The 144,179-nt window shown below is 36.0% G+C and overlaps 1 long non-coding RNA gene across 5 annotated transcripts; it reads right to left on the bottom strand.

Annotated features, from left to right (window-relative positions):
- Positions 1-55,300: 55,300 nt before the first annotated feature.
- Positions 55,301-113,874, bottom strand: LOC146542190 (uncharacterized). Of its 5 annotated transcripts, none has more exons than XR_014880469.1 (5): positions 113,737-113,874; positions 99,020-99,058; positions 98,805-98,900; positions 60,898-60,978; positions 55,301-60,489 (listed from the first exon to the last, which is right to left on the bottom strand). It is a non-coding gene; the product is annotated as an uncharacterized LOC146542190 (long non-coding RNA). The 5 variants fall into 5 exon arrangements; XR_014880472.1 differs by having other exon boundaries at positions 99,020-99,061; positions 113,737-113,862; XR_014880471.1 differs by lacking the exon at positions 98,805-98,900.
- Between the last annotated feature and the right edge of the window lie 30,305 nt (positions 113,875-144,179).

Genomic DNA, 144,179 nt, shown 5'->3' with positions numbered 1-144,179 from the left:
CTCTGTATTCATCACTGGTGAGGCTGCACTTTGAGTACTGTGTTCAGTTTTGGGCCCATCACTGCAAAAAAGGCATTGAGGCCCTGGAGCAAGTGCAAAGAAGGACAACAGAGCTGGTGAAGGGTCTGAAGCATGAGTCTTATGAGGAGCGACTGAGGGACTGATTGTTTAGTCTGGAGAAGAAGGGCCTCATAGGAGATCGGATAGCTCTCTGCAACTACATCCTTATTTGTGTTCAGTTTTTCAAGTATCCATTTCCACAGAGAAAAGTGAGAAATATTCATGTTCCTTCAGAAGAGCTCCAAAAATTTATTTATCTGCAATCATTTTCATATTCCGCAAAGAATCTAGTATTTGTGATCTAGTTATATTACACTCAGCCCCTTATGAGAAGCCCCTTATGAGAAATATGTTTCAATGTTTCTGTTGTAATAATTGGCACGATTGAGAATACTGCAGGTTTGATTGTTTTGGGAATCATGAGTCACATACATGTGGACAGAAACTTAAGTAGATGCCAGTGAAAAGTTTTTTTTTTTTTTTTTTTTTTAATGCTGTATTTTTTTCCACCATTTTCTGTGTTCTAAATATAATTAACAAGTGAGAATCCACCCACGCTACACCAGCAGAGAACAGAATTACACAGATTTAAAAGAATTTCAACACCTGCCTTTTCTAATAAAGGAGTTCAAATTACAGAATTTGGTAATAACAAACTTCAGCCAATTAATTTACATAATACAAACTATAAAATCTTAAAAAAAAAAAACAAAAACAAAAACATATTTTTCCACAACTTGTCTATATGTCAGGCTCATAATATCCAGCACTTGGCATGAAAAAAAGAAAGAAATTTTTTTTTTCTTTCTTTTTTTTTTTTTCCCCACACAAGAGGTGACTTTCTGGTCATAAATTGCTTCAAATAACTGAAACGCTCTGGATAATTATGAGTCTCTTGAATTCCATAAGGAATTTGTGGCTTTACAATCATTACATTTTATTTGAGGAAAAAGTAAAAGATCTAAATTGTTCTCACATACAGCCTTTGTTATTGCTAGCAAATGAAACAAGCTGAACATAGGTTTCAGTAATAGAAAAAATGTTTTTTGTCTTTTATAACAAAAAATATATCTGCAGAATTGAATTGATCATGGAATCAAAAGTAGGGTTGAGAGGAACCTTAAATATTTGTTTCCAACCCCTGTTGCCATGAGCCGGGATATTTTCTACTTGATAAGGTTGCTTAAATCCCCTTCCAACCTAGATTTGAACACTTCCATGAATGGGAAATCCTCAGCTCCTTAGACCAAATCAAATACAATCCACCAGTTGTTATTTTTCTTCTATCTAAAAATAGTTATTATGCATAGAGAAGAACAAAATAATGTTTAGCATGGGTTTCAATTCAGAAAGAATGTGACTTCCCTAAGAATTATGAGTTAGACTGTAAAAATTCCCATTTTATTACAGGGAAATTTTGACTACATAAAGCTAATGTGAAAAAAACTCTGTGGTACTGTTTCCATCTTAGATCTTTTCAAATTAAGCACTAATGACAATCAATATGCAGCAGCTATCTGTAAGCATATTTGAAAAGCTCAAGGAAAATTTTCATATAAGCCAATTCCTGAGTTATTTCATTAAAAAACCTATATCTCTGTAATGGGTGGGAGAAGAGTTCTGATATAACAATAATAAGCATAATACTGCAACATACTACCATTATCAATATGATAATACAGTGACACCAGAATTTGTGGGGCAATCGTGTATTTGTGACTTTAAGATCTCTGCGTATTATCGCAGCTGAGGATCTCCAAAGCAAATTTGAGTAGAAAATGCCCAGAAAATATATATTTTTGCTTGAATAAATTGACTTTTCAAATGCTGTATATTATTTAACAAATTTCAAACATTCTCTAGTTGTATGAGTAATTTTTGAAAACAAGGTGCTTTCCCTTCGTAGAAGCATTAAAATGCACATATTGTCCAAGTTTACTGCATAGGTCACCTAATACAGTGACCTTCTTTTCTGTTAGTACATAATCTGAGAGAACAGACAGTTTGTTTTACCCACAAAAGCTATAGTGAACATTATATTGACAATCACCAGTAAGGGCAAAATATCTCCTAAGCCACTATAGCAGGTTCGTTAGAAATAAATGTGGCCTGAATCTTGGGAAGCACACTCTGAACATATGCACTCTGATCTGCCAAAGAAGAGGCAGGTTGCAGAAAAGCTAGTAAACCTTGCCAAGAACTGTCTTCTGTTGCCTGTCCTTGTCACACTTGGCTCTGCACTGGCTTTCGCTAGTCATCAAAGTTAGAATAGCACTGAGCTTTCAATCAGAACTTAGGGTTCTCTGGAGATTTGAATGCTTTTTGCTAGTGAATTTTCTGGCAGGAGATGAAGGCTATAAAAGAGAACGGAAGAGAAATCAGCATGCCAGGACAGCAGATAGGAAAAAAAGGCTAATCCTGAACTTGGTATGAATAGCTAAGGGTAAGATGGACCGTATAATCTAATATATTCGTCCTAAGAGAATGGGGCAGAAAGCAAACTCCCTTCCCCCATCCCTTATCTTCATATTATCATTCCTAAATCTGTTCACAATACCAAGTGCCAAGTTATCTCTCACTATCTTAATCTGTCAGACAGTTTACCTACAATCTTTTGACTCTCCTGCATGTGTCATAGAAATATGCTCCCTCTGCTCTCCTAAGAAACATTAATTGTGGCTTTTATAATGATTTCTATGACATTCTAGATTATTTCCTAAATTTTTAATTTTGTATTTTACAGAATGGTTCCATTTGCAGCTGCTTTTCTGAGGAGACATTACAAAGTTCAGTATAGCTTTTTAGCTAAATCTGTGAACACTTCACTATAGCCCATTATGTATATTTTTATATTTATTTTTCTTTTGTTTTGTTTTCACAGAATCATAGAATGGTCTGGATTGGAAGGGACCTTTATGATCATCCTTGCTATAAGCAGGGACACCTCCCACTAGACTGGGTTGCTCAAAGCCCCTTCCAGCCTGGCATTGAATGCTTCCAGTGAGGGAGCATACACAACTTTGCAAGACAACCTATTCCACTGTTTCATCATTCTCACAATAACAATTTTTTCCTGTTATCTAAATCCACTCTCTTTCAGTTTTAAACCATTTCTCCTTGTTCTGCTACTACATGACATCATAAAAAGGCCCTTTTTTGTAGGTCCCCTTCAGGTACTGGAAGACCACTGTAAGACTCCCCCTGGAGTTTTCTCCAGGCTGAAAAGTCCCAGCTCTCTTGGCTTGCTCTTGCAGGGAAGGTTCTCCAGCCTTCTGATAATCTTTGTGACCTTCCTCTGGACCTGCTCCAAGAGCTCGATGTCCTTCTTGTGTTGGAGGCCCCAGAACTGGGTCCTTCAACCACCTTCAGGTGGGGTTTCATGACAGCAGAGTAGAAGGGCAGAATCGCCTCTCTCAACCTTCTGGTCATGCTTCTCTTGGTACAACCCAGGATATGGTTGGCCTTCTGGGCTACAAGCAGACATGGCAGGCTCATGTTGAATCTTTCATCATCTGACACCTCCAAATCCTTCTCGCCACGGCTGCTCTCAAGACATTCTCTGCCCAACTTGTAACTGTGCTTGGGTTTGCCCTGATCCAGGTGCAGGACCTTGCACTTGACCTTGTTGAACTTCATGAGGTGGGTCTGAGCCTTCTGTCAAGTCTGTCTAGGTCCCTCTGGATGGCATCCCTTCCCTCTAGTGTGATAACTGTGACACTCAACTTGGTGTCATCTGCAAACTTACTGAGGGTGCACTTGATCCTACATTCCATGTCGTCCACAAAGATGTCAAATAGCACTGATCCCAGCACCAATTCCTGAGGAACACCACTCATCACTGGTCTCCACATGGACATTGAGCCATTGACCACAACTCTCTAAGTGTTGCCATCCAGCTAATTCCTTATCCAATGCATGGTCTGTCCTTCAAATCATTTTTCTCCCACTTGCTGATCAGGATGTCATGCCGGAAAGTCAGACACTTTGCACAAGTTCAGGTAGATGAAGTCAGTTGCTCTTCCGTTGTCCATTGATGTTGTAACTCCATCATGAAATGCCACCAAATTCGTCAGGCATGACTAGCCCTTGGTGAAACCATGTTGGTTGCCATCAATCACCTCATGTTTATTTTCCATGTGCCTTAGTAGGGCATTCAGAAGGATCTGCACCATGATCTTGCCAGGCACAGAGGTGAGACTAACTAGCCTGTAGTTCCCTGGATCTTCTTTTTATTCTCTTCTTGAAAATAGGGTTTATGTTTCCCCTTTTCAAATCAGGGAACTTCATTAGACTGCCATGACCTTTCAAATACGACAGATAGTAGCTTGGCAACTTAATTTGCCAGTTCCCTCAGAGTCTGCAGGTGAATCTTGTTTGGTCCTATGGACTTCTGCACCTTCTGGTTCTCTAGATGATCTCAGACATGATCACTTACAGTAAGCAGATCTTCCTTCTCCCCATTTTTATCTTTGCTTTCTGCAGCTTGGGCATTGTGACTAGAGCCCTTCTTGGTGAACACTGAAGCAACGAAGTCACTGAAAACCCCAATTTCCTCCATACCCCTCATGACCTGGTCTCCAGCTTCCTTCTGGAAAGAGCTTACATCTTCCCAGGTTTTGTTTGTTTTCTTTTGAACTTAGTAGTGCAACTGGTAGCATCTGCTATGACCACTTTTCTTTTTGTTGCTTTTTGGAAAAAGATTGCATTCCCCTATCACTGAACATAATGAATTATCTAGGTAAATGTATGCTGTTTGGTGAATAAATAAATAAATAAATAAATAAATATACTTGCTGTTTAACTGATATGAAATTTGTTGCAAAGCCATGAATATATTGTGTTACATAGACTTTCATCATTTGGAAAACATGAATTGAAATTGCCAATAATTTTTTTTCATTAGTTTGACTATCATGAACATCATATGACAAAGATGTAGTTTGATTTTATTTTATATTTAATGTCTAACATAAATTATTGGAAGACTAATTCTTTCAGTTAAATCTACTGAGTATATTCCATGAACTTGAAAGTTTTGATCAACCTTAAGAAAAAAGACAAAACAACAATTTATTTTTATTAAAGTAGGAAAGAATGAAACATTTAGAAAACAAAATAAAAATATATGTTGTAAAGAAATTATTTCCTGAAAGGATTGATGGAAACTCTTGTACAGGGAGGTAAAATAATGTGTTTAATGAAAAACTTTTCATCAGAACTTTAACTACAAAACAAAATTTTCAAGAATAAGCTATTATGTAAACTTTGTCTAAATTTTCCAAACTGAACTTCTTTGTTGAGTATAATAGTACATCTCTGATAAGGTCTGAGATCATGCTATCTAACAGTATATTTAGTGAGTAATTATTTAGCAAACAGTTCAAAGGGGTACTGAACATGACCTCCAGCTTTATTCCAATAATTTCTTCTCTCTAATGCAGCCATTCAAAACACAAGTAGCAGATATGCTCATATGCAAGCTAGTAGAGAAGCCCTGTTATGTAAAAGCCAAACACTTCTGAAGGTCTCCACACATAGGGTTATTAATAAGACCTGACCTACTTTGTAAGATACTGAAGCTTTAACAACTTTAGGTGAAACTTTGAAAGGACAACATTGAAAAGCAATGACTTCCTTAGCTAATGCCGTTGTGCATATCCACACATTCTGACCATCAGACAGAACAGCAGGTAGTGAGTAGGAAAGGACTCTTTTCAGACAACTGTCATTAGAAAAATCTAAATTATGAGTTATGTGGCTTCTGCAGTGGTGAGAAAGGGTTGGAGCTATGGTTCTACGAAAAGTGCTCTCTGTTGAGATTTAAAATAGCCTCTTGTTCTCCTTTGTTTTTTTTTTTTTTTTTTTTTTCTTTTTCCTACTTTGTTCTGCTTCTGTGGCCTGATTATATAAACAACCACTGAGCATACAGTAGCTTAACCACTTCTGCATAATTACAGCTCCTTGAGTGCAGAAAAGAGAGAAACCAATATTCTTGACTCATCCCCATCCCTGCAGGTATTCAAGGTCAGGTTGGATGGGGCCCAGGGCAGCCTGGTCTAGTATTAAATGTAGAAGTTGGTGGCCCTGCCTGTGGAGGAGGTGTTGGAGCTAGATGATCCTTGAGGTCCCTTCCAACTCAAGTCATTCTATGATTCTATGATTTTGAAAAGGTTCTGGAGAAAATGTTCTTACTAATAAAGATAAAACAAGAACTAAGGATAGAAGTAAAATCAGAATCTGATGAGCCTGGAAAATGAAAGTACAATATTAGATATCTAAAATAAAATATTTATGCAATTCCCTCTGCGATGTTAAAACTGAATGCAGTTGCACTCATGGCTATGCCATGGACATGGCAAGTGTCAATGCATTTGCTCTTTTCAGAACTGATTTTCATTCTATTAGGTCTCCTAATGTGAGGTGCCATAAAAAAACAATTTCAGTGGCAATTAGAATACTCCTGGCTAATAGCAGGATTTATGTATAGCTAGATTGAGTCTTCAGTACAGATCAGCATCTCAAGATTTGATAACTGTCTGTCTATGTATTGATTAATCTTGCCTGTCAAAAGTTCAACAACAGTAAAGAGAAGAATAAGAGTTAAAGTATTTCTGAACTGGTCACTCAATGAAGATGTGTCTGCGTTGTGTCAGTGGATGTGAAAGTGAGCCAGCTTGAGATCTAGGCCATCCCTAGAAGACGACTATCTGAACTTGTAATTTACTTTGCCACCAATCATAGTACAATTCAGAGCTCTCAAGATGTAGATAAGTTAAAATGCCAGTTCTGTCAGTGAAGCTTTACCAAATCTTCTATCTGTGTTTCTATAATCCTGATTCCATTTTCTTAGTGCATAGAGATCCTTCTGCACCAACTTCTCAGCTATAACCAGCAGCATCACATCCCCCAATCAGGAAAATTAAGACTAAATGCCTTGCAGCAAACCATTCCCTTTCACATGACACCACCTTTAAAACACATAATTATTTTCTCTTTTATTTCTTTCTGATAGAAATTTTGTTTGATTTGATAGTGAAAAACAAAACATGAGAACAACTTTTTGTGTAGTGGAGAATCAGAGAAATCTGCAGCTTAGGCTGATGAAGAAATTGATTTTGCTTCTCTGAATTGCTTCTGAATGAGCAAATATTTGAAGTTTGTCCTCAGTATTACTGGTGACATCAATACAGAGAATTATGTCCCGCTTAGCGGCAATTTATGTTTAAATCAACATTTTAAATGTAGAAATGAAGGGAAAAGTACTGGCTTTTATATGCACCTTTTTAATTAATAGCTGTAAAGAGATTGTATGTGATTGCCTCTTTATCTCTGTGTGTATATATGTATCTGTTTGACTATATCATACGGTGTCTGCACCTTTCATTCATAAATTAGTTATTCCTTTCACAACCCATCCTCTTATCTATGGATTTTTGATGGTTTTCTTCTCCACACTTATGTTTTTATTTCGTTGATCTTGAGCAAACTCTAAGCAGTCCAGACAGAGATTAAATACAGGATAAATTTTTTTTCTAGTGCCTTTTTATGTCTCAGCTTTTGTTTTGCAGTGAGTAGGACAAGGAAGTAGGACCATGGAAAAGTGACAAGCAGGATATCAGAAGTCTGAAGGGTGTTAAGAGAAAACAATCAGAGACATTAGTATAAAGGGAGCTACACAGAATGGACAAAAGAAAGTACAAGGGACAAGAGGAAAAAAAAAAAAAAAGACAAAACCACACATGTGTTATTCTTCTGCTCCCAAACACCTTATTGCATATCTTCTTTTGCTTCAGTTGTTCCCATCTATGGAAGCCTTAGAATCACTGTAATGAAAACAGTCCCTAGCATGCTCTGATTTTTTAATTATTATTTTGAGATAAGAATGAAATTTAATCTTTTGAATTTCATTAGAAATAGAATAGATGAGATCTTCTCTTCATGCATTTCATCATGAGAGCATTGACTCATATCCAACTCTGGAAATCAGATATCTTATTTTTATGGCTGCAAGTTTGGAAGAATGAGAAATTATTTCTATTTCTTTCTTTCTATCAGTAATCTTTTGTCTCAGATTATGGAACTTCAGAAGAAGAGATGAGACTACATAAAGATATGTTTTTTTTTTTCTCCTAGATAACTGTATTACATTTTAAAACTAAACTTCAGACATCCTCAGATATACCAATTACAAAGATGAATTAATTTATCTCAAGACAAAATTTTGAAAGTAATAATACTTTTTTGGGGGGTACTGGTGGTGGTGGGAAGATCACGTACATGTTTCTTCAAATACTCTCTCTTATACATATAAAATACGCAACAAAAATATTATTCTTATATGCAGCTGCCTAATTTTTTAAAAGTGGCAGTAAGAAATCTGCAAACATTCACTCATTTCCACACAAAATCTGAAGTCTCTATTAGCTATTTATTTTAATCACGATTTTTCATAACCAATTTATCACACTAACTGAATGGTAGGAGTCATTTACTTATAGCACTTCTGGCTCTTGCTAGCGCTTAAAAGTAAGTAATATTGTACTTCTGATATAAATACTCCTGAAAAACTGAGTAACAGGAATGGAGAAATTTATTATATATTTCAGATTTTTTGGAAGCTTAAATTTGTATTTGATTTTCAGAAATGTGTAAAGGCTCAGGGAAAAGCTTGTTATATTTCCTAAGCTGTCTTTCTGCTGAAAGAATGATCAAATTTTGTGTGACCCCAGAAAGTACTCCATGCCTAACTTTTTAAGCCCTAAAGACAAAAGCTGATTCATACTGAGATGTTTAGCTGAATGTAAGTAACAAATAGCTTCATTCCATAGTTCCTCTTCTAGGAATTCTTCACTGTTCCATGCAGAATAAAAATTGATTTTGTCCTGGTAACAGGCCTCTGTTTTTCAAGCCGCGAGAAACAATGCAAACCACTATTTCTTGCTGTTTGTTAAGAAAATGCAAATGATTAATTCTTTTTTTTCTTTTTTTTTTCCCCTGAATTGGAAAGATAGTCTATAGTATTGAATTTTTCTACTTCTGAGGAATATAATGAAAGAGGAGTTTTTTTGTGTGTATGTTGTGTGAAAACATCAAACAGATTTTAACAGTCTAGAATCGGTAAAGGTACCACGGTTAACAGGGCCTGATTCAGGCTCCTCTGTGAAGTGAAGAGTTTTAGTATTCTTACTTTTGGGAAGCAGCAGTGTAGGGAAAAAATAGTCACAAATAACTTTTAATTAATGCCATTAAGAATAATCAAAATGATGTTGTAAACACTCGATCATCTTGTACATTAGGGAAAGAGAGGTACTAACTAGGGGTTTATTTCTCTCTTACATACAATCTACAGTAGGGAAGATGTGCTTCCGTAAAACAGTGAAAGAGAGGTACTAAATTGTATGTAGTATAGACATGAGAGTACTTTTCATTCTGCACGAAAGCATGAGGGATCTCTTACAAATATGGATGCAAAAGTGTGGTTTACAATATAAAAACTACATGAGTAAGCAAAAGTGAGGGTAAACTGAAATTCTCAGGTAAGAAGTTTCTTTCTGAAACTTCTTGTGCTTTCTTAAGTTAGATAATTTTGTTTACGGTATTCTTTTGCCTGTTAATTGGATTTGTGTCATTGTTCCCTAGTCCAAAGTAGTTGAAGACATTGTATTATAAAACAGCAGTAATTTAAAATCAAATCTTATTTTTTTTCTCTGGTATATTTAAATGTAACTTGATTTGAAATGTATTCAAGCTTTAGACCACTCAGAATTCTTTACCATTTTGTTCATAGTTTATTCTCAGTGCTTAAATTAGATGAGCTGATAAACTTGCTTGGGTTGAAAAAATAAGGCACTTAAAATGGCAACCCAGCTGCACTGCATCAGTGTCTTCTTTTCAATTTAAGTACATAAGACAAGAAGAACTTTCCTTTCTGGAGGAGCTTTGGAGTTAGTTACCAGAGCTAGCTTCATACCTCATTCTGAGTATCAGAAAGCAGCTAATGTAGAGAGAAAATAATTAGAGTTCTACCTATGAAAACATAATCAGAAAAAGGAGTTGTGCTTTAAAATTCTTAAAATACTTTCACTCAAATGTGAGATGAGAGTGGTTTAAAATCTCTCAAGTAATAATGTCTGCTTTATTACCTATGAAGCATTTTAATAGAAACATAAAATTAAATAAAATCATCTCTCATAATAGCTTCCTATTGTATGGTAATATAATTGCTTGCTTACTAGTGTTTAATCAGTAATTGAAGTTTGTACTTTACTTTTATGGTGTTTCCCTGCTGGTCTATTGCCCACTTCAGAGTGTAAAAGCACATTAATCATGTTATGTCTATTAGAGTATTTTGCACAGCATCACAGCAAAATCACATTAACCCTCTGTAGAATAAACTCTCAATCTGTCTTTAGGCAGATTTAAGTCACCTTGTACAAGTATTTACTTCTGTTTCCAGTGTTTTCCTGTATACATCACAAATCATTTTCCTACTCAGATTGTTTGAAAGACCTTAAATTTGCCAAGGAGCCAGGCAAATTCTGTACTTCAGGAGTAAGACTTTGGTATCAGTTTTGCTGAAGCAAGTCTTATGTCTTGAGGATGACTTTACCTAACACTTCTAGATTCCTGACTATAGAAAAAAAAGATGAAGCAATTCCAACTGAATTATCAGTATAAAATGTCACTGCCTGTGTTTCCACACATTTTGGACACTATTTAGATGTTGCCAAATTTAATATAGGGAAGAATTAACTACATTTATTTTTAGAATTTTGTTTTTCATTGAATTTTATTAACAGGAAAGAATGTGCCGAGAATACTTGAGTTAGTGAAATCTTGCACTTTTGTGACTGAAAAATATATTTTTGGTTTAGTGGAAAAAAACCATGCATTTTTGTTCCTGATTGTGTGTGTACTCTTTACATATTATTCCATGTTCCACAGTTCCTCAGCTATGAAGTGATCTTTTCCATGATCATTAGAAATTTTTTGAGAACTAAATTGCCTTGCTAAGTATTTGCAACCCAAGAATGAGGGAATTTTAAAAAAGAGATGTTGTCTAGAATGATCATAATAGCTCACGCTTCAACAACATTTTGCATTGTTACAACTATAGCTCCATATTTATTTTATTCTTTTTTTGTGTCTTAAGGGTTATGCCTCCTACCTTGCATTTTCCATAATTGTATCTTTTTTGCTCTATCTTGCTCTATCTTCTTCTTTTTGTCAGCAAACAAGCAATTGAATAAGAATGACATAAGAAATATAATGCCTGCTATTTTTTTCTTGAGAAAATGTAGGAGATTGCACAAATATTTCATTGTCTAAAATCTGAATATCTAAAAAAAAAAATAAAAATCTGACATTATGTAAATATAATCATAGAATCATCTTTGAATCCTTAGAGTTGGAAGGGACCTCTGAGGACCATTTAGTCCAACTCCCCTGCAATCCTGCATGGCCAGCCAACATTCATTCCTTTCTTCTCTTTGTGCCCAACTATAACATGATTTCAGCTGATTTCCCACTGGCACCGTGACACAGGGAGACTCGCAGCGCTCAGGGCCACTGGCTGAACTACACATCCTTGCACATTAAGAACAATTGTGTAATCTAACTTCTTGAGTGTAGAATTTAAAGTATTCTAAAACTTGAGATCTTAACTCATGTTTCAGACTAATACTATATGCATATGACAGGGAATAAAGTTATGTTTTTTTTTTTTCCATCAGAAAAATAAACCTGATCAATATCAACTGAGATCTAGTATTTGCATAATTAAACGTAAAAAGAGTTTTCCTCTCTTTAATTACAAATACATTTTTTTAAGAGTAAAACTGTTGCAAATACAAAATATGTACATGTAAAACAAGAAATAAAATCTCTTTTTGGTGGTACAAGAAGGGATATTATGTTCTACCCAAATTTTAACAGAGACAGGAAAAAAAAAAATCTTGTTAACAAATTGATTATGCAATTTTTTCCATCCATTGATAAAATGAATAATGTAAGAATGTATACAATCATATTTGTATGAAAATCAATCACCAACAGATATACATTTTAAATTAAGCAGTAGTAAGTTTTCTATACTTGGGATCTTCACCTACTCCTATTATGCTTACATTAGTCCCATTACTTCTATTTATTGTCATAGCAGTAAAGTCTAGAAGTCATTTCCTAGGTCAGTGGTAGTAATAGTAGTGTTCCTACTGTTCCATAGATAGAAAAATGTTAACTAGAAACTTTCTTCAGAGCTTCAGTTTTCAACACTGTTATCTGAAACTCAAGTATCCAAATCATATGTAAAAGAGAAACACAAAGGAGTCTTCTGTAAGTAACAAGTGAGACAGGTTCCAAAAGTCACACAGATTAGGAAAGAATAGTAAATAATTGCACTTCTAAGACTTTTGGTTTTGATGGAATTATCTGTAATTTGGACTCAATTGAAAGCTTTTCTGCACATTTTTGAGTCCACTTTCAGTATTCAAGTATGGAATTGGAGAAGATGAAGGTGCTAGAACTAAGATATTTTTCCTGTATTAATATATAAAAAATTCAGTGCTTGTGTTTGTGTAGGCTTTTAGCAATATCAGATAGCTATCCAGACTACAGAATCAAATAGCCAAAGAGAGCTGTACAAATAAACATTGCTTTCACTTCAGAGAACAGCAATATTGCAAAGATGTAAAAGAGACTTGATTAAATACCTTTTTTTTTTTTAATTCTTTCTTTTCCATTTGATGTTGACTTTATTTAAGGAGTTATCCTCGATCAAAGTGCTGTATGCATATATATGTAGATATTTATGTACACATTTTGTACAACGTATAGATATAGGTATTCTGCTGAATCCTCTGTGAAGTAACTTGATTTTGCTGACTCAAAAGAAATAATGGGATAAGCTTTGGCCAACTGAAGTTTCTGTTGTGCTTATGACAGCTTATATAATAAACGATCAAATGTTCATAAAATCCCAGAGAGCAGGTGTCAAACTTATGTGGAAGAAAGTGCTGAATGTACTTAATTTTTTTTATAAACGAAGTGATGGAACTTGTTATTATTGTCTAGACAACTTTTCAGTAAGACATTATATTTTTTGCCTTTTTCAGATTGCACTTTGTCTTCAAATTCATTAGTCAGATTATTAAAAGTTTGAAATTACCTGTTCAAGTCACACTAAGAATATAGAATTTTTTTCCTTGATCATTACCACAAAAATTATATTGATTTATGAGTATTGAAACATACAGTGAAATAAATATAAGTTCATCTATTGTTTGATAAAAAAACAATCTAGATTCAAAACAAATATAAAAGTATTTAGCAATCAACATGTCATAGTTAGTATAACATTAATTACTTCAGTACTTCAAAATTCAGAATCTTCTTCATATGCTGATATGAATTAACTGTTTCTAATAAAAAGTGATGTTTAGTTGGTTTATTCTACAACACTTGTTTTGTTTCATTTTTTCCTACCATCCTGAAATGTTTGTTTCAATTCTATTTTCATCCATATTCTATCATTAATTTTTTCAATGTTCTCCAGAAAGATTACCTATAGTACAATGTATTGATTTTCATTTTTGCAAAAATGATATTTTACAATATCAACAACGTATGCTTGGTGGCATAATCAGCTACTTTAAAGGATGCTTATGTATCATTATACATGAAAGTAAGCTTTCTTTTAAACAAAGGATAACCAAATCTGATGGCTTTCTGTTATGCAGCAAATACTTCTACATAAAAATCTGTATTACCAAAGATATCCAGACTGCTATTCACAAGTTATAAATAGCAAATTATTTTTTTATGATATGTAAATACAGATTTACAGAACTAGGTAATAAACCCTTCATCCTTTTTATTTTTTAAGATAATCATTTTAAAAGTATAAAGTTTCTTCAGCTGCAGCTGAAGACATAAAGTTCCCAAAGTGAAACTAAGACTTTATTTATTTTTGACTCATTTTTTTCTTCTTTTATCTGTAGTGACTCTGGAAGTGATAATGATACATATAGGTTTTTTGTTTGTTTATTTTTGGCTTTGTTTGTCTTCTCTAATATCTTCTGCTTCAATAAAAGCCTTCCTAGCAGATCATTTGATTGATAATTTAAGTTTGATTAAACTTTATTCACAGCTCATGTGAACACTGTAACATACTATATATAGCCGTTAGGAGTTGTTTAACACTTGTTTTTAACTAATAATTTCAAGATAAAAGGAACAGTTTTCTATTTTCTGTAATATTAAAAACTTTCATGTAAGACAAGGAAATTCTTTGTTTCAGACTTCCAGTAGAAATTAGCTCAGAAATTTCCAAAATAAAAGTAGAGAGTAGAAGTTTCATCTTAATTATATTCAAATCAATTTTCACTACTTCTGAGTACAGTTTTTGAAACTCCTAGTTTTCAAGAAGGTATTTCCTACTAAAAAGGTGATGATATGCCTGATGTACAGTGATGGTTTTGTGGAAACTACTCCAACAGTATCGTGACTGACAAAAACCATCAATCTTGTACTGTAATTCAATTCAATATTAATCAATACATAGTTCTACTAAAAGAAATGAAAATTAAAATTAAAAAGGGGAGTTTTTTTCTCATTTTCTTGAGTCTTTGGAAACTGTTTAAAAAGATGAATTTTAGAAAAAGAAATAAAAACCAATAAACAAGCAAAAGAAAACATTACAAAATTCTAAGTCAAACACGATATTTTTCTTTTGAGAAAAAGTAAAAAATCAGAATGAATGTAACTGAAAGATCTGAATAATGTGATTTATAACCTTTGAAAACTAGGAACAATGAAGGGCAAATGAATATGTATAAGTAAAAAAAAAAAGAAAAGTAAAAAGAACAGTAATTAAAGCTATGAGAATAGTAATATTTGGTGAAGAGTGTAAGCCATGTGTCACTGACTGTGGGCTGGGCTATTACTTGAACTTGGCAAGGTTTCAGGAAAATATCTCAGCAAGAACACATAAACAAGTTAATCTGCAATACCAAACTTAATCCATGAATGATTTTAAAATGAAATAGAGTCTGTTTTAACTGGATCATGATGTAAATAAAAAATGAGGAAAGGTCGTTGAATGTTAAAAACAATAATAACATTGTGATTAAAAAATAATTTTGTGTTAGGAATCTGGGATTAATTCTAAAATCTGTCACAGTGGAATGGAATAAGATTTTAAGTTGTAGCATCTTGCTTGACTCTGTTGAAACTATTGAAAATGTAAAAACTAAGAGTAAAATTCCTTTTTATTGTACATCCTTAAATTATCTTCAAACTGAAGTGTTAGTGAATGGAGGATGATGGGATATATCACAGGATGAAGGGAACACTTCAGAACTCTTTCAGTTATGCATAGTGGAAGGACCAGATGTAGAGAAAGGGAGGGATTAGGCTAGAAGAAAACACTGGAAAGCAGAGGTTAAAATGGTTAAAAGTCTGTGAAGATATGTGGGAAGGGGCTGACCATTCCAGTGTGGGAGTATTCAATAGCATGATCTGTCTTGTCTTACTACTGATTACTTTTTGATTTCATAGGCAAGGATCTCTGTCTCGTGTTTTTGGAGACTCATTGCCAGCTGCAAGTGTGGAACTGTAAGTGACTAGAGTGCCAACAACTGGAGAGAACAGGGTCTCTTCATGCAGTCTAGGTGCATATGGCAATGTGTTTAATGGCTACCAAATGTCAAGATGAACTAGTGATAAGAAGGATAAGGGATTTGAAAACTGCTTGTTGGACTAACCATAATTAAGAGGTCAATGTGTACATGTCAGAAGTCTGAAATTTGACTATTCGAGCGGCCATAGGTCTAAGCCAATTACTGTGATGATCAGCTTGTGTGTATTTGTTTGTGTGTCTGATATGTGTGTGAATGTGTGAAGGGCAACAAGCAAATCAAGAGATACAAAGGCAAGATGCTATACAGACATATATCAAAAGCCATACAGTGAATGGATCCGTATTTCTTTTATGTATAAACCTGTATATGAGTATGTTGGTTGCTCTGGAAGTAATACTTCCTATTTTTTTCCATAGAAATTATGGATAAAAGATCACCATAATGCTATTTGATAGCATTAGCTATGCTATTTGATAGCATAGATACATTTTCTTCTACAGAGCAGTATTTTGCAACATAGTCACCACCATTAGCTATGCATTTTTCCCAGCACTGATCAAGAGTCTGCATGCCATGCTTGTAAAAATTGACATCAGCAGAACTGACCGACATGTTCACAGCTGCTATGATGGTGTCATTGCTAGGAAGATATTGCCATGCAATCTATTTTTCACTGGCCTGACCTTTTCAGGGATGGTAAACTTAAAGCATATTATTAAGAGCATTAAAAGTCTGTGAAGATATGTGAAAAGGGGCTGACCATTCCAGTGTGGGAGTATTCAATAGCATGATCTGTCTTGTCTTACTACGTGATTACTTTTTGATTTCATAGGCAAGGATCTCTGTCTCGTGTTTTTTTGGAGGCTCATTGCCAGCTGCAATTAAATTCCTCCTGAAGGCTGGCAGGTATGTGACATAAGCTACTTCCTTTAGCAAGTCTGCCCCAGTGTTTGACCACCCACATGGTAATGAAATTTTTCCTATTATCAAGTCTGAAACTCTGCTAGCACAGAGTTTTATTCTTTCCTTACATTCTGTCATTGATTACCAGAAGAAGAGATTGGCAGCTCCACTTTCAGAAAGTTGTAGAGATCACTGAGGTCACCTGTCAACCTTCTTTTCTCCAGACTAGACAATCGAAGTGTCCTCAATCATACCTCATAAGACATCTCATCTTTTCATCATATTTGTAGTCCTCCTCCAGACAATTTCAAGGAGCTTAACATTCTTTCTAAATTGTGGAGCTCAAAACTGCACACAGTATTCAAAGTGAGGTTGTATAGGCACTAAATATAGTGGGATAGTCTTCCCTTTTGAACAGCAGGCTGCGTTATATTTTATACACAGCAAAATGCCATTTGAACTGCTAGGACACACTGCTGATTCATACTGAGACTCCTGTCACTGCCAACCCCAAATCCTTCTGTAGAACTGTTCTTCAAACACTCCTCTCCCAGTCTGTAATGTGCCTGCATATTACTCCATCTTAAGTTCAGAAGTCAGAATTTACCTATGTTGAATTTCTTGATACTGATAATTGTCCAGTACTTCAGTCTGATCAATCTGGAGTTTGGGAACTGGAGTGTGAAAAACTACCTTAATTAAAAATTAAGAAGTTACACCATGTGCATCCACATTTGGTCAGCGTTAGTCTTAAATCCTCTGAACTCAATTTGAAAGGACCCATACTCAGTTATTCTGAGTCATTCAAGCCTGAATGCATAGTATATTAGCATTTTAAATGATCTGATTAACATAACAGTTCACATACATCAGAGGAAGAACTGCGAGTTTTATTGAATTTCAGTTCCCAAATTTCAGTCTGCATAACTGTGTGAACTTAGCACTGTGAACTTCTTCGTGACTGTTGGTTGGGATTTATGAATGTATGGTAGTTATTTTTTTTCCGTGGGATTTATGGGATTATTAATCTCATGTTAATTTTGTTTCTCTGTTTGTTTTTGACTGCTAGTCACAGAGAAATATATTAACCAGAAAGTAAATAGTGACATTGAAGAGCAGAAAAATATACAAAATAAATAATAAGAAGAAAATAAATAATAGTTTAAAAAAAATACAGAAAATCAGATAGAGATTTTTCCTGAGGTCATCTGAAGAGAATAGAATGTCATTGAAATCTACTGTGAAAAGCAATGATATACTGGGTTACAAAAATTTTGATTGGTAGCATAAAATATAATTTTTCATAGTTCATTATATCATAAAGTCTTCGAGGATTTAATATGTTTCTTGGATTAGATCATCTACATTGCATTAAATCACTCTGCCTTTTTTTTCACTGAAATAAGAACTCTCTGAGACATGCCAATCTTGTCAACATTATGCAGCAATTTTAAGAACAACGTTGAGAAAACCACACTTATTTCTCTTGATGAGAGAAATTTCATTGTCTATTCTCCCAAGAAGTGCAACAGAAAATATCAAAGACAATACTGATACTTCGCTGTGATTCTTATTAATAGTTTATGGGTGCATTAGGCATTTAATTTTTGTCTGTATTACACACGTCTGTAGAAAGAGAAGTGAGATTCAAACCTGCCAGGTAGATGGAAAGTTGGGAAGGAAAGAAGAAGAATGTAAGAAAGAAATGCATGTTGATGTGTCATCAGTTTTCCATCTCTAGGAAGTTCTATATTGCAGCTATTGATTAGTTCATCTTGTTTACAGGAGATCTGAAGAATCTACTGCTGTCTGGAAATCATGTTATTCCACTTCCCATCTTCCCTGTGCACATTAGTTTTTTTGCATTTCCAGGGGCTACATTGGTCCTGGGAAAGCTCAGAATGGTACTACAGCATAAAAGTTAATGCTACCTGTATATGAAAACAAATTTTGAACTGGAAATCATAATCATTTGTAATCATAAAGCTGTGGAACATAGCTGAAAACTGTAGTTTGTTTTTGATCTCTACAGTTTGCACCAAGTCATAACAAGAAGCAGTTCTGGTCTACTCTTCGTGTTTTCACTTGACAGAGACAGATTCCCAGAACAGGTAAACTAGATTGAGCACGATTCAGATCTCAACAAATGGCCAAACATGAATATGGCTGTGGTATGCATCCATAGTTGGGAATTGGGAATCTGAAGAGAAGAAAGTATACAAAGTTAAAACAAACTCTCTTATCTTCATCATATTATTATTTTCTTTTTTTCTGTGCTTCTTACTCTTATCTTTTATAGGATGACAGATTTGATCCCATTGTGTTCATTCTTATGTAAGCCTACTCTCCAAAAATGATTTTTATTTATTTGTACTTACTTTAATTTCAATCTCTTCTTATAAGGAAAATGTTTTTTATAGAAATTGGTAACATGCAAAATCATCTAGCTATTCATCACCCTACAACCTACAGATCACACAGTTCGCACAGCTCTGATCCTCCTGGTCCCTGGAGAACAGCTGGAACCCAGGGTGAGATGCATACCAATATGTGTGGCTGCAAGGCCTGGGGAGAGCACCACAGTTCCACTTTGGTTTCCAGGAGACTTGAGAAATTTCAGGACAAATTGCCAGTGGCAGCTCCCAACCCGTTACCAAGTACAGACTCCAGAGAGAGGCAAGTCCATATTACTCATTTTGAGCAAGATGACAGAAAAAAAAAACAAACTCATGTGGGTTCCACTGTAATCTTGACTGCCCATAGGTTTTCATCTGAACTCCCGAAGTTTTAGGCCTGCCTTTATGTCCAGCTTTTAAAAGGAAGGCATTTCTGAATTTTCAATTTTCTGACAGGTAAGTAATAGGGGTACCATCTAGAGGCCAAATCGACTTTCCAGTACATTCCTTAGGATGGGAATGGCATTGTCAATAACCTCCTCCTCCCACTACATCCTTATGAAGGATTTCTTACCTCTAAATAAAATTATTACAGTACAAAGTACTTCTCCACCCATATCCCTGCCCACGATAAGGGTTTGGAACTAAATGATCTTGAAGATCCTCTCCAACTTAAGATTCTATCATTCTAGATCATTCTATCTATGGTACTGCTCATAATTGCTCATAAATTTGCCATTTCATCTCTCATTATGGAGAAATAGCATTTGCACCAGACTGCATTAAAAATTTTAAACAAAGGATCATAGGATCTATTATGAAATATTCCAATGATGTCAAAAATGTATTTCCTTCATGTTTGCTAGAACTAAACAAAGAATTATGCTTGGTGATTTTAGAACTCTCAGACTTTTTCTTGACTTTGAATCAGAGAATCACATTTTGCCTAAAATAATGTCAAAAATCACATTATATGTCTTAATTAAAAATAAGTGCATAGGAGTAAATAATACAATACATCTATCTCTGTTTATCCTTTTCTGTGGTTACAATTTAAAAATATTTAAGTGTAAATACAGGATCCATTCTTTCTGCATCATAATGTGGTCAGGAAGCTTTGTACTCTGAGTCACTAGGCATCTCTGCTTAATGATTTGTATCTAACAAACAATGCTCCATTTTTATAAAATCTCTATGTCTGCTTGCTGTGCCAGTAGTTATCTTCACTTTCCACATTCAGAGTTCTATGAAAAACGTGCATAACTCTGGCATAAGCGTATAGCATGTAGTAAAATGCAAGGTAATATATTTAGTTCAATACTTTCCTTCTCAATCAGCAATGCCTCTTATATCTAGCCTCATTTAGAAGACTGGGCAGAAGGAAACTCTTTTTTTTTCCAGACAAGTGGTGAAAGTAATGGCGATGGTATTTTTGCCTATAACTGTTCCACAATTGCCAACAGGAAAACAAATGTGTTCCTTTCCTGCAATTATTCGTTCAGGATATTGATTTACACATGCAACAGACCACAGTTCAGAACCTTGAGGCTTTAGCAAGAAATTACTTGTTAAAATTAGATTAGCAAGACAATCAGTAAGTTGTATATGTTGCAGAAATATAGAGTGCTACCTTGAATTTTATGGCTTCATTATTACTCAAATCCATTACTCTTTGTTACTTGATTAATTTACAGAAATCAAAACAGTGGTTTTGTAAATAATATAGAATAAGAAATATAAAATGTACTATAAGAAGAATGACATTCTCACTTCCCAGTCAAGTGGAACAAATCTCTAATTTCCTCTCAGAATTTTTGTATGGATGTTTACTGGGGTGAGAAACAGACATTGACAAAAAGTAAGAATTATGGATTATGGGAAACTATGGAGATAATATATCCTGATCCATGTATAGAGTCTTCAAACTGTTACATTGTGTCAGAAAAAAATAATGGAATGTGTTTTAATTTGTTGACTTATGTACTAAAAATTAAAATGACATGATTTACCACAATTTGTTCACATAAAACTTGTAGCTTGTTAGTGATCAATGCTGTAACCAGCAATATGATTCTGATTAGCAGGTCATTGATTATATATAAAATGAGGAAAACAGAGCATAACACCTCTTCTTCTGGAAAGAAATTTAATATAAAATATGTATTAATATTTATGTAATCATTTATATAATCTTTTTACTTAGATACTGATAAGCTTCCCAACAACTGAATTGTAATTCAGCCAATATGGATACGAAGTATTTTTTTCTTAAAAATAAAATAATTGATATCTCAAATCATAAAACACCATTTTCTTTTTTTTTTACTTCTTATTTTAAGTACATAATTCTCTGTCATTACATTAATTAATTAATATTTGTTAGTTTGTTTTTCTCATGTCTTCAGTTTTATATATTCTGGGTATTAAAAAAAAAAAAAAAGAGCAATTAGATTGTGTCTGAGTATAGGAAAACTACTAACATTAGATCCTTATTGATAAAAAATATAGCTATGAGTGACCTGGGGAAATGTGCTAGTTTGCACTTGCCACCACCAGTGTTTAGTCTCTGGTTTATACAGCCTCAATATTTTTTTATTAGTAGATCACTTTTCTAAGAGATTTTTCATATTTTTCATTAATATCATTAATATTAATTGACTCATGCTAACAGTGGCATCCACATTAATTTCATTGAAATAGGGATTATATTTAAGAGAATAATTTGAGGTCTGGTAAGCTATAATGGTATTTATCTTAAATGCCGTGAAATTTCAATAAGAAAGGTTGTGTTTTGCGTGGTCCTCAGTCTAGTGCTTTCTTTCACAGGAGAAAAAACACTAATTTCCTTGCATTTATAACTCCAGCATAGAAGGAAGCCATAGTAATAATGAAAACACAAATATAGCAATGAGTAAAAAGGATGAGTAGTATTACAAGGACTGAATTTTCTTTTTCATCCTATACCAGGCAATTTGTAGATCTTCTGTAACACTTTCTATGCTTGTACTGCATATTCCACTGCCTGATATGTGAAGCAGACCTTGAGAGAAGTATAAAAATGCCTCAGTAAATTCATCTGCATGAAGCTCTTCGAAATAGGATAGGGAAATACACAGGACATAGATCAAGCAAATGCACAGAGCCCATAGTATCAGTTGATCTTGTGAGACTCCAGAGATGGTAGAAAACAGAAATGGCAAAGAAAAGGAATGGGAAGAAGGGGGAAATTTTCTGTAAGTGAAGAAAACTATTATTATTAAACAGACGAGAAGCAAGATGAAAGGGAAAATCAGCATTACAAAATTGCAAGTGAGGAGGAACAGGAGACTTGTTTCCAGAAATATTTCCAGCCTGTCTTATCACTTAATTTTTCTCTGAAAGATTGTCTTCAGTTTTGAATTTTGTGACTAGATTTAGAATCCTTCTGAATGTTTCATTTTTACTTGTTTTGGAAATAAAATACTGCTATTTCTACTGCTACTTCTGCTACTGAAGAACTGTATTTGAATTCAGAGAACTTGGAGAACTTGGGATCCCATGACACATCATACAGAGAAGGAGTCAATATTTATGGCTCGCCTATTGAGGATTATCACCAGGTCTATTATTTTAAAATAGTATCTTGTTTCTACACACTTGACCCTTTGTCCTTCATTCCTCCTTTTATTTATTTATTTATTTGTTTGTTTTGTTTTCTTTTGTTTTGTTTTTCCTATGATCATTTTCTCAGTAGTCTTCTGTGAAGGCAGAGCCACAAGAAGTTCTTTCTGTTGTTGAGACAAACAATGAAAAAGTGGTCAAAACCAGATGCCTAGGAAGGGAGCAAAACAGCAGTATCAATCATTTTACAATCATAGCATGGCCTAGGTCAGAAGGTACCCAAAACAAGAGCTGGTGCAATATTTAATGAGAAAAGGGAAGACAGATGAGGTTACCAAGCCCTCTGTGTAAAGCTGCTGATAAACTGCAATTGCACAAAGATCCAGTTTGGGAATGCAGAACAGCACTCCCTGGCTGCACAGACACAGAAGTTCAAATCTCTGATTTATGATGTTCCTAGTAGCACCTTGGTCAAGTAAATGAGTAAGAGATTGTCAGAAGCAGAATCTGAGGAAAATAACGGAGAACCTTGCCTTACTTCTTTAATTGAGAACTAATAGCTCACATTTTAGGATTAGTTTCCTCTGTGTCTTTGCTTCCTACTTAAACTGAACAGACAGACACAGCTAATCAAAATAAAAAAGACCTGAGGAGTCTGAGATGACTATGTTACATCAATGAATCTACAGCTTTCTTAACAACAATGATGGAAAAACTGAGAAAGTAGACATGTAACAAGAAAATTAAGTGAAGGAATAATATATATAGAAGAACAATATCTGATCACCTGTGCTACAGATGATTTCTCTGCTGTAGCAATCACAACAAGAAAAAGAGATTTACAGGCTCAATGAGAGTTAGTGAGTCCCAGTCCCTAGAGCTCCTCCAATGGTGGGTTCAGTGAGATTAAAATATGCAATTAGCCTTTAAATTAACTGATATGTGATGAATGCAAAGAGTAGGTGAATAGTCCACTAAAGTAAATAAAATACCAGTGGCTTAAGTTAGTCTACAAAGGCATATGTCTGGACACATGGACATTAAGTGTGAAATAAAACAAGAAAATATTATTTTAACAGTTCTAGAGAGCCATCCATCAAAAACTGAAAGAAAGTTAACAGAAATGAATCTGATGTAATATTTTCCTCACAGACAGTTTCCTATAGTAAGCACTGTTTGGGGTTTATATCTTTGCATACTAAATATTTATTGTTTTTAGGGGATTTTGGAGCATAAACAAAACCTCAATCAAATTTAATTTGGCTTTTCGAAATTATTCATAGTCATTATTTCTATTCGATTTTATGGAGTTTAGATGATGCACTCTTCTAAAAACTATGACAATCTAGATTTACAAAGATTACAAACCAATTCATTTCATCATTTATATGGGGGTAAAGTTTTTAATTATTTATTCTACAGAGTGATAATATATATTGTCATTCTTTCAACAACGCTGAATTGGTTACATTATTTAAAGCTATTTAAAAAGCAAATTTTCATAGTGTCAGTGAATGTTTAATACAGTCACCAAAACAAGAGCAATTTCAAAATCCTTTTCCAAATCAGTCAACACTTTTTATATATAGGACAAATTATCTGCGAGTGTTGTTATAATGAAAAGCGTTACAGTGCAATAATTTTTAATATTTGTGGAAATGCTTTGTTGAAAGCCAGAAACATATGACAGGAAACAACTACCCATGCTAATAAACTCAGAATGAAATTATGGGATCGTTCTTTGGGCTTCAGAGTGATTTGTTCAATTTGATTTGAATTTTCTAGACAACTACTGAGAGAATGTTAAACTCATTTTATACACTGTACCGCGTGATCAGAAAAAGAAACAACATCATGAAAAGTATTTTAGAGGATATTAAGTCTCAAGATTTGAAATCTTTTGTAAAGGATTATTTCCAGGTAGCTACAAAACTGAAAAGAGTGTTTTCCCGTACTCTATTTTTACCAGCTCTAGTTTGTTGGCATGTCTAAATTTTCTTCTCCTTTTTCTCGTTGTAACCTTTTTCTTTTAGTCTTAACTTATCACGCTAACTCAGTTTTAATTTTGATATTGGTCATTTAGAAATTGATGCAAATAAATAAAAAAGAGTATAGAAAAGGAAAGAAATGTAGTGGCATAAATCATTTAAAAATAAGGGATAAATTGTTTTATTACCATACAATGGCACCTCATCATCCTCTGTGTAAAAATTTTCCACCTAATATCTAAAATAAATCTCCCCTCTACTAGCTGAAAATTGTTCCTCCCTGTGCTATCATCATCCATCCACCTAAAAAGTCAATCTCCCTCATGTTTAGATACTCTCCTTAGGCACTAGAAGGCCAGATTGTGGTCTTTCCAGAGCCTTCTCTTTGTTAGGCTGAACAAACCCAGCTCCCTCAGCCTCAGTATTCATAGAAGAGTTGCTCCAGATCTCTGGTCATCTTTATTGCCCTGCTCTGGAAAAGTTTCAACTGCACTACATCTTTTTTGTGCTGGGGCTCTCAAGAATGGTTATAGTACTTCAGGTAGGTCTTCACAAGGGAAGAGTAGAAAGGAACTATAATCTTTCTCACCTTGTTGGCCACTTGTCATTTAATGCTGCCTCAGACTTGTCCAAGTCCCGCTGGATGGCATCCCTTTCTTCTATTGGGTCAACTGCACCACCTGGTGTCACCATCAAACTTGCTGGGGGTGCACTCAGTCTCACAATCAAGGTTGCTAATAATGATATTGTAGATTACCAGTCCTCAGATGAACCCTTGGAGATAGTACTCATCACCAGTCTCCACTGGATATAAAGCTATTATGAGCAACCCTCGGTCTGCAAACATTCTATCAAATTTGTTGTTCTCCGCTGAATAGTCTACCCTTCCAATCACTATCTCTCCAGTTTAGGGATATGCTTTGTTGTCTGCAGTTCCTCAGGTCTTCCATTCTCCCTTTCTCAAATATGGGAGTGATGTTTCCCTTTTTCTAGTCACTGAGGACTTCATCTGACAGACAAGATTTTTCAGCTATGATGTAGAGTAGCTTGGCAACCACATCAGCCAGTTCCTTCAGAACCCTGGGATGCATATCATCAGACCTCATAGACTTGTATACTCTCAGTCTCATGAGGTGGCCTTAGACTTGCTCTTGACGGTTGGAGAAATTTTGCTCCCTCAACTGTGGCCTTGACTTCCAGAATTGTAAGATATGTGGGAGCTTGACTGCCAGTGAAGTCAGAAACTATTTTTTTTTTTTTTTAATTGTGAAAGTTTTACTAGTTGAGACACATTAATATCTACTGTACACTTCTATCTAGCAAAACACAACATTAGAAAGATCAATACAGTGGCTTATAAAAATACACTACTTTTCTAATTTTAGATAGAAAAATATGTTTGTAGGAGACAGCAAGATAACGCAGCATTTATCTCTGAAAATTTATTCCTTAATTTCTGTTTTTCTTAAGTTATATTCTTGGGCTCATAGTAGCATAGTGATCAGTATTTTGTTGTTCTGTTATGCCATGTATTATTTCTTTTGATCTCATTTGATAAATAAAACAGTCTTCTATGTTGTGAAGATGATTAGGTTTCATCTGAAGTTATGATCTGGTCAGCTTTCTCTTCATAGTCATAAAGACACCACGGAAACAAAGTTAAGTCATGAAATAGTTTGTAAAAAAAAAGGGGGGGAGGGGTTAGTAGCAAAACAACATGCAGTATTTGTAATATTGAGAGAAATAAATGAAAGCGTGCAATAAAGGATTTTTTTTTCCACAATAATTTTAAATTAGATATATTATTATCCTCCACCATTTTTTCTTTATTCTTTCATTCATAATTAGGTCCCTAGCTATGCACAGAGCAGAAAATTATTAGACACGTTTTCAGCAAGAATGCCCATCAACTGTCAAATAAGAAGTGCAAGGCAATCATTGTCTTTTGTGTTGACTACAGAGAACTTGATGAAATAAACAGAATATGTAACATGATGTTTCTTTCATCTATAAAAATATCAGCTCAGAGGTTATGCTTCATTAGCTTCAAATGTAGCATGCATAATAAAGGAAGAAGGCATAGCATTCCTTTGATTCATTGCGTGAAAGCTTATCATTCCGTCTTTCAAGTGACAGCTTTTTAAATAACGTGAATAACAGAACATATTCAGACTAGAATTGGATCATAGCCTGACGCTTGCTGCCTGATTACAAAGTAAATATTACAGCTTTGCACCTTCATTCTGTGTGATTAGGAAGCTCTGTGTGGATGGAGCTCCCTGAGATGTGCTTACTTAAATCTTTTCCCTTAAAAACATTAATTGAATCAGAAAATTGTTAAAAAAATTACCTGGTTGGAAGACACAAGGAATCTTCCTTCTCATCAGACACAAGGAAACATACAGAATGTAAGAATTAGCTATCTACAGTATCTCACCAGTTTTTACAAACACTTTACAATCTCATAATGTAGGAAGGTGGCACTAAGCGATTTTCATAACCTCTATGAATTGTGATGAGTTTAGTTAAATTTCTAATTTCTGTTGATTAAATATTCCAAATAGTGTAAAAGAGAATTGCTAGTTCAGATCCCTTTCAATTTGCATTCATTCTTACACATGTAAGAAGCTGAAATATCACTGGAGTTTTCTGTAGCTACCTAAATAGAAATAATATTATTTGATGGATTTTTTCTTTAGAGTTAATCTTTGATAGAGCATAATCACTAATGGGTACAAGAAGAAACTGTGAATAATTCTAAAAAGCTCTCTGCATCAATTTTTGATCATCAATATTTCTCCAGGACATATTGGGAAAAATTATTCTTTATCAATGCTGCTATTACACGAAAATAAAATAAAATAACGAAAAAAAAAAAAAAAAAAAAAAGGAACAAAAGAAAACAATAACCTTCCACAATTCTCAAACTCGATAGTAGGTGCCATCCTTCATGTATGCATATGCATTTACTCCTGTCACACTGGAACACTCAGAATGAGTTTCAAGTCCCAGACACATATCAAAAGAAGAACTGAAAAGAAAGGAATTGTGCAACATAATACTTTTTCCTGAGTAAGGAACACTGTACAGCAAATTCTGCATACTGGCAAGTCATAATCTTCAGTTAACAAAGTAGAATTAATGTTTATAACCAAAATAAAGGGACCAATGAGGAGGTACCTGGGATATAAATAAAAGGTAAGGAACATGAAAAATTAAATTTTCTCTTTTTAGAAAAGATATTAAGAAAAGAAATTAAATGCTGTATCTTTAAATTTAATCACTTTGAACACTTGAACTATCTTAGAATTGAAGTTTATTCATTGTCTTGCTTTTTCCAAATATTTCCTTGTATAAAACTTAAAATATTATGAATAATAAATAAATAAATAAATATACAAGTAGCTAAATATATAAATAAAACACTGAAAAGAACTAACCCAATTGGCTGCTGACACTGGCCATTTCACTGCATTTATTTAAAAAAAAAAAAAAAAAAAAAAAAAAAAAGAATAAGAAATCAAACTTTTATAGTTAGGAGAAAGTAGCAAATGGAAAGGAAAATGATAAACAAAACATGTTTCTTGATATAAAACACATTACATTTTCCAGCCCTGTGAATTAGAAGCTAATTCAACATATTTCATGTTGCAACTAGGTCTTCTCAGCAGGTGTTTAAATAATTGCAAATAAAGCAAGACAGGGTGTTTGAATGTCATCGAGAACAAAACTTGCCAGTGCTATTCATGAAAAGAGTTGGATTTTCTTTTGTTTGTTTTCAGTATGTTTCATACAGAATACTAAGGCAACCCTTTTTGTTTCTGAAGATTATAATAGACAAATAATACTCCTAGTAAAATATTTAAGGAAGAGTGAATTTATATAGCAGTTAAGTAAACATAATGACATGATGTATTATGGTGACAATGCTGATACAGTCACAACAGGAACAGAACACCTTTGGAGATCTGCTGAGGTGCCAGCATTCTTCCATATGGAGTTTGTTCCAGAATCAGACTTTGTATTTTAATGCCAGTGCAAAAGGATGCTATCCAGTAGAGCCAACTTGCTGCAGCTGCATATACTTTGGATGACTTCCTGCTCACTCACCACAAAAAGCTAGTTCAAAAATTTTTGTAAAAGTATGTATTTAAAGTGTTCACACATTCATTACATCAAAAGGGCATATTTAAGATTAGAAATGTCTTTCTAAAAATAAAGTCCACTGGGGAATAAATAAACAGTCCCATGACTGAACCAACGAGTAATTATCAATCTTCACAAACAGCACAATCTGAATGTACATGAATAACAGTTACAAATAATGGTACTTAATACAATATTATCATTAGAACACACAAACAAAAGAACTTATAAACAATTCAGAAACAAAAACAATAATGCCAAGCTAAAAGATTAATGCACTGATAGATAGAAACTACAGATAAGTCATGTACAGAATAAGATGCTAAATTTGATAACAATTATTTAAAAAAAAAACTCTCACTTTTATTTAGTTTGCAGTGTTTAGTTCTCAATGTTTTTGATTATTCCAACTGATATCATGTAAAAGGGAAACTACACTTTTCTAAAGAGAATAACACCACTCAAAGAATGAAAAAAATTGTATTTTACTGCTTATGTTTAGTGTTTCAGTGTCTGAGCACAACATCATTGTTCCAATTATCACTGTGCAGCAGTTAGACCTAGTTGTCTTAAAGCTTTAGGGCACTGTGTGAGGTTTTTCATACATGATCATCAGGTTCTGCCAATTCCTTACAATATGACAAAATTACAAAATAAATTTCTAGGCTTGAAACAATAATTTATTTTCTCATATAAACTATATCACTTCATAAAAATGCAGAAAACTCCATAATCCCATAAACCTCAGGGAAAATTTCTGGCTGAAAAACTTCACTGAAGCATATGAGAAACCCAAGAAAGTTATAAAGAAATATTTGCAGTACTATTTCAACATCTGGCTATCACCTCAAAGTTGAATTACGTGTTAAGTGCCAAAAGAGAGGATATCAACAAATGTTTCAAACACTCAAAATTTGGACAGATAAAAGGTAATTTGAATTTGTTTTCAAAAGTAAATAATGGATGCTGTTCAATACTTAGGTCTCCATAGGTCTCCATTTCTACTTGTGTAAGATAGAAATTGATTGTTAAGGATAAAAAAAAAAGGAGGCTTTTGGAAGGGTGCAAATGGCATATTGCTGAAGATCATTTGTACTACCTAAATTAAGTTAGTATATTAGGGAGTCATGACAAAAGTCCACTTAGACTCCTCTCTGCACAACATTTTGTGCAGTGATTTGCATGCATGCTGAGGAAACATAAAAACACCATCAGTTGCCCTACTTTTTTTACAGCACAGATAAAATTTTATTTCATTCTTTTGTTCAGGTATAAGTGACTATTCTTTCTGATATAAGTGTAGCAATTATTATGACTTGATAATGTCCTATACTGAATTTATAGAACATCAGCAACCAGTACAAGTCAGTAGAAAATTTGACTCACTGTTATCTGTTGGATGGCACCATATATCCATTAACATTGATTCAAATTTATGAGAGAAGATTTATCAGTGGTTAAAATGTATTTAAACTGTTCCAAATATAGATTGATTTTCTGTCCACTGTGAATACATCCTATAATGACAATGTCATTAAGAAAATACAAGGTCATTAACATGAGCTTTGTTTCTATTTGTTGAGTTATTCAGAATGAAGGCTAGTGGAGAGAGAGTATAAGCTGCTGGATTCCTTTTCCAAATGAGATCTTTCAAGATAGATCCTAGATTATGCTCTTTAAGCTGAAGCAAACTCATTAATTTTCTTTTGAGGTCATATGATGGAATCTCTGTCTTTTGAAAGATTGTTAATCTTTTATGCAGTAAGGTATTTGAATTATAGTGTTTTCACACAGACTCTGATATAATCCATGAAGAGTAAGGGAATACTTTGAGACATTCTATTGATAATAAGACAGTATAAGACTATGAAATTTAGATATAAGACCAGTAATTTCTGTAGCAATATTTATACCTAGCAGTCAGAAAAGGAAAGAGGAGATTTATTCTGAATTGTATAATGATATACATATCATAGCATATACTACATTGTTTTGTTATAGCACAGCAAGGGAAATGTATTCTCTGCACTCCTCATCTCATCCAGATTGAAATCTAAGTGGAGTTCAGAACAAAATTTCCCTTATTCTAGATCTTCTAAATAGACAAATATGTAACTTTTTTTTTTTTTTTTTTTTTTTTTTTTTTTTTTTTAGAAATAACAGATTTAAAATGACAGGAATATCCAAATAGGAATATCACACAGGCTCAAAGAAAATAGATGCTAATTAAACAGATCTTTTTAAATGTTGCCTTCAGTCTAGCATCTTTTTGTATCTTTATTTTAGTCAACACGCACTGCAAAGATCTGATAAACTTAAGAAGAAATTATGAGTATGGAAATGGTGTTACTCAGAGGATTTTTCCCTTCTTCACCCATTTTAAGAAATGCTTTTTAATCAAGGAGTAATGCTCAGTGTCCAGGATAGCTAACTAAAATCAGGAAGATTGAACAGTGGATGCATTCATGTTGCAAATGATTTTGTTATATGCTTAAATAATATACAAGTAGACCATTGAAGAGTTCTAGTCTTTTATTGAAAGCTTTTTTTTTTCTTTTCCTCATACACAGAGTAGGGAAGGCTGACAGTGATATTTCTCAGAAGAACAGTAGGTTTAATGCATCAGCTGATGTAGTAGCTGAATTAGAAGATGAGTAGGTTTAGATTTAATCTTGAACAAGGTCATTGTTTTCATGTTCTTGCCCTCTCACAACACATTCACACATATACTTGCTTTTGCAAATACTAGGAGGATTTTTTCTAGATGTATTAAGTCATACTCTTTTTCCTCTTCTATCCCCTTTCAAAGTGTTATCATGCTATCCTGATTTTTTCCACAAAAAAATTCACCCTTCCACCATCTGAGCAGAAGGTAAATATATGTTGCAAATGCTTTTCTCTTCTTGTTGCTCATCTGTAATTTTGTGTAGCATTAAGCTGCCTTCTTCAAGAAGTTGCATTGGCTTTTAGTTTCCTTCAGTAATAAGAGCTTTTTATAGCTTCTAAATCTGCAAAAGAGAGAGAGAAAAAGAAAAAGTAGTTTATGTTTTCATGATCTTTAGTCTGGGTCACCGAGTTTTCTTTGATCCATGTGCTTTTCACAATAAAAAAGACTACTGAGATTATAAAACACTGTGACAATCTTAGGCTACTTCATATTGACTGTCATAGACTATTAGGAAGGTTATCAAAGTGAGCATCTTTAATTTTTATGTGATAGCTCACAGATATGCTTGTAAACTACTCTGAATATCTATCTACCAAAATATTTTTATATGGAATGGTGAAAATGTTTGAGTATAAGCTTACTGCTAACCTCTTGTTCACCTTAGAAATAGTACTGAATAACTGATCTTGCTGCTGCAACTTTCCTCCTGAATATTTTCAGTCTGTCTCTGTGCATTGAAAAAACAGTGTGCAAATGAATTAGGTGGTTATGAAGTTTCCTTTAACACAAGTCGGGTGAAAGAATGTGAAAATAGTATCATAAATAATCCTCAAGTTAATGTACACATATGAATGTCACTTCTGTCTTAAAATAATAATAATTATTTGCTGTTTTTGTAAATTTTTTGTGAAAATTTTTGTGAAACACATTCATTCTAAATCAATATTGCCTAAAATAGTGTTTCACGAAATAAAAAAAAAAAAAGAAGACTGTGTGTGAATCATTTATAATATCACAATTGATATTTTAATTCCAAACTAAGAGCTGCAGGAGACTTTTTGACAACATATTTATTTGTACTTTGAAATTTTCTCTGAAAACTTCAATATCAAAATAAATAAAACAGGTGAAAGATGGTAAAAATAAACCTATTTTCAGATATTCAAGGTTGTCAATAAACTACAGGGCTATTATTGCCCTTACAGGACACATTTTTTACCATCTTGAACTAACATCCTACAGTTATGGGAAATGAGGTATGTCAGATGTCACCATTTACAAAGGAAATTACTGCCCTTGAAAACATGGGCCAAAATGAGAAGTGATGTTTTTGACTTGCTTTACCAGTTAGTCTTAAGAGAAATGTCATCTTCCAGCTAAGTAAAAAAAGGGGCATGTTGTAAATGTTTCGGCACATCGTTAAAGCCTTAGGTAAGTCTCTATCACCTCTAAGTTTTTAACATTTACTTAATTTATATGTCTTAATAGAACTTTACTCTTCATCAAAGTTCTTCACTCTTCCTAATTGTCTCATCCAATTCCTTGAAGTACTCTGAAAATCATCTTTTCATTCACAGGCTTGAAAACAGGACCCACAGGAACCTAACGAGTTATGACAAGGCCAAATGCAAGGTGTTGCAGTTGGACTGTGGCAAACTCAGATATGACTACAGACTGAGAGAAGCAGCCTTGCAGGGAAAGTCTTTTGGATTCTGGTGGATGAAAAGCTTGACACAAGCCAATGTTGTGTGCTTGCAGCCCAGGATCTCAATAGTATCCTGGACTGTATGGAAAGAGAAATGATTGTTCCCCTCTACTCTGCCGCTGTAAGGTCCCGTTTGGAGTACTGCATCCTGGTGTTGGGAGCAAAAGTAGAATGTGGAGCAATTGGATTGGGTCCAGAGAAGGGACTTGAAGATGATCAGAGGCTGGAACACTTCTCCTGTGAAGAAAGTTTGAGGGAGTTGGTCTTGTTCAGCTATGGGAACATCAGGTATAGAATGCTGTGTTTCCACGTGAAAACAAGACAATACAAAACAAAAAACAACAGAGTCAAAACATCCCTATGCATGGTTAAAGTGGAAAACATATTGAGTTGGACAGGATCTGTTTCTTAGAATAGGCCATAGATGAAAAGCAAAATGCAGCCCCTGTTGAGAATATAGTTTGGGCAGTCAAGCTCCCTGCATTCTTTTCATTAACTACTTTATACTCACTCTACAGTCAAAGGAAATATTTTTTTCCACTGTCTCCTTACTATCACTTTATTTTCAGTTTTGCTCTTTCACTACCCCTTTACCTCACTGTACATGCAATTTCTACCTATATTTTCTATGCACAAGATGGACATGACACAGCACATGTCACAGGTTATTTGGAACTACAAGCACTACAAGAATCCCTCGAATTCACCTTGCAGACTTTTGCCCTCTTGAGAACATGAATATACATAACTGGCACTCTGAAGACACCATAACTTTTCTTCACAGATATAGAAAACTGTTTTTATATATTTTTTAGATTGTAGCTCTCAAATTTTATATTGTTCAAATAGGTTAAAATTCAAATGTATTTGGCAGAAGTTTATAATCAGATAGGACAACATTTCTTATTTCATTAGAAATTTGGTTTTGAAATGAGACACACGGGTGCTAGACACATTTCCACAGCTATTTGTATTAGTATTAAGACTATAGAGAAATTCTGATCTTCTGTTCTCAGAAGAGAAAGAAAGAAAGAAAAGCAGTTATTAACAAATAATAAAGAAAAAAATGTGACCTATATGCAGATTTGGAAACAAAGTACTTTCCACTGAAGCTTTTGAATTTTCAGCTACCCTAACTGGACCCTGAGAAATGACAAATCAAAGAATGAGAAAGAAGCCAGAAGATTTAGAGGATAGCTAACAGCCTGTCTAAGCTAGTGTGGCACTGCAATAGAAATCTAATATCAAGCATTTGAAAGAGTGAAAGGAATCACAAATAAAACATTATATCTAAAGTCTCTAAACTTTGGGGACAAACCAAGCTACAACAGTACCTCAGGAGAATGAGCAGCACAGCTGAAAGACAATAATCCATATTTATATTTTGAGTCCTGTCAACCTAGAAATGCGTATTTTCACTCTGAAAAAGAACTATTGGCTATGCTACTTGCAATGATATAATCCCATCTGTCTTTTCCAAAGAAACAGTATCAGCCTAGCTCATTGATAAGCAAGAAAAAGAAGTCTTTTCTAATGACACCAGGGGATCTTTATTCCAGTTTTGAAGACAGTGTATAAAGGGAATGAACAATCTGCAAAAAGCTGGAAACTTGTTTCAATGAAAAGATAAAAATGAGTAGACATTTAATATAGCTGTCCTCCATTATGAAATATATGTATGAAACAAAACTCAGTATCTAACCATCAACTCAAAGTCATAATAGGAGAAAGATGCAAAGTTGTTGGATGATGTTAAGGCAAGGCATATCCAGCCCATAGGAATTAAGAAAACAAATATCAGGGAGGTGGTTATGTTGTTATCTGGAATGAAAAAGGTTCTTTCCATTTGACAACATTAAATCCTCTCCTGTTACTTACAAGCATTATACAAAAATACAGAATACAGAGAGTGATATCCTTTCTATAGTAATAGAGACATTCTAAGATACGTTAGCTTCCCATCTTGTCAAAAATATAGAGTAACTTTGGATCTAATATTGCTGAAGCTATTAGAGGACTTTCTCTTCAAAAAGTGCTGGAAAAAGTTGTCTAAATGACTTTATGCATGCATGCATTTAATATAAAGCAAGATATTGAATGAACTTCCTGCAATTCTACTATGATAATTTCACTCAAGGTTCAATGGTCAGTCACAGAAGCACAGCCTTTTCATTCAAAAGTGAGAAAAAAATACTAAAAGTGGGAAAAAATTCAACTACACTCAGTAGATAACAAAAGCAGCATTAAAGGACTTGACCCGCAAATTAGGAATGATCTTGAAACTGGAGGCTTTTTACATTATGAAACTTATGTAACAGTAGACCCGTAATAATGCATTACCCTTTTATAACAAAGCTCATTTGTTTAAGATATGATATTTTGGGCCTAAATAAATACACACCTAAATAAATACACAATGTTGTATCCTGGTGCTCAGGTTTCTGTCACCCAGGTCTGTAAAAGAACACAATCAACCTGTAGGTGAATTGAATGGTCAGGGCTATCACAAAAGCAGTGCTGGTAGTACTGGTTGTCTTGGTTTCCCTTAGCTACAGAACATTGCTCTCAGAATCTCCTCTGGTGAACTTCAAGCCCTTTGGAAGTACATTTAATTCATTAGAAATTTGGATTTTGCTGTTGCAACATGAGCTGGAAAGAAGTCACTGTTGTGTTAACCATGCTGTTTCCCAAAGTGCTCTTTCAATCTTTACTAATCTATGTTACAGAACAAGAGTTTTTGTTCGTTTCTTTGCTTTTGTTTTGTGATTGTGTTCTGTTTAGTTTGATTTGTTTGTTTGTTTTATTATTATTATTTTTACTTAAAAAAAGGAAAAAAAGAAAAAAAAAATCTTATTATTTCATTCTGCTTAAAAAAGGTAGCCTATTCTCATTGTTATGTCCTGAGCATTTTGTACTACTCCACTGATGGATGGGAAAATCAAGATGATTTATTTTGTGCAAATGAACAACAGAAAACAAACAAAATGAATTTCATGCTAAGATATTTCTTACACACACACACACACACACACACACACACATATAGTTGTTATCAGCTCTCTTAAAGTCATCAGCTGTGTTCTCATGTCATATTCTTTCCTGATTTTTGGAGCAATGATTTGTGGCTGACACAAAATGCTTGTAATTTTTTTTTTTTTTTTAAATCCCCACAGTCATATCTGTTAATTTGTACATCCTTCACGTTTTCTGGTGCTCCTCATAGATTCCTTGGACAGCCATGCTCTCAATTTCCTGTATTTTGCAGAAACTCTGCAAATTTACACCTTTTCTTGTGATATTTCCATTGCTATATAACTCTTCCTTTTACAGCTTTATTTCCAATTTACCTATGCTATTTTTGTTAATGATTGGCAGCACTTTTACCATACAGAATGTGATTTATTAGTATTGGATATACTGTGTCATTTTGATGCCCAAGTCTATGTCTACTAATGAGACCAAAAAGTGCATTATTAACTGCAAAATTATTTTCTTACAAGAAAAATAAACAAATGAGGTTTAAACTGTGAAATGAAGTATTATTTTTCTATGCAATTTTCAGTCAAAAATTATTATTTTTTTATTTTTTAGGGCTGTTTTTCTTTTTAAAAGTCATTTAAGTAATTTATTTTCACAATTAGTTTACTATCAGGTAATTAATAAATTATTTAATTACTTTTTAAGGATAATCATTTTCTTAATTTTTTAATTAAAGAATCTCCTATTTTTCAAATTCTTTTTGTTGTTGTTTTTGTTTTGTTTATGTTTTGTTTGCTTGTTTATTAGTTTGGTTGGTTGCTTTTTTAATAAAAAATTAAAGGAGAACAACAAAGATAGGTTGTGTATTCAGCTGATTGAATGTCATGGTTTTATGATTTTTGCTTATTGGTATTCCACATAATAACATCATGTAGTTCACTGAGAGTTAAACATTTAATGCTCTAGATCTGGGTGCCTGTCCCAGAAAAGAAGAGCTACATCTTTCAGAGGACTGTTCTCTGTTCTGTTCCCATTTCTGCTCAGAGGGAAAGATAAAAACCCTTTGTAGATCACTTGCCTTCCTCTTTTCAACCTTCCAGCTCGTATCTGCTCCCAGCCATATTGCTTCAGTATTAGAGTAAGGCTTTTGGTTTTTGGATATTCATTTTATTTGATTTATGAGCTTCAACTTCATTTATATTGTAATATATTGTATTATAGTGTGTTATCTTGCATTTCAATATCTTATTTAGTAAATTAGTTTGTTTCTCCTCAGATTGTTGACACTGTTTTGTTTTTAGGCCCATCTCTTTATTCTTGTCTCCTTTTTCCCTTTCTCCTTTCCGGGGGTATGGGTCTGTGGATCCCCCCACCCCATTATTCATCAAATGGGGCTGAACCAGCCTGTAAACCATTTGAACTGAAAAAGCTGTGTTGAAGATCTTTCACCGTTTTTGTAGTGAATCTTGCCTTATTTCTTATCCATACTTTGGCATAGGAAAATCAGACATTGTGTCAGGAATTGAAAGCTGCAGGCTTATTACCTCATTCTAAAATGGTCAGTTGCTGTCTTTCTGTCCCAGTTTCACCAGAATAAACGACTCTAAAGATTTCTAGGACACACAGTGTGCCTATTAGATGCTAATTGCGTAACTGCTGATATTCCTGACTCCAGCAGCTTTTTTGCTCATCAGTGGAGTGTCGTGTCATTGGGTTATTCACCACTGACTTGGTATTTATAGTTGTATATAAATGTTGTAGTCCAAACAATGATTTTCACTTTCAATAAATCTTTCTAAGACTGTTTTGCTATTGTTATTAAAAACCTTTTCATAGCCCTTTCAGGCTTTAGTCTGAGCGGTATAGGGTTTTATAGCCTTGTCCTTCTAACTTCTTTACAGAGCAACAGTGCAGCTGAGAAATACTATTCAGGGCAATACAATTAAACAAATTTCATTGATCATTCTATCCTCTTTGTATTCCCTCTTCTAATTTTTATAATTTTCTTCATTGGTTGGTATAATTTTTCAGTGATTTATGCAAAAGGTCATCTAGGATTTGTAAGGAGTAAAAAACACCTGAACTTTAGGCTATTTTTGATAATTCATCACACTAATACACACATTTTCTTTTTAGTACCTTTTATATTGACCAAGCAAATAAATTATTCCACTACTGTAGTATAAAGGAGGAAAAGGAGGAAGAAATTATTCCTTTTACCATAAGTATCTGTTCAGAACTAAGTAAAGTCATTTCTAAAGTCACTTATTGTTAAAAAAATATGACATAAAAAGTTTTTTTCTTTTAAATTCTTGGATTCTAAACATTTTTTTTTTTTTCGCAGATAAATTGTGCCTTGTTGCTGTAGTATGCTTACTTTACTTATATTTATATAATATTTATATAATATTCAGTTTCCTAACTGAAAAAAAACAAAACAAAACAAAACAAAACAAAACAAAAAAAAGTGCATTGTGAAAAATACACCTTCACTTAGTTCTTCTTTTTACTATCGGTATTTAGTTTCACCTCAGTTTTCATCTGTTATTCCCCGGCAAAAGATGTTAAAGAAAATGGAATTACTTGTTAAGTAATATTCCTATTAAAACAAACCAACCAAACAAACCAAAACAAAAAAAATAACAACAACAAACAAATCATGAACATTAAAAATTTCATTCAGAGAGGAAAGTAACACAAGGTTAGGTAAGATGCAATACTGAGATCTGAAATGGTTTTAAGTTGAGAGAGGGAAGATTTAGGTTCGATGTCAGGGGGAAGTTCTTTACTATGAGAGTGATGAGGTGCTGGAACAGGCTGCCCCATCCCTGGAGGTGTTCAAGGCCAGATTGGATGGGCCCCTGAGCAGCCTGGTCTAGTATTAAATGGGGAGGTTGGTGGCCCTGCATGTGGTGGGAGATTTGAGATTCGTGATCCTTGAGATACCTTCCAATCCAGGCCATTCTGTGATTCTGTGATTTTGTGAAATCTCTATGGTCAGATTCAGACAGTACCAATATTCCCCAAAGAAAGCCAGTGTGGAGTATACTCCTACATCACATGATATTCAGAGAGGTGGAAATAAAGGTTTGACCCTCACATAAAAAATAAACATCATCTTTGAAAAAATAAAAACAACATCAGATGATAGTGTAAAAAAGTCTTTGTTTCAGAAATGGCCTGAGTCACATCAGGGATTAAAAAGAAATACATGCAATCACATTATAGATACAAGAACAATGTATAGTTGGTGGCTATACATATGACAAACGAATGCTTTAAAAGTCATTAAGGAAAAGAATCAGCAACTATTTTGAATATGAATTATTAATATTACATAAGTCAAAAGGCCTTGTATCTCTGATATTCCAGATACTGGAAAATAGCATGTATTAACCTCATGTGGGAGTGCTATGTGAAAACATGCAGAATGTACGTTTTAGAAATACATTTTTTTCTCTGTCCCAATACATTTCAGTCTCCACAGGACATTGGATGTGAAAAAGAGCTAGGAGTACATGAAAAAGCTGAATCCACTACAATAGGAGTGTTACAGACATGTACCCTCTTTCCTCATAGGAGTCAAAGGAGTCAGCATGTTTTTTTTCTATGGCAGGATGACTCCAGAAGTTTCCAACAGGGCAACAAAACTGGATGCTGACATAAACATAGGAGTGTCCCTTGCTAGGCAAGTCTGTGCTGTCTTTTTGGAGCAGAAGGATGACATGGTATTTCCTGTCTGCTGACTTAATGAGATTGGTTTTCTGGTTCAGTTTTAAATCTGAATTTTGTACTGAATCTCAGTACAAAACCTGTACCAAGACAAACCTGGAGCTCAAAGTGAACAGGCTTCCTAAATCTTTTGTCAGAAAGTTGTGCTTACATGGTGCTGTGAATGGGAAAATAAAACAAAGAAATATGTTATAAAACAGATGTCTCTCTTTTTTTTTTTTTCCCCCCCACACCCCTCTCTTTTTCTTACTTCAAATTGTAAACATCTTGCAGTGCTGTAGGGGTAGCAATCTCTGCAGAACTCAACTGTAACTTGGCAAAAACCTACCAAAGATGAATTGATTAAATAATTGGTGTCATTCCTGTAACTCCTGACTCATTGATTGTACCCAACTTTAAACACAGTAGGAACCTGACGTCAAAGCAAGATCTTACATTTTTATGCCTGTGCCTTCCACAAAGCAAGATGATCTCATGTCTGAATATTCCCACAGTTCCTCTTCAATTAAAAAGTCCTTATGATAGAATATTTAAGTGAGCACATATATCTAAATCCTGTAAAATGCCTTAGGCTGTTAAAATACATGAATTTTACAGTTAAAGCCTATGTACTTCAAGTTCAGATAACAAGTGTATGTAATTATGAAACTGGTCTCACCTGTGAAAGCAAAACCTCCTATTTCACATTGCAGGCATATGGAAAGTATATGAATTTTTGCTTTCAATAGTGAATTTCTCCTTGATATTTGTTTGTGTCTATATTCACTATGAATTAAATATTCAAGAAATATTAGAATGCTAGTGTAATTATTATTTTTGTGACCTATGGCTACATCAAGTAAACCGTTATATTTTTCCAAGCACCTTCTTTGAGGGGTGCTCTGAAAATAATGCCTCCTATTTCATTATGGTTGGTCCATTACATCAGAAGGAGATGTTGGTGGTATGGCAGTAGAAGTTGAACTTTCCTGTCAGTGTTTAATTATATTTTATTTCCCTGTGACAGATAGCAGCAGTCAGACAAAATTGTATCTGACATGGAAGTGCTAATGAAGCAGAAGTATGTCATTGAATTCCTCCATGTCGAAAAAAATTGCACCCATTGACATTCACTGACACTTACTGAATGTTTATGAAGACCAAACAGTGGATATGAGTGCAATGAGGCAGTGAGTGGTGCATTTCAGCAGAGACAACAGTGACCGTGGGTCACTCCTGCTGCTGCAGATTTTTATGAGCACAGGTGAAAACATATACCTAGTGGTGCTGGTTACACTGAAAACTAGTGTTTTATAGCTAAGAATTTGTTCTATCAAATAGTGTTATTGTGCTCTTTGTATCTGTTGCAGTTTCTATGGAAATAAATGGGGCTGTGACCTATGTATATTTTCCTGTCAAAGGTGTAAGCTATTTCTTTTAAAATATAGTTGTGTCTGTAAATTTGGATTCTACAGAGGGAATGAGAACCAAAAAAGATGAAGGGCCTGAAGACATTGTCGAGTAAACTTCCTCTATTCTACTCACACATATGGAACTATTACTGTTGCTGAATTGCAAGCTGTTTTGCAGATGATTTATAGATTACAGTAAATTACAGTGCTTTTGCAGAACTGTTTTATGCTATACCTTCATCATATCACATCAGCATCAGTACAGGATGAATGTAAATAAAATTGAATGCCTCAATTCCTTGGCAACACACAATCAAAACAATAGTAGTAAGACCACAGAAAGCAATCAGAGTCTTTTAAGAACAATGTACAAGGTACAATAACTGGTTAGAGCTCTGCTCCTTATCCCACATTCTCTTCCATCATCTGCTCTTGAGTGACTATATGAGCTTCTTATAGGTAAAGCCTTGATATATGTCGCCATTAAATAGCAAAATATATATCTGTGAATGATTATGCACTGCTGCTGCTGCTGCTGCATTAAGAATTTCTCACAATATTCACTTGTGAGCCGAGATTGGTATATTTCACATTGACTATGTAGTTTCTAGCTTTACTTCAAATACATCTGTCATGTCTTCCTCTATGCAGGCAAATTGAAGAAACGGAGCATTGTGCTTCCACAAACTGATTAGGTAGGTGCCTTAGTAAGAAAACCCTGCGTACACTGAGTCAGACAGTTGAATGACACGTGCACAGCTGGGACATGTTGAATAGAGAGAATGGAGAAAACAGCACTGCCAATTTATAACTGCTGAGGCTTGAGATAGTTTTCTTTGGCAATTACTATTTTTCTTTCTACGTTTTTCCATCCTTGTCAGAATGACTAATGTAGATACAGTTTTGCTGTCACTCTTGCAGCTCCTTTCAATATTCCAATTTCTATTTGGGAAAGTAGGGCAAATCTTTTGTCTGAAGCATAGTTCTGTACAACAGAGGATACGCCTGTCTCCGGTGTTTTTCTCAACATGATTGTGTTGGTGTTCCATAAGGCATTTCTTCTTCTTCTGTCTCTTCTAACCATTTTCTTGACATGTGCTAGAAATTAGTAGATGAAGGGTTGTAGATCATTGCTTTGATTTAAATAATGTCTCCTTTCTCAGATTTCAGAGTAATATAAGCAGTACTATTCTCCACAATCTTCGACCAAGTCTAACAGCATAGGAAAGAATAGAAGTTAATTAAAAGTATAAATAATCCAATGAGTATTTAGTTTAATTTTCAACCCAGTAAAAGGCACCATATTTTGAATCCCCAAAGGAAAGTAATTTTTGAGCCAAAAAGGACTGATTTCAGTTTGTGGGGATAAGGAGCCCAGATTTTTTATTCCTTTATTATTATTATTATTATTATTATTATTATTGCTTGTACAAAAATGTCACTGGAATTTACAAAATAAAGCAGATGGTACGGTATCCTTAACTTATGGTTAATGGTATAAGTTATAATGCTTATAGTGCTGCTTACACCAGCTTAATGTTATAATTATACTTCCAGGAGGCTTCTGGAATCCATTGATGATAACTTTCTGGTTCAGATATTGGACAGACTGACCAGAGGTGAAGCACTGCTGGACCTGCTGCTCACCAGTGTGGAGGAGACCCTTCAGGTCCCTTCCAACCCTGGCCACTCTGTGAGTTAAGGTTGGAGGCAGCCTGGGCTGCATTGACATGCCCTGGTCAATTTCATGATCTTAAAAATGTGGACCTGGCAAAGAGTGGTGTCAGGACCCTGAATTTCGGAAGAGCAACCTTTAAGCTGTTCAATGGACTGTTGGTGAAGGTCTCCTGGGATGCTGTCCTTAAAGACGAAGATGTTGAGGAATGCTGGCTACTCTTCAAGGATGCCTTTCTAAGAGCATAAGAGCTCTCCATCCCTCTGAATAAGAAAGTGGGCAGAGGAAGCAGGAAACCATCATGGCTCAGCAAGGACCTGCTGGGCAAATTGAGGGCAAAGAAAGGTGCGTACAAGCTCTGGCAACAAGGACGTGTCACCTGGGAAGAATACAGGATGCTGTATCAACTTGCAGACGTCAGATCAGGAAAGCCAAGGCGCAGGCAGAACTGAACTTGGTGAGGGATGTGAAAAACAATAGGAAGACATTCTACAGGTACATTGGCTAGAAGAGACAGGCCAAAGCGAGTGTACCTCCTTTGCTAAAAGGAGAACTAGCTTCAATTGATGAAGAGAAGGCTGAGGTACCGAATGATTTCTTTGCCTCAGTCTTCACTGGAAGCCAGCATTCTAATATTTCTCACATCCCCAAGTCCTGCATCCCTAAACCTCTCAGTGGGGTCTGGGGGAGTAAATCCACCCCCACTGTAAGGGCAGAGCAAGTCCGAGACTGCCCTGTGAGACTGAGCGCGTACAAGTCTATGGGGCTGGATGGCATGCATCTCAGGGTTGTGAATAAGCTGGCTGAGGTGGTTGCCAAGCCGCTCTCCATCATATTTGAAAAGTTGGCTGTCAGGTGAGGTCCCAGATGAGTGGAGGAAGAGTCACATCATTCCCATTTACAAGAAAGAGAGCAAGGAGGACCCGGGGAACTACAGATCGGTGAGTCTCACCTCTGTATCTGGGAAGATCATGGAATAGATCCTCCTGGACAACATGCTTGATCACATGAGGAATGAGCGTGTGATCTGAGACAGCCAGCACAGAGGAAAGGCATTCCTAACGAATCTGGTGGCCTTGTATGTTGGAGTGACGGCATTGGTGGACAAGAGAAAGGTGACTGATGTCATTTACCTGGACTTGAGTAAGGCCTTTGACATGGTCCCCCACCACATCCTCATCTCCAAATTGGAGGGATGTGGATTTGATGGGTGGACCACTAGATGGATAAGAAATTAGCTGAAAGGCCACAGACAGAAGGTAGTCATCAATGACTCTATGTCCAGGTGGAGGCCAGTGTCCCCCAGGGGTCTGTCTTGAGTCTGGTGCTCTTTAAAATCTTTGTCAATGACAAATGGAATCGAGTGCACCCTCAGCAAGTTTGCTGATGATACCAAGCTGACACCAAGCTGGTGTGGCTGACATGGTGGAAGGAAGGGATGCCATTCAGAGGGACCACAACAGGCTTGAAAGGTAGGCCCAGGTGAACCTAATGAGGTTTAACACAGTAAAGTGCAGAGTTTTGCACTTGGGCCAGAGGAATCCCAGGAATCTATACAGACTGGAAAGAGCAGTCCTTGAAAGTACCCCTGCAGAGAAGAACTTGGGGTTCCTCATGGATGAAAAACTTAACATGAGCCAGCAGTGTGCTCTTGCAGTTTGGAAAGCAAATGGTATCCTGGGCTCCATCAGAAGAGGGTGACCAGCAGGGACAGGGAGGTGATTGTCTCTCTCTACTCTGCCCTCATGAGGCACCATCTGGAGTACTGTGTCCAGGTCTGGAACCCCCAATACAAGACAGAGAGGTGCTGGAGAGGGTCCAGAGGAGGGCCACGAAGATGATCAGGGGACTGGAGCACTTCCCCTAAGAAGACAGACTGAGGGAGCTGGTCTTGTTCAGCCTGGAGAAGAGAAGGCTGCGGGGTGACCTCATTGCGGCCTTTCAGTGCCTAAAGGGAGCCTATAAGCAAGTGGGGAGTCAGCTCTTTGAAAGGGTAGATAACAGCAGGACAAGGGGAAATGTTTTAAGTTGAAGGAGGGAAGGTTTAGTTTGGATGTCAGGGGGAAGTTCTTTACAGAGAGAGTGGTGAGATACTGGAACAGGCTGCCCGGAGAGGTTGTGGATGCCCCATCCCTGGAGGTGTTCAAGGCCAAATTGGGCCTTGATGGGGCCCTGAGCAGCCTGGTATAGTATTAAATGTGAAAGGTAGTGGCCCTGCCTATGCAGGTGGGTTGGAAATTCATCATCCTTGAGGTCCCTTCCAACCTGGGCCATTCTGTAATTCTGTGATTCTTTGATTCTATACTGTCTTCAAATGTAAGCTACTGTGAAATATAGAAGCTGAGCTTACAAGTTACCCCAAGACCACTGGAAATTATGGTATATGTTTACAGTAAGAATTTATTGTGGGAACCAAAAAGTTGATCAACCAAGTCACTAAAAATGAGAAAATACAATGAAACTCACGCAGTCTAAATAATATATCTATTGTTTTTGCATAAGCTGAAGGTGATTTTTCTGATCACTGAAAGTATGTAAGAGAATTTATCATCTTACCAGAATATCAGGAATTGCTACTAGCATATATTTCTAAGTAACATATATACCTTAATATAGTTTTATACAAGGTAGAGAGCACTTCAGTTGAATGGGCACCTAGAATAAACTGCTACAATGCCAGATTCACCCTACTGCTAAATACTGGTTGATGTTTTGTTATTACTGAATATATTTATTAAATATTATATAGGATCACTATAGAATCATAAAATTATTTGGGTTGGAAAGGATCGTCCAATATTATTTAGTTCCCCATGCCATGGACAGGGAAAACTTCCACTAGATCAGGTTGTCCAAAGCCCTGTACAATCCATCCTTAAACAACTCCAGGGTTGGGGCATCCACAGCTTCTCTGGGCAACTTATTTTAGTGTCTCATCACTCTTTTAGTAAAGATTTTCTATATAACATTTAATCTAACTTTACACTTTTTTTTTTTTTTTAGCTTAAAACTATTTCTTATTTTCCTTTGTAGTTCAGTTATCTGCACTTCCTCCCTATCATTCCTATAGACACCCTTTAGATATAGGAAGACTGCTGTAAGGTCTCCATGGAGTCTTTTCTTCTCCAGGCAGAACAACCTCAGTAATCTCAGCCTGTCTTCATAGGAGGGGTGCTCCAGCCCTCTGGTCATTTCCTCTGGATTTGTTCCAGCACATCCATGTCCTTCTTATGTTGGGTGCTCCAGGTGGGACCAGTGCTCCAGGTGGGACCTAATTAGACAGGAGCAAAGGGGTGACATCACCAGCCTCAAGCTACTAGCAGTAGTTCTTTATTGCATGTTGCCAGCTCATACTCAGTTTGTCGTCCACTGATACCCCAAATCCTTCTCTGCAAGGCCACTATGCCATTCATATACTATATCAGCCAATGAAGCAGATAGCTAGCACTTTTGTACCCAGTATACATTCATAAATATTTTTGCAGTGTGCAGATAATACAACAAAGATGAGTGTCATTTTGCATTAGATACCTGAAAGAGAGAGACAAACCCAGAGTCATAAAAACTTTATTTTCTGAGAAATAAAAATATGAGATAAAGGATGCCACTGTGAGATGAATTAGCCAAAATATTTTATTTTGACTTTGGCTTCATTTTACTCTTTAAAAAATCTTGAATTAAAAATTATACACTAGTTTTTTGTTTAATTAAAGATGGTCAGATGATCACTGGTGTTGGAATGGATCTGAGGATAAAGAGACCCAGAACTGTTTAAAATTAATATCTATCTGACTACATTAGTGGACAAAAGACTGTGTGGGCTATGTTTTACATTTTGCTGTTGATATGGGAGAGATTTTCCATTCATCATTCTTTCATGCCTCTTTCTTTCAGATACTATTGTCTGCAGCTACTGGGTGTGAACTGAGCACGGTGTTTATTTAGGTGTATTGGATAATGATTATTCTGTTGCTAAAAATTATTTTCTTTTTGTAGGATTGGCATCGTTTGCAAGACAGCTTTGATTCTCCAATTTGATACTTGATCCTCACCCAGATATGATGGGCCAGAGAAAATCTACAATCTCCAGGGTTTTGAGATTCAGCTCTTTGCACCTGTCACAGCAGTCTTTCCTCAATAGATCCATAACCCTCTGCTAAAGAAGCTTCACTGTGATTTAGGACATATAGAACATATGTTTGCACAGATAAAGAAAAGTTTTTGTGATCAAACCCACATTACCCAAGCCATTGAAAAAATGTTTGTTAAGAAAATTGTTAAGAATTGAGTTAATTGTTAAGAAATTGTTAAGAAAATTGTTAAGAAAAGAGTTTCTCAGTTACCGTAAAATTATTTTCTTCCCTTCTGTCTTCATTCAGGTATAAACAAAAGTATATTCATGAACTCTTGTAGCAATGAGTACTGAAAAAATACATATATATATGTTTCACTTGTATTAAAAGAAGCCTTATGAAAATCTCTTTGGAACTTCATAGATTCATCCATTCTTGTGGCACCTGGGGTGACCAGGCTAATAAAAAGCTTTAAAAGAGTGATGAAGAAACTAAACGTGAATGACCATAACTCATATTATTGAACTGTCATGATTTATTCTGAAGAGTGAAAGCTGCCAGGTAATGTTGCTAATACTGTGAGATATTTTAAGCAAGATACTATAAGCCTTCCAGAGTATATCACAGATGGCTATGTGGTCTGGGAATAAAATCTATCTACATCTTATGATATTTTCACATCTCTAATAAAAGAGCCAAGCAATCTAGCAAATCACTGAGCAGGAGGCATGCTGTAGATGATAAAAACAGCTAATTCTCTAGGGACAGGTAGATTGCAAAAAGTGCATGCCACAAGAGTTTATTGCCTACTGAGAAATGAGCCATGTGTGCAAAATGGAATTTGTTTACAGGAGACCAAATAATAATCCTGACAGAATTAAGAGTTAATATCAGTAGAGTGATTCATGCTTTAGAACCAGGAAAAGGGTCTTGGAGAGGTACAGGTAAGAAATCCATTTCAGGAAAAAGAGAGGAGAGAGAGCTCAGAGCATATAAGTAACAAATGATAAAAGTAATAAAAAATAAAATAAAACAATGAAGCTTCCTGCAGATAACTTCCATCGGTAGAAATTATTTTTCCATGATGCATTCATTATATGGTTTCAATGAAGGATGGCTTTCTGACGGTCAAAAGAATGGGGAATTGAAAATTCAAGACAAATTCTGCAGGTAGCAGTGGGGGTAGAAATAAAAAATTTCTCTTAATGTCTACTCACAGAACAATGATTAAGCAAATACAATGGCATCAATCAAATATGCAAGCAGAACAATCTGGAAAATGTCCATATCTGGCATGTCAGTGCATTATAATAAACTGTCCTAGAAATTTTATAATTCTTGCCGCCCATAGAGGAGCTGGTGGGTTAAAGAAATAAACTGCATCTTTCCAGTACAAAGGACAGTTTGCTGAAATCTGCAGAAGAAGAGCAGCAGAAGGCAGAACTCAATCAAATGACTAAGCAGAAAATTTTCTAATTTATGTGACAGCAAGCTACAACAAATGAGTAGCTCCGGACTGAACCAGCAAACAACCTTATAAAGTACTATCAAAAACAAATACTTAAACCTGACATAATAATGAATCCATGTAGTAGAATGGCAAAAACTAAACCAGATTTGGCTTTATAACTGTACTATTTAGACTAACATTTCAGTGTAAGATTAAAAATTGGAAAGATCAATTAAAAATTGGAAAGATCAAATTAACATGACAATGAAATTCATAATGTCTTTTAGAAGGAAATTCAGTACAGCTACAAACACATAAACAAAGAGGAGTATAGAAAGCATGATCTATGTTGAAGTACATTATCCTCTCATTTTCCACACTGAATGCAAGACAGATCACTACAGAAATTGTTATATGTCCTCCTGTAAAGCCTTGGTTTGGAAAAAACACCTTTAAAAAATAAAACTATATTTTCCTGGTTCCTGAGTGCCTACCTTGTGCCCCACATTGCTACTACTTCTCTTTTGGTCTGTGTGCTCACTGTAATCTAGCAACTGAGTTTGTGCTCCAGTATACATACATAGAGTTTTCCATAGGGTTATCATTTAATTTATAACACATCTTCATTTTCCATTTCATAAAACCATTCTTAACTTTGTTAACACTTATACTAAATAAATAAATAAATAATAAACAAAACAAAACAAAACCATGGAAATGCTAGACAGCAGTAAGCATGAATTAAAGGAGGAAAAAGTTTTTATACTGTCACCATGAATAATAGAAACCCAGAGTGCCTGCACATTGCACAAATGTTCTTCCAGTAGATTTTCTAAACTGCAACCATATGCTTGCAACGCAAAAATATCACAGGGAGTACTGTCCTACTTACTGCAGCAAAAAACAGTGGGTTTTATCTCTTCTCAGTTAGGTAGAAATGTAATGTACTTAAATCAGCAAATTGTTTCTGAGAATACAAAAACCCTGTAAAATTAAATGGTTTCATTGTTCTCTGACTCCTCTGATGTATATTTTCTTTAGTAACAGGAATTCAGAAAGGCTCCTGTGGAGAACAGTGGAACTAACAGAATACCATGAAAATAGAATTTCTCTTTGTTTTAAAGTGATGAAGAGAGAACTAATGAGGAAGAAATAATCACAGGAATTTAAAGCTTAAAACTATCAAGTCTTGTGTGCAGAGAAACCAGATCATTTGAGGATGCTAAAGTGACTGCTGCTTCTTCTTTATTGTATAGTAGAAGTACACTTGTTGTATTGTGAAATGCCCTCTTTTGTTATTTCTAGCACCAAGTCTGAGTAATTGCAATATGATACCAGCACATATGGTGGGGAAGGGAAGGCAAGGCAAGAAATTAGAATTAAGTACTTAGGGCCATATATTTCCACTAGCCAGAGTGGAGGGAAACAGATAGGCATGAGTTAAAGCAAGGCACGAAGTCTGGCAAAGTCCGCCCAGAAAGCAAAGGTGGACAGATCACACATCAGTTTGTGTCAAAGCAGTGGGACGTTAGGAATGATGAGCAAGGAGCTCATGTGCAAGCTCAAAGGAAAGAATAAGGTCCATGACATGTGGAAAAAGGGTCTGACCACTTGGGAAGAATACAGGAATTAGGAATGTAGTCAGGGCCTGCAGTGATGTAATGAGGAAGGCTAAAGCCCGCTTGGAATTGAACTTGGCTAAAGTGATAAAGGATAATAAAAAAAGCTTCTTTAAGTATGCTAACAGCAAAAGGAAAACTAGAGAGAATGTGGGCCCCTTACTAAGTGAGAGGGGGGGTTCTGGTAACGGGGGATGCTGAGAAGGCAGAGATACTGAATGCCTTCTTTACTTCCGTCTTCAGTGAAAAGGCTCTCCCTCAGGTTTCCCACACCGTGGAGGTTAGTGAGAGGGTCTGGGGAATGGGAGACTTCCCCTTAGTCACGAAAGAGGACATGCGTGAGTGCCTAGGCAGTACTAAGGTCCACAAGTCCATGGGACCTGATGGGGTGCATCCACATGTGCTGAGGGAGCTGGCGGAGGTCATTGCCAAACCACTCTCCATCATTTTTGAGAGGTCTTGGATAACAGGGGAGGTCCCTGAAGACTGGAGGATAGCCAATGTCACTCCGGTCTTCAAAAAGGGCAAGAAGGAAGATCCGAGTAATTATAGGCCTGTCAGCCTCACCTCTGTCCCTGGAAAGGTGATGGAACAGCTTGTGCTGGATACAATCTCCAGACAACTGGGAGAAAAGGAGGTTATCAGGAGTAGTCAGCATGGGTTCACCAAGGGGAGGTCGTGCTCGACCAACCTGGTGGCCTTCTATGATGCTGTCATATGCTGGGTGGATGGGGGAAGAGCGGTAGATGTAGTCTACCTTGATTTTAGAAAGGCATTTGATACTGTCTCCCACAACATCCTTATAACAAAGCTGAGGAAGTGTGGGATAGATGAGTGGACAGTGAGGTGGGTTGAGAACTGGCTGACTGGCAGAGCGCAGAGGGTCGTTGGTGGTGGTGCAGAGTCTGGCTGGAGACCTGTAACCAGTGGTGTCCCCCAGGGGTCTGTGCTGGGTCTGGTCTTGTTCAACATCTTCATCAATGACCTTGATGAGGGGATAGTGGCCACCCTCAGCAAGTTTGCTGATGATACGAAGTTGGGAGGATTGGCTGACACGCCTGAAGGCTGTGCTGCCATTCAGCGAGACCTGGACAGGCTGGAGAGCTGGGCAGTAAGAAACTGGACGAGGTTCAACAAAAGCAAGTGTAGGGTCTTACACCTAGGGAGGAAGAATTGCATGCACCAATACAGGCTGGGGGATGAGCTGCTGGAGAGGAGCTCTGCAGAGAGGGACCTGGGCGTCCTGGTGGACGACAGGTTGGCCATGAGCCAGCAGTGTGCCCTCGTGGCCAAAAAGGCCAATGGCATTCTGGAGTGCATTAAGAAGAGCGTGTCCAGCAGGTCGAGGGAGGTGATCCTCCCCCTCTACTCTGCCCTGGTAAGGCCTCATCTGGAGTACTGTGTCCAGTTCTGGGCTCCCCAATTCAAAAAAGACAGGGATCTCTTGGAAAGAGTCCAGCGGAGGGTCACAAAGATGGTGAAGGGCCTGGAGCATCTCCCCTATGAAGAAAGGCTGAGTGAACTGGGTCTGTTTAGCCTTGAGAAAAGACGACTGAGAGGGAACCTGATCCATGTTTATAAATATCTGAGGTGTGGCGGCCATAGCGGTGAGGCCAGTCTCTTTTCAGTGGTACGTGGAGACAGGACGAGGGGAAACGGACATAAGCTGCAGCATAGGAAGTTTCGCATGAATGTGCATAAGAACTTCTTCACGGTGAGGGTGACGGAGCACTGGAACAGGCTGCCCAGGGAGGTTGTGGAGTCTCCTTCTCTGGAGATATTCAAGTCTCGCCTGGACGCCTACCTGTGCGACGTGGTGTAGGGAACCTGCTTTGGCAGGGGGGTTGGTCTCGATGATCTCTAGAGGTCCCTTCTAACCCCTACAATTCTGTGATTCTGTGATTCTGTGATTCTGTGAATGACCTGGAGTGAGTGTGCTGCCTGGTAAGATCTAACTCATATTTCAGAGTGTGTTAACCCTGAATGGAAGAATGCTAACTGAACACAGGAAGCTGTTCTGCCAGGCAGACATCAGAATTATGTGAAATATATTTTTCAACAGTAATTCAGAATTGTGGTCTATGTTAAATTTGTTTTTCATACTTTTATTTTGGGAGATGTTACACTGTCATTTAACGCCAACTATTTCAATGTGTGCTTTTTGTAGTATTTAAAAAGTTCAGATAAACCAACGACCATTATAAATAACAATTATCTTTCTTCTTTACTATTCTTCTCATTTCAAAAATGGATGTAATGGCAACTTTCAAGTTGGGGCAGCAGAAAATTTCAACAACCTTACAGCAATTTTCAGACTGAACACATATAGAAGAAGTATAGAAGAAGATAGTACAAGTATGATTTGATTTCAGAATAATATTGAAAAAGAAGAAAGAAGAAGCTAAAGAAATTAAAAATTTAATCTGTTAATATATTCTTTCACTACACCTCCTTCCCTCTAAAAGGGAATTTATTTAGAAGTACTCAATATGTAAGCAATAAGTCAATTTTTAGTCAGCAATTGATTTTAGATCATTATTTGTATCCAACATCATTTGCTATCTGTTTCTCTAGAAGATCAATAGTACAATAACTATTTTCAGTATATGATTTACTATTATACATGCTAAGTATAGAATCCTTTCTTAAGTACATTAAGTATTTATTATTTTGATTAGCATCAGAAACAGATACCCTTTTTCTCTTTCCTGTGGTGAAAAGTAATCTTTTTTTCTGTAGGGAAGAATAAAGAATTTTTTTAGAACTTCTGAGAAGAAAATCAAACAACAACATGGTTTGAATTCTAAAATCTGAATTACTATATACCCTGAATCATGTTGCTACAGAAATCAGGGAATACTGTCAACCAGACAATTAAGAAGTCAGGAATATGTACATATTCCTTTTTCATACAATTAAGAAGGCAGAAGAAAAAAAATCCAAACAGACCCAAAACCAGAAAATCTACAGAACATCAGTAGCAACAACAAAGTCCAAAACACCAATGAACTAAAACAAACAAACAAACAAACAAACAAACAAACAAAAAAGAAAAATAATTCATAACTCTTTTGAGAGCCTTGTTCTTTTTCCTGTTGTGTTGTATCCTTAAGTGATACCTTTTTCCAGGTAATATTAGTCATATACAACGGTGAACATGTTGTGCTACAGCAGGGGGCAGCATGGTATGCAGTTTTCCATTCATTAGCCAGGCTTAAAGTATTAACAATGTGTTTTACTAATTAACACACAGCTTTGCTGGCTAGAGACTGTTGAGTAAACTCAATTCCTACAAAAACAGGCAAGTATGAGTTCTGTGGATGATCTGCAGGTCTTGGTTTAGATACCAAGATATCAGTAAATTATGAAAGAGAAAAAACATGTAATTCACAAAGATTACAGTATGTAGTGTAGATTAAGACCCTATTTTTTTAATCAGTCTTCAGCCATTTGTGCATAGTTCCTTCAGATAATAAACATCAGACTACTAGTAGTCTTCTTGATGTGTTGCAAACGTAAGTCTGACACAATGATAAAATATCTCTCTCTGCTTGCAAAGCTGTTCTAGAGTCTTTATATTAGAGTTTCCATCACAAATGCTCACAATGAAATCAGTTTTGCTAAACACTTTATATCCTTATGAAATTGAATCTGAAGACATGTTTTTATACTAGATATTGCTGGCAATTTGGAACAGTAGAGTTCCCCTGAAGGTCAAATGTGAACATAATTATCCCAAAAGCTTCAGATTTGCTTATAGATCTGCCTCTGGAATCGATACAGTTGTTATGCAGGTATGCTTGAGATGAGGAGGGCAATTGCAGTATTTTATATAATTGATTCTACAGTTGATTTGAAGTGCACTGATCCTTACTTCTCATTTTTTAAAGTCAGTCCCATGGATGAAAAATTACAGTTGATTCTTAAGAACTTTTTATCCTGTAATTTCTTTGCCATGCTAAACAATCTTTTTTGTCCTTATTACAGTGTTAATTAAGGATAACAGAACAAAAAATGATTACTAATTTCCTTTAAAACAGCAGAACGGAATTAATGACAACACAGCTTTCTGATGAGGGTGGGTAGTTTCTTAAACTGAAAACAAAAAATAGCTCTAACTGCTAATCAATTACACCTGGATTAGGAGATATTACTAACAAATGCCATGTAGCACTGAAATCAATGAGACTTGTCAAAAGAAGTAATGAAGCTCATAGTGGTTCCACTGTTCAGGTACTGTAAATACAGTTTTTTGCATAGGAAAAGAGTCCCTTATCAAAAGTGAGAAGAGCTAAAAAGACATGCTGGAAAAATCTTTGCTTCTGAATAATCACTGTATTTCAAGGAAATATATAACTATATAATTACAATTATATAATATATATAAACTATAAAAATAATATAAATATTTATATATTAGTTAGCATATATATAAATACTTTTCTTTAAAAAAAAAAATAATTGTGTAGAAAGTGGGTCATGTTATCATTTTGCATGATATGGAATATGCAGATTTTCAAGGCTTCAAGACTGAACCAGGTGATACTCAGCAATTTTTCTTTGACAATCTCAGTTAATTTGAATCTAAAACTCTATGCAAAAAGTTAAGGGATAGGCTCAAATCTACATGGATAAAACTGAAGAAAATATTTGTGTAAAGCTTATGATTCCAATTCTTAAGGTTATTTTTCTACGATCTACTAATAGAATTAAAAAAAATCCAAAAAGTTAAATAGTTACATTTTTGCTGGGAGGCCACTTTTAGAAGGTAAAGCATTTACTGCTATTTATTTAAATAATCAGTGCATTAAAAATAATAACAACAACAACAACAATAAATCTTCTACAATAACTTAATACCTAAATATGGGCTTTTTCTTGACTGATGCATTTAGATATTTAAATGTTGTCTGTTTCCTTTTCTGAATATCAGCACTATCAAGGAAGATTTCACTCAAAATAGCCAATTGTGCCAACAAAAATGCTTGATCATATTCATGGAAAATCAGAAAGTATTTATAGGATTGGAGAAATGCATTTTCATGCACCATCTTTGACAAATCTGTAGTAAATGTTCCAAACTTTTAAATTACATACAGATTGATCCTTCAGTTCACATTTTCAGAAGATGACACTCAGTGGACTTACTGGTCTTTAAGCACACCTCACAGAATTTTTGGATGTCAAATGCTTACTGAACAACCTGGTCCATGGAACTTTGAGCCTCAGGAAAAACCTTCATTTGGGGAAATTTGAAGGAAGAACTAAGATTCAGTCTGCATGTACATGTTTTATTGATATATCACATGGCAGGAGGACATAGGGTAAGCTAGTCTTTTAAGTAAAACATTGGAGGAAATTCAAAAGAAAAGGTCAGGTAAAATGCACACTGAGAGTTATAAATGCTGTACATGAAAGCAATGGCAGTACAAAGTATGAATCCGCAGGACAAGAGAATGAGATATTGAGCACAAAACTTCTTTGTCCTAACTGTTCATTATTCTTCAATAAATGGTATCTGTTACAGACCTCAGATATGTAAAATAACATTATGCACAGATGAATGTACTACATATCCTAGCATATAAACAGATGAAGAAATAGTACTGTAGTAAACTAAAATTTCTCTTAATGTCTTTGTATAATTAATATTTCTTGGGAAAGTGTACAAACTCTCTGTATTTTATTGCTGTTATGCCTAACATTTAAAAAAGCATTTAATTTCTTATATATATGCTCATAAAAGAATAAGTCCATGATTTTTAAAATAAAACTGTGATTTAAAACCATTTTAAAAGGCTAAAGTATGTTACTGTTTTACCTTATATTATATATTTTGTAAAAAGCTAAAATCACTTCATAATTTTCTGAGACTATTTGAAGAGATTTAAAATATGCTAATTAATAAACTACTTATCAGAGAGAATTTTTCAAATTCAGTGCAGTTTTTGCTTCTTTGAGGAAGACGGTAACATTGTGTTTAAGATTTTACTTAGAAGATATAGTACAAATATATTTATAAGATGTGGAAGAAGTTCTTCAGCATTTCATTTCTGCCAGGCAACTGAGACACAGTGTAGTATGTTGTTTTCCTTGCCCCTTCTCATTATCTTTTTTCATCCTGTCACATCTGCGTTCTATTTTCTGAAAGGTTTGCTAAGCCAGCCTGCAGGGTCTCCAGCTAATGTTACATCCAGAATTTTAAAGAGGCTATTGCTTTTTTTTTGCTTTTTTTTTTTTTTGTTCTCTCTCTTTTTTTTTTTTTTTTTTTTTTTCCTATCTGTATCTTCAAAGACATATGTCCATGGTCTAGCACCAAGTTTTTGTAAAAGGTTAATCCATGATTTTTATGTAAAATTCTTCGAGGAGGTCACGATAGCTAGGTAAAAGCTTCAGAGCTGCAGGCTAAAGAAACCAGTACATCACGATGTACTTAGCAAGTGACAATATACAGTATAAAAATTTGTAGTGAGTTTTCTAGAACTGCAGTACGAGTTTGGAAAATATTTTCTATTTATTTCTATTAAACAGACAACATATAGCATTTCATTAGCTTTCCAACCTCAATTTCACTTTTATTGTGCTTCTAAATAGTTTTAAATGGAGAATAAGTTTTTACAGAATTTGATATGCTGTTTAATTTCCAACAGACCTTTTAAAAAGAGTAGCTTAAAGTACTTGCATACATCATTTTTATTCCTTTTTTTTTTTTTTTTTTTTTTTTTTTCCCCCTTTGAAATACTGCACAATTGTTCTTATGCTTTGTATGTCTACTAGGGGACTTGTGGTACACATATTTTGCACACAAATCAAATGTCTGGAAAAGCATTTTTATTCACAACTATGAATCCAGAACTTGACATATGAAAATGCATCCTATGCCATACTCTAGCTTTTTAGCTGAGACAGTTTTGAGATGGTTCAGTGTGTTTTGGTTTGTTTAGAGAACTGTTTAGTAATACAGATATTTTTACAGTATGTTGTCCACACAGGGAGGGAGAGGAGTGTATACAGTGAGCTAATCTTTATTCACAATTTGAGGTGCATATCTTATATTCCCAATATCAAGTTCTGTTGAAGAGTTATTAATAAAATGTTTTCATTTCTTCTCTAGTAACAGTAAGATGGATGTACAATACACAGAATGCATTTCACTCAGCACAGTCTGAGGAAAGCAATCTTAAATATGATATCCCTAATAAATATATCACTTCTGTGACAATGAATGTATAGAGAAAAAGACACTTCTTCTCATTTGATATGTAGTGTATAATTTTTTTGTCTCTCTGACCTGATTTCTCCTTCATAGGACAAGTATGATTCTATTCATTGAGCCAAGAAAACTGAGCTCTTGCTGCGGCAGGTGCTAATAAACTGTTCTTCAAAGGAACACACAGTTTTCAAGAGTCACAGAATCATAGAATCACCAAGATTTGAAAAGACTTCCAAAATCATCCTGTCTAACCTAAGACTAACATTTCTCCATTAAACTATGTACCTCAGTACAACACCTAAACATTTCTTGAACACTTCCAGGGATGGTGACTCAACCATCTCCCTAGGCAGCCCATTACAGAGCCTGACCAATATTTCAGAGAATAATTTTTTTCCTAACATTCAACCTGAACTTCCTGTAGTGCAATTTGATGGCATTCCCTCTAGTCCTATCACTTGTTATATGGGAGAAGAGGGTAATTTCCATCTTGCCACAATCTCCCTTCAGGTGGTTGGAGAAAGCTATAACGGGTACCCTGAGCTTCTTCCTCTTCAGATTAAATAATTCCAGTTCCTTCAGCTGCTCCTAATAACAACTCCAAATCCCTTGCCAGCTTTTTGCCCTTTTCTGGACATGGTCCAGGGCATTGACGTCTTTATTGCAGCAAGGGGCCCAAAACTGAACACGATACTTGAAGTGTGGCCTCACCAGGGCTGAGAGCAAAGGTGCAATTACCACCCTGCTCCTGCTGGCAACACTGTTTCTGATACAAGTCAGGATGCCACTGGCCTTCTTGGTCACTTGAGCAGATTACTTGCTCCTTATCAGCTGAGCATTAACCAATGTTTCAGGTCCATTTCTTCCAAGGTCTTCTGCTCCAAGCCTGTAGCATTGCCTGGGGTTGTTGAGGCCAAAGTGTGGGACCTCACACTTGGTCTTGTTGAACTTCATCCCATTGGCCTCAGCTTAACGATCCAGTCTGTCCAGATCCCTCTGTACAGTCATTCTATCACCAGTCAAATCAACACTCCCTCCCAGCTTGGTGTCATTTGCAAACTAACTGTGAGTGTGTGCTCAATGACCTTGTCCAGGTCATCAGTAAAGATATTGAGCAGGACAGGCCCCAGTATGGGGAACACCACTTGTGATCTGTCACTAGGTGCATTTAACTCCATTCACCTCCACTCACCTGTCCATCCATTCAGTTATTTACCCAGCAAAGGCTTTGCTGAAGTAGGCAGACTATGTCAACACCTTTTCTCTCATTCACCAGGCAGGTCACTTGGTCTCAGAAGTAGATCAAATTGGGTAAGCAGGATTTGCCTTTCATTAATCTATGCTGCCTGGTCCTGATCTCCCAGCTGCCTCCCACTTAGTGTGATCTCACTCAGGATGATCTGTTCCATAGCCTTCCCTGACACCAAGGTCAGGCTGACAAGTATAGGTTTTATGTACACCAATAGATACAACTAAAGTATTGCTGATATTAGAAGCTAAAAATAATAATTACACTGGAAACATAAATTTGCTTCAGTTCCTCAAGATTTGGAAGAAATGTAATTTTATAAACATACAGGAGGTTTTGCTAAATAGTTCTGTGTTAAATTTCTATGCTTGAATATTTTGGAATTTCTCATATTCAAAATCTCTTCCTTCTTCTTCTTCCCCCCTTTTATCAGTGTGTAAGGACATGCATTAAAAATGATAACTGGCACTATGTCCAAGTGGAGGCAAGTAATAAGTAGTGTCCTCCATGGGTCTGTCTTGGGACCAGTGCTCTTCAACAGCTTCATCAATAACATCGATGATGAGTTTGAGTGCACCCTCAGCAAATTTGATGACATGAAGTTGAGTGGTGTGCTTGTCAAATTAGAAGGAAGGGACACCATCCAGAGGGATCTAAACAAACTCAAAAGATGGGCCTCTTTGAATCTACTAGGGTTCAGTGTTGCAAAGTGCAAGGTTTTGCACTTGAATAATCTGGGTAAATAAGTCACTTTTCTAAGGCAAGAGGCTTCAGAAAGATTCTAGAGTGGAAAAATGAAAAATAAAAAATGAAAAATAGAAGGGGCTAAAGGGGAGTGAACTACATCCATCAATATAGGTTTAATTCTGTTTGACTGGTGGTAAAAGGGAAAAAGAAGAAAGAAAAAAAAAGAATTTAAGAACACTTTACACATTTGTAGTAAGTACAAAAATATCAGTATTTCCAGTGATTGTTTTTAACAGAAGAAATCTCATAACTAGTTGAAGAGTATTTCCAGTTGAGGCTGAAATCAGGTAGGTCAACTTCATTAAATATTAAATGTATAGTCAGCTATACACTCCATTTTTACCTCTCAATTTCCTTTCAAATCATACAGTTATCTACAATATTCTAACTAACTTTACTTCCGTCCTACTCTGATAATACATTGTCCTGATATTTGGATATTGTCTTGTTATCAGTAAGGCCACAAGAGTATGTTTGTTTAGTCTGACATTTTGCATAAAGTCCCAAGGATTCCCTGTACTGAATCAAACAACTTATATTTGAGAAAGATCTGTTTTGGAGACTGATCTCTTTCATAAAAACACTCTTTTAAAGACTTCAAGCAGTGCTGATACCACTCTTTCATGGTGAGCTATTCTAATGGTTAATTATTCTCACTGTTAAAATTTGCACTTTATTTCCACTTTGTATTGCTCAAGATTCTGCTCATTCAACTTGTTTTGATGGTTTTCTCTGCTAGATTAAAGAATTCTTGGACTCTTTGTTGTGTACTTGATGTAGACTCCTGAGGGTGGTATTCACAGCCTCACTGAAGTCTCCCATTCTCTCTGTCTTGTGAATTACATCTACCAACTAAACAAAGTAAAAGTGATGTTAAAGTAATGAAAGAAAAAAGTATATAATCTCAAATAAATGGGACAAATTTGTTGATTTCATATGTCTGCGTACTCTTTCTTTGAACACTGTTCTCCTCCAGAATGCCCATTAATGCTTTTTTCTCATGTTCTTCCTTACCCTATTTTAAGAATTGTTGGCCTCCTTTTAGCAGCATCTTAATTCTAAAAATTTAAACAAAGCGGTTCCTTGTCTGTGTAAATGCTGGTGTATTTTAGTTAAAGGAAGTAGTAAAGGAAGTTAGAACATATTTAATTAACAAAATAGTAGAATAACCAAGTTATGTGATGTTTTCTAAGCCTTTTGGTTGAAGCTTGTCTCACAAAGAAGAATGCATGCTGTATCTCTCTCTGTCAGCAGCTTCTAGAAATGATGAAAGATGAAAGGAAATCAGAAAGCAGTAAAGTAAAACAAATAGCCACCATTAGTTTATTGTTAAGGGGCATTATGTAATAACAATAGAGAACTATGATGGTGTTTTCAGTAATCTTTGCACCATCCCTGATATATTCCTACAAAAATTCGGAAATATCTGTTGCTTCTAGGGTTCTACATTGCCATTTCAGAAAATTATTTCTGAAGAGCTTGGTGGAATGTGGCAAGTATCTGTAAGAGACCAATAAATTCAATTGAAAACATTTTGCTATATTGCTGTTTAAATGACTGGGCAAGATACTTATCAACACACAGCGCTCAGGAACAAAACAAATTGCACAGAAATACTCAGTGAGATAGTTTAAACCAAAAGTGGCATAACTACATGAGTGTTACCTCATTCACTGAAGAAACCTCCTTCTTGTTTCTGTGCTCTGAAAATCCTTTGTATTACAGAGCCTTGGGCTAGGTGATTTCCTTTTAAATGAGAAAGAAACAGTTTGAGTATTTCTTGCTCTATAGAGCTGTATAACCAAGACAGTGGAACTGGATAAGGACATGAGTATATTTGTATCCCATTTAATCCAAGTTTTTAACCACTACTTATTAAAAAACACTTGAATAGGATTAAATCTGACAACACTGTTTAAATGTAAATTCAATCTATCAATCAATAAATCCTGACTGTTTTCATGTAGTATTTGACACCGTTTTAGAGTATTTTAAAATTGACAAATATTACTTCTAAATCAAAATTCACTCTTTACCCCTCATAAAAGCAAATAGAACAAACCCACACTGAGAGGTTTTATATTAGACATTGTTTCTAATTGCTAGAGACTTCAAATTTGCATTACTAGAATAATATGAACTTACTTAACTTTAAACTTTAAGCCACCTCCTGAAGATAGTGAAGAATATTTTCTTCACATTTCCATGTAGATTATAAAACTTATGGGATCCAATTCTTAGATTCTTAGTAATTTCTTCTGCCTTCTCTGTGAGGAACTAGCTTTTCTTTGGATAAAATATCTTCTGCTAGCAAACTTTGTTCTACTTCATGAAATAATGTAATAAACTGAATGTTTTCATACACACGTGCACACACACACATACACACACAAAAAGCCATCCTTCTCAAAAGTGTTTTGGTTGCTGTACTTTTGTATACTCAAGTCATTGCTTTATACTAGAATGCCAATTAAATTAAAGATTGCTACAATATTCTTGAAATCACCATTCTATATAACGTTACATTCTGTGACTACTATAGGAAATGAATCAACTTACATTAATAAAGATTAGGAGCTTCAAGATATTGTTAACTAAGGTACTTCAGTTATGTGAATTTTAAAGTCATAAAAAAAAATAGAAGATCAAATAGAATATTTTCTGACCTCAGATGAAAAATTACCGCAAATCCGACTGTGGATAATTTATCAGAAAATCTTGTCCTTTGAAAACAGGATTATACTTTACTTTTTGTTTATTTGTAAAAGAAAGAAAAAAAACCACAGAGAATATGTTGTACTGAAATTTTTATATGGGAAAATTTTGAGGCATATATGGAAGGCAGAATGAGCACACTTCTTAGAACATCGTGCTGTTTGCTATACAGAGCACATTTCTAAAAGGTAGGAGTTGTCAATCATGTATTTTTAGGAAGAAGAGTGAACTGACCCATATTTGCCAAGTGCTTTTAAAACTGCATAAAAGAATGAGGAAAGGAGTACCATTCAGAGGCATTTTTCCACATATCCCATCATAAGGATGAAATGCCATTTTTTATTTTTGAAAATTTAAAGTTTAAAACTGACTATAAACACTGGAGGCTGGCAAAAGTTTATTTTCTTTTGGCAAATACAATGCTTTAATAATCTTGCATACTAATGACCTCATTAGAATCACAGAATTATAAAATGGCTTGGATTAGAAGGGATCTGAAGGATCATCAGGTTCCAACCCCCCTGCCACTGGAAAGGTTGCTAGATCAAGTACTGCTTTAGATTGCCCAGAGCCCCATCCAAACTGGCTTTGAACACCTTCAGGGATAGGGAACCCACAGACTATCTGGACAACCCATCCCAGCACCTCATGACCAACTCAGTGAAAAATTTCCCCGTCATCTAATTGCCCCTCCTTTAGTTTAAAACCATTCCCTCTTGTGCTACCACTATGTACCTACATAAAAAGTTGATTTTCCCTCCTTTTTATTATCTTCCTTTAAATACTGGAAGACCACAATGAAGTTTCCCCACAGCCTTCTTTTCTCCAGATTGAACAAACCCAGCTCCTTGTGTCTGTGGTTAACCACTAATGGTTAATTAACTGTGAGGGAAAAACAAAACAAAACAACAACAACAAAAAACCCCTCCTTCATCTAAATTCTCTACTTCTATGTAGGTATCTGTGGTAATTTAATACCTTTGTTTTTTTTTTTTTAATTTCTGAATGGTTCTCCTGCAGATATTTTTTGTTAGATATTTTGCTTCTGAGTTTTAACTCACACTAAAGACACATAAGTAAGATATTTTTTCTTGGCTGCTTACAGTCCTATTTTTCTCTTTTTCATAAAGTCAAAAGTAATAATTACTGGAAAAATAATCAGTTTTACATAAAGACTAACACCATATATCTCCTAAATAATGTGTTCTGTATTTGTTCATCTGTGATGGCCATATTAACAATAGTACAAATACTGTTGAATATTCAGTCAATGATTAGTGAAATAATGATTTCTTGAATATTATTCTGAGTTTTTTCCAATATGGTTCATCAATACATGCTCTTTATATTACAGTTTAGTTATATATTATTAATTGTGTTTATTTCTGAAAGATAGTCTAAACACAATACAATGCTGTATCCTTTCTGACTGTCTTTAATTGAACTTATAGATATGCTTCTAGATCACTGTTGAGATTTCTTAATATATGCTGATACTACTACAAATGAAGGAGTCTACATGAAATTAAATTAAGTTTGTTTTTATCGAATAGCGTGAAAGAAGATAAATGAACTCTCAGGCCAGAAAGTGAGGCATTTATTGATTCACTGGTTATCTATCTTGGATTTTATTATTTACAAAAAAAGGATATTTCTATATGCTTAAAGAAAGATTTTGAAATTTATGCTAACCTTTCACTAGGCAGTAGTAAGTGCACTAACCAATCTCATTTAGCTTTGCTTAGTATTCATTTTGCTGTCATCATGAGCATTATCATCCACTCGCACCAAACAGTCTCAGCAAATTGTAATGAGTTTATCTGGAATATAAAGTGAACTCCAGACTTTTCACATTTTTTCATCATGAGCACAAATTTTTATTGATTTAGATAGTATCAGATAGTATCAGTGTACTTTGAACATGAACCTCATTTCCATTGAAAGCCAACTAGCCACTAGGCTTTTTTCCTCAGTACTGGTTATTTTGTAATAAAGATTCAGTTATCATTTTGAATGCATAGTTAATTCCAGAATGGATTTTAACACACATATATATGCAGTTAATATCAAGCATTCATACTTATAAAATATTTCAGGCATAAGGGATTGTTTTACTCAGTTTTCCTTTTGCCTATATCTATTTCATATGTAATTACTTAAAAGCCTTCAATTCACTTGAGTGCTGTGAGTCACTTAGGAACAAAACAGTAGAATATTCACAGTAAGGATTCCACTTAGATTGTGATTTAATTGAGGATAACATTTCTTTTTTAAAGTTTCTTCTGATTTTTAAACTCCTCCCCTAAAAGCTTTTTCTAAATAGTTTGTACATTGATTTGCCTGAAAGAGAGTATACTTAAAAGACTATATTTAAAAGAGATTATATTTAAACAAAAGAAAAAAAAAGTTTACATAGATATATAACATTGGATATTGTCTCAGCTTTAAGCAGTACATATTTTGAAATGTATTCATCTGGGATACAAATGTGAAGATCAAGTATAGTGTTCCAGATAATTAGCAACACACATGGTAAATCAGGGAGAAAAAATGCATCAGACATGTCATTTCTAGAATGGTAATAAGTAGCCAGACTACTTCCATGGTACAGGTCATCCTAGTGAGTGTCACTTATATTTGTTCACAAGCTATTATTAGACACCATCTTTTGTTTCTGCGTGGATGGCAACAAAGATGATGTAGGTTTAGTGGGCAAGAAATGTGAGGAGTGGCTGATATTACTTGGCATCTACAGTTTAAAGAAGGTTGAGGATGACTTCATCATTGTGTACAATTTCCTCATGAGTGGAAGCTGGGGAAAAGGTGGTGACCTCTTTTCTTTGGTAACAGCAATAAGACCTTAGGAAATAGAATGGAGCTGCATCAGGAGAATATCAGGTTGGATATTAGAAAAACATATTCCACTGAGAGGGCAGTCAGGTACTGAAAATGGTACCCCTAGGAAGTGATCTTAGCACCAAGTCTGTCAAAACTGAAGAAGTGTTTGGACAATGCACTTAGATCTATGGTTTAGATTTGGGGTGATCCTGTGTGGAGCTAGGAGTTGGAGTTGATAATTCTTGTGTGTCCCTTCCAACACAGACTTCATAACACAGAGCCATAGGCTAATGTTTCCAAGAACATCCTTGAAAGCTGTATTCAAGAGCACACTGCGGGGTATAGCAGAAGCTAATGTAGATGAGTAGAAATAGAGAAATTGAGAAGATTGAGTTAGCTGATGTGGAAATTGAAAAGCTAGAAGGAGGAAGAGAAAGTGTTCCAATGGTTCTCTACTAAATCCTCTAAAATTAAATAACATCCATGCTACTTCTGGCCTTGAAATGACTGCCTGGAATAGCAGAGAAGGACAAATACATGATAATGTTTCTTTCTCTTTTTTTTTTTTTTTTTCCCTTTTGCAGGGCAAAACCTCAGCAGAATGATAATATATTCTTAAGAAGAATGTGCTTCTGTACTCTCTGTTCTAGTATTTCACAATTTTTTGGAAATGAAGCAAATCTTCCTTCCCTGCAGGGCTAGCCTAAGATCTCCTTTCAGACCTACAAAGATAAAAAATGAACAGAGCTCCTATACTCCTATCCTCCTTGCTGCTATGCATACAACATACTATACGCTACAAATAGAGAAGTGATCAAGATCCTGTTATTTGTCTTTCATTTTCTATTTTCTTATTCATGTCCTTATCCAGAGTTTTGAGCTCTACTAGAAATATGGTTTAACTAGCACTGTTAGCAACAGTGCAACATGCATAGCTGTGATTCTAGGACCATGAGTGTAACCATGAGTGTTCTCAATTTAAGCCTAAAACTGTTCACTCACTACCAAATTGTATTGTCTATTTGGGCTAAGAAGTCTGAGGTGGTTAGATGTGATACTTTATTCAGTGTTGTTGGTTAAAGAAAGTAATTTGCCTGAACAATGTCACTCTTTACTTCACTGACTTTTGCTTTTACTAGTAGAAGATTACTGGGGACTGAGAGTTGAGAGATTTTATTTAGGCTGTTTTTTAAAAAATCAAGTTAAATAATATTTATAACTTCTATTTTAGAAATGGTATTCAAGCTCCTCCTATACTTTTGCTCTCCAGAGGGACCCAGGTGTCCTTGTGGATGACAGGTTGGCCATGAGCCAGCGGTGTGCCCTTGTGGCCAAAAGGCCAATGGCATTCTGGGGTGCATTAAAAAGAGTGTGTCCAGCAGGTCAAGGGAGGTGATCTTCCCCCCTATCTGCCCTGGTGAGGCATCCCCTGGAGTACTGTGTCTAGTTCTTGGCTTCCCAGTACAAAAAAGATCTCCTGGAAAAAGTTCAGTGGAGGGCCACAAGGATGATAAGGGGCCTGGAGCATCTCTTATGAGTAAAGGCTGAGTGACCTGGATCAGCTTGGCCTTGATAAAAGAAGACTTACAGGGGATCTGATCAATAAATATCTGAGGTCTGGGAGGCAAAGGGACAAGTTTAGGCTCTTTTCAGTGGTGTGTGGTGATTGTACAGCATGGTCTAGGGAGTCTGCTTCGCAGAGGGCCTGGACTTGATGATCTTTAGAGGTCCCTTCTAGCCCCTATAATTCTGTAATTAAACTTGTAATGACTTTAAAACACCCCTAAAAAATCAGAATTAAAGATGCAGACAACCACATGTATAAATGATTCATTTAAATATTTTTGAAGTTTTGTCAAAAAAAGGCATTCACAATTAAGATCCCACTCCAATAAAAAATGAAGACTTTAAACAATAACGATTCAAACTGGGAGTGGTCTTTTGATATTCAATACCTTTTCTTTCACAAAATACTTAATGGTGAAACTGTTTTTTCTGTATCAGTGAATATTTCATTTGCTGAAAGGAAAACAGTATCATCTAAGTGGTAATGATGAATGTCTATGCAAAATGGTGTAAAATGGTCATTACAGCATGCTGATGGAAAGCAAGTATTTACAACTATACCTGTCTTTCTGGAAGAATTTAAGCGGTTAATTGATAGTTCTCAGCTGTATGTTCAAGTAGGCAATTTGTGCTACTCTTATGTGAGAATCCCTCTTTGTTTTTTGGCTCAAAGCTTCTTCCTGAGGTATTTTTTGTGATAAGATTGTGATTGATTTATTGAGGAGGCAAGTGATGGGTGCAACATCACTTTGTGGACATTTGAAAGCACCTTCCTCCAGAGCTGCTTGCCTCCGGAAGAGAGTGCTCAGGAGTGTTTACTGGCCTGTGACTAAATAGCTCCAGCTTGGTATGGGATAACTGGGGAATGATACCATCACGTCCTGTGAAAAAAACAGGATGCAGATGGGCATCCCTGCTCCCTCTTATCTGCTGGCAAGGCCCGGAAGATGGGAACAAAGGAGCTTCTGAGGTCCCAGAGACAGAAGCTGCCACTCCAAGGAGAGTGATTTAACTACTTTGGACTTGAGCTGTCACTCCAAAGACAGCTGACTCAACCACTTTGAAACCACTGAAAAGGAGCCATCATCATTGTGGTCGTCGTCATCGTCAACAGAACAACAATGCCTGATGACCCACCACTACTGAAGATCAATGACTGAGCTATGAACCACGCTTGATCCATGGTGGTGACTATCTTCCTCTTGATTCCTATAAAGATTCCTTGCTTCTTCTTTTCTATCTTTCCTATTGCCCTCCTTCCTTTCCCCATTACCCTAATTCATAATAGTGTCCGTCTTCCTCTTCCCCATCTCCCTGATTAAGATCTGTAAAAACTGGTTGGACCAACATTTGAACAATTGAATTAATTTCACGCTGGGTATACAGATATTAAAAGAATCTCCTCTCCCTCCTATGAATTGCAGCAAGACGTGTTACTACACAGATGAGGATCTGAAACAGCTAGAGAGATTATACTGAATACTGAAGTTTGAGATAACTTGAGCTCAGTAGATCTAGAAATTCCCAGAAACTTTTATACTCTCAGAATTTTAATATTGGATATAGTAACATAGAGAGATTATTCTGTTAATAAGCAGGTATTCAGTAACTGTAATTGTTCAGGAATATGTCACTGATACTCTGTTAAATATATACACACACACGTACATACACACACATAGTTCACTCCAAAAATAATGCCTCCTGTTTGTTTGCAAAAGCATGCAAAGAGCACAGCACTCTTCTGAGCTTCAAAATGCTATCTTTCAACGTACTCACCACCACTAGGTCTGCATTTTTGCACACAATTGGCCTCAGTGACCATGACAAGCTGTAACTGCAAAGACAGCTGACTCAAGCACTTTGAAAGCATTGAAAAGGGGCCATCATCGCCATGGTCATCATCGTTGCCATCGTTGTCAACAGAACTACATTGCTCAATGACCCACCATTACTGAAGATCAAAGACTGAACTACGAACCATGCTGGATCCATGGTGGTGACTATCTCTCTCTTGCTTCCTATAGAGACTCCTTGCTTCTTCTTTTCTATCTTTTCTATTGCCCTCCTTCCCTTCCCCATTACCCTAATTCATAATAGTGTCCATTCTCCCCTTCCCTATCTCCCTAATTAAGATTTATAATAAACTGGTTGGACCAACATTTGAACCGTTGTTTTTTAATCTATCTATTAATCTTAATTTCTAAGACCACAACTTTTCCCTTATCCATTAGTTTAGTCACCTGGTCATAGAATGAGATCAGGTTGGTCAAACAAGACCTACCTTTCATGAACCTATGCTGGCTAGTCCTGAACCCCTGATTGTTTCACACATGCTATGTGACTGTACTCAAGATGATCTGCTTCATAAACTTCCTTGATACTGTGGTCAGCCTGATAGGCCTGTAGTCCCCTGGATCCTCTTTTGGATCCTTCCTGTTGATGGGCATCACACTGACAAGTCTTCAGACATCTGAGACCTCCGTGGTTGACCAGTAGTGCTAATAAATCACTGAATCATAGAAGAACCTTAGATAGAAGGGACCCATAAAAATTATTGAGTTCAGCTCCTGATTCCACACAGAATCACCCAAAAAATCTGTCCATGTGTCTGAAAGCATTCCTGAGATTCTTCTTGAGCTTGGGCAAGTTCAGTACCATGACAACTTCCCAAAGGAACCTGTTCTGCTGTATGATTACCCTCAAGCTGAAGAACCTTTTTCTGATATCCAATCTGTATCTCCCCTGTCATTTCCTTGTGTTTTATCATTGATTACCAAGGAAGCAGATCAGTACTGTCTCCTTCACTCCCCCTCATAAGAAAACCGTAGTCTGTGATGGTGTCTATCCTCAGTCTCCGTTCCTCTCTCGAACAAAACCAGGTACTAAAGCTGTTCTTCTGCCCTTTTAAAACTTAATGTGATTGGTGATGGCCCAACTCTCTACTTTGTCTAGACCTCTCTGAGAGGCCTCTCCACCCTTGACAGAATCCAGACCACTTCCCAGTTTAGTATTGTCAGCAAACTTGCTCAAAATACCTTCTAGTTCTACATCTAAGTCATTTATGAAGACATTAAAGAGAACTGATGCTAAAATGGAGCTTTGTGGAGCCCCATTATATCTTTATCCTGATGTAACCTCATTTACTATAACCCTTTTGGCTTTACCTATTAGTTAATTGTTCACTCGTGTTTTTGTCTAGCTATATGTTGGACATTTTGTTCAGAAAAATACTGTGAGAAACAATACCAAAACCTTCACTGAATTCCGAAAAGTTAATATCAGCTGCTGAACTAGATGTGATAAAAGCAAATTTTGTTAAACAGAACCTTCTCCTCACAAACCCGTGTTGGCTGTGATCAGTGATCACACTGACTTTCAAACATTTTTCAAAAACTCCCAGTATAATTTTCTCCATGATGGAAAGTGCCTTGGCAATCACTTCCATTCCCGCAGTGTTCTTGGGTGGATCCCATCTAATCCCATGGGTTTGGGATAATCTAGGTGAAGCGGTAGATCTCTAATAGTTTTCTACTGAATTATGATGATTTATTTTTCTTCCAATCTCTGCCTTCCAGCTCAGGGGACTGAGTACAATTTGGGTACTGTTAAAGACAGAAGGAAAGAAGTCATTGAGAACCTCAGTGGTAGTGTTCCCCACTGCATCCAGTAGAGGACTGAGTTTTTCTTTGGTCTTTGTTTTGTTCTTACTGTATTTGTTAAAACATTTCTCATAATCTTTTCACCTTTGTAAATCTTTTTGGTAATCTTTACAATGGTGAAAAGATTAACTTGTAGCTGGTCTTTTGCCTTTCTAATTTCTCTCTGGAGTCATGATAGTATTCTTCCCAAGTTGTCTGTCCCTTTTTCTAAACATGGTAAACTCTTTTTTTTTTTTCTTTTCTTTTTTTTTTTTTCCCACAAAGTCTCAGCAAAAGCTCCCTGTTCAGCCAGGTTGGTCTTCTTTCTCACTGCCTCACCTTACAGCGCACAGAGATAGCTTGCTTGTTTTTAACATTTACTTCTTGAGGAGTATCCAGTCTTCCTGGTCCATTTTGCCTTTCAGGACAAGATTTATGAGATATAATCACAGCCACCCAGAGAAAGGAGAATGGTTGTGATATAAAAACTGGTTATCACAGAATCTGTCATGCTGGTTAATGATTTGCTACAGAGCAACTGGCTACCCTCCCATCTTTTCAATGTAGACATACTCTGAAAGAACTAAAAGAATAATTTACAGTTACAAGAGAACAAAACTACTAGAATTGGGATGGACAGTAGATTTTGCAATCTAAAGAAAGCATTAGGTTTGTATTAAAAAAACATTTTATATTCAAATTAGGCAAATCAGGGTTAAAGTATCCAGAAACTACATCCTCTGAGTGCAGATGACTAGGAAATAAATTGCTTAGTAATTATCTTTATGAATACAGAATCAGATAGAAGTTGAAAATAGAGGTCACTGGCTCAAATGTGAAAGACTTATGTTTCTGTCATGTTTTATATATAAATATCTGATTAATGTCACAGTAGTTTCTTAATTTGGCTTTTTGGACAGGCTTTTCTCAGGAACTCAAATGCAACACTGTGCCTTTGGAATCCTAATAAGAGTACAGTTCTACTGTCAACAATATCTACAAGACAATACTTTCTTCAGGCTTTCAAAATGATGGCAGTTATGTACTATCTTTTCAAGAGAAAAACTCAGTAACTTGAATAAGACTGGTATAAGGATTTTCACTTTCTGATCTGGTCTGGACATGTTGTAATTTTAGTAGTTGTTTTTGCTCCTACAGCATCCACAGAAAAATCTGCATCAAGATGCCATGCTGTTATGAATGTTGAAAACAGAAGAACATCCTTTCCCCAAAAACCTATCAATGTATGATTAGACAAGATATGATCAAAAAGAGGAAAAAGAAAGAAAGAGAGAGAGAAAGAGAGAGAGAAAGAGAGAGAGAAAGAGAGAAGAGAGAAAGAAAGAAAGAAAGAAAGAAAGAAAGAAAGAAAGAAAGAAAGAAAGAAAGAAAGAAAGAAAGAAAGAAAGAAAGAAAGAAAGAAAGAAAGAAAAAGAAAGAAAGAAAGAAAGAAGGAAAGAAGGAAAGAAGGAAAGAAAAGTGACAAGAATAGCAGATGATATTGCTTCCAGTTACACTTAACTTGGTGGTAGTCTAAAGATACAGAAAAAGAAGTAGTTAGTGGGCTCTAATTCTTCATATCATCACCAGCTGGATCACAAGAATAAATTAATGTTCTGCCATTTCTTTTTTATTAATAGTCTTTCACATGAGAATAAGAAGTAATAGTTTGAATAACTCATGTTTTTAAGCAGTACTACTGAAATTTCTTCCTGAGTTATTCTGCAAGATCTTTGACACAGTCTTCACTGGCAGTCAGGATTACCACATCTCTCATGCCACTAGGTTAGCATTAGGGAGTAAAATCTTTCTTTCTGTAAGCAAGAACTGCAAGTTTGAGACCATCTGATGAGAATGAATATGTACAAATGTATGAGGTCCAACAACATGCAACACAGGATCCTCAAGGAACTGGTTAACATAGTGGCCATGACAATCTCCTCATCATATTCATAAAGTCTGGATTTCAGGTGAAGTACCAAGTAATCAGAAAAAAAAAAAAAAAAAAAAAAAGACAACAACAACAACAACAACAAAGGAAAGATCACTCTTATTTTTAAGAAAGATAGAAAAGGAGACCCAGGAAATTAAAGATGAGTAAAGATGATCTCATGTCTGTTTGAACAATCATGGAACAGATCCTCATGAAAGGTATGAAGAGCTGTGCAAGAAGCAGAGCTGATCTGGAACAACCAGGATGGCTTCAGCAATGGGAAATCATGCCTTACCAATCTGGTGGCCTTCTATTATGGATAGAAAGCATCAGTGGACAAAGGAAGAGCAACTGATATTGCCTACTCAGAGTTCTTTGAGGCATTGGATATAGTTCCACACCACATTTTTATCTCTAAATTGGAGAGAGATGGATTTAAAGGGTGGACTATTTGTTGTATAAGTATTTGGTAAGACAGTCGCAGCTAGAGGCTTTTGATCAATGGCTCTATGTTCAGGTAGAGGCTAGCGATAAGTAGTGAAACTCAGGAGTCTCATCTTAGGACCAAAATTCTTCAGAATCTTTATTAACTATCTAGATAGTGGAACTGAGTGTATCCTCACTGCTGATGACACAAAGCTGAGTGATGCAGTTGATAAAACTGATAGAAAGAATGCCACTCAAAGGGACCTGGACAAGTCTGAAAAGCGGGCTCCCATGAATCAAAGGAAGTTGCTTGTATTTAACTCTATTCTTCATCAAAGAAGGATGGCCAACAGGGTGAGAAAGATGACTGTCCCGTTCTGCTTTTGTCCTTGATCCACCTGCATCTAGGCCTGGAGTTCTGAACACAAGAAAGACATAGAGCTGTTGAAACTTGTCCAGAGCAAGGCTTCAAAGATGATCAGAGAGCTGGAGCAACTCTCGTATAAAGACAGGCTGAGGAAACTGGGCATGTTCAGCTTGACAAAGAGAAGGCTCTAGGAGAGACCCTACTGTGTCCTTCCAGTACCTAAGGAGAGCTTATAAAGACAAGAAAGACTGATTGTTTAGATGGATGGATGATGGTAGGACAAGGAGGAACAATTTTCAGCTAATAGAAGGAAATTTGTTTTAGATATTAGGAGAAATCTTCTACTCAGAGGATGGTTAGATATTGGAGCATACTACTCAGAGAAGTTGTGGGTAACTCATCCCTGGAGGTATTCAAGCTCAGGTTGGATAGGGCTCTGTGCAACCTGATCTAGAGGGTGACCTTGCCTATGGCACAGGGATTGGGACTGGGTGATCTTGAAGGTCCCATCCAAACCAAGCCTTTTTATGATGATTCTATGGCAATTCTATGATAGTTATTTGATTAATTCCTTACCTACAGCTGATTTATGCCACTGCACTTCTTTTCTATATTCTATGTCTCTGTTAGAAAATAGTCCTTTCAATTTTGTGGCTACCTAGAATTATCTGTTACAATAGAGTTCAAAGCCTGAGGCTTAATATCTTCTAAAACACCTTTCATGATGTTCTTTCTTTTTCTGATCATGCTACAGGGTGTACAAAAGCAGTTCAACATTCTTCTCAATAGTTGCCTACCACATTGAAAGAACTCTGAAGAACTCAAAGAACTATGCAATGATTTTATTCTGAGTTTCTCAACATAAATATGTTGGAGGAAGACATGATCAGAGGGCATCTAGCCACAGTCAACGCACACTAGTCTATGAGTGCAGCAATTGAGGCACAGACTCAGTTGCTAGTTCAAGACGAAGACCTTTATACCTTTTATACCACCACAACCCCTTGGTCTCATGTATTCATCAGACGCCTTGTGCGTGTTTACATCTGGCTCAACTAGCTGCTGAGCTTGTTTACTCATCCTGAGTGCTTTTGCTTATCAAAGGGAGAATATATTTTTTTTCATATTGTCCCACACATCCCTTAAGGGATGCACACATACGTGCTGAGGGAGATGGCAGAGGTGACTGATGAACTGCTTTCTATCATCTTTGAAAGGTCTAGCCAAATAGGAGAGGTGTTTCTGGGCATTCTGTTCGGGAATGGGCTAGACATGAGTCAACATCAAATCCTTGTGGCCAAGAAGGCCACTTGAGTGCATAAAAAAGAGCATAGACTGCAGATCGAGGGACGTGATCCTCCCCCTCTACTCTGCCCCAGTGAGGACACATATAGAATATTGTGTCCAGTTCTGGGCTCCCCAGTTCAAAAAAGAAAGGGATCTCCTCGAAGAAGTCCACAAAGACATTTATGGCCTGGAGCATCCACCTTATGAGGAAATGCTGAGTATCCTGCATCTGTTCAGCCTAGGGAAAAGAAGGCAGAGGGCTAATCTGATTAATGTTTATAAACATCTAAAGGGAGATGGGAGGCAAATGGATGAATCCAGGCTTTTCTTGATGGTGTGTAGTGAGAGGACAAAGAGTAATGGCCTAAAACTTGAACATAGGAAGTTCCATACAAATATGTGGAAAAAATTCTTAACAGTAAGGGTGATGGAGCATTAGATTAGGTTGTCCAGAGAGGGTGTGGAGACTTCTTCTACAGTGATATTCAAGACCCTTCTGGACAACTATATGTGTGACCTGTTGTTTGAAGATCTCTTGAAGTCCCTACAAATCCATGCAATTTTGTGATTCTGTGATTAGAACTTCTGTCATATGTTTCTGGCTTTTCCACAAGGCATTCCAACAAACATTCAAAATTATTGTATTGTAACTCTTTTCTTTGTAACAATGCTCACAGGTAATCTGTCTATATATAAAAAATGTTGACTGATGTGGAAAAGGATTTTGAAATAGTAGACTAACTTAACCTACTGCTATGTTATTTACCTTAGTGAACTATTCAATTATTCAGCACTGGAGAGGCCGCACCTTGAGTACTGTGTTCAGTTTTGGGCCCCTCTCTGCAGAAAGACATTGAGGCCCTAGAATGTGTCCAGAGAAGGGCAACAAAACTAGTGAGGGGTCCGGAGCATAAGTCTTATGAGGAGCAGCTGAGGGAGCTGGGCTTGTTTAGTCTGGAGAAGAGGAGGCTCAGAGGAGACCTCATTGAATTCTACAACTTCCTGAAGGGAGGTTGTGATGAGGAGGGGTTGGGCGTCTTCTCCCAGGCAACAAACAGCACCCAAGGAAATGGCCACAGGTTGTGCAAGAGAAGGTTTAGATTGCACATAAAGATAAACTTTTTCTCTCAGTGAGTGGTCAAGCACTGGAATGGCCCCCCAGGGAGGTGCTGGAGTTGCCATCCCCGGCAGTGTTCAAGAGGCATCTGGATGAGGAGCTACAAGATATGATTCAGTAGCTTGTGGTAGCAATGGCAATGGGAGGACGGTTGGATTAGATGATCTTGTAGAGATCTTGTAGGTCCCTTCCAACCTTGTGATTCTGTGATACTATGATTCAGCTACTCTTTTCTTTTATCACATATCAACTTATTTATAGGCAAATGACATAAAATATTTGGATGTGAGAGATTAGACATTGAACTAATATTATAAATCTCCAAAGATTAATTTTGGAACAGTTCCCCATGTGAATAGGGGAAAAATCTTCTTTTTTTTTTTCTTTTTTTTTACTGGGAGGAGAGGGACGGGGGGGACGAGAGGGGCAATGATCTCTAGGGAAAGCAATTGGGAATAATTAATAAAGAATTAATAATCCTTTGAGAATAATCCCTGCTAGCTTTCTAGATCATCTTCTACCTCTTGCTAATCTGTCTATTTTAATCTTACTGAAACCACAATTGGAGGAGCTCTAAGGACTGGGACTCACTAACTCATTGAGCCTGTAAATCTCTTTTTCTTAGTGTGATTGTTAGAGCAGAGAAATCATCTGTAGCACAGGTGATCAGATATTGTTCGTCTATATATATTATTCCTTCACTTAATTTTCTTGTTACATGTCTACTTTCTCAGTTTTTCCATCATTGTTGTTAAGAAAGCTGTAGATTCATTGATGTAACATAGTCATCTCAGACTCCTCAGGTCTTTTCATTTTGATTAGCTGTGTCTGTCTGTTCAGTTTAAGTAGGAAGCAAAGACACAGAGGAAACTAATCCTAAAATGTGAGCTATTAGTTCTCAATTAAAGAAAAAGTAAGGCAAGGTTCTCCGTTATTTTCCTCAGATTCTGCTTCTGACAATCTCTTACTCATTTACTTGACCAAGGTGCTACTAGGAACATCATAAATCAGAGATTTGAACTTCTGTGTCTGTGCAGCCAGGGAGTGCTGTTCTGCATTCCCAAACTGGATCTTTGTGCAATTGCAGTTTATCAGCAGCTTTACACAGAGGGCTTGGTAACCTCACCTGTCTTCCCTTTTCTCATTAAATATTGCACCAGCTCTAGTTTTGGGTATCTTCTGACCTAGGCCATGCTATGATTGTAAAATGATTGATACTGCTGTTTTGCTCTCTTCCTAGGCATCTGGTTTTGACCACTTTTGCACTGTTCTGGATCTCTGTGTATTTGCAATTTATCAACAGTGTTTCACAGTTGTTACATGGGCAAAGTTATGAAACAGTTACGTGCTGAAGTTCCAGATACAGTATAAACTAACCAAGCAGAAGTGAGTGAAAACAGTGCTCTTAAGAGCCTTATTTTATGTTGTGAAGTGCCACCTTACTTTTTTTTTTTTTAAAGATATAGCATTTTTATCATTAGATCCCCATTAATGATGTCTGCCAAGACAGACTTAAGTACCACAGAAAAGCTGTCTCCTGTTCTATTTCACAGGTTTAGATGCTGCAATTTTGTTCTTTAGATTATTCATTTATATTCTATTCAGATAGTTTCTGAGAATATCTCCCTTTGTACAAAAGGCTAGAAAAAGAGTATGAAAAGTGTCATCTTGTTAGCACACTGCTTTCAGAATGCATTTCCTCTCTAAAGCTATAATGCAGCAATGCTGGGATTTAAAGCTCCATATCCTATTTTACTGGTACAAATAAGAAATGAAGAAATTCGTGTAATTTTATGTATAATTTCTTCTATGTATAATTTCTTCTGTGTATAATTTGGCAAATGCATTTACTGGCTTCTTTACCTTACAGTTCTAACTATGAAAAATGGGATTGGATGTTTACTCATATATAGCCTGGATAAGCTGAAATGCATATCAGTCTGATTATTCACTGTCCCACTGTCCCAAACCAAAACCTGATTTTATTGATTACTTGATCTCCTTCCAATTCTATGCAAGTCTTCCAACTGGATATATTCAAACTGGCTAATATTCTTACAAAATTGGTAATAATTTTGAATGTCATATTGACAAGTTCATTCACTCTGCATTTTCTTAAGAAAAGAACCCAATCAAACAAATAGTGTAAAAAAAATCTGAACACTGCCACAACAATTACACTGTAACACTGAAAAAGGGGCAAATTCAAAGTATGCAGGGGCCTCTTCTTTCTTGGTGATTTGTTTCTGTTTTTCTGCAGCTCCAGTTATAAGAACCCTGACAGACCCCGATGAACCCTGAAAGAACAGCGTATGAAAGGATACTTCTTCCATGCTGACTTTAAGCTTATGCACTGATCAGGTACATGTATGGAATTAAAAATGAAAGTTCCCTGGCTCTATCTCAGTTAATCTCAAACAGTCAGATCATACCTCTTTTCTCAAACACCTGTAGAAAAAATCCAAAGATGAATCAGATGATTTCAAGAATTTTTCAAAAAATCTTATGGAGAAAAGCCTTGTTTGTATACATATTTTAATTTCCATTGTCCACCACATAATAAAAATACAAATGGCTCAGCATATCCTTTAGTACGTGTAGTATATTTTTCACTGAATAATTTTAAATCTTTCTGGCTTTGTGAAAATCATTTGTTAAATTTTATTTTGAAATGAAGGAAAAACATCTTATTTAAACTGGAAAATAAATAATAATTTTAATATCTCATGTCTGTCTTCAGCCAAAGAAACCACTGAAAGAGAAGTTCTGTAACATACAAAGAACTGAATTTTTGCCTGAAGCTCCTGAAGGAAGAGGTACTTTTATAGAAACTGGTTGTAGAAATATTTACAACTTCTTGCTGTGGTTGGAGATACAAAATTTGGCATCTGAAAATTGTCTGTGCTGATTGAGCATTTACTCATCAAACAGAGGAACTGTAGAGGTGACAGACTACTTAAGTGAAATCTTGTGGGATGATTCCCATGACTGTAGTGTGGCTATCAATTGCTACAAGCCATTCAGAAGGGCTGACTTTCTGAAAGGAAAGAGGTGTTGCTCTCTATATCAAGGATGGAATGAAGTGTGAATAGTTGTCCCTGAAGAATGGCCATGACCAAGACAAAAGTCTATGGGTGAAAGTTAGATCAAAGCAACAAAGGTAGCCTTGTGGTTGGTGTTGACTATAGGCAGTGAGCTGCAGGAGGTGTGCTGTCTCTAGCTCTCATTCTGCTGGAGGTCTTCAATCACTCTGATATCTGCTGGAAAAGCAGAACAGTGAGCTATGGGCAATCCACGGGACTCCTAGAATTCATAAGGGATAGCTTCCTGAGCCAAGTAATAGACAGGCCAGGGAAGATCATGTGGTAAATCATCTTGGAATTTATGCTATGGAAGAGAGGCAGATGATACAAGATAATCAGTATGGCTTCACCAAAAGGACAAGTCCTGCCTGACCAGCCTTGTAGCCTTCTATGACAGTTAAACTGCATCAGTGAACAAGAGAAGAACCACTGATGTAATCTATTCAAACTTCAGAGTGGCCTTCGTCATGGTCCCCCATAACATCCTTATTTCCAAATAGGAAAGATATGGGTGGACTCTTCAAAGAATCAGAAACTGTTCACAAAATCCTGGAAGCACAGTTGGAAGCACCACCAAGAGGGAAAGAGAGGAAGAGTGGATCTAGGCTCATCTATGTAACTCAGGTGCTTATCTTCTGGTTCAGTCTTTGACCTGGCAATTCCACTGCAATGCTCCATCCTGGAGACATTCAAGGTCAGTCTGATTGAGACTCTGAGCAACTTGACCTAGTTGTAGGTGCCCCTGCTCATTGCAAGGGAATTGGATGAGATAACCTTTAATGGTCCTTTCCATCTCAGATGGTTTTATGATTCTCTGTGTTTCTATGATACTGTGACATCAGGGATGCAAAAAGATTAACTACATGTCCTCTGAGATGCTGGAACTACACAAGTCTTGCCCTCCAGCTGCAGAGAAGGTACACAGGCAACATCTGTGCTTGTCAGGCTGCAAATGGAAATGGCTAGGATGACAAAGGCTGGAAGCTTTTCAGTATCGAGAGGGATCCTTGGGGACTTTATGAAATTTGAGAGCAAGAAAGCCTCCAAGGTGACAGGACCTGAGAACTATAACATTGAAAGCAGGATGGGATGTAATACAACCATGAGAAACTTTCTGCTGCAGGGAGTGATGCAATTCTTTTGACTCAATCTGTCACTTGACTCAGTGTGCTGTGTGCCAAGGGCTCAGATACCATGGACTGGCTATTATTGAAGGCTCAGATACCATGGACTGGCTATTATTGAAGCCAGTAGTACGACCACTAAACCTCACATAGGGAACACAGATATGGGCAAGGGAGAATAAGGTGAGTGAGAAAGCCTGGAGCAAGTAAGTTTCAGTTAGATAGAGGAGAATTAGATTAGGGGACAGTTGATATACTGAATTAATAGAGGCCCCTGGAACCTGATGAGATGCACCCTCAAATGCTGAGGAATTTGGGTAATATAGCTGCAGTGCCACTCTCTCTTGTATTTCAAGGCTATGCATCCCTGAGTACTGGAAGAAATCTAATATCACATCTATTTCCAAAACCAAGAAAGTGGATCTGGGAAAGAAGTCAGTCAGCCTTACCTGAGAGTCTGGAAAGGTAATAGAGCAAATAATCTCAGAAACTCCTTTCAAACATGTTGAGGACAGGAAGGTGACTAGGAGTAGTCAGCATGAATTTATGAAGGTGAAATCATGCATCAGAAATGTGATAGCCTTCTATGATGATGTGACTGGCATGATGGATGAAGGCAAAACACTGGATATTGTTTATGTTGACCTTAGCAAGGCCTCCAGTATTGTTTCCCTTAATAGCCACCTGGATAAACTGATGAAATATGATTTAAGTTAGTAGATAGTCAATTAGACAAAAAAAAAAAAAAAAAAAAAAAAAAATTGAAGAGTCAGTCTGAAAGTGTTATTTTCAAAGGCTTTTGTAATCTGTCCATCTGGAGGCTCTTCAATAGTGATGTATTCCAAGGATCAACAGATTCATTAGTAATTGGGATGATAAAACAGTAAGTACTCTCAGCAAGTCTTCATCTGACACAAAACTGAGAGACTGATGCAGCAAACGGATGGGCTGACAGAAATCTTGAGCACTTTAGTGAAGATCAGTGTAAAATTCTGCACCTGGGGAAGAGTAACTTTATGTAGCAGCACAGAGTGGGTTCTGACCAGCTGAGAATAACCTTTGCAGAAAATGTCCTGAGTGTCCTAGTAAACACCAAGCATGAGGCAGAAATGTGTCTTTTATAGTAAAGAGCACATCCTGGGCTGCATTAGGCAGAGCATTGTGGGTAGATTAACAGAGGATTTCTTCACTGTGCTCCTCAGTGTTAAGACACACTTGGGATTCTGGGTCCAATTCTTGGCGCTCCAGTGTAAGAGAAACATAGTCATACTTAAGAAATCCCCAAAAATGGCCATGAACATGATAGAGGAGAGGCTGGGAGGGACGGAACTGGTTAGCCTAAAGAAGGAAAGGCTCAGATATATCTCCTTTCTATTCATAAATATCTAATTGAGAGAAATTAAGAAGAGAGACCATAACTTTTCTCAAAGATATCCAGTGACAAGGTGTGAGCCAGTAGGCATAAGGCAGATCTGAAAAAAATTCCACAGAAAAATAATAATAATGATAACAATAACAATAACAACAATAATTTTTGAAGAGAATTAGTAAATCAATGTAAAACTTTTCATTTTCAGTATGAAACCAAGGATTTTAATTCTTCCTATTAATTCAGTTGATGGTCAGGTAGGTGTTGCTGATGTATGGTTTATAGCATTCAATAAAAAATATTTTTATAACTTAATAGGATCATATTTTTTTTTCTTTTTTTTTTCTTTTTTAACCACCAATTAGTGTATTTTTTTTTTGTTTTTTTTTTTTTTGTTTCATGTTGATCTGCCCCTTCATATCTTTTCTTTACTTGGTACCACACTTTTCCTGATTCTCTCATTGCTATTCCAATGTCAGCAGAACTTCATTCACCATATGAAGCCAATGTTATTTTTGCACAAAAAAAAACCTTGAATCTAGAGCAGCAGATTCATTCACTGTATTCTTTTTCTTCATTGTACTTTCGTAACATCCATGCAATAACTCCTGGCTTAACAACAGAATACAACCTGTTGGATCTTATGTAGAAATAAGATAGAAGCTGGTATAATATTCATGATGCAGCATACATTAATTATAAAACAATAGTATTTTTAAAAATTGGGACCTCACTGACACATTATCATATACTACTATTGTACGAATGTAAATTGTTACAGATGAAATAGGAAGCAAAAGTCATTGATTTACTCTATTTATAACATGTAACCAGAGAGCAGGTAGAAATTAGGCTCAATTTTGACTTTCCTGTTTGCATCTGTTTTGTTGGCTTAGTGTGTTTGTAGCAGAATAACTAATTACTTGCTACCTTATAGTCTAGCTGGAAATTCAAGCCCTCAGTACCAAAAGAAAATAAGAAAAAATTTGATTTCAGGAATGGAATTTGTACCTCTTTGTTTTTTTTTGTGTGTGTGGTGTTTTTTTGTTTTGTTTTGTTTTGTTTTGTTTTTTCCCCACGCAGTTGCTTCTAACAATACTCTACTAAATCGTGTCTCCTTCAAGTCTGAACTTTCTTCCAGAATAGCCCCATGAGAGCATGAAATTGTTTTTCTTATAAGGTAAACATTATTATCTTATCCTGCTGTTTTTTTCCCATTTTGTAACACCTCTGTTACTACCTGTTCATGTTCTCATGCAATATTCACAACACATGAGAAGGACTTGGTAAGCCACATGACTAAACGCATCAAATATTTAGTTATAGTTGTGTATGATTGAATAATTCAGTGCTAAATAATTGCTCTGTTCTGTGTAAGTTCCAGGAGGGGTTACACAACTTCTGTAATGCATCTGTTTTCCAAGGCAATGCCACATTTTTAGACCCAGGAGAAATTTTGTGCTCTTAGACTTTTACAACATGATCTATAGAGCAATGAGGTCAGATCCACTTGCCTGGACAGTTCCAGAGGCTCCTACCTTCTAGGAAACATGTGGTATGTAGTCTGACTCAGATGCCTTGAATCATGCAACAGGAATATAAATGGAAAAACAGCAGGGAATCAAGATGGAGTCTTACAGCCTTCACCTGCTCCTGTGCTCCAGCTAACATTAATACACAGCAACAAGGCTATGTTAAATTAAAACTTCACCTCATCGTAATTGTTATTTCCCAAATAAGTATAGTCTCCAAAGTCTGCATAGGAACAGTTGCCTCTTTTTTTTTTTTTTTTTTTTTTTTTTTTTTTTTTTTTTTTTATGATAGTGAATCTTCAGGAAAATATTACTTGATTCATTCACAGCTCCTAAGTAGGAATTGGAAGGAATACTGTGATTAATTATTATTTTTTTTAATAAGAAAAAAGACTTAGCAGGTAAATGAGATATGTGTTATGAAGTATTCTAAAGTTCCAAAACATTTTGTTTTCTTAGAACATGAAGTTACATCCAAACATTTCAACTTCAAAATCATAGATAGAGGAAAATGAATATTATAAAAAAATCTAAAAATCTAAGAGGGAAGTGGACAATTTTGTGAAGAAAGTAAGCTCTTGCAATAATTATTTTATAAAGGATTTAGATATGTTCAAAAAAAAAAAATCTTGCAAAACAGAACAGTTAAATAATATTGCTACAGATATTTAGCATTTTTTCAACTGCTATAATCACCATAAAATTTCAGGGTATCTGCAGTAGATCTGTTTGCTTGAATGCATTCCCAATTAACAGATTTTGTCCTTTCTAAAAATATATTTTCCTAAATTTATTTCATTATTATTATATTATGAACAACTATAATCATGTATATTGCAAACCTATTCCAAGATGAATATCAAGACTGTAATTCAGTTGAGATACTCTGTTTACATTCATATATCACTTGCAGACTGCTCTTGTGTCAGCAGATCTCTTCAACTAAATTACGTCCTTCTACTCAATGAAAAATAATCTGTATTACATTGTAAGGTGATGTAACTCACTGTATAATAAGGCTGAACTTATTGCTTTTCAGAAACTTGCTTCTCAATAACTGCAGGTCTCATTTAGATCAGATGTGGCACGGTTGGTTGTCTGTGGTAGCTCTCTAAAAACATCTGCTTTACTCATAAAATACATCACTCTCCACACAAACTTACATTTAAGCTGGAACTTCAAAGTTAATTTGGGACTAGCTAAATTTTCAGAGGCATTTAGTTTTCGTAGCATCCTGGTGGAAGTCACTTGACACAGTGATAACTGTAGCTGATACAGAAGTTAGAAAGGAAGCTTCCTTTATTCTTAGTGTTCTCTCTTTCTACTTTGAAATAGGTTACACAGAGTTTTGTATGATACCAATGATATTCTGCAGATCTCATGGGCCATTGCAAGAAAACTTTTCCTTCAGAATTGTATGGAAGGATGTAGAAAAGGAAAGAATATTACTGTTGCTCCAAAATTTATTCACACGGGCTCTAACTCCATCACAGAAATTAATAGTCATAAATAAGTACTTAGAGAAATCAATCTTTTTCACTAAGTTAGGTTTTTCCTTGAGAAAGTAATTTAATCTGTTTTCATTTACCAAGATGAAAAAGACAGTGGAGACTGCGCTTTTTGTAAAATATTTTAAAGTCTGTAAAAGAAAAAAGCTATTTAAGATGTATTAACTACATCAGGAAGCAACAAAATGGAAAGTGAATGAGGCTCCCTATTGAAAGTTTTGGGGTACCTACTGTGTATGAATGATGTGAGGATTATCATCTACACAGATGAATCTTATCAAAGAGCTATCTTGGAGAACATACAACCAAGAATCTATAAACATTGGTTTCACTCAGGGTGCTGATATCTTCAAGTAAAACTTAAGTGTCTGCCGTTTAGTGATCATAGATTCTTGACTACCTGGAATCCTCCTAGATTGGGTTGTCACCTGAACAGCCGTTTCTTAATAATATAATTATCATTTGACCAATTTGATATTGTTTATGAGGTCATAAATTTATTTTTGATACTAGGAATGTATTACAAAAATTCTTCTTTTAATTATCATTTTAAAGCCAAAAACAGAGAAATTTTTAAATAACAATGTGATAATACCATAATTTTGCAACAAAATAAAAGTTTCCCTCCAAAGAGAAACCTGAGCATTTGCAGCATGATGTGGTCGAACTCTTGAAAGTTATTATGAGCTGCAGGAGGAAACAGACAAAATAGAAGAAAAAGCCCGATCTTGGAATGTAGAATTTGTCCATTTGATTGCCTGGGTGTTATTAAATGTTTTTGTGAGATTTCACTATATAGAGGTAGACGTGCTGTAATTTTTCTGACCAAAAAATTGTTTCATTATATTGTCTCTCTATACACCACTGGCAGTTGGTATGTATGGATTAGTAATATATTGTACTCACTGTAACAATGATTACACTGACTATGACAATGCAGATTTAATTACAATATGTATCAGATGAAAATGTGTATGATTCATCATCCAGGACATTATTTTGAAGTATTCTATCATATTTCATGTTTATGATATGAATATTAAACACATGAACACACACTGATCCCAAAATATTATGAGTCTTAGGGCTTCTTCATCTTTTGTTTCTGTTGACAGGCAAATCCAGAAGGACATATGCATATACACAGGCATACATATATGCATGTACTAAAAAAAAACCCAAAAACATAAATAACTTTGTGTTTACATTAGTGACTCAATTGTGACTCAATCCTTTTTTTTTCTTTCCCCCTTTTTTATTTTTATTTTTTTCTTCTTTTTTTTTCCTTCTCTTTTCTTGGTTATATTCAGACTGTGCACATCTGTGTTTTCTCCTTCACTATCCAATAAACGCCTATTACAGACTCCAAACTTCAGATTTTATGTGACTTTTTGTTTCTGTAATTCAGTTGCGAAGTATTGTTTCTAGGTATAGTCCTTTGTTCTCTCCTTTGCTTAGTTGCAGGATGAAAACATAGGTAACACTTTTATTTCCAGCAATGGTTGTTTCCACTGGTACCATAGCCAAAATGTCACATTAACATATATAATAATATGAAAATAATCTCCTTTCATTTTCTTTAGTTCCCTTTCACCCCCCACTCCCTCCCTTTTTTTTTTTTTTTTTTTTTTCCTGCAAGTTTCCAGAAGATACTTTGTAAACATGAGGATGTTGCAACTAGTTAACATGAAAGCTGTAGAAGGAAAAGATTTTCACTCAGCACTGGCTGAGTAGATAAAGCTGATTTCATGTAAAATGGAATGATAACTGATCTCCATAGCATTTTTAAAATAAAGGGGAAAAAAACTATTCAGGGATATTAGGAATAGAAAATAAACAAAATATAATACTAATGATAATATAGAAGTTACAGATTTGTGCATCAATGCACTTTTTTTTTTTTTTTTTTTTTTCTGTAAAATAAAAGTAACTTCCTGACTATGACATCTCAAGTTTGAAAATAGATAGATATGTAGGTAAGTAGGTAGATGATTGATAGATTGACAGATAGATTTAAATAATTAAATCTACTCATGTTCTCCCATGCATGGCTTCTTGGCTCCTTTCAATGCATCACCTGATGAAGCCTGGGTTTATTTCAACAGTTTCATACAGGAAGTGAGCTAGCACTGTCTCAGCAAAAAGTAACATTTTAGTGAGTCAACAATATATCTTTTCACCCCATTTTCTTTGTTAGAGTTATATCTCTGGATGCCATTTTTCTTTCTGTACAAACTGTCCCAGAAATCTTCCAAAAAAAAAAAAAAAAAAAAAAGAAAAGAAAAAAAAAAAAAGAAAGAAAAAAACCCAGTTATTTACATTCCCCTATAGGCATTTCAGAAATTGATACTGTTTTTTTTTTTTTGTTGTTGTTGTTTCCTCCTCTCCCCTCGAGTTATTGATTATAAATCAATTATAAAACTTTACTTTTGGGCCACTCCATTAAAAGACGTTTCCCTAGATCTCAAAGCAAAACTATTCTTCCTGCAACCTTGCCTTTCCACTCCTGAGTTCATTACAGTTATCTTTTCATCAATGCTAATTAAAAAAAATATATTTTATTTATCAGGACTACAGCATGAATTATAGGATGTGCCTGTTTCTGGGACTGGAACATGGCTAACACGCGTGCTCTTTGAGTTCTTGTCACTGATTAATTTGCTCATTGAATCAGTAAATGGCAGCTGAGCCTGGACCATGAATTTGCTACTGCTTGTACAAAAGCTGTATGAGAACTCTCTTGAAATGGAAAGAAAGTCCATTCTGAGAGAATGTACTGCTCTGTACCCTACTATGGTTTATTCCTCCTCCTCCTCTGACTCTCTACGAACCAATAGTTTAAAACTGGTTACTACATAGGATTCATCTTCCAGTAAGCACTCCATATATTCCCATTCCTCATTCAGAATAGATGAATGTGTTCTCATTTCTTTATATGAAGGTACTCTGTTCCTCAAGGGAATATGTGTGCACAGAGAGACGGTATGCACATGGTCATGTAGAGACCATCTCATGTTGTTAAATTTCCACCAAATATTACTGCAAGATTAAATAAATTACATTAAGATTTTAAAAATGAATCAACAGCCTAGAGTAATTCAGTGCTGACATACAAGTGAATAGTTCTCTGGTGTAAAGTAAATTAATTCAGTGAAACACAATCACTTTAAACAACAGGCTGTTCCATAGCTGGGAGCCATTGATCTAACACAGTTGCATCTCTCTCATGAACGTGTTAGAATTTATTTAAGGCCAATAATATTTACTGATTAATTTCTGAATGAAATTGAGATCTAGGAATGATAATTCACAAAAATTATAAAAAAAAAAAATAGCTTTCAGTTACACTATAATAGATCAACTTCTTTCTTAATTTACAAATTTAACAATTTTTTTTCTCTTTCACTACAATATCCTCAGATAAAAAAATATAAAACAACAAAATTTATATTTTTTTAATTTACTACAATGTCATTCTTTCATGCATGGACCAAGTGTATGATTTCATGTACACTTCCTCATAACAACATAATAGTAAAAGGGCTGCACTGAAAGTAACGCCTCTTATTTCGATATGTTTGTCCATTATGTCAGAGGCAGATGTTAGTGGTATGATAGTACAAGCTGGACCTTCCTATCAATGTTCTCTTACATTTTGTTGCTCAGCAACAGATGGCAACAGAGGTACAGTCTGACAAAATGGTATCTGACATTCACGTCATGCAAAAGTGTGTAATTGAATTTCTCCATGCAGAAAAAAAAATTGCACCCGTTGACATTCATCAACACTTGCTGAATGTTTATGGAGTCCAAATAGTGTATATAGGCACAGTAGGAGGTGGTGGTACGTTTCAGCAATGGTGACAGTAATGTGAAGGACAAGCCACATTTCAAACAACCATGCAGATTTTTACAAGCATGGCATGCAGGCTCTTGTTCCTTACTAGTGAAAATGCAGAGCAAGTGATGTTGACTATGTTGAAAAATAGTGGCTTGTAGTTGAGAATGTGCTCTAACATATAATGTTATTATTGTAGTTTCTGTGGAAATAAATAATAGGCATTACTTTCAAAGACACCTATATATTTATGTTTATACTAGGGTAATGGATATAGAGTGAATGTTAATCCATCATTTTAAATGCTTGGTTCTGATATTTTTTAGATATTTTTAAATGGAGTCTTACATAGGATTTTTTTCCCATTAATTCCAGAAGGTAAAATATATCACTGAATTTAAACAAAATGTAGATTGATATTAGCCTAGGAGGGAAAAAAAAAAAAAAAAAAAAAAAAGCCCAAGGTACTCAATTCCCTATTTCCTCAGCTTTTATTAATACGAATGATAGTTCTTGGACTACATTGCAACTGAGCTGAAAGAAAGATAGGGAGCAGGATTAAGCACTTATAACCCACAAGGAAATGTTAGCAACCTACTACATCACTTGAACATGCACAAATCTATATGTGAGTTGATGAGAAAACTGAGTGCACCTTCTGGAATTTCACAGGTGACACCAAGCTGGACAGGACTGTTGAACTGTTTGAAGGCAGGAAGAAGGCTTTGCAGAAGGATTTGGATAAGTTAGATCAACAGGCTGCATCTGATTGTATGGCATTCAGCAAGGCTACGTGTCATGTACTGCACTTGGGTAAAAACAACTTCAAGAAGCAGTGTAGGCTGGAAAGCTGTCCAATAGAAAAGGACCTGGTGGTGTTAATTGATGGCTGGCTGAACAGGAGCCCACAGTACGCCTAGGTGGTCCAGAAGGCCAATGGTATCCTGGCCTGCATCAGTACTGGCCAAGCCACCGAGAGTAATAAAGCAATTTTTCCTCTGTATTCAGCACTAGTGAGACTGCACCTTAAATGCTGTGTTCAGTTTTGAGGTCCTTACTAAAAGAAGAATATTGAGTTGATAAAGCACGTGTATAAAAAAAGCAAAGCTTGTTTAACAGACTAGAAAGCAGGACACACCAGGAACATCTGAGGGAACAGGAAGCTGAAGGAAACTCTGATTTCTCTCTACAACCACCTGAAAGGAGGTGGTAGTGAAGTGGGCACTGGTCTCTCTTTAAAGGTGACAAGTGATAGGACGCAAGTAAAATATCTCAAGTTGTGTTGATGGAAGTTTAGACTAGAAGTGAGGAAGAATTTATTCAGGGAAATAGTATTTAGGCATTGGAACAAGTGGAGGAGGGAATTTTTAAAGTTGCTATCCCTGGAGGTATTTAAGAGATGTGACGTTGCAGAGCTTAAAGTAATGGTAGACTGGGTAGTGTTAAGTGATTTCTTACTTTCTACTTGGTGATCTTAAAGGTCTTTTCCATTACGTGACTATTAAAAACAAAGATTTCAGAGACTGATAAAGAGACAGTATCTTGTGAAACATTCTTGTTTTAAGTTTTGATAAAGCATTAACTTTTTCATTCTTTCCAGATCTGACTGTACTCAAGGATGTTATTGGAAATCACCTAGTGAAAAGCAGAGTAAAAAACATATGATCTGTGAGAATAACTAATGTTTTGGCCTAAAAAAGAAAAAAATAGAGAACTAGATGTCTTCAAGTATATGAAAGGATGCTGAAAGGAACAGGCAATAGTGATCTCAAGAGGCAATGACATAACTTCCTATTCGATATTAAGAAAGATATTTAATGCAACAGATAGGAACATATAATAAAGGCTGACTGGAATTGCTGATGAATCCGTATGATATGTTCAGATATAAAAAAAGCGGCAAGTCAAAATGAATTATAGGAAGGGCATAGAGTATATAAAACTTTTTAGAAACCGTATATCTATGAAAAAGGTAACATATATTTTCATCACAGATACATCTAATATTGTCTATTACAAAAGTGTAGCACAAATTGTTGATTTAAAAGACAATATATACACCATATAGTACTCAGACCAGAACTGTTCTCAAATATTTGTTTAAATCCTGCTGTGTTATGCACATTTGAATGTTCCATTTTAGACCAAAATCCAGATATTTTATCTTCTCCATTCTAGTTTTAAATGACTTTTAGAACAATACTAACAACCATACAAAAAAATCTATCAGGCTTGTTAGTGAAGGAAATATTTTGTGAGACATGTTCTGAAAGTATTGAATTAAACAGTATTTTGAAGGAAGAAAATCTTCCTGCCACTACTTATTCAATGTATGTTAGAGTCCTGCTAATCTCTGACTTTATAATTTCTTAATGTTAACTAAAGATAACATCTAGGGATGCAATGAGGAAGGCTAAGGCCCATTCAGAGTTAAATTTGGTGAGGGAGGCCAGGGGCAATAAGAAAAGCTTTTTTAATGTATGTTAATAGCAAAAGGAAGTCTGGGGAAAAAGTGGACCTGCTGATGAATGAGGTGAGTGTCCTGGTAGAAAAGGACACTGAGAAGGCAGAGTTACTGAATGCTTTCTTTGCTTCAGTCTTTATTGTTAGATGGACCTTCATGAATCTCAGATCCTGGAGGTAAGAGAGAGTCTGGGGAAGGAAGAATTCCTCTTAGTCAGGAGTACTGGTCAGAGATCAGCTAGGCAAACTCAGCACATACAAATCCACGGACCCTGACACGGTGCACCCACAAGTACTGAGGGAGCTGGCAGAATGGATTACCAAGCCACTCTATAATCTTTGAAAGGCCATGGAGAATGGAAGGAGTGAAGACTGGAAGAAAGCCAGTGTCACTGCAGTCTTCCAAAAGGAGAAGAAGATGGGAAATTACAGGCCAGCCTCAACTCCATCACTGAGAAGATGATGGAATAACTCATTGTTATTGTCATCTCCAAGCTAGAGGAAGAGAAGAAGTTTATCAGGAGTAGGTAGCATGGATTCACTAAGGAGAAATCATGCTTCATCCATGTGGTTGCCTCCTATGATATTTTGACGGGAGGGATAGATAAGAGAACAGTGGATATTGTCTACCGTTATCTCAGCAAGGCTTTTGACATTGTCTCTCATAACATCCTCATAAGTAAACTTAAGAACTGTGAGACAAATGAGTGGACAGTGAGGTAGACAGAACCGTCTGACTGGTGAAGCTCAGAGGGTTGTAAGAGTGGCAGAGTTCAGTTGGATGCATGTAGCTAGTGGTGTTCCCCGTGGTCAGTATTTGATCCAGTCCTGTTCTACATCTTTATTGGTGACCTGGATGAAGGGATAGAACATGCTTTCAGCAAGTTTGTTGATGATAGAAAGCTGGGAGGAATGGCTGGCACATCACAAGGGTGCGCTTCCGTTCAGTGAGACCTGGGCAGGCTGGAGAGCTGGGCAGAAAGGAACATTATGAGGTACAACAAGGGCAAGAGTATAGTCCTACAACTAGGGAGGAAATCTCCAGAGAAGGAGACTCCACAACCTCCCTGGGCAGCCTGTTCCAGTGCTCCGTCACCCTCACCATGAAGAAGTTCTTACACACATTCGTGTGAAACTTCCTATGCTGCAGTTTATGTCCGTTTCCTCTCGTCCTGTCTCCACGTACCACTGAAAAGAGACTGGCCTCACCACTCTGCCTCCCACACCTTAGATATTTATAAACCTGGATCAGGTTCCCTCTCAGTCGTCTTTTCTCAAGGCTAAACAGACCCAGTTCACTTAGCCTTTCTTCGTAGAGGAGATGCTCCAGGCCCTTCACCATCTTTGTGACCCTCCGCTGGATTCTTTCCAAGAGATCCCTGTCTTTTTTGTACTGGGGAGCCCAGAACTGGACACAGTACTCCAGATGAGGCCTTACCAGGGCAGAGTAGAAGGGGAGGATCACCTCCCTCGACCTGCTGGACACGCTCTTCTTAATGCACCCCCAGAATGCCATTGGCCTTTTTGGCCACGAGGGCACACTGCTGGCTCATGGCCAACCTGTCGTCCACCAGGATGCCCAGGTCCCTCTCTGCAGAGCTCCTTTCCAGCAGCTCATCCCCTAGAAGTCCATTAAAAGAGTGTGGCCATCATTCATCTCTGTTCTGCCCTGTTGAGGCCACATCTGGAGCAGTTCTGAGCTCTTCACTTCAAGAAAGACGGGGAACTACTAGTGAGAATCCAGCAGAGGGCAACAAAGATGATTAGGACTCTGGAGCACCTCCCTTAACAGAAAAGGCTGAGACACCTGGCACTTTACAGTCTGGAGAGAAGTCTGAGAACGAATATTATCTATGCTAATAAATACCTAAAATACAGATATTAAGAAGATGGGACTAGCCCTTTTTTTGGTGGTGACCAGTGACACAACAAGGGACAATGGGCACAAACTGGAACATAGGATACTCCATCTGAACATGAGAAATAACTTCTTTCCTTTAAGGGTGACAGAGCACTAGAACAATTTGTGGAGTTTTGTTCTCTGGAGACATTAAAAACATTCCCAGACATTATTTAAGCAGCCTCCTTTTGGGAGGGATGCAGGGAGGGAAGGAAAAGGGTTTTTTTTGTCATCAATTTAAATAACATTATTTCTGAAACCTGATCATGACATTTTCTCTGGTAGCCTGTTCCATCACTTCAACTCTCAGTGAAAACTTTCCCTTTAACATCTAATCTACATCCATCTTTCCTCTTGTAGTATAAAACCACTCACTTTTTAAGAAAAATGATTGGTTACCTTGTTACATTAAAAATCTGTACTAAGAAAGGTGCTGCAGAATATATTCATGATCGGTATAGCTAAGAGTACAAAACAATCCAAGATAGTCCTAGGGGAAACATTTCAATACTAAGATAATTTGCAAACATTTTCACTAAACTGAATAAAAGAAATCAGCAGGACTCAATTTATTATGGACATTGTTACCAAAGACAAAGGAACTGTCTTAGAAATATCCATGCTGTGGGCATTTGAATTTCCTGCAGCATGTAGTAGCTGGAGATCCACTAATGCTCCTTTATTCTTCTTGAGTACACACTACTTATCTGGTCAATGTATGCCCTCATTCCTGATTTTGTACTGTCTATGGTAATATAACAACTTCTGGATCTAGTGTACTGTGGCACATATAGTTTATTTTGAGAACTGAGGATGTTTAAGTCAGTGGGAAAATATATTTGAGATTATTCAGGGAAGCCTGACAATGTAAAAAAAAACAAAAACTGTATAAGAATGCCAGATTTACAAAAGCATATTTTAGGATGGTTTAGTAAGTATATTGATAGAAAACAAAATCATAAGATCCTAATGTTATATTATTAAGAACTTTTTTGTTACCATTTTAATTTATGTTTGTCTAAAGAGAGTCTGACTAAAAACTGCCAAGGCTGAAAATCAATCAGAAAAAAAACAAACAAACAAGCAAACAAATAAATAAATAAATAGTAATCATTGTTTATAGTAACATATTTATAGAAAACACATTTTTGAAACTACTTAGGGGTTCACCTAGCATAATAACTGACTTTCTGTTGATCTTACTAGAGAACATACATCTTCACTGCATGGTTAATTCATGGTCTTACTTATCAATTACTCATTTTCATAAAAATAGAGAAGCTCTGAGCAGGATTTGAAAGTGCTTTAAATCTTGTCTAGGTTGCCAAGATAGAGACAGGTTAGAATAGAGGCTCCATTAAGACTCAGGATTGTACATTACGAAGAAGACATAAGTGAAGAAACGTGTGTTGATTATTCTTCAATTGCTTAATCATTACCCTTTGTGAAGAACAGAAAAAAATCTCACAGAGAACTGGGGAATAGACCTTTCCAAGTAAAAGGGCTCATAGGTGCTGCTGCACCTCTTCAGACACAGAAAGAAAGGGTAGCTCATGTAAGACCAAAAAAAAAGCTTACACTGACATTATGGCTATGTACTCAGATTTGAGTAGCAGTTGAAGCTATGTGGTGATACTATGAAAGCTGGGTACACTGGGAAGCACAAAGACGAAGAAACTTGTCCCTCTGTCTTTCTTTGCACTTTCCAGATTTCAGCAACTTTCTCCAACCCTCAAAGGAACAATGCTCCAACACAATATGTTAGTGTACTTACTAGAAGGGAAGAGCAATTGCTGTGATAACACTTAGCAACTGTGCAGCTTTTTTCGAAGGTGTCTGTCAAACTTATGTAAGGATAAATATCAGTTATGACCATAGAAACGACCATATAAATAAAATGACAGCACGTTAGTATGATATAAGACTGTTGTTGACAAAGCCAAAACAACAGAATCTACTATATGCTGGATAAGAATTGGATATTTCTAGAAGTTGAGGCATGTCCATGCCAAGGGGAGCTGCTCACACTGCTGGAAGGCAATTCTATTTTTACTCTTCATGCAACCTTTCATTACAGTAGCATATTTTCTATCAGAGACTATTCTCTGTTCTCTATCAGAGACTAAAATGCATTCGCCTTTCTGGGTTGTCATAATTACATGAATTAGATGTATGCTGTGTGAAGAGCAGTGCAGCAAAACTACTTCTGTCCACTGCTTTTCTACTACAGAGAAGCTGTGTGAAAATATGCAAGTAGTCTCTGCACCTGTACTCTGAACTGGGTTGAATTTCAGCATCTGAATTTTGAAATGTGTTTGCATGTGATCACTCGTGTGTGCTTGCACACTGCTCAAGAACACATCCATGCACTTGAAAAAATGGCATGTCTGTCAAAACAGACATGAAGATCGTGATATAAGGAGAATCTCATAAAACTGAGTATGAGTTAGTCTCAAATACCCTAGAAGCATGCATAAATGTTTTTAATTTCAGAAGACAGAAAATAGAAATGCATATTCCATATGCCTTGTGAAATAAATTGGCACAATCCTTCTAAAATGACAGATGACTGTTATGAACACAACACTGTTATGACAAAATAGTCTTTTATTTTCTTGTTTGTCTTTATTTTTCTCTCTAAATCCAATAGTTTATTTTGTTCCAGTAGCCAACAGAGTAAAATAAAGCTAGATATTTAAAAATTCAAATTATTTTTTTTTCAAAAATACAAATGTAAATAGTGAAAAAAGTATATGATAAGTAAAAGGCACTTATTTTTACATATAATTTTAATAGAGAGCTAAGATATCTAATACAGGAGGATGAAATTTTAATTACATTGTATTATTTGGATGAGTAAGTTTTTGTTCTGCTGTCAGAAAGTGACTGTGCAGGGACACTATGACTTATTTTTTATAAATGGAAGACTTTTGACCTCTGTACTATGGGCTGCAGCATAAAATCTATTCTAAGAAGGGCAACTGTTCTGATCCCAGTAAATATAGCTTTAAAAAAGGGTTGAAAGCCCAGATGACTCCGGAGATTAGTAATAGACTGCAGAGTCTTTTCACTTCTAAGTCATTAGTTCAAGTGCAGCCATGGCTGGCAGGGTTTGAATCACTGCTCTTTGATGGCAGCTAGAGAGTATGTAAGAAGAAAAATCTGTAGGGGTTTTTTATTCTCTCCCCCCTCCCACACACACACTTTTTTTTTCCTCCTGTTTTACAGAGCATTTCTGCTACAAAATCCTCATTATTAAACCACATTCAATAGGAGCTTAATAAACTAAATAGATGTTCTGTTTCAAACCCTGGCTGTGGGTCAGAAAAAAAGCTTTTTCAATTTTCAATGAGATTTTCACCCTGAATCCCTGTGTGAAAGGCAGTATCATCTGTGTGCAAAGCAGACAAACGGTCAGATCTTTCTTCTCTGGTTTCCTCACTGTAAAATGTGGATAATGCTTCTGTTGTCTCCATTATTTGACTTCCCTATTCTTTTGCAGCCTGAACTCATCAGGACAGAGAATGATTTTCCCAGTGCTATAAATGTATCAGGGATATGAATGTTTATTTATATTTGGTATACGTAAAGGTGGGAATCTATGTTATTATAGCTGTATTTTCCTGTAATGCAAACAGTACCTAATGAAAAGATTGCCTAAATTTTAAATGCAATATATACATCCTTTTCTTATTCAGTAGATAAAAGATTTGCTGCTTGAATAGCTGCTTACTTTCCGTATAAAAATTTGTGTCCTAACTCTGTACACAGGCCTTAAATGCTCAGGTAGCAAAAGAAGATTATATTTTTTCCAATTCCCTTGTTTTTCTTAGCTATTTTGTAGAAGTGCATATTTTATTTAACACATATCTCTATGCGCTTGTCACTAATATTTATCTAGTGCAGCCTATATATCAATTTTTCAAATTTGATCCTGTCTAGTTGGTTTTGTATGTTCGCTATCCATTTTTCCTTCCATTTTCCCCTTTTTCCCTCCTCTTCCCCTTCTCCTTCCCTTCTTCTCCTCCCTTTCCAAACTTATTTCATGATAATTTTGGGGGAAAGCCCTGATTTCTTACCTTCAAATGAAGTGCTTTTTATTCTTGTGTCAGACCTAACTTTAAAAGCACCGGTGGCTGAAAGTCGAGTGAAACAATAATAAGAAACTTCAGCTAAAAATTATTTATAAATGGTTTTGTCTACTTAATGATTGAAATTTACTATTCTGAAGGAGATGTGAATAAAGTCATCAAGAATTCTACGTGTGACTGCTAAAGCTTTCTACATACTAAAGCTTTCTATTTCTTTTTCATGATGATATCACATACAAAAAGATAAACTACTTATGAATTTGTCGCATATACAAAATGAAACAGCTTTCTTTACAGTTCACATTTCATCCATGTACTCTTCAAATTACTGAAAGAGAAGGGAGAATGGGTCGATAGCAAGACAGATGAATAAGACATACAAACAGAAAAAGCTATACTAATCCACTATCAATAAAACAATAACAATAACAACAACAAAATGTCCTACTGCTTGTTTCACCTTTCTGGGACAAAACAAATACAATTATTCTTAGAATCAGTGACTTTTTTTGTATTTAGGCTACCATGCTTTTGGAACCTCTTCAAGAACCCTTTAAAAACATTTTACAATTCAATAGTTTATATTTTATATAATATATAAAATATATATATTGTGTGTATATATATATATATATATATATATATATATATATACACACAAAATCTAGCACAACTGTGTAACTCTACCCAGAAGGGCATTAGGGCATTATAGGTTGTACTTGTCAAATAAGGATAACAAACAATGAATAATTTTGGATCAAGGGAATGATTTATGAAGATAGAAGGTCATCAAGGACTGGTGACAAAATCATAGAATCATAGACTGGCCAGGGTTGGAAGGGACCTCAACGATCATCAGTCTTCAACCCCCCCCGCCACAGGCAGGGCTGCCAACCTCCATACTTAATACTAAACCAGGCTGCCCAGGTCCCTTTCCAACCTGGCCTCGAACACCTCCAGGGATGGGGCATCCACAACCTCACTGGGCAGCCTGTTCCAGCACCTCACCACTCTCATAGTAAAGAAGTTTCTCCTGACATCCAATCTAAATCTTCCCTTCCTCAACTTAAAACCATTTTTCCTTGTCCTGCTGTTATCTACCCTTTCAAAGAGTTGACACCCCTCTTGTTTGTAGGCTCCCCTTAAGTACTGGAAGGCTGATAAGATCTGAAAACTGATGAGATCTAAAAATTAACTTCAGAATTAGTGGGTGAAAGAAACTATTATTAAAGATTTGTATTGGATTGATATATGATTTAGGAAAGATATATGAGACAGAGAGATCCAATACTTTATCAGCAATTTATTATTAGTCAGATAACTTAAGCCTAGACATCAGAGTTCACTGAATCTTTGCTGCTTGCCAGAATAAAAATAATGATCCAGAGCTCCTAAACAGCTGTTGGGTAATGAACCTAGTAAAAAATAGAATGCTATTTTGCATTCATCCAGCAAGTACAATTCACAAGGCTAATAAGTAGATACTCTGCTAACATTCTGGAAGATCTGGAGGATGGCAAAGGAAATATGAAATCGAGAGAACTACTGAAACAGCACCAGATATAAATTTAGTATAGTAAGGTGTAGTATGGTGATTTTACCTCCTTGAAATAGAACTGAAAATATTTGAATTCCTTATAATTGTTTCTAGCAAGGAACTCTATTTCATGGAAGCAGATTTTTTAATAAGAAATAATTCAGTTTAATACAAGGTAAACTTTGTTTCTTAATGAGTTCATGAGTATGGATTTGCTAATAAGTTTTGAAACGGTAATATGAAATTTGAAATAATTTTCTTCACTGCCATTATTTTATTACAATGAAATATTAATAATTTTCAATATTTATTGGGTGGACTAGACTGTCCCATTGTGTATCACTTGTTTATCGTCTTAGTTTTGTGGTAGTTTCTGGATAAAACTTTCCTCCATAACATGACAAAGGAGACCATTAACTTGATAATAGACTGGCAGGAATCTGATCAGTGATAAAGGTTTAAGTTACCGTATTTACCTCAAGACTGTAGGGCTCCTCCAGGCAACAGTACAGTGCAGAATAAAATTGAGATTACATCAACAGAACCCCATGTGCACCAGGAAAAAACTCCTATATGCTGTTCCATTTCTGTCAAGCATTGCATAGCTAATAGGAAGGCACTCATTTGATCTATTTGCTTTTCCTAGTGATTGATTTAAATTCCTCAGCCTTTGTAGGAGTATAAAACACATTTAATCATTTCAGCTAGGTATTTTGTATAATTTAAGTTTATATTTTGAGAAATTATTTACTGTTATCTAAATTGCTACAATAATTCTCAGTGTTTATACTTGTTTTATCATCCACAACAGGCACATCCTTTGCATGTTTTGTTTCACAAGTACACATTCTGCATGGAATTTGAATAGGATTATTTCAAAGGGTGAATTAGTAAGATGGAACCTCCTTTTGCTCTCCTGTATAGTTATTATTTCTTAGAGTTCAATGACAAATACTCCTGATTTATGTCTTCATAATGGGGAGAAGAATTTGATCTTGTGCTCCTGTAGTATTACTAAGCTGTCACAGAAAGTATGTCACAGTAAGCTAATGGAAACTACTTCAGCTATAAGTATTTTGTAAAATATATGCACTAGATTTATTCACAGCCCTGCTCCCATGAATTCCTAGTAATCTACAGCAGTACTGCTCTTACACACTCAGATAGTGAATTCTTTATTCCTGTTAGTAGGAACTCAGTTGTGAATTCAGGAGTATTCCTGTGATTAGTAACTCACCAAGGACTTGATATTTTCAGCAATTCCTCAAAACAAATATAATGTTACAAGAAGATGTTAAAAGTAATATGCTTTTTGGATGTGCTTTGAAGTAGCCTGCATAACAAAAAGAAAAAATATATTTTTTAAAATTAAAGATCGATATTAAATTTCTTTTCTTCTAGAGCACATAAACATAAGATGGAAATAATTCACAGAGGTGAATCCATACTTACAGGTGGGAGAAAATCCACAAGGGAGAAGGATCATCTATTCTGCTAAAATAAATGAAACTTGTTATCATATCTTTGAATATATGTGCATCCTGATTTTCATATATCCAATAAAAAAATACTGCATGAAGAAATAATATTTTGCTGTGATGTTGCCTGCTGATTGCCATGGTAAGTGGCAATTCTGTTTTTCTTTCAGTTCACAGTGTTACAAGTCATTTACTATTTCAACACAGTTCTGTATTTGGAAGGCACACTGTCAACATAAATCCTGTTTCTGTTTAAAAAAAAAAATGGGGAAAGCAGATGGAGAGAAAAAGAGGAAACAATGAGAGCACACACACAAAAAAGCATCTGAGAAGGTAGATTTTGTCTGACTTTCTGTTTAGGTTTTCTAGAGCAGTGATTGCATGTAAGTTTTGTACATTCCTAGCATAATTCACCTTCAATCTTAGTTGGAGATTGTAAGCAGCACTATAGTACAAATTAAATATAAAATACAATCTAATTATCTGAAAGTGACAAGTTTTTCCTTTAGTAATATCCTTTAGCTTCCTCACTGTAATTTTTTCTAGTAGTGGCCAGTAATGGGCATCCTGTTAATATTATTTAGTAGAATGAAACAAGAAGTGGCAGTTAGAAAAAATATTTTTATCCTTGCTTCTAAGATTTTTCCATTTGATGCTTAAATAAACTTATTTTTTCACTTTCCACTTGCTCTAAATTATTTTAGGAAACATATATTGCCCACATATGGCTACACATACCTTAACAATTTACCAGGATATAAAATTTATAAATTTGTTTTGATAAAATTTATGTTAATAAACAATCTGTCTTGTCTTGTGTTTTCTTTTGTTTCCATGCCAATAGAAAGTACTTTTGTAACTCAATGCTGAGAGTAATTAGCTCGTTAAGTTTCTGATTTTAATTAAGGAAGATAAATGTTAAAATATTGACAATGGAATACCTTTCCTACTACTTTAGAGATGAGAAGAAACTGTATTCTGGACAATCTCCTATGTAATTTCAATACGTGAAGTAGTAACAACAGGGGGACCTGCTTAGTAAGGCTTGGGAGCCTTGCACTCTCAGTATCCTGGTGCTAAAGGTACAGGTCACAGTGCTCATTTAGATTAAATAAACCAAGGCCCAAAGTCAATGCATGAATCACTTCAAATCATACTTCCTCATTTTAACAGAAAATCAATCATGAGGACAAGTGTATAGGCATTTTCATGAAGCACAACATAATCTTCTGCTTGACCTTGTAACTTGCTGCCACTGATGACCACAACTGAAGTTTTTTTTCTTGTCTTCTTTCTAATGTTTTCTGATGATGTAAAAAAAAAAATAAAAATAAAAAAATAAAAAAAAATGAGTCTGATAATCTAATAAAGTAGTTTAATAAAATGCACTTAATTTTAAGGTATTTTTGTTCTTTATAAGGGGAAGTATGCTAACTAAGTGTGATTGGGAAGAAAAATATTCATTGTGTTATTTGAGGTGCTTAATTTTCCAGACATTATCTGCACATTTTTTAATGGGCTTATCTTTATTAGTCTCTTTGAAATACATAATGGCTGCTTCTCAACAAATATTTTATAAAGACTCCACAGCATGAATAACAGACAATCAGCCTTAGAATTGAAGTTAAACTCCAGTTTCTATGTGATAGTTTTATTGACAGTACTCATGGAGATCAGTAATATATGAAAACTGACAAATCAGAGAGAAATGTAAAAATGCATACATGCAGAAAACTTTTGTATCCATTTGCAGTTTCAAACAAGACAGTGATCTTGAATATGCAAAGTTTTGCAGTATATTTGCTTGTATCTTTTCTTGAAAGTTATCTGCCCAAAAGCACAGAAGAAACTTTCAGATCGTCAACATTTAAAATGTGTTATTTAAACAAATGCAAGAGCAGGATAACCTTTCAATAGAGAAGTTAATAAAAATCTGCCCTTACCCAATACGTCTAGTGTTATTCTTTATCTCTAGTCTTTATCGCATGCTTTTCAGTTCATTAACAACTGGCATCTTTATGCGTTGCAACAAGGTTTCCAGGAAAACCTTGCATTACCTAGGGTGACCACTTCTCTTCCTCCTGCTATACATTCCTATCTGAAAAGACACAGAGTCCTTGCTTTCCAACAGAAACTTCCACCTGGCTAAACATACATCAGTTAATGCTAAGATAATATATATATATATATATATCCTTTTTCAATCACATAATGTAGCAAATCACAAAATCATAGAGCCATCAAATCATAGAAGCATAGGATGACTTAGGTTGCAAGCAGTCCTAAAGAACATCTAATTCCAACCTCCCTGCCATAGGGTCATGGGCAGGATTGTCACCCCACTAGATCAATTTGCCCAGGGTTTCATCCGATCTGGCCTTGAATGCCTCCAGAGATGGATCATCCAGAACTTCACTGGGCAATGTGGGCAACGTCTTCCAGTGTTTCAGCACCCTCTGAGTTGGGAATTTCTTCCTAACATTTAAAATAAATTTCTTTTTTGGTTTAAAGATATTCAGCCATGTTTTTTTTCACTATCAGATCACTATGAGTAAAAAGTTGGTTGCACTCCTGCTTATAGAATCATAGAATCAAAAAAGTTGGAGAAGACCTCCAAGATCACCTAGTCCAATTGTTCACTTAACACTAGTGTTTCCCCATTAAACCATGTTCCTTAGTACAACATCTAAAAGTTTCTTCAACAACTCCAGGGATGATGACTCAATCACCTTCCTACGCAGTTTGTCCCAGTGCCTGACAACACTTTCAGAGAGGAAGTTTTTCTAATATTCAGTATGAACATCCCCTAGTGCAACTTGAGGCCATTCCCTCTAGATTTATCACTAGTTAGGTAGGAGAAGAGGCTGTGCCACGCCTTGCCAGAACCTTCCTTCAGTTACTTGTAGAGAGCTATAAGGTGTCTCCTGAACATCCTCTAGAATCAACAAACCCAATTCCCTCAGCCCCTTTAATAACACTTGCACTCCATACCTCTCACCAGCGTTGTTTCCCTTCCCTGGATATGTCCCACGTCTCAATGTATTTCTTAAAGTGAGGGAAACAAAACTAAACACAGGTGAGGCCCCACCAAAGTAGAGTACAGAGAGATGATCACTTCCTTGCTTCTGCTGGCAACACTGTTTCTCATACAAGCAAGGCGTTCGTGTCTACCTGGGCGTACTGCTATCTCAAGTTTAGCCAAGTATAGACAAACTCCCTTCAAGTACTGAAGGGTCTCTATGGAGTTTTCCTGAAGCCTTTTTCAAGCAAAAGTACCTCAACTCCCTCAACCGTTCTTTGAAGGAGAGGTGTTCCAGTCCTCTGATAATCTCCATGGCCCTCCTCTGGACCCACTACAACAGCTCTGCATCCAATCTGTGCTGGGGACCCCAAACCTGGATACAGTACTTCAGATGGGACCTCACAAGGGCAGAAAAGACGGAGTCAGCTAATTCTCTCCCCCTGATGGCCACCTCTCCTTTGATACAGCTCAAGAAACAGTTGGCCTTCCCATCTGCACACGTGTACTGTTGACTCACGTCCAACTTTTTTCCAACAGAACTTTCAAGCCCTTCTCCACAGGGCTGCTCTCAGTGAGTTCTTCCACTCTGTATACATATCTACTGCCCTGACTCAAGTGCAATACATTATATTTTGCCTCGTTGAAAATCACTAAGTTCATGTGGGCCCACTTTTCAAATGTGTCCAGGTCCCTCTGGATCGCATCCCTTTCTTTTGTCATTTCAGGTGCACCACTCACCTTGATATCATCCTCAGTCTTGCTGAGGGGCACTTGATCCCACTATCTATGTAATTGAGGAAGATGTTAAGAACGCTTGTCCCAGGATGGACACCTGCAGGACACCACTCATGACCAGCCTTCACCCAGGCATAGAGTCATTTTTCACAGCCCTCTGGGTTAGACTGCTGAACCAATTAATTATTCCTTAATAGTTCAGCCTTCAAATCCATATCTCTTTAATTTAGAGATAAGGATGTGGTGCAGCATGTGTCAAAGGCTTTTCACAGTTCGAGGTAGATGACATCATTTGCCCTTTCTCTGTCCACTGATGCTGTCACTCCATAATAGAAGGCCTCTGGATCAGTCAGGCACACTCTTGGTGAAGCCATGCTGGCAGTCTCAGATCACCTCCTCATCACACATGTGACTTTCTTCCAGGAGGATCTGTTCCATGAGCTTCCCAGGTACAGACATGAGGCTCGCTGGCCTGTAGTTCCCTGTGTTTTCCTTTCTCTGTTTCTTAAAAATGGAAGTGTTATTTTCCTTTTTACAGTCACTGGTGATTTTGCCTGACTGCCATGAATTTTCAGATGTGATGCTATGCCTTCTGACATGCCATGGCCTTTATGGCAGCCATGACTTTTCAGATATTTCAAATATCATGTGAAATGTTGCTCAGAGAAGTTGCAAAAATTCTGTTGGTACTTGTCTCAGTACCAGTGCTTTCACTTAGGCAGGAAACTTGTTTCCATACCTGTTCAGTAACTGTAGTAACTACTGGAGGAAAACATAAATATAATATTTTTGTGTGTGTGTGGTCTTTGTATTGAATCTGGCAGAAAACACCACATTCAGGAAGGCCTGTGGAAGTCTCTACTTGTTTGACCAAACGTATTCTTCCTATAGGTTTCTGAGGATGAAAACCAGCAATGGGATTTGAAAAATATTTATAAAATCTCTTGTATAAAATAAATGACTGTTCAAGAAATTGTTAAGTGAAACAAATGAGCTGCAGTAGAAATTTCAGTTGGTAATCATCATGCCGAGTAAGCAAAACCATGGCCCTCTTTAGAAGGTTACTTTAGGCTTTGCCCTCTCAGAAATTTCTGCAGCGTTGTACCTTAGCTGCAATCATTTTCAGTGTGGTGAGAAAGAACAGTTTCCACACAGTTCAGCTCACACCATCTGTCTCACTTGAAAAGGCAACTTCAGACAAAGAGGATGACTTTCATATCAGGGAGAGAATATAGAGAATATCATTGCCCCAGATCCTATTTAAAAATGAGATTGGGCCTGTTTGAACCCACACCCACAGCCTCCTAACAGAACCTGATATAAATATACTGTTGTTCCCTGCCTGCCCTCTCCTCCTGCAATTCTCCCCTCTTGCTTCACTGTGTCTCTAAAATGGGACAGAAAAAAAAGGAAAAAGAAACAAATACTTCTATACAAAGGCAAAGATACTGTGACCTAAGAACATACACTTTTACAGAGAATACCACATTTTCTGCTCATTCTCTTTCTCCTCCACTTCACCTCTGTGGTGCATTGTGTTCTAATACAGCTATTCTGAAGCTAAAATAACCATTAAAGACTTTTCATTCTGAGCTTGACTGTGAATGTTTCACAAAGCATTTTTCAAAACTGAATGTACTCTATCCTTGTGAGTTACAACAGTACGGATGATGTAAAACTGAACTCAATGGAGAAGCTAAGATTTAACAAAAGATTCTAATTTTTAATCTAGTTACACATTAGCTCCTTTTCTTGTTCTGAGCTGTACCAAACCCATATATTCTCTCATTATGAACTGAAATAAAAACTTCATATTTAACAAGCATTAAAGCATCAGGGGAAAAGAATGGTTTCTCCTTTTTCACAGAATCCTGAATTTTGTGAATGATGCATAATGATCTGTCATTAAAGAAATGAAGTAAGAAATGGGAATTAAAAAAAAGTCCAGTATTAGTAACAAGGTCAAAAAAATATGTCAGTGAGAGATACAGATGCACAGACATACACATATTTATTTAACAAATATGGATAGTCTCTAAAGATATAATTAGTGCAGAAGTAGACAGCAATTTTACACTAGGCAAAGAAATAGGTCAACTCAGCTGAGTTTCCCTACTGTACTTAAATCTGGCTGAGTCTGTATATATATTAGATGTATAGGGAGTAGTGATTTATCAGTATTTCTTTCTCTAGCACTTATTGTATGACAGTGCAGGAAAAGAAGCTTTAAAATGACCCCTAAATCAATTTTTTTTTCTTTATTTTTCTAGTGTGACCCTCCCCTTCCTCTCTCCTTCATTTTCTCTCTCTATACTTTTTAAAATATGAGCTAGGTAGACATTTTTATGATATTCTATTTTGGGAGAATAATGCAATCATATTATTATTTATTTTATGTGAAGAGGAACATTGCTAATAATCTTCATACAGTTAAAGCATGACTGTCAAGAAGAAAACCATACTGTAAGACTGACATTACCTCACGTTTTATGTGAGGTCAAAAAAATGAATTAAAGATGTTTCTTGATTCCAAGTGTAAAAGTGTAACTTTTATATGTAACAACTAATTCCATATTGTGAAAAGATTGAAAACTTTCAAAGATTAGTGAGGAATATTGAATTTTATCTTACCTGAACCTTCTTATGAGTGCTTTTCAATCTTTCATAATATATTCTGTCAAACAATATTTGTGACTTGCAATTCTTCACTTCTGAATTTATTTTGCATCTACCTACTGTATTCAAACAGTTGTGGTTCATTTACAGTTTGATTGGATTTCTCTACAGAATTCATTTGCTTGCCATTTTACCTATTTAAAAAAAAAATCATTACATAACATGCACATATTTAAGATCTCTTACCATGGCTTTGGAGAAAATACAAAACAGAATTATTCTAGGAGTAGAAGTCTTTTTGAATCTGCTCGATTATGCTCTATTTTCAGCTAGAATTTCAGATTCACAGTAAAAGCATTTTAATCAGCTTTATTTAACATCCTGATTTTGTCTACTACAAACATACTGAAGAATATTTGATGAAAGAAATGAAAAGCATGAGCCTGAGCATATTTTGCCCACAGGTGATTTTTAAAATCAGAGTGATAATCTCATTAAATGTTAAAAAGCTTATCTGGAGAAAGTTGTCATCCATTAAAAAAAAATCTAATGTGAGTGAAGTCTACTTAAATCCCTGAACTTCCTCCTTATCATTGGAAGTGGCTACAATGGTGAGGCTGATACTGATTTTCCAATTAATGCCACATTGCAACTCAGTATTAAGCAGTCAGTCTACGTTAGAGAGACAATCTCTTGAAGGAAGAGCAAGACAGAAAGGAAACAAGAGGAACTCACATTTTAACATGTCAAATAGAGGTTTAAGAAATTGTGAAGATTTAGGGCTCTTTTGCCATATCCTAAGGAACTGGTAGGAAGAATACCAAACAAAACCTCTAAGGAGCAGACTCAGAGACGTCTCTTGTCTTTACCTGTATTGGTATCAAGTACAGAAGTTTGCCTGGATAACAGAGATTATGCCACTCACTCTAGCTCATTTCTTTTTTGGCACTGACTTAAAAAGAAATTTCAATATTTGCTCCAAAAAGAACAAATAGGCACTGCTTTTGCCCTCTCTTTCTCAGTTGTAAATTTCTTTGTTGACTTAAAACAAGTTGGGTTCCTTGCTAAGTGTCATTTGCTTAACCATTATTTCTTCATTATTTTTATCATGTACAGATTCTATTTTGAATCAGCTTTTCCGGTTTTTGTTTAAAAGATGGCTAAGAAATAAAAATCATTTTTTTTCTGATCTCATCTGCTGTAACTGTTATGTGCAATTTATCTCAGCTTCCTATGGAAAGCCCTGCACTGTTCTAAATATGCTAAGTCATTCTTGTGCTAGTTTGTTTTCTTCTCACAGCTAAATGACCCCAATAACTGATTCTTTTCTTCTATTTTCTCTTCAGGGCTTTCAAACAATCATTTACATGGATTACTACTGCTGAATTTTTTTAAAATTAAAAATCATGAAAAGAAAAAAAATCCTTTAGAATTTTCAGCATTTCCCCTTCACCTATTTTTCTTCCCATTTCCATTTTCACAAGCAGTATATATTCCTCATGCTGTGGACTGTATTTATCACTGCAATATGTAATCATCACTTATGCACTGAAAGACAATTTTCACCTTTAGCATTTACCATGAATTTCAGATTTCTATGAAAGTTGTTATTTTAATTGAAAGACTGAAATGTATACTGTGAATATGTATCTCCATAAAATCTCATCTTTCTTCTTATATACTGATTGTCAGTGAATCACTAGTCTATATTAGATTCCTCCTACAAAGGACTCTAGCATAATATATTTTTGGTAGATAATTGATTTGGATACCTAACACCTTTTTTTTTTTTTTTTTTTTTTTTTTACTGCAATTGCACTGGTGACTCCCATTATTTTTCTGAATGTAACAATATGTTGTGTAATTTTGCATGCCATGTTATACTTGCCAAAAGTAACTGGAAGTGGCAACTTATCTGGCCTCAAATAAATTGTTTTATCTCCCAATAAAGTAGAAAATAATGTGTGTCACCCCCAGAAGTCAGGTAGTACATCACTAATGTATTGTTTTTTTTTTTCTCCACCACACTGAATACCCATATATTAAATATATGTCTCATTATTTAAAATAATAATAATAATATTATAATATTGCATTTAGATCAGAACTATGCTTATAATATATGCCTAAAATAATGAAGAGGATTTTTCTTCTTTATATCAACTGAAATCATACCTCTCAAATATATTGTGTCAAAAATTAGAAACAAATAAAACATTTTTTTTCTTTTTAAAGATATGCGTGATGAATGGTGAGGAAATAACTGATGTAAGAGCAATGTCCTAGAAATAAAATGCTAACCCCTGAATTTGTGAAAAACTTCAGGACAAGACCAATCTATCTTCTATATTGTGCAAATAATATTTTTTGAGTGATACTTCTGTTAAATCACCCAAGGTCCATTACAATTCTACACCAAAGATTATTATATCAGTTACTAAAACAAAGAAATTTCTGTGGAGAAGTATGAGAAATACTGCTTATTTGATAAAATTGAATGCTTTATGGAACCTGGAGGTAGTAAGTAAGGCACATTCATATGAAAATGTAGAAGACTCTGTAAAAATGACATAAAAATATACAGACTTTTATTTTAGCTTCAAGTATCTTGACTTCAGTTTATAAACAAAGTTTATTCACACATCTGCTGACATATAAATACTTAAAAATGCATTAAGTCTACCAGAAACTAAGACTGTGCCTTACCAGATATGTATATATATTTACTACTAAATATTCAAATCTCCAAGTTAGATTCAGGCTCCAAAATCTTATGCTCTGTATGTATTTACCCTGAGAATGGTAGGCCCTATATATCTCATATATAATGATTTGTGGATATAAATTTATTTAATTGTTTGTGATTAATGTACCTAATGAAAAGTTACTGTCTTGTTACAAAAAAAGAAATTAAAAGCAAATAAACAAACAAACAAAAACCTAAAATCATGGCTTCATGTGAAGATGAAAATTTTATCGTGAACAGTGTAGTTCCAGAAGACTGCTGATTCAGATGGAAATTTTCCACAGTAACACTGGGTACTAAAAAATAATGTTCTTTTTCTCTGACACTCTCTGCAGGTAACTAAAACAAACCAATCTTGCTTAGTTATTGGAGTCAAGATAGTGGGAGGTATTTATGAGAACAATTCTTGCAAATAATATATATTCATTTATATATTCATTTACATTGCTATAGTGTTTAATAGGTAGTAAATCCCATTTCCATTTTCTAATACTTCTTAGTTGCCTCATTCAAAGCAAATACAACAATTTTCATGAAATATGCAGTCGCCACTTCCAGAAGACAAAACACTAAGAAATTCTACAGTCAGATAATTTTTATAATGAGGTTACTGTAAAATCCTCAATTGTTTGCTTTTTGAAATGTATTTATTTTTGTATATATACTAAAGAAAGCTAGAATAAGATTTTAGGTAAACTGCAGCAAGTGCTATGAGTCTATCTGGCATTTGAATGACACACAGTAGCACCAAGTGAGTACTTAGACACTACAGAGGATAAGTACGCTTGGAGATTTCTGCTGTCAAAAAAAAAAAAAAAAAAAAAAAAAAAAAAGTGCTCAATAAACTATTCCTTAGGAGTTCTGGTGTTATACTTACAGATAAAAAGTACCTCCAAATGAATATAAAGGAATTGGTGGTGTCCATGTAACACAGATTATGAGATTTTGGAAAGAAACAAAATAATAATTTTGTTTTTCTCTCTTTGGTGTTATCTGGAGTCTGTATTCCAGGCAGGAAAAAATAGTTATTGTAACAGCACAATAATATTTTGCCATACTATTAGGTTGGATGCAGAAGATTTGTAATGTATCTATACATTATAAATCCTCTTCTTCAATCCTCTTCTCTAGGACTGAATGCCTACACTCAGTACAAGGAAAGGCTTGAGGTTTTGTTTAGTTTGGTGTTCTCTCAGGACATCATAATATTCTGGGTTGTTTTGTTTGTTTGTTTGTTTTTCATATAACAAAAAATCCAATAACAAGTTATTCAACATAAATCCTCTTCAGGAGACGATGGCATATGTTTGACAACTAGCTATTCAAAGATGTCCTACACTCATTATATTCAATTATGTGAGAATTTTAACCACTGAAAATGACATCTGAATCAACCTGCATAAAGATTTGGCTATAATTTCAAATCCATATTCTTACAATGACTCAAATTACAAATGAAATATGTCATTCAGTCCTTTCTTCTTTTGCTGTGAGCAAACCGGAATGCTGTAATACAATCAAAGAATCATAGAATCACAAGAACCAAAGAGATCATCTAGTCCAACTGTCCTCCCATCACCATTACTACCACAAGCTACTGAACCATACCTTGTAGCTCCTCATCTAGACACCTCTTGAGCACTGCCGGGGATGGCAACTCCACCATTCCCTGGGCAGGCCATTCCAGTGCCTGACCACTCACTGAGAGAAAAAGCTTTTCCTTATGTCTACTCTAAACCTCTGGTACAATTTGTGGCCATTTCCTCAGGTCCCGTTTATTGCCTGGGAGAAGAGACCCAACCCCTCCTCATCACAACTCCCTTCAGGAAGAGGTAGAGTGCAATGAGGTCTCCTCTGAGCCTCCTCTTCTCCAGACTAAACCATTCCAGCTCCCCCCAGCTGCTCCTCATAAGACTTGTGCTCCAGACCCCTCACCAGTTTCGTTGCACTTCTCTGGACATTCCAGGGCCTCAATGTCAAAACTGAACACAGTACTCGAGGTGCACCTCACCAGTGCTGAGTACAAGGGGATGATTACCTCCCTGCTCCTGCTGGCAACACTCTTTCTAGTGGGCACACTGCCAACTCATGTTCAGCCAAACATTGACAAACTCCCCCAGGTCCCTTTCCTCTTCACAGTCATCTGGCCACTCTGCCCCATATATATGTATATATTTGACGTCTCAAATAAAAGGATAATGCAAATAAGATTTCTGATAATAAAGATTTTCAAGAATTGGCTCTACAGATACCACCTCATACTAAACTCAGTGGATTATAAGCAAAGTACCGTCAAAACTTTCCTCTTTTTTTGCTTTTTCTTTTCCTTTCCTTTCTTTTTACTTTTCTTTTTTCTATTTTTTTTCCTTTTCTTTGTACTAATGAATTAATCTGCATGAATCTGCCTTCTAAAAATTCAAAATATCCTCAGTTATCTTCCAACACTTTTTTTCAACTTCTGACATATTAGTGTTTAAGAGATGTCTAAGGCCAGGTTCTTGTTCTATGATTCATTTAAAATTTTTGGAAATACTAAGAATATTTAGAAAGATGTAAAGAATTGCAAGAACAATGTAAATTTTTTTTGTTGTTAATTTCTTGTATAAAATTTAAATATATAGTTTTCTACATGTTTCTTTCAAGGTCTTCTTTCATCTTAATCTGGAAGGATAGGAGAAAACAAAGTTTTTAGTGTACCATTCACTATTAAATATTTTAATTTGTTCATAAGATCATATCACCCTGCAACATCTCACTGAGAACTCTAATAAAACGTACTGCTTCTGATTCTCAGCTAATCCATCACCTGGTGGCAGGCTGCACACAGTTTGCATTAAAAGAGAACTTCTTCTGTCAGTTTCAGATAAGAATTTATATCTATTTGTTCATTTCATGAAGCTTTAGAAACAGGTAAAAGCAACAACTAAAAACCATCACTGTAATAGCTAATGTTATTTGTCAGTACTGTAGGAGATACCAATCCAAACTGATTGCATCATTAGGTGTTGCTGAACTATTTCAACACTTACAGAATTAAATATGGGCTCACTTGCTACACAAAAAATAGCCATTGTTTTTTTTTTTTTTTCCTATATTGAGAACATCTAAATTCAGTGCTAGTGAGATGATAAGAGAAATTAAGATCTTTTATCTTTTTCATTAAAACCAGTTAAATAAAAGATAAAAGCATTATTTTTTAAACTGAACCTATAAATTGTTATCTTAGTTGACAACAATTAAAAAGTTGAATTGTGATACCATGCTTAAAGAGATTAAAGATCTTCCGCAGAAGTACCAGCTTTCATTTTACTCGCCAAAAATATATTCACTAGAAGTAGTATAAATCAAGAATTCTCGATTCTCAATTTATTCCTCACAATATCCTCAAGTTAATGAAACTGTAATGTAAATAATTTTTAGCATAAAATTTAATCTCTTTGGAGATAAAACCTTTTAATTGCTTCTTGGGGCCAAATCCAGTTTATCTCTGGTTCCTTCCTAACTCCCTTTCTAAATCTTATTCTTCATCCTGTATATGGTAATGAAATGAGATATGAAGCAAAATATTCTCCATCTGTAAATAGATATGGCAGTTCCTGTAGACATGTACATTTTATCTGTTGATTTCATCATATTACATTTCATATAATATGAAATGTCAAGTTATTGTGAACCAATCTCAGTACAAATAACAGAAGTAAATATTCATACGAGATTGATATTTGTTCTCTTATTTGCATGAAATCTTCTGATCTTTTAAGCATTCAAGTATGTCTTAATTTAATTTTTATATGTGGTCTAAATGCCAGATTTAAAATATATGAAGGTTAAATGTTTAAATATCATGGTTTTTAACATGGTATTTAGATAATTTAAATACCATGAGAAAGAAGTAGAGAAGATTTTTCTTAATTAGTGTACTCCTCATTTTTGATCTGTTGTCCAGGACTGATTATAGTTAAGGACTTCCTGTAAATCATAATTCTCCATCTACTTCTTCAGTAAAATATTGTCTATGCAAGATAAAGTTTTTGTGAAAAGTATGTGATGTCTGGATTACTGATTAATACAATCTGGAGCATATGTTTTGGCTGAACTTTTGTTTTAAAACATCTTCTATGTGGGGGAAAATGTAATAAAAACTAATTGGGGGAAAGAGTAATAGACTATAATAGGTATTGCATTGGGTGTACTACTTGGAATTACTAAAAACTAACAGAAACCTGAAACAGTTTTCCTCTGAATTTACTGGTCTTACATAAATTGGCTTGAGTTGGAAGGGACCTCTCAGATTCTATGGTTCCAACACCCTTGTCATGGGCAGTGTTGCAAACCAGTAAATGAGACACAAGATTAGGCTGCCCAGGACTACATCCAGCTCAGCCTTGAACATCTCCAGGGGTGGGGTATCCACTTCTCTGGGCATCCTGTTCCACTGTCTCACAGTCCCTTCAATGGAAAGTTCCCCTATGACATCTAGCTAAGTCTTCCCTCTTTTAGTCTAAAACTGTTCTCCCTTGTCTTATTTATCCATGTAAAAAGTTGATTTCCCTCCTACTTATAAGCTTCATTTAAGTAGGGAAGATTGCAATGAGGTCTTCCCTGAGCCTTCTGTTTTCCAAAAATTCCACTATTTACGCACATAAATCTGTTTTTGGTGACTTTTTACAGGGTAGTTCCAAGGTAATTACTTTGATAACTCATTAAGACCATCCTAAAAAAGAAAAAACACAGAACATTTTTCTGTTAAAGACTCGGAGGTCTGAAGAGTATATAAATCAAAGCATTGTTTTGCATATTTGAAGAATATGTTTACTATCTTTTAAATATTTTTCTTCCCCTCCCTCTCCCCACCTCATGAACACATTCTTTTCTTCATGACTCTTAACAAAGCAGTGTATGTGTGTTAAAATTAGGAAATTCTTAACTTCACTAAAGATGTTTTTTTTTAAATGCATTTTGAAAATGTTTATTGACACCACTGTATGCTAGCAAACAAGTATTTTTTCCTTAATAATTCAATTGTCTTAATATCTTTGTGAAGATGATGCTGAAGTTGCAGCTGCTAACAGGAGGACATTCATTCAACATAGCATTAAATATTTTTTATGGGGAGAGCTCCTCTTTGAATTTTATATGGCCGAAAGTCCAACTGAAGTGCCTCCATACCAATGCAAGAAACAGGAAAATAAGCAGGAGAAAGTGGAAACCATAGTGCAATTGGAAAACTATGATCTTATTACTATCACAGAAACATAGTGAGATGACTCATATAACTGAAACAACGTGATTGAGGACTATGAGCATTTTAGAAGGACAGGTGAGATAAAAGAAATGGTGGAGTTGCCCTCTGTGTTAAGAAGTGGATAGACAGCTGTCTCACTCCAATTATTGGAGAAAATGGTTCAACATAGGTATACCTGGAGGAAGACTAGTGCGGTAAAAGAAGCCAAATGCCATCCAACTGACTTATTACAAATTCTAAGCAGATAAGGAATGCATGGAAGATGAGCAAATTAGCCATAGTAAAGAGAAAAATCCTGACAAATTTTTAATAAAGAGGGATAGTCACCATCATAGATCCAGCATTGTCTCATTGGCTCATAAGGAGACAGCAAGGTGCTCAACAGTGTCTCATTGACCCACACGGCTGCAGTTCAGCAGAACAAAGTAGTCATTCTATCTCAGAAGTCTACGGGTTTTTATCCTCTTCATAACATTGTTTTAGTTGTTAGGGGCAGCAGTTGGTTGTCAGGGGCACTTCTATTTAATTTGTCATGGCTTGCTTTAGTTGTCAGGGGAATTTATGTTTTGTTTGTCAAGGGTTGTGGTAGTTGTCAGGGGTACTTATAATTTGTTTGTCAGGGACAACAGCATGTCCATAGTACATGCCCCTCCTGTTGAGTACTTGGCAGTTGATCACCTGACTGTTGCATGTGGGCTGCTAGGTGTGTGCATTGACTGTGTAATGGCCCTCTCCTCCCAGACAACCTCCAAAAAGTCAGCTTGAATACTCAGAAAGAGCAACAGCTGAGAAAGATTTCTTCTGAGATGCATACATTTCTCTTACCACTATGCTCAAGGTAATCATTAACCCCAAAAGCTTGTTGAGCAGGTCGTGTCTTGGATGAGCACCACTGAACAAGCTTTGAACAGCTTCTTACAACAGTGAGGAGCTGATGTTGAGAAACAGTCACTAACAGGTTGAGAGCCTGTGGGTTAAAATTAGGAACTGGACCAATAAAGGACAGCAGGTGATCCTGATCTGTTACCTGACCATCTGATCAAAGGGAGCTTGTTGACAAGACCTTGATTCAGCTGCAAGAGGTGTCACACTCACAGGTTCTCATCCTGCTGGGGGATCTCAATCATCCAGATGTCTGCTGGAAAAAAAAAAAAAAAAACACACTGTGAACTGTAAGCATTCCAGGAGATGCCTGGAGTCAACTGATGACAATCTTTGCCTCCAAGAGTAAGAGCAGACCAAATCAAAGACCACCTCATGAGATGGAATGTATACAAGACTATGGGGGCCAGATGATCTTCATGCCAGGTTTCTGAAGGAACTGGCTGATCTGGTTGACAAGTCACTCTCTGTCATGTCTGAAAAATCATGTCAGTCAGGCAAAGTCCCTGATGACTGAAAAAAGGGAAACATCACTTCCATATAGAAGAAAGGGAGAAAGGAAGACTTGGGGAAGTACAGGCCAATTAATTTATGCCTGTGCCAGGGGAGACCATGGAATAGATTCTCTTGGAAGTGGTGTTAAAGCATATGTGAGACAAAGTGGTGACCCAAGAGAGCGAACATGGTTTCACTGAGGATAGATTGTGTCTGACCAATCAGTAGCCTTCTGTGATGAAGTGACAGCACCAGTGGACAAAGGAAAGACAACTGATGTCATCTGCCTGCACCTCTGCAAAGCCTTTGACATGTCCTGCACCACATCCTTATCTCTAAATTGGAGAGATATGGTTTTGAAGGCTGGACTATTCAGTGGATAAAGAATTGGTAGGATAGTCATAGCCAGTGGGTTTTTGTCAGAGGTTCTATGGCCAGGTGGAGGTCAGTCATAAGTGATGTCCTCCAGGGTCCACCTTGAGTCCAGTGTTCATCAACATTTTCATCAATGACACAGACAGTGAATCAAGAGTAGCCTCAGCAGGACTGCAGATGACACCAATATGGGTTGTGCAGTTGACACAGAAGAAGGGACTGATGCCATCCAGAGAGTTGGGAGTAGATGCTCTTTAGGGTCTCCTCCAACCTAAGCTGTTCTATGATTCTATGATTAACATGAGAGCAAAAAGGGTAGAAAAAAGTGATATATTTGAAATGTATAGGATCTGTTATTCCTGTTTATTATATAGCTGAACTAGGAAACAGCTGTCACAAAGTCCAGTAATTTCAGAGGTCCATGCATATGGGAAGACATAGAAAAGAGACTCTGAAACAGCAGACTCAAGGTAAAGAAAAAGCATTTGCCCTTCTTTCTTAAAAACAGAATAGATGTAATTCATGCCATGATATGATAGATTTCATTGATTTATCATTTCATGAAAATGTTAATGCAGTAGAACTTCTATTTCTACTCAGCACTCCAAAGCAGTCTGATCTGAATCTAGTCTGTTTAGATGTGTTAAATATGGCAGTGTGTGACTGTTTAATAATGTGATAATCTTGTTTGGTGCTAGAGTCAATCTTTACTAGCTGAGATATGTTTGGAGACATTTTGTTATACACAGGAACTCTCAATTCTCTATTTTTTTTTTTTTTTAATCAATAGAAGAGTTACTATTGGTATAAGGGTTACTATTGGTTTAAGGCTTAAAAATTTACACTGTGTAAGCATTCAATGATCTGCTGGTTAGTGATTTGCAAGTCAACTGGAGATGTTTTGGCCTTGAAACATGAAATGAGCTCAATTCCCAAACTGCTGTGTTGCTACCTTTCAATTTTACATTTTTTTTCCTGAGCTTTTTCATTTTAGTATTTTTCTGTCTGCAGTATCATAGAATTATATAGAATCATTTAGGCTGGAAAAGGCACATGAGATTATCAAGTTTAATCACTACTTACCAAGTACACCACTAAACAATGTATCTAAGCACTACATCTGAATGACTCTTAAATACCTTCAGGAATGATGATTTTACCACTTCCCTTTGCTGTCTTTTCCAGTGCCTAAATACTCTTTTCATACAGAGGAATGTAACTCTCCCTACAAATCTTTATCTCCAGTCCATAAGATGACCCTGCTGCTCTTTCATTTTAAGAACAAGCTACCCAGCTCACAGTTCTATCCCCAAAACTTGCTTTTTCATCTATAGTCTGCTCTGTATATCATTGCCTTTTTTTGCATGAGAATTGATGAAGTTCTTTCATTGAGTATTGGAATGCATGGTAGCACTATCTTGCTGAATTTGGTAACATGTACAATTGATATCATTTGCCTTTTGAGAAAAGCCAGGTAGTTACTAGTTTCACTCTGTCAACAGTTTACAGGCTGGTTCGGCCCGGTTCCGTGACTAAGGGGTGGAGGGATCCGCGGATCCGTGCCTCTGGAAAAGGGAAACAGGGGACCCCAAAATAACTGAAAACAGCGGCAACAATCTGAGATGAAACAAACTCATTTACTAAATATAGTATCAGCAAAATATAATGAGAAAGAGAGAGTGTGTCTGAAAGGTAGATAGGACTCACCACAATGCTGAGGTGAAAAGTGCAGTCCAGTTGAGCTGATGAAGAAAAGCAGATGGAGGAGAGTAGACAGAGAAGCGCAGTCAAAGAAGAGCACATCAAGTGACCTTGCCAAGAGTTATATCTCCTCGCTGACCACAAAGACCCCTGGGGAATGTAGTTCTTCTCCTCCTCTGGACAGGCACCCAGAACTTGAGCATCAACAGTCAAACTCCCAGTGCATTACATGATGTTATGATGTGGAATACTGATAACCAAAAATCATAAAACCATGACACACTCTTACATATATACTACTTTGTTCTTTGCAGTTAACTGCCTACAACAAGACCTTTATGTGCTAGAGGACTTAAATATACTTTAAGGTTCTTGTACTAGCATCTCATCTGACCTTTATATTGCTGTAGGTTGTGGTTCATAAATGGCATTAGAGATAATTTCTGATCTTCCTTCTCCCTTCTGTATTTTAAGTAATTCACATACTTGTAATTTTACACTTCAATTACATGCCGGTAATATGCCTAATGGTCCTAAAGAGTCTGTATACTGATCTTCTGAGGTTTGGGGTCTTTCTCTGTCACAGAACTGCAAAATAGAATAGGTAGAATTTTCTTAGCAATTAACTTCAGAGAAAATGAATATAGTAAAAATCAGCATTTCAAACAGAGGTCCACAATATTTTTCTACTGCTAATTTTGATGTTAACATCCAATGTGAGCACAGAGTTCTGGATTTATAATGTTTAATTGTATAGTGAAAGTTTTCAGAGAATCTTACTTTACCTAAGTATTTAAGTATTGCTTTATAGTAAGTGCTCTAAAGAACTTAAGAAGCATATCTTTCTTCTTTCTCTCTCTCTCAGACATACACACACACACAGACACCATACACACACACAGACAAAAACTAAAAAGTCAAAAATATCAGAGTAAAACTTGAATTTAAAATATTTGATTGTTCTGAAAACAGATGTGTTTATTTGCTTTGTTCTTTTTATGATCAGACATGTTGTGTGTTATTTCTAAATAAATGGTGGCATAAGACAAGCATATGTTGTTCCACATCATGCAATGCAGGTGCTACAGTACACGCTTGCATAATGTGCCACCTGAAAATCAGAGAAGCAGTTTTCTTTAAAAGGATAGATTGTGGAGCCCTAGCTCATGCTGATGAGCACTTAGTGACGCATACAGTTCCATTAAAGACCCTCCTTTCAAGTAAGTGCTAGCTTATGTGAATAAGTTTTTTAGGCCATTTCTGCTTCCAGTGCATTTTGGCATTAGCAGTAACATACTGACTTACGCATTCTTAGAACCTATCTATATACATATGAAAAAAATATGTGGAATGTATTGGCAAGTATGTAGGTTTTAAAATCTGTTTCTCACTACATAATTAATTAGATTTTATCTTCTAAGTGTTATACTCCATACAGATCTGCTGTGACTGTAGAATATGCTTTATAATAGTGCTGAAGTTTGTTGATTTATTGGTCAGTAGGTGCTTTTTTAGTAAATGTTGGAACAGATAACTTATATATGCATATCATATACCAAACAGAGTAGAGTTCAAAGCAAATGTTAACAGTTTCTAATAAAGCAGATTGGTAGTTTTCTGACCTGGAAGAATAACATGGGTTTGGTATTACAAGAAGATTGTACTTCTCCAGACTGTGGATTTTTGTTCTGCTGCCTGTGCTGAACTGTCTTAACTGCACATAAATGACTGTTGCTTACCTTTCTCTATGCCTGATTCTTTCAGAATCTGAGTTTCTAGGATAAGAATCATAAAAAATTTGCTTAGGGCATCATATATTTTCTGTCTGTACAATATCATGGAAATTCTAACAACACTAGTGGAGTTCTTTCTTTCTCTATTCTTTATTCTCTTCCTCCTCCTCCCCCTTTTTTTTTTAATTCTTTTTTTCTCTTTTTTCTTTTTTCTTTTTCTCTTTTCTCTCTCTCTATCTCTTTTTTTTTTTTCTTTTTTTTCCCCCACACTTCCTCTCCTGTCCCTCTTTCCCTTTTCCTTTTCCTTTCTCTTTCTTTTCACATCAGTACTGTGGATAAGCATAGAACTACAGAGAAAAAATTTGCAAATTTAGATTAAACCATTAAGTTAGCTCTTAACTGAGTACATTTGTAAGTACCTCAGCTTTATTATGAACCATTGTTTTGAAAATCACTGCACTGCGGAATGTACAAAATCATCATGGAATGATAACGCTTGTAACTTCTAATAAGGTAAATCACATAACATCTGTATAATATATACTACATAGATAATTCATGTGCATATATATGTAGATACATATCTACAAATAAACATGTTCATTTATATTATACATAAAAGTTACAAAATATAAGTGAACCGTGACTATGAGTTAGGTTGAATCACAAGCAAAGAAGCTAAAATTAGTAACTGCATGCTCATCGCCTAGAATAACATTTTGTTTGTGGGTGATGTGATTAAAAGCAGACACATCCTATACTCATTTTTCATTCTAAATTTTGTTTACTGAATACTTCAGGGGTGTCAACTTCGATATAATATCTGCACTGCATTTGCTTCCATCTCAGATGAACAACTATGTCTCCACTTTTTTGGCTTTGAATTTTTCTTACTAAAATCTCACTCTGTGTGTACTCTTTTATCTAAAGGATCATTTAAGTGGTTTGATGTCTTGGTACCTAATGGCACCATATATACTATCCTCCAAAGGAAGTTTGACTGTCTGTGCTATAACCTTTTATTTACTCAGTCTCTAATTACATAGACTTCAAGATGATGTAAGTGAAAAAAAAAAGATCTTGCACAGTTGTTCCAGTGTCTTTCCCTCTTCTTCTCAACACTTTTACAAAGGAAGAGTGACTGTCAGTTGTCCTTTCACTCCTTTCTATTCTGCTGAGTCTTCACCAAAAATTCCATGCATTTTTAATTTTCAGAACTGTTTAAAATCAAAATTTGAAACCCATAAGTATTCTTTATTCAGAACAGTTTGTATTTTTTTCCTATATTATAAATTCAGCTATTCTGTAAGCCTTGAGATAAAAATTCTGCTGCAGCTTGAATATAGCACTACTGTAGGTGTGTGTCACTTTGGGGTGTAGATCCTGATTCTCTGAGTGTCTAGAGTGTATGACATCCTCCATCTGCAACATACATTTAAAACTTCCTATGAAAATCATGGCCTATGAACAAATTGGTGCATATCTTTATTTTGTCCAAATGTGTCATTAGGATGTGACAAAGGAAATCTCTTTTGCGCTTACATTTGAAGTTTTGAAATGTAACCACATTTCCCAGTTTATGTAAAGCCAGAATGTCACCTGTGGTACTGATGATGGTCAGTTCTGTGCCACTCATTGTTCTCCATCTGGTCAAGCTTCACCTTTGCTGTTGCATACACACCAAGACATACACCTTCACTTGTTACAGCTGTTGGCACCAAGGACACACAGATCATGATTTATGGCCCCACCCCATGGCCATATCCACTCCTCCATAGACACACATGTACCAAGGACAGAGCTTCTCACAGAGACAATATCAGTGAGAAGAAAGGATGGACCATGCCAATAAATGTTGGCCATGTCTACACAAACACCCTGATCAGCCCCTGCTCACAGCTTTTCAATACTTTCTGTTCTTTTTTCCTCCTATTTTCTAACACTTGTTTCTCCTTAGACCACCTTGTACTAAGTTTGGCTGGGATATTGCCCCTCATTCCCATTGTGTTGCCTTGCAAGTCCTCCATTCTATTTATCAGATTATCAGCATTCTCTGACCTGCTGTTGTTATTCTATGTACCTGTCTTTGTGCAGAAACAACTTTTATCAGATTATCTAGTAAATTAGCCATGATGAACCAAAACCATTCAATCTATATTCCCTCACTGTACAATACTATTTAATTTAAATGCTAAGTGCTTTGTTGTTACTAGCTCAAAATTACATTAGAAAATACTATATTGGAAGTTCTACAGTAAGTTTATATGGCATATAGCTCCATATGGAAAAAGACTGTGCTTGTCATCTATAATTATGATGTTTGGGAATTATGATTACATATATTTCCATATAATTAGTCCTGGTTTTCATCTGGCTGTATAGGAAAGTAATAGATTGATTTTTGAAAATTTTAGTCTTTAAAAAATAATAAAAAGTCTACTGCAAATTGAATGTATTCAAATAATTAATAAAAACTGGGTTGAAATTTGAAGTTCATTGAAATCAACAGAAAAATGGATCTTATCTGCAATTATACTTCACAGTTCAATTAAGTTTCTGCTCTATAAGTTTGTTGCTTTAAAGCTCCTCTATTACTATGATATTCTTCTGCAACAATAAAATTAAATTGAAATGAAGCTTATTTAATTCAGGTGAGATTTACTTTCAGATACTCCTTGGTGGGTGGCTAAGATTTACTATCTGATTCCCATGCAAAAATAAGAAACACACATCAAATCCTAAATGACACTCAAACCTCAGCTGATGGCATGATTTATTCCACTCTGACAGCAGTTTGAGGTACTTTCTGGCTATCCTGAGTGACAGCTCCCACAGCTATGCTGGCAGGAGTGTGTGTTATGTATTTCTTCTAAGTTTCTATATGTTGATGCAGACGTTATATCTAGTTCCCCTTCTCTAGCATGTATTTGCAAATGCGCATTTCCCACAGTCTTCTCACTTTCCTTCAATACTTATTCAAACTTCTCAATCCTGTGAAGCTTTGGGTGAGACACCAAAATTCAGGTATTGAGCAACCTGCCTTAGCATCCTCTGTGTTAGTGTGTTTCTATGACAGAAATGAATATATTCAAACTTCATGAATGTAAACATTGTTCTCCCTTGGAATTTAAGATGCAGTTGGCATCTCTTATCTAAATAGTCCGAAAGAACAATTACTCTTTGTGTAAGATGAGTGAAAACTAATTGAAACAAATAGAGAAAAAAAATAAGAAAATACTCTTCTTAAGCTAACTTCTCATTAGATCGCTGTAATGGCACACACAAAACATTTCTAGAGGAGGACAGTTCACACTTAGAAATTTCTCTTAGCAGTTAACTTTTGGGCTTGTGGTTACATTACATGGAAAGAATTTAGTGTATCATATATACATATTTCTTCCTCTCTAATTGTATGATGAGGAATATAAATTTACAAAAATGACTGTTAGAATTAATTCTCGTAAATACCCAATCCAAACTGAGCTCAGTAGCAAATGGACAGGAATTATAAAACATTATTTCTGGAGTGTTCTTCTGTCTTTGTTTGTTTGTTTGTTTTGTCTTTAAACAGTAATTTAGAAGTTTACTGTGCATGCTGTGAAGATAAGACATTTATCATGACAAGAAGATAGATGTGATAAAAACATCAGTAGCAAAAAAGTTATTACATCTTCAGTTAATTCTTCTATAGACCATTAAGTCTAAATGCTGAAAAGAATTATAGATTTAACACAAACATCAGCTTTTCACGTTACCATTTTAGCTGCTTATATTAACTGAGCATTCATGCTAATTATGTTTTCTCCTTCAATAAAGTCTGTAAAAGATATACTCATGAAAATATTTGATGTTGCAACATATTCCTGAGAAAATTTCTTTGAAGCATATGTATGAAAAACACATGTATGAAGAAATGTATGTATGAAAACTATGTAGGAACACTTATCCTAACTCACATAAGCACAGAAATTGTTTTTGTGGCCAAAAGCGGTTGTAGCTGACACAGACCACTTCTTAGTTCCTGACATGAAGAGAAGGCTACACAAAAAATAAAAATAAATCAACTTATCTGAGTTGGATTTTTTAGATGTGTATAGCACCAAAGCTCTCAACAGTTTGTATATGTAATTATGTCAATGCATATGATACTGTGAAAAGTGGTGTGAATTCCAAGTAAATGCCAATTAAGCATAGTTAAGAATTTGTGTTCAGATCTGTGTCAATAACTTTGTGTATTAAACACTTATAAGCCATCCTTTTACCGGATGAAAGGCCATTCATTGGGACATCGCTTTGTTGAAGTTTGTTTCTTCATACTTGAGTATTCCATGCCTTCAGGAAAAAGGCAAAGAAGTATGCAGTGGTTCAGGTTTATTTTGACTGTGGAAATCATCTAATCAGGAGGAATTTGGTATTGGAGTCCTATGTATGCCTTTTCTTATTTGTATGTTATGTACACATACCCAGAAAGTCTCCCCTCTTCTCTGTCTTCAATTAAGATGCTTCAGTTTTTTAAATTTGTCTAGTTTTGATGTGACTATCAGACATTTATGAAATGAGGTGTGTTACACTTTGCTGTAGATGTTCACTGTATCTTGCCATTTCTCATCAATAAATTACATCCTCAGGTTCCTTACTCAAATGATCTTAAGCTAAAAATTATCTATCCTGCCTTCAGCAAACCTTTATCTAAACCTATGCCAGACATCGTGGTATTTGATGCAGATGGTTGTTAAACAATGATAAAAGGGATCACTGCAATTTTATTTTATTAAATTTGTTATTTAATTTAATTTTCATTTATTTCAATTTTATTCTATTTCAATAGAAAATTAGGACTCAAGGAAATGGCATGAATCTGCATCAAGGAAGTTTCAGACTGGAAGTGAGGAACAAGTTTTTCACCAATATGCAGTTTGGGCACTGGAATAGTATCCCCAGGGTAGTGGTTACAGCACTGTAGCTGCTGGAGTTCAATAAATGTTTGGACAATTTTATCAGAGATAGGGCTTGAATTTTGAGTGGTACTGTACGGAATCAGGAGTTGGATTCAGTGATGACTCTTTAACACTGGATGATGCTGATTCCTAATATGAGACCACAATCAATCATTCACATACAAAGTAATTACCATACCACTTCTCCCACAGTAGCTGCTGACACTTTTGTTGGCAAAAATTGTCTTATCCTATGATCTGCCTTTCTGCAGTGTGTATATATCATTTACTAACCCATACCTGTGAAAGCAAAAAGGGATTAACATGAACATTTCAAATAGTAGATTTTTTGCTAATGATGCCCATTTGGATGAATCAGTACAGGGAGCATTCACACAATCAGCTGAACTAGCTCATCAGAGGCTCTTGAATTGTTTTTAAAAAGAAGTGGCTTTAATAAGGTTTGCATTTTACCCAAATGGTCAATGCAAATTTGGGTCCAGTGGAGAAAGAAAATCAGAGCAGAAAGCATATGGAGCAAAGCTAACCAAGGAATCATGTTTAAACTAGCACCACCCAAAAAAGGATGAAGAGTCTTAGTAATTGGGAACTCCTTGGTGGGAGGCACTGAGGCTCCCATATGCTGCCCAGATAACCTCTCCAGAGAGGTTTGCTGTATGCCAGGAGCACGTGTCAGAGATTTTAGAAGACTCTACTACATCTGATAAAAGTAGAAGATTGCTACCCACTTGTCATTCAAGCAGGGTCTCTGGAGGCTGCAACAAGGTAATTATGGAACATTAAAAGAGACTTTGTATCCCTTGTAAAGATGTTGAAGGATTGGGAGTGCAAGTAGTATTGTCTGTCCTCCCAACAGGTGGCTAGGACCTGGGGAGAAGGAGGAGAACTGATCAGGAAAACTACTGGCTGAGGTCCTGGCATCAGGACCAAAGTTTGGGATACTTTGATCTTGGGCAAGCCTTTCAGAGACAAAGTATGTGGATGTTAGATGGAATTCAATTGAGCAGATGGGGCAAATATGTTCTGGGGAGCAAGCAGGCTGGATTGATTACTGGAGCTTTAAACTAGATTTCATGGGGGAAGGGGATGGAGTTCCTTGCGACAGAGAATGTTGTCATTTTAGGAAACTGCAGGGAAAAAAATTCTTAATTGTCCCTTAGGATCCTCAGAGAAGATAACATCATCAATAGCCAGACAAATCTTCTTGCAACACGCTATGGACATCTGTATCCTCTGCTTCTCTTAAGCCTGTATGTCAATGCATACAGCACAGAAAACAAACAGGACGAACTAGAGATCTGTGTGGTGTCATAGGACCATGATCTCATAGTGATCATGGAGACATGGTGGGGCAGTTCACATGGAATATTGTGGGGGCTGCCTACATTCTCATCAGCAAAGACAGGCTAGTGAGGCGAGGTGGTGGCATTGCTCTTTCTGTGAGAGCAACTAGAATCTATCAAGTTCTACCTGGGGATGAATGATGAACGAATGGAGAGCTTCTGGGTAAGAATTAAACAGGGGGAATAATATAGGTAATTCTGTTGTGGGTGTGTAGTACAGGCCACTTGATCTGGAGGAGGAAGTGGATGAGGCCTTCTACAAAGAGTTGGAAGTAATCTTGTGATCCCAGGTAAGTGGTTCTTCCTACAGGGGTATTTCATCATCTTGATATTTGTTGGATAAGCAACAGTACCAGGCACACATGGTCCCAGAGGTTCCTGTAATGCATTGAAGATAACTTTCTGATTCAGGTGGTGGAAAAACCAAAAAGGAGGGATGTGCTACTTGACCTGATTTTTACTAACAAGGAAAGTGTGGTCAGGAATGTGAAAGGTGGGAGCAGCCTGGGATGCAGAGATCATGAGATCTCTGTGAAGTGTAGGAAGAAGCAAAACAATAAGTAGGATTGTTACCCTGGTCTTCAGGAGAGTCAATTTCGACATCTTTAAAGACCTACTTGGAGGTAGAACATTAGAAGGTAAAGGGGACCATGAGAGCTGGTTGGCACTTAAACACCACTTCTGAGCTCAAGATCTGTGCGTCTCAAACAGTCAGAAATCAGGTAAAGGTGGTAGGAGGCCTGTGTGGATGAGGAAGGATGTCATGTCATGGATAAACTAAAAGAAGGTGCACAAAATGTAAAAAAAAGGGCCTGTCTACCTGGGAAGAATATATGAGTGTTGTCAGGACCTGCAGGGGTGTAAAAGGAAGACTAAAGCCCTTTAGGAATTAAATCTTGCAAAGTAGATAAAGGATACAAGAAAGATTTTTTTTTCAGTACATCAGCAATAAAGGGAAAACTAGGGAAAATGTTGGTCCCTTAATAAATGAGGTATGCTGGTAACAGGATTCTGAGAAGGCAGGGATTCTAAATGTCTTATTTGCTTCAGTCTTTATTACAAAGACTTCCCCTTGGGAATCCCAGAGGTAAGAGACAGAGTCTGGTGAAAGGAAGACTTCCCATTGATTGAGGAGATAGTCACTGAGCTTCTAGCCAAAATCAACACACACAAATCCATGGGCCCCAATGAGATACTCTCAGATGTGCTGAGGGAGCTGGCAGAGGTGGTTGCTGAACTGCTCTCTATCATCGTTGAAAGATCTCGGCAAATAGGAGAGGTGCCTGAAGATGGGAGGATAGCCAATGTCACTCCAGTCTTCAAAAAGAGCAAGAGGGAGGATCTGGAAACTACAGGCCAGTCAGCCTCACCTCCACCCTTGGAAATGTGATAGAACAACTTGTTCTGGATACCCTCTCCAAGCAATTGGAAGAGAATAAGGTAACCATGAGTAGTAAATATGGCTTCATCAAGAAAAAATCATTCTCAAAGAACCTAGCTTTCTTTGACATCATCACTGGCTAGGTGGTTGGGGAGAGAGCAGAAGATGTTGTGTACTGTGACTTCAACAAGGCATTTGACACCATCTCCTACAAAATCCTTCCTATGAAATTTAGAACCTGTGGGATAGATGAGTGGACAATGAGTTGGACTGAGAACTGTCTGATTGACAGAATTCAGAAGGTTGTCATCAGTGGCACAGAGTCTGCTTGGAGGCCTGAAACTAGCGATGTTCTCACAGGTCACTGCTGTGTTTGATCTTTAAAATCTTCATCAGTAACCTCGATAAAGGTATAGTGACCATCCTCATCAAGCTTGCTGATAATACAAAGCTGTAAGGAGTGGATGACACACTGGAAGTTTATCTACCTTTCAACAAGAGCTAGACAGAGTGGAGAGTTCAGCAGGGAGAAACCTGACAAGTTAACAAGAGCAAATGTAGAGTCTTGCACCTGGAAAAGAATAACCACATGCATCAGTACAGGTTAGGGGATAACCTGCTGAAGAGGAGCTCTGTGGAGAAAAAGCTGTGTTCTGTTGGGCAACAGGTTTGCCATGAGCCAGCAGTATGCTATTGTGGCCAAGAAGATCAGTGGTATCTTAGGGTGGATTAAAAAGTGTGAAGACAGCAGATTGAGAGAGGCGATCCTTCCCCTCTAGTCTGCCCTGGTGAGGCTACAGTTGGAGTCCTGAATCCAGTTGTGGTCTTCCCCATTCAAAAAAGACGGGGATCTCTTAGAAGTAGTACAGCAAAGGGCCACAAAAACGATAATCTGGAGGATTTCCTGTATGAGGAGAGGCTTAGTAATCAGAATTTGTTCTGCCCAGGGAAAAAAAGACTAAGAAGTGATCTGAGTAATGTTTATAAATATATGAAGGGAGGTTGTGTGTAGTGATAGGAAAAAGAGCAATAGCCTAAAACTTGAACATAGAAAGTTCCACACAAACATGTGGAAGAATTTCTTTATGGAAGAGTGATGGAGCATTGTGAGGTATCTTTTTTGACAGAGGAAGTAGAACTTGATGGCCTATTGAGGTCACCTCCAACCCCTGCAATTCTGCAATTCTGTGAAGTGGATGTGGGTACGTAAAGAGAAGAAAAAGGGAAGGGGGTGTTCCAAGAATTGCAAGCTGGAAACTGGGTGTTTTCAGAAGCAATATTCAACTGATGTCATTGTTTGATGATACTATAATAGTCTTGTCTTGTGAACATAAAACACACACTGTACTGCAGCTACTCAAAGATAAAGGAAAGAGATGCTGAAATTTAAAGGAGGAGATTTAAAATATATTTTGTAGTATATATCAGAGGTCTGGAGGCTTGCCAGCATGATTCCCATCTAAAATAAGGGTCACAAGGAAGGTCTGGGCCTATCAGCCTAGCCTCAGTGCCTGGAAAAGATGATCATCTTGAGTGCAATCAGAAGGTATGAGCAGGACAACTGTGGGGTTCAGCCCCAGCCAGCATGAGTTCATGAAAGGCAGATCCTGCTTGACCAACCTGATCATCTTCTGAGATAGAGTGACCCGCCTGATGGAAAGGCTGTTGACATAGTCTACCTAGGCTTCAGCAATACCTTTAACACTGTCTCCTACTGTATTGCCCTGGAGAAGCTGGCAGCCCGTGGCTTGGACATGTAAACTCTTTGCAGGCTGACGAACAGGCTGGATTCGTAGGCCCGGAAAGTGGTAGTGAACGGAATTAAATCCAACTGGCAATTTGTCATGAATGGTGTTTCCAGGAGATCAGTACTGGAGACTGACTATTCAGTATCTTTACTGATGACCTGGATGAGTGCATTGAGTACATATTTGCAGATGACACCAAGTTGGGAGGAAGTGTTGATCTGCTTGCATGTAGGAAGGCCCTACATAGCAATCTGGACATCTGCACAGCTGGTCTGAGGCCAGTGGGATGAAGTTCAACAAGGCCAAGTGCTTTTGCCCACAAAAGCTCCAGGCAGCATTATAGGCTTGAGCAGAGTAACTGGAGGACAATGTAGAATAATTCAATATTAGAAAATATTCTTTAAAACAAGTCAAAAGGGTAAAGCAGAAAACCTTAGACATTAGCTACAGCATGCAGGCTACTTGTGGGTACTCTTCTCAAGGAATAATTGTTTTGTATAGTAGTGAGAAAAAAATGTTGAAACAAACTAGTGAGATTAAAATCTCTGTGACTTAGAGAAAGATACTGAAGGTTTTGTTAAGTAGAAAAAAATATTATTTTAAAAATGATACCTTTTGAGAACAGTTTTGAAGAAATTGAAACATAGACTATACAATCTAACATCATAATCTGATACATAATAGGAAGCATGGTAAAAATAGTAATTTTTTATTAATATTAAAAATTAATTTTATTAATTTAATATTAATCACTGAAATTCAGTTAGTAACAAAACTGTAGTATGTTATTTAATTCTAAGCTATTCTATGCTATTCTAATACTAATCTATTTATCTCCTTCTCTTCTTGCTGCTGCATTTTATTTTTATAAGTATCAGGAAAACGTCCATACATCAAAGTATATTTATTATAAGTTAACTTTTTTTTTTTTAATAGAATTTGATATTTTCATAGGGAAAACTTTAAAACAGTTTTAAATGATAACAAAAACGGTTGCTACCACCATTTAATTCAAAAGAGCAGGGTAGCTTCACTACCTATACAAAATACAATCAATTATTGAGGAAGTTTTGCACTCTAATAGTAGCTACAGAGTTTTGACTTTGATAGATAAATTTATATTGGAAAAGAAAGAAACGTGCTAGCCAAATCACAGTAGAATCATAGAATCACCAAGATTGGAAAAGACCTCTAAGATCATCCAGTCCAGCTGTCCACCTATTATTACTCTTTCCAATTAAAAATATGCACATCCAGTAAAAGTATAATAAAATGCCATATTATTTACAAACTTGAGATATCTTTTTAGATTATCATGAAACAGGTGTTGTGTTTTAAGCCAGCAAATTGCTCAGCACCATGCACTGCACTCATTCTTTCTTGTCAGTGGGATGGTAGAGAGAATTGAAGAAACAAAGTAGAACTCATGGTTTGAGACAAAATAGCCTATTTACTAATAGAAGTAAAAATAGAAATAATAATAGTACAGATAGATTAATATTTACTAAACAAATGTTGCAGTATGTGATTGCTTACCACTTGCCAACTAATGCTCAGCTACTTCTTAAGCAGTGGCAGCCCCCACTAGCCAACTCTCCACAGTTTTCTAGGTTTTTTTCCACACAATTCTATATGGTATAGAATATCCTTTTGGCCAATTTAGGTCAGCAGTCTGGATTCCATCTCTTCCCAGCTCCCTGTGCCCCTCACCAGCCATCTCACTGATTGGACGGTATAAGAAGCTAAAATGTCCTTGACTCTGCATTGCACTATTCAGCAACAACTAAAATGTTGATGTGTCAACAAAGTTGTTTTTCTCCTAAAGCCAAAACATAACATCATACCAGACTCTGTGAAGGAAAAATCAACTCCATCCCAGTTGCAACCAGGAAAACTTGTTAGTTTTTCCCAATTAAAGATGTGTTCTATGATATCTCTACCATGGAAGTCAAATCACTTTATTGCAATCAACATCTTTATGTTTTGTTTATCCTGTCTTTAGTACAAACCAATTAACCACAAAATCTGAATACAGTTTTGTAGAGAAAAACATGGTAGGGCAATGCTCAAGAGAAAAGCTGTCCAGAAGAGAAATGATATTGCAGATTTAGAGTTGGCAATAATCATATTCGAGATTTAAATACATTTTAAACTATCTTTATATTTAAAAACATCTATGAGTGTTTTCATTATTCTATCAAAAAATGATCTTCCAGAAGAAAATGTTTTCTATGAACCAAGAGAAACCATAATTTGTATACTGTCAAGAGATTTTGCTTTGTTTTATATAAATACAAGGTTTTACTCTCTGCTAGATTTCAAAATTCATGATTTTGAAAGCCAGAATCAGAAAGAATTATCTTTTCTTAGTCAGTGTGAGGTAATGTAACTCTAAATATAAAACAGCTCTTTCTCAGGAAGCAATTCATCTTAGTCAGATATCTGCATTACAGTTAAATGAATTACTGTGTTGAACTGCCTATTTCTCTTCATTGATAATAAATGGAGTCAAGACCACTAGCTAGGAGTCTCAATGAAAAATGCAACAGATGATTATTAATTTTGAAGAGAGATGACTGATTTGCTTACAAATGTTTTCTTCAAAATTTTCAGATTTGAATAATTGAAAAAAAAAAAAAGAAATTGTCAGTCACAGTTCAGCAGACAAGAATTTAAGAATCTCTTGGGAAAATAGTTAAAATTAATTCCAAGAATACACCTTGCCATTTAAATGTCAGTGTAAAATCATATAATCACAGAATTCTAGGGTTTGGAAGGAACCTCTCTGGAGATGTCCTAAAGCACTACATATGATTTTTATATAATTATTGTCTTAGTGGATTGCTAAGATAAGTTACTGAGAATTCTTGCAGTAAGTTTGGTTAGCAGAATTTCAAGTACCTTATTTTTCTTTTTTGCTAAAAACTCTTCTGGGTAAGAAGACATGAAAAGAAAGCTATTTGTTAGATATTTTAAGTAACGATGTTTAATAAAAAAAGAATCAAAAAACACAGTAAACAAATGACAGAATGTACAGATACTCATAAAAAGCCTTCCTAATTTGGTAACTTAGACTATAAAACCATGTTTTCCAGCTGCATAATTGTGCTTGCACAAAGCAGGCATGACAGGAACCTTTTATTATTGATGCCTTTGGGTGCTAAAACGGTGTAAGAAGAAAATGAAGTACACACCAGATCTCTGGCCTTCCTTTTTCTTACTGATGTCATCTTTTCTTTTTCCTTCTCATTTTCAATTTGAAGGAAAAATCTGCTAGTGAATGACACCTTCTGATGTTCAGCATTGAAGCCTAGAGGCACTTGTTCACTCAGGCTTGCTTGTGACACAAACAGCATGCTGCAGTTCATATAGTTTTTTCCAATTCAAAAGTGCCTGAACAACTTGCTCTCAACTGACTTGCAAGATGATGCATGTGGCTGGATAGTTTCACACAGATTCATATCCTTCGTTTCATAATATTTCAGATCAGAAAGGAGAAATCTTTTTTTCTTTTTTCAGGCTGCATCCACAATTTATTCTGGAACTATTCATTATGTTAACAATGTTGTTTTGTAGTATGCTCTCTTGCAAATTGTATACACAATTTACTTCTGTTTTGGGCCTTTCTGCATGGCAAATTTGAATAATTTAAAACATAATTCAGCAGATGAATGGCCAGGCCTGATTTCCTCAAATTCTCCATAAAACTAACCTCATTACCTGCAAGAAACTGAATAATCTCTGCTGCACGTTTGATGTAGCACCTGCTCTTATTTAATTGAATTTAATTTGACAGAAATTATCCCATCATTTCTGATCCAACCACCTCTTGCTCACTCTTTTGGTATCTCCATAAAGCCACAGCTCACAGGAAAAATGTACTATCTGTACATCATAAAAAGCTTTTTTCCCCTCTCTCATTGCAGCTTGTCAGTCATTAAAAATACAAACTACTTTTAATATTTTCTTATCATATGAGCTGAGTCACAAGACAATGAACTTAAAAAGTACATTCTCTCATTTTAATAGGAAAGATAGGGAAGAAAGAATGTTAGAAATGAAAACAAACCCAAATCTGCAGACCCCTGCATGAGTCAAGCAGATCTTTGTCTACCACACTCCACTGTGTGAGTGGCTTTCTAATATCTGTGTTAATATTCAGCTGAAGGACAATAATACCTTGGTGAGATAGACCATAGCTGGTACAGCAGTCCACTTCTACTTTATAAAAATAAAGAGAAAAGCAAAATCTAAAGGTGACTGAAAGCTATATCTGAGATACTGTTTCCTTGGAATGCTGGCCCACAGTGTCAAGGGTGGATGTTAGTGATATGGCAGTAGAGGTTGAGTATTCCATTACATTTTTTTGCTGTGCAACGGATGGCAGCAGAGGGGCAGTCTGAAAAAACGGCATCTGTCAGGGAAGTACACATGAAGCAAAGGGGTGTCACTGAATTCCTCCACGTGGAAAAAATTGCACCAATTCTTGCTGAATGTTTATGAAGACCAAAGAGTAGATGCTAGCACAGTGAGATGATGTGTTACGGAAGTGATGACAGTAACGTGAAAGATAAACCACATTCTGGACAGACAGAATTAAAAACATCTGGATCAGCTCATCTGCATAAATCAGTAGATTATAACTAGGAAAGGTATATGAAGCTGAATACTGGCTTCAGTGCTTTGGAAATTAAGGTAGCGTAATTATGGAATTATAGCAAATTACGGAATATTACAATGTTTACACCAGGTAAGTCACACGGAACAGAAAGAGCATCGTATGCAAGTTCTGTGAAGATCTATTGAGCCACTACAAGGCTATTTTCTGGACTGCATCATTACCAGTGGTGATACATTGCTACGAGCTGGAGTTAAAGAGCAGTCCATGTGACAACATGAGAATTACACATTGAAGAAAAATTTCAAGATGCACACCTCAGTAGGTAAAGTGATGTGTACTCTTAGGGTTAGAAAAGAGGTGATCCTCCTGGATTTCTTGGAACCTGAACAAATCATCAGCTCTGACTGCTATACTGCAATACTCAGCTGAAGGCTTAAGCTTCCAGAGTCAGGCCAGAGAAGACAGCTTTTTTCTTGCAACACAATAACACCCTACCCAATACTAGTTTGAAAGCCATGGAACACAGTTCCAATCTTGGTTGGACTGTCCTACCAGCGAATAGTCTGATCTTGCATCTTCTGACTTCTGTTCACACAGATGAAAGATGGAAAGCATGAGCAACATTTTCCTAGTGATTATGCTGTCATAGTCATTAAGCATTGAATCATCTCTGCTTGTGTAGATTTTTACAATTGTGGTATGCACAATTGTTTTGTTCTTTGTTGGTGAAGATGCACAGCTAATGGTGGTGACTATGTAAAAAAATAGTATTATGTTGCTGAGAATTTACTCTGTCAAACAGTATTTTTGTGCTCTTTTTGTCTGTTGTATTTTCCATGGAGTAAATAGGAAGCATTATTTTTGGAGTTACTTATGTAAAATAATAATACTTTAAAAAAAAACTCCACAGCAACAAAAACTGAGTTTATGTGCATACAGAAGAATTAGTTATGTATGACACTGTATCCTGTCTCAGGATAGTACAAGTATCTCTGACGGTCTGTCTAAGAAGTCTCTATTTAAAATCTCCCAAAGAATCTGCCTGAGATTTCCAGCAGCTCCAGCTTGTCTATGTGTTCATGGTTACAGAGTTGGATTTACCAAATATTTTGGTAGAAAGTACTCTATTAGTCAGTTCTTTCTCAGCAAGTCCTTTTAGCCACTATTTGAAAGAAGCATTGTTTACACATTGTTTACATGTAAGCAGAATGTTTGAAACTTCCTTTACTGACTGTAAAATCTAGCAGGAATTTTATATGACCAAATCCTTGTAGAAAGAACTAAGTTCTTTTTCTCTTTACATATATAGATGGTGACACTTTTGAAAAGAATTAACTGTTACTAATGTGTATAGTAAAACTCTATAATGGACTCCATGGTAAATCTTGTTTCCAACAATTTTTCAAAGCTTTAATCATTTGATATGAACTTTTCTATGCTTCCTGACAGATCCAAGCTGAGCTACTTGGGAAAATAACCAGGAATACTACCTGCTTCTAGTTTCAAGTAACTTCAAGAAATATTTTGATGCATTACCAGTGGTAAAAATATTGCCCTTTTCTTTACCTCCTCCCTACCTTAGAAAGGAAATTCATTTTCCATGGAAAGTGAAATGTTGAACACTAGAGAGATCTGAAAAAGAATGTTGACCTTTTGAAAGAAGATACAAGCAACATTTTTACTGTTAAGAAATAGGATACTTTTAATTCTGTTAAGAAATATTTTTAGTTCAAAAGATATTTGAAAGAAAATTCCTATTTAGTTTTCACTGGTATCTTCTTTGAAAGTTAGAAACTTCTGATTTAATCTGCTGGTTATGTTGATACACAAATACTGTTTTTATACGCAATAGAACACTTCTGAAAAAAAAAGATACACCAAACACTGAGAACAGGAAAGACATACAGCTAGCTTGATATATCTTCTCTTAATTTTCATTGTTAAGCTCCTTCAGATTTGTTGAAGTCACTGTTGTATAGTATATAGAGATTAAGTTCCTCTGCAAGTACTTGCAAAGGAAGAAAGCACTTGTACTCTAATGAGTATAAACCTCATACCAGGCCAACTCAAATTGATTCTGCTCTTTAGGAGAAATCCTTTTCTTAATGATCCCTTCAAGCAGCTTAATAGACAGGAGAAAATACATCTTGTAGTCCTTCAGGTATGAGTTCTTGATGGAGTCTTAATGAGTGACTTTCGACTATGTTTCTCTTTTGAGTTTATCACAGGCTTAACACACCTCTGAAGTTAACAAGATGTCTGACAATGTAGAACCTGCTGGTTTGTTTAGCATCATTTAATTGGTAGAGTTTTTTTTTGTGATATTGAACTTCAAGATTATAGAGAAAATCAGTATGTCTTCTGGCACTAGTGGCGGCTTGTAAGTATTACTGTCTCAGCACCTGGCTTATGGAAATATATTGATATTGATGCCTGTATCTAATGAAATCTCTTCTCCAGTTGCAAGTAGGGATGGTCTATGGAAGTTTGAAAATGTATTTGGAAATCAAAGAAAGTTCAAAAAAGGGTCTAAGAAAGTATATAAATGTAATTGTTTCAACTTAACAGCTACCTAAGCGGCACAATAGTGCTCCCTACCTCCACTATTCTAAAGAACTAGAAGAGAAAATAAGATGGAAAAGGGTTCATGGGTTGAGGTAGGTAAGGGAGATTATTTACGAATTACCATCATGAGTAAAAACAGACTCAGGCATAGGAGATTACTTTAATGTATTGCCAATTACTAGCAGACTTGAGCAGTGAGAAATTAAAAGCAAATTGAAAACACCGTTTGCCCCATTACCCTCTTCTGCTTTCTCCCAGAGTGCCATATAGGACCAGAGACCTTGGCCTGTGGTCAGCCCATGTTGCTGGCACTCCTCCACCCTTGCCTTCTTCTACTCCAGATGGGATCTTTCCCCAGAATCTCATCTTTCCCAAGCTGATCTGAGTGAACTTTCCACAGACTCCAGTTCTTTGGATTCTAGCAAGGGTCTATGCCACATGATGCAGTGGTACAGCATCTCCTCAAGCATAGGTCTCCCACGGATGGTAGCTCCTTCTAGATTACTTCTTCCACTGTGAGTTCCTATCCATGAGCTGCAGTTCTGTCTCTCAGTCTGATCCTATGGGGAGTCTCCACGTGCTGTGGCCTCCATCAGGTGACATCCCTCTGCTCCATTATAGGCTCATCCGTGAGCAGAGAGTTGACCCATGAGCTGCAGGGAAATCACTGTGAGCTTATCCCTGAACTGAAGGGAATTTCTGCTCCATACGTGAGCACCTCCTCCTCTTTTTCTGAACAGACCTTGGCATCTGCTGAGCTGTTCTGCGAGTTTCTCATTTCTTTCTCTCATCTGCTGTTGCACAGAAGTATTAATTGTTCTTCATTCAGTAGTCACAACCAATATTATTCACTGGCTTAGTTTTGGCCATTTGTATGTTTCTTCTTGAGCCAACTGGAGTTGGCTCTTTTCTAACATGGGACAGCTTCTGGGCTCTTCCAATAGAGGCAACCCATACAAGCCCCTCTGCTGCCACCACCTTGCTTCTACATCTAAGGTTGAAGAGAAACCACTTATGTAGAACACTATATGTTTATTTATTTATTTCACTTTTACTTTTTTTTTTTTTTTCCTGTTTTGTAGAAAAAAGAACTAAACACTAAAGGAAAGACAACACTTGACCTTTGCATAGTACATTCAGAGTACTACCAGGCCATATTCACAAGAGATATTTCTCTAAGGTGAAATGCATGTTTCTCAGTTCCTCCTGCAACTGAGAAATGTAGTTTATATTGTCTCTGAAAAATTTATCTTAAAAAAAAAAAAAGCATTAAAAACATCTACTTAACCTCTTGCAGCTTTTTTATAAATTTTGTATTTTCTACATGAAGAGAATTGTCTTCACTATCCCTGAATTTAGGATCCAGGTACCACTAGATGTCTACTTGTTAGACAGAAGAATAGTGGAAATATCTTTATTCCCAAAATCTACATGCAGACTGCAATTTAGGTGTATCATATGAGAATCTAGTAATTAACTACTTTATTGTTCTTAATATGCAGAATGAAATTCTGTGTAGCCTACTTTGAAAAATAAACAAGAAAACAAAATCCACCAATACATGAAGAACAAATGAACTTATGTGAGAAATATTCTTACACATACGTAAATGTATAATAATAAACAAACAATATTTCTTTAATATTACCATCAGATCTGACATTGAAGACTCAAGACAGAGAAAACTTGGTCTTAATGATCAATTTTGATAGGATTTCTTTACTCCTCAAAGATAATGCAGACGGAAAAAGGAACAGGCTTATATGATAGATCACAATGTAATTGTGGAAAACTGAAAAGGTAAAATGCATGGATTAAATAGCTAATGGAAAAGTTGGAGTTAAAAAAAATCAAAACAACAAAACATAGCATACTTTCTTCATAACCAAAAGAAACACAGTGCTTTTCAAGCAGCTTATACTTGAGGAAAAAGTACAGCAAATATGTTACTTGAAATTGTAGTTAGGAAAAAAAAAAAAAAAAAAAAAAGGAGCAAAAAATAATTTTGCGATTGTTTAATCTGGCAGGCAGCTAAGAACCATGCAAACATTCACTCTTGCCTTCCTCACAGTGGGATGGGAAAGAATTGGAAAAAAAAAATAATCATATGGATTGAAATGAAGAAGTTTAATAAGACAGAAAATGAAGGGAATAATAATAATAATAGTCATAATAATAATAGCAATAATAAATTTTAAAAATCAGAAAAAGGTTATGTACAGTGCAATTGTTTATCCCCTGTTGTCAGACGCTGAGACAGTTTCCAGACAGTGGTTACTTCTTACTTTCAGCTCCCCACAGTTTTTATTTTTCAACACTATGCTATTTGATATGGAATACTGACTTTTTCATAGTCTGATAGTGATAGAAAAAAGGGAAATAGTTTAAAACTAAAAGAGGGGAGATTTAGCTTAGAAATTAGAAAATTAAGTTCTTAGGAAGTGGTGAGGCACTGGAACCAATTGCCCAGAGAAGCTGTGGATGCTCCATCTCTGGAAGTGCTCAACGTCAGGTTGGATGGGGCCCTGGGCAGCCTGATCTAGGGGGTGACAGTCTGTCTCGCTCCAATTTATAGGAGGGAGAGGAGGTTCTTTGATATATGTATACCTGGCATGAGACTAAGAAACAACGGTTCAAATGTTGGTCTGACTAGTTTATTATAAATCTTAATCAGGGAGATGGGGAAAGGGAGAAGGATAATGAAAAGATAGGAAATAAAAGCAAAGAGTCTTTGTAGGAAGCAAGAGGGAGATAGTCACCACCATGGATCCAGAGTGGTTCATAGCTCAGTCACTGATTTTCAGTAGTGGTGGGTCATCAGATGTTGCTGTTCCATTGACGACAACAACTTTTCAATGTTAGTACCAGTTTTTTATAAGTCCAAAGCGGTCAAGCCAGTTCTCTTTGGAGTGACAGCTCAAATCCAAAGTGGTTAAGTCAGCACTCTTTGGAGTAGCAGCTTCTGGCTCTGGGATCTCAATAGAAACTCCTTTATTCCCACCTTCTGGGTCTTACCAGCAGACAAGAGGGAGGAGGGATGTCGACCTGCATCCTGTTTTTCACAGGACATGGTATAATTCCACAATTTTCCCATACCAAGTTGGAGCTATTTAGTCACAGACCAGATCTTCCACCAGTAAACACTCCTGAGCACTCTTTTCCGGAGGCAAACAGTTCTGGAGGAAGGTGCTTTCAAATGTCCACAGCGTGATGTTGATTGTTACACAGTAGCACCCATCACTTGCCTCCTCAATAAATCAGTTAGAGTCTTATCACAACAAAAAACTCAGGAAGCAAGATCTGAGCCAGAAAACAAAGAAGGATTCTCACACAGGCTTGTCTATGGCAGTGGGCAATGGAACCAGATGATCTTTAAGGTCACTTCCAATCCAATTCGTTCTATGATTTTATGATTCTGTGATTCTATGAAGATCCCTCTGGCTGGTTTTGGTCAGCTGTCCTGGCTTTTCCCTTCCAGCGACTTGTGCACTGCCAGATTCCGCAGTGGCAGGATAGCATGAGAAGTTGAAAAGTCCTTGATTCTTTGTAAGAACTGCTCAGCAAAGCATCACCATTATCCTCATCATTATCATTATTCTCATCCTAAATCAAAACACAGGCCCACACCAGCTACTAGAAGAATGCTAGCTCTATCTCAATCAATACCAGAACAATCATTCTTCACTAGCTCATATACAGCAGTACTGTCAGAAGTCATTTGAAGAATCTGTTGAACAGATTGGAATTTCAAAAAATGACAGTGAAGCAAAGTAAACCAAAACCAATCCCAAACTATTTTACTTATAAATGAAGATGTGGAACTTTAGATATGTAAAATGAATATCTACTTACTACTACTACTACTACTACTAAAACTACTACTACTACAAAAACAAACAAACAACAACAACAAAAAGAATAATGAAATAGTAAGTGCCTAAGGTATCAAAAATGAGAGGACAGTGAGGGTCAGTGTGGGGAGAATATTTGTATACATGCAAACATGCTACAAAACACATGTTCATATAAACATAATATTTATATGAATATAAATATAAATATAAATATATTTCTTATTGAGGTTCCTAATACCAGAAGTGTGTGTATGCATATACATACGTACGTATATACATATTTTTTCCCCTATCCTCTTTTTTTCCAAGCTAGACACAATGTGAACAGTTCCTTCCTTATAGATGTACTGAGCCTTTTTGATGTGTTTTCTTGGATTATTACAGTAGGAAATAAAGTTTATTTCAGCTTTACATCTGTCTGTGTTATTTTTTTTTTCAGCATGACTACACATGTTTTCCAATTAACAGCTTTAGAGTTATTATCCTTTTTAATATGTGTGATTATCCCATTAATTTATAGAAGAGGTAAAAAAATAGGTTAGTTTGGATTTACAGAATGTTAATGAGTACATTATGTTCTAAATTCTAAACTCTCATTCAGGGTGCTAAAACTGGATTATCAGCAATGGTACTGTCAATAACTGTTTGTAGAATTTCAGATATTTATTATTTTCTATAAGACTTTGGTATATGTTAAATAATAAGTAAAACTTAGAATAAAACTCATAGATGTGCCTTCTGTGTCTACATAGATGCTACCTTTCTTTAAAGTCATGCTATATCAGAGAAATAATGCCACTGAAATACACGAGAAAGCTCACCCACTTATATTAAAAATCAAAATTTCTGATACCAGAAAATGAATTCCAAATACATTGTTTTTTGTTGTTGTTGTTATTTTTTTATTTTTTTCTATAAATAGCACTTCAGCTTGTTTTTTTGTTTTATTTTTGTTTTTGTTTTTTTAAAATCAGATTCTATCTTCAATTTTGCATGTACATTTGCAATACAAATGTATTAAATTAATAGCATAATGAATAGCCTAGTGTTAATATTCAAGAATAAGTTTTAATTTAAAATGGTTTGGTGATGGAGGGAAACATGCACACATATATACACAAAACACACCAATAGTAGTCTAATAATCTGTTAGCTATGTATGCATACACATCACTTCAAAGAAGGAGTGTTAACAGTAAGTATCTAAAATGAGGTGTATCCAGTTAAAGACTGTATAGAGTAATTCTGTGCTACTTTTTAAATCTTTCTCAGTGCTACTACTTCTTCCCTGTCACTTTATAAGCTTTTGCTAATATGCAAAAATTCTTTTTTCTTTTTTTTTTTTCACTACCAGCCTACAACTACATAATTCAATGTTAAATTCAATTTTACTCAGCTATGACAGCTAAAGTTGTCATGAAAAAGCTAGAACTGTGAAAAAAAGTATTGACAGTAAAACCACCTAAGGAGAGATATGCAGGATTTGTTATTCATTTGTAAAAATCAAATATTTAAATGTACTCCATTTCATATATCAAAGATAACAAAACAGCTTGAATTTAAAGTCTTAAAATAATCATCTTTGCTTCACCTATTGCAGTAAACCACTATTGTCTAGATCTACTGATCTAGGAAGTTATATTGTCATATGTAGATTTTATATGTTTTTTGTAACTATCACTCCAATTAGAGTTTATATGTTTAGACTTTTACTGTCTAGTAGCAGTGAAAAATATACGTCAGATTTTAGGGACAGATAAAGGTCTGTATGAACATTAGTGTTTAAAGTCCATTTTCTTTTTTCAAAGTAAGCATGTTTGTTGGCTGGTTGTTTTTGTTGTTGTTGTTGTTGTTGTTTGCTTGTTTGCTAATTTTCCTTTTTTTTTTTTTCCCCCCACATTAGATTCAATGATAATATTACTGCACACCAGAGAATTAATTTGTGAAATTGATCATGAAGAATCAACAGAGCAGCTGATGATTTCCATATTTGTAACACAAATGTAAGCTCTCAGCTCTGTGGATATCTTTTTACAAAGAACATGTGCAGTGTTTGTATAATTTTGTAACTTTGTTTTGGCATATGAAAATCAGTGGTGTAACCCTCTAGACTGAATAAACTTTTCATAAAATTAGTACATGAGCAAGATGAGTCAAGAATTTTTGCAAGTAGAACATTATCTATGTTGACACCTTCATTACTGACCTTTTATTAAGACTTTCTAGGACTTTGAAGTTCTTATGAAAATCTCAGAATTTTTTTTTCTTCTTAATTACTTTATTTCTTCTACTTTTTGATAGCTCTTTACTTGTTTATGTGCTGATTTTTTATTTTATTTTATTTTTTTTAGTTTTATGTCATGGGTTTTGATTACTTAACTGCTGTCAATGTATTTGACATTGGGAAGGTTTTAAGCTAGGTGTGAATGGGGATGGGATGGAATGGGATGGGATGGGATGGGATGGGATGGGATGGGATGGGATGGGATAGGGTAGGGTAGGGTAGGGTAGGGTAGGGTAGGGTAGGGTAGGGTAGGGTTAGGGTAGGACAGGACAGGACAGGACAGGACAGGACAGGATAGGATAGGATAGGATAGGATAGGATAGGATAGGATAGGATAGGATAGGCTAGGCTAGGCTAGGCTAGGCTAGGCTAGGCTAGGGTAAGGTAAGTAGGGTAGGTCCAACACTCCATTCTATCTACTTCATTCATGCTATTCCTGTTGCCTATGCCTGATAATAGCTTAGTTCTTTATGCCTTTCACTATCACTTAGGATAATCTTCTCCATAATTTTCCACAGACTGTATTTAAACTAACAGTTCTGTAATTTCCTGGGTATTCATCGTCTCACCCTCCTTTTAAGTCAGTATAATATTATCTATTTTGCAGTCAGCAGGGACCTCATTAGACTCCCATGACCTTTCGTAGATTGTTGACAAGCGTTCAGCTATAAAATCTTCTAGTTCTTCTGGTATTCTGGGGTGAATGCTGTCAGGATGCATGGTCTTGTGAACATTCAGTAATGCTATTGATCTCCTATATTTACAGTTGTAACAAATATAAAGTTAGTGCTACCCAAATCATACTCCAAGGCCTATAAATTAATATTAAAAATTGAGTGAAAAAGGCAATAAATGTCTTTCCTCACTCTTACATGTTAGGTGACTATTTCAATTAAGAAACAGTCCCGTGTTTTTCTTTGACCTCCTGTTACTGTTAACATATATTAAAAAGCCTTTTCTGTTGTCTGACACCATAGTGGCCAGTGCCACTTCAAGCTGTACTTTGGCTTTTCTTTTTTTCTCTCTGCAGTTACAATTTGTGGCTCTGTAATCTCCATGTTAAGCCTGATCTTGCTTCCAGAGATCATAGGGCTGGGAAATCACCAACCGCATGAAGTTTAACATGATTAAATGCCAAATTCTTTGACTAAGAAGGAGCAACACTTGATATATATATAGACTAGGGAATGAGAGGCTGGAGAGCAGCCCACAGGAAAGAACAGTTTTGGTCCATGGGGCGGTGAACACTGCAACAGTGTGCCCTGGCAGCCACAAAGGCCAACCATACTCTTAGTTGTGTCACACACAGAACTGCCAGCTGGTGAAGGGAAATAACTGTCCTGTTCTATCTGTTTTAGTGTGACCTCACCTCTTGTGAGGTTTGGGCACCACAAAATAAGAAAGACACAGACAATATCCAAAAGAGAGCTATAAGTATGTTGAATAAACTATCAGAGAAGACATATGACGAGTGGCTGAAGTCACTTTCTTTGTTCAGTCTAGGGAAGAATAGACTGAAGGGAGACCTCACACCACTGTACAGCTTCACTGTAATAGCAAGAGAAGGGAGAAGCAGTGATCTCTTCTCTCTGATGACCAGAGAAAGAGGCAGCAGATGAGGCTCAGATTGAATGTGAGGAAAATGATCTTCATTGAGAAGATAGCCAGGCACTGGGACAGAATTCCCAGGGAAGTGGCCATAGCAAACTGCTTGCTGGAGTTCAAAAACCATTTGGACAGTGCTTCCATACATAAGGTTTGATTGACTCAATCTTAGTGAGTCCTCTCCAACTCAGGATATTCTATGATGCTATGGTTCTATTATTCTGCTCTAGTTCCGAGACAGTTCCCTCTTCAGTCGAGGCTATCTACTGACTCGCTTATTTGACCTGTAGTACAATGAGATTGCATGCTCCTGAGGTGCATAAAGGGTGGTTCTTGAAAAGTACCCACATCGTGAGTACCCCTAAACTCTCTAGATGAGATTAATTGGGGACACTGCTAACTAGCTCCTCAAGACTGATGTTTACTTTTTTTAAAATCCAGAGTGGTAATTTTTCTGCCCCTCTTTCTCATTCCATGATTATTATTTTTTTTAGACTCAGCTAATTCCCTGGTCACTGTGGTCAAAATAGCCACCTAGTGTCACTTCTTCACAGGCCTTCTGTAATCTCAAACAACATATCTAGGAGGACTCCTTTCCTAACAAGGCTAACTGTGACAGGAAGTTATCTACAGCTTGCTTTAAGAATTTCTCAGACTTGCTTGTCATAGCAGTATGGTATTTCCAGTTTACATTTGGGAAGCTAATATCTTTCATAAGGATGAGAGTAACTGGTCCAGAGATTTCCTTAAATTGCATATAGAATAATCCATCTACGCTGATGCCCTGAGTGCATGGTTTCTAGTAAAAAAACGTGACAGCAGCAGCTGCTTTGCTATCCATCCCCATACTCACCGAGAGGCTGCCTAATGCATCACATTTAACAGCAAAAGCTGTACATTTTTCCCTCTCCTTCACATACTTTCAACTTACCTGCCTTGCCACTTCTGAATAGCTGATAGCCCTCCATCCTAGCACTCGAGTATCATTCCACCAAATGTCACTTATACCAATGACAACCTAAGTTTGGAAAAGGAACAATGATTTGAATTCATCCTGTATATTCTTCATGCAATGTATGTTGGTACACAAGCTGTAAGAAGCTGGAAAATTTTTTTGTTTACATCTTGTTCAGTAGCACCCATCTGAGACAACCTGCTTAGCAGACTTTTGGGGTTAATTGTTAACACAAGCACAGTAGTAGGAGAAACATATGCAGCTGGGCTA

Source organism: Meleagris gallopavo, chromosome Z (genome assembly GCF_905368555.1).
Source record: "Meleagris gallopavo chromosome Z, MGAL_WU_HG_1.1, whole genome shotgun sequence".
Classification (NCBI taxonomy): Eukaryota; Metazoa; Chordata; class Aves; order Galliformes; family Phasianidae; genus Meleagris; species Meleagris gallopavo.
The sequence above is the reverse complement of the archived record's forward strand: the minus strand, read 5'-3'. Positions and strand labels throughout refer to the sequence as shown.